General features: G+C 35.4%; 1 protein-coding gene across 2 annotated transcripts; it reads left to right on the top strand.

Annotated features, from left to right (window-relative positions):
- The first annotated feature begins 47,621 nt into the window (after nucleotides 1-47,621).
- On the top strand, nucleotides 47,622-135,768 carry LOC149534365 (uncharacterized). Of its 2 annotated transcripts, none has more exons than XM_089806911.1 (16): nucleotides 47,622-48,004; nucleotides 48,535-48,762; nucleotides 70,674-70,802; nucleotides 71,031-71,090; nucleotides 71,455-71,565; nucleotides 91,938-92,021; nucleotides 92,146-92,264; nucleotides 92,425-92,526; nucleotides 124,149-124,265; nucleotides 124,372-124,437; nucleotides 124,669-124,735; nucleotides 134,280-134,333; nucleotides 134,738-134,824; nucleotides 134,939-134,989; nucleotides 135,101-135,136; nucleotides 135,248-135,768. In XM_089806911.1, the coding sequence occupies exons 2-16, from the start codon at nucleotides 48,706-48,708 to the stop codon at nucleotides 135,407-135,409; spliced, it is 1,302 nt and encodes a 433-aa protein (XP_089663037.1). In that variant the 5' UTR covers nucleotides 47,622-48,004; nucleotides 48,535-48,705; the 3' UTR covers nucleotides 135,410-135,768. The 2 variants fall into 2 exon arrangements, with proteins under 2 accessions (XP_089663037.1, XP_089663036.1); XM_089806910.1 differs by having other exon boundaries at nucleotides 47,622-48,015.
- Nucleotides 135,769-144,179: the final 8,411 nt, after the last annotated feature.

The following is a 144,179-nucleotide window of genomic DNA, read 5'->3' as shown; positions in this document are numbered from 1 at the left end:
GATTCATCCATTTTGTTGCTTAGAACATCCCTTATTCTGATTGATTACATGTACTACATAGGGATTCTTAATATATATCTATATATATGTTCTAGAATCATAAAACAATCCTTAAGTCAGCCCAAAAATGGTTTACATAGTAGTTTGTGTCATTACTAAAAACCATGCAAAAAATTGTTTACTCAGCAATTGAAAGCTCCGATGCTCAACTTTCACTATATCCTTAATGTTGTAACTCAATTCCTAAATGAATTGACATTCACTATTTTACTTGGCATATGAATCACTCAGCACATATGACTTGCTTGGCACTTGAGTGACTCGGCACATACCATCTGCTTGGCACATACTAGTGCTCTACACTAACTACATATATTGTTCAACATACATTGCCTACCTATTGATGCTCAACTTGCACTATGTTTATGCTTGTATATGACTTAAGCGTGTTGTCACTCACTTGTCAAAACTAAAATGAGATCAACAAAAGATTCAGACATTTATATGCTTTTCTCTTGTTGAAGTATCCCAAGAATATTCCTTCGTCACTTTTCACATCAGATTTTCCTTTCTTGTATTATTTCAAGATATAATATTTTCTTCCAAATACTTTGAAATAACAGACATTAGGTTTATAGCCATACCATAATTCATAAGGTTTTTGATCTAAGTCCTTCAGCTAAACTTGGTTTAAGGTATGAACTATTGTGCTAATTGCTTCCTTCTAGTATTTGATTACAACATTTTTCTCTATCATCAGTGTTCTTGCATAATCCATAATGGATCCATTTCTTCTTTATGTTATGTCATTCTACTGAGGTGTACCAAATGCAAATACCTATCTCTTGGTTCCTCTTTCATTGCAAAATTCATTGAATTCATTTCCGATGAATTCTCCTCTTCTATCTAACCTTAAACACTTAAGTTTATTTCATGTTTCCTTCTCCACTCTAGCCAGATACCACTTGAATTTTTGAAATGCTTCAAATTTATCTTTTAGTTACATAACTGTCATCATCTTGGAATAATCATCAACAAATACAATAATGTACTTATCTCCATAGTAGCTTTCTATGCCAATGGGTCTACAAAGATCTGTATGAACTAGCTCCAAAACTTCTTCAAAATGATAATTCTTGCTTTTGAAACTTGTCCTTACCATCTTCTGAATTCAACAATTTTTGTACATGTCCATATTAGGTTTTTTTAGACTAGGTATGCCTCTCACTCTTTTGTTCTTGCTTATGTTGACCAGGTTATCAAAATTTAAATGACACAACCTTTTATGCCATAACCAACTTTCCTCTACTTGAGCTAGGAAACATGAACTTTCAATTAGATCTAGATAGAATAGATTACCTTTGGTTTGATTACTAGTCCCAAGTAGATTTCCTTTCCCATCCAACAACTTGGCCTTTCCATTCATGAATTCTACCTTGAATCCAATGTCGTTAAATTATGCCACACTAAGTAGATTGTGTTTTAGTTGTTCAAGCCAGTAAGCATTGTCACACTTGAGTTCAACAGTCAATGTAATGCAACCTTTTCCTTTTACATAACAAGGTTCATTATTTCCAAATCTGACACTCCCACCATCATAGTGTTCCAAGTGCTCAAATTTAGATTTATCACCAATAATGTGGTAAGAACAACCACTATCAATAATCCATGTGTCATTCATGATAATATGAGAAATGAGGGCCATCTTATCATTTTCATCATCTGATTCATCTTTTACAGCAATGTAAACCATTTCATCTTCATCACTACTATCAGAGTCTCTAGCCATGTAACAAGATTTCTTACCTTTATCCTTGTAGACTTTATAGCTTTTGAAATCTTTCTTTCCTTTGTACTTGTCATGGTTCTTTTCTTCTTTGACTTTTTTGTTTGAACATCTTGTAGCAATGTGACCAATTTCTTCATAAGAAAAACATATTATAGGTATTTTCCCTTTGTACTTTCCTTTGCCTTTGGGGAATATTCTTGCAAGCAGGGCTTCAATGACTTCAAGGTCATCATCAGAATTGTCTTTGTCTTCACTTTCATACTTTTTGCTTTTGGATTTTTCATCTTTCTTCTTGAGTGATAGTTTAGCTTGAAATGCAGACTTAATATTACCAGAGTAAGGAACATAATTATCAAAGTTATCTAACTCAAAGGTTGTCAACCTTCCGACTAATGCATACAAAGTTATATCATTTTTAGGATCACATCTCATCTCTTGAATAGCTGACACTCTAATTGCATAAATAGAAAGAAGAGTTCTAAGTACCTTGCTGACTACTGTCACATCATCTATTTTCCCTCTTGAGGCTCTGATTGCACTTACACTTGCTTTTATTCTTTCACTATATTGTGCAATGTTTTCATCTTCTCTCATTTTCATCTGAAAAAATTAACCTCTTAGACTTTATGTCTTAGCTCTCCTCACATTTTCATCTCCTCCATAGATATCTTTCATCTTGTTCCACATTTCATGAGTAGTAGGACAATCTTTGACTTCATCAAATACAACATAATTGAGAGTAGAAGCAATGTCAACCATCATTATGTTATGATTCTTCTTTTCCACAATTTGATCCACAAATAAAGGTCCAGTAGGTACCACATATTTTTTATCTTGATATTTTAGGCCTATTTCTCCAATGGTTTCCAAATGTAGCTTCATAAGTTCATGTCATGCTTGGAAGTTATCTCTATTCGACTTAGGAATCTCCCTTCTGTAAGACATCTTGATCTTTAGCTTAGGTCCTTGAAACCTTATCTGCAAGCACCAAATGCTCTAATACTAATTATTGGAAATAGAAAGGAGTAACTAAGAGGGGAGGGGTGAATCAATTACCACAAAAACAAATCCAAAAGTCCCTTTAAGATGTCAACACAATATAAAACCAATAACTTGTTGTATCTCGATTAACACTGAATATTCTATTATTACTTAGTTAGCATAGAACATGCAGATCTTAAAATATTTAAATGTGATTAACCTTACATAACTTAGTTATAGAAACATAAATGAAATAACACATGAACACAAGAGACACCAAGATTTAACGTGGAAACCCAATTTGGGAAAATCACCAATTTGAAACTAGTTATTGTTTTTCACTCTTCTGAAGTGAGCCCTATTAGGAGCTAACCCAGTTAAAGGTTACAAAGCACACTATTAGGTGTGACCTTGTTAGAGGATTTAATTCAACCTATTAGGAGTGTCCTTATTAGAGATCTTCGTTCACTTTAATCTAGAAATGTCACCTTGTTAGAGGATTTGGCAAATAGTTGTTAGGCTAACTCTGTTAGGAGATTTGATTCATTGCTACAATTATTAGAGAGTAACAATGACTTGACCTTATTGTTGATGCAACTATCTTTGCTGATTTTAGATCTTTGTTCTTGCTTGAATACTTGATTCTCTTTGATCAGAATGTTCTTTGCAACTCAGATACTTTGATATCTTTCTAATTCGCTTCCTTAATTCATCTTCTTCAATTCCATGCTTCACATTCTTCAATCCTCAACTTGACCTTATACTTATATGAATAGACTTGTCAAATGGGCTGAATATACTTTTAATCAAACAATTTTCATCCCTTAAATTGGCTAGCATTAACCAATGAATCAATCAAACTTAATATGTTGTCAATCGTCCAATATAGAATTTGAGTACTCGATCAACTCAAAGAAACTCTTTGTTAACTGATCCAACTCAGTCAATACTAATTCTAAACTGACTTTCCTTTGGTAACTAAGTGAACTCGGTCAACTCAGGATCCATGCCAACTTTCCTTTGGTAACTGAGTGAACTCGATTAACATAGGATCTTCCTTTGATGCCTGAGTGAGCTCAGTAAGAACTAACTCTGAACTTGTTTATAAATAGAACACTTGACATACACAAGAAACTATCTTCAATGCCTGAATGAGCTCAACAATCACTGACTTGATTGGTAAGGCTTGACATTTGTTGTAACATCAAATACAACATACAGTTGTTTTCAACATCTTGGTGGGTGTCAATTGATATGGTGCTTTATTTGGAAAACTAGCTCCAGGAATCAAATCCATAGAATGACTTATACTTCTCACTGGTGGTAAACCATCAAGTATATCTTCTACAATAATCTACTTGTACTCATTAAGAAATTCCTCAATTTCTCCTGACACTTGGCTTATACTATCATATTTTTCTATCACTCGATTAATACTTTCTTCTATCACTTATTCAATACTTTCTTTTATCATTCAGTCCTTACTATCACAACTTGGTCCTCTAGGAATCACAACAAAGAAAACAGTGTTATTCTTTATGTCTTTTTCAAATTTTTTCCCATTAACCATGCAAACTCTAACAATAGTACAATTTACCTCATCTGGAACTTCAATCAAAGGAAACAATGTTTTCTTTCTTCCATTTACCCAAAGAGTATATTGATTTAATATATCATCATGCACAACATGTCTATCATACTACCAAGGTCTACCCAACAGAATATGACAACAATCCATAGGCATAATATCACACAAAACTTCATCAAAATAGTTTCCAATCTTGAATATTACAACACATTGCTCATTTACCAAAAAATTGTGCTCATCATTAATCCATGAAACAGTATAGGGTTTAGGGTGTCTCAACCTCTGCAACTGCAACTTTGTAACTAGCTCCTTGGCTGCCAAATTTGCTTAATTGCCACTATCAATAATTACTTTGAAACATTTCCTAGCCATCTTACATTTGGTTTTGAAAAGGATTCTCCTCGAGATAGGTTCTTCATCAAATTTTTCATTACATAAAGTTTTTCTAACTATCAAGTTTTCTCCAGCCTCAGGTCCACTTGGTGAACCCTCAAGATCTCCTTGAACCATAGCATTTCAGCCATTATTACCTTCATTCTTCCTTCCAAAATTTTTACATTCAAAGGCTATATGTCTTTCTTTACCACATTTTAAAAAGGTACCACTAAGACCTCCTCTACCATAACTACCTCGATAAGGAGTACCTCTTCCTCGATAAGAACTACCACCTCTCCACTCGACCTTGCCTTTGGCTTCATTTTTCCACTTGATTTTGCCCTGATCTTGCACAGAATTGTCACATCTACCACTTTCACCATAATATCTACCTCTATCTCTATGAAATTTTTTACCTCTACCTCTTTGTCTTTTCTCATGCTTCCTTTTCAAGATCACCTTATCTTTCAAGGCATATTGATATGCTAGTTCTACATTATCCAATTTCACAAAACTTACCTCATCTTGAATTGCATATCTCAAACCATTCAGGTACTTTTCAACTTTCTCAACCTCATTATCAACATGTCTAGATATGATGTCCAATCTATATAATTACTCAATTTACTCCTTCACACTCATGTCCTTTTGTCTCAAATTTTGCATCTTTCTCTACAAATTTACTTGATAGTCAGTAGGGAGAAACTTCTTCAATTTATTCACCATCTTCAACTAGGTTTGTATATTTTCTTTTCCCTTCCTTTGTCTATCGAATTGAAAATGCTCCCACCAAAGTGAGGCACGACCTTTCAATTTATTAAAAACTATCTTCACCTTCCTATTATTAGAAGTGCTTCAAATTCAAAGAATTTATGTATCTCCGAGATCCAATCCAACAAAGAATTGGTGTACAATATTTCATCATAACTTGTCACTTAAACATTGGGCTTTGAATGTACCCCAGACATGAGTCAACATAGTCTTTCCTCATCATATTCCACCTCAGGTTTAGGATTAGGGTTTGGTGCTCTAGGTGCTCCTTCCTCAATGCTAACATTATCAAGATGTACTCCTCTCCTCTAGGTTGTCTCCACAACATCTAGTCTAGCTATAATTTGTCTCAACATGTCCATAATAGAATGATCAACATTTCCTCTACCTCAAACCATTTTGAATAGACTCTTGAAAGATCATAACCCTCTACCAGTTAGAGTTCAAACTTAGATCTTCCACCCTACAACTAAGATAAAATAGGGCTCTACATGTTCCAATATCTACAAGGATGAACCTTGCTCTAATACCACTTGACATAAGGAAAAATATTGTAATAAGGGCCAAAGGCACACCTAACTATCAAACCACCTTGTTGAGTAAGCATAACAGAAGAAAATTATAGAGAACAACACCAAAGAGAAAGAAAATGATGCAGGAGCATCCTAGGTGTAAGAGCAATCTTGCATCACCCAAAAATATTTCTTTTTCAATCTTTTCTATTTTAAAAAGGTCTTGTAGACAGGGTGATTACTATTTATGGGAACTTGCAATTTTTAGTAAATTTTTCATACAAGCACAAAATCTTTTCATTTTCTACATGAAGGTTCATTTTAGACTTATAAGCCTACCATAAAAATTTCATTGCTCCAGCTTAAGTATCAAAAAATTTATTACAGATTTTTGGTGGACAAATTTGCAAAAAAATATTTAGGCTCACCATTGGAGGCCTTAGAGTGCCCGGATGAGGTTTGAAAACACGACAAAAGGGCATTTGCATTGTTTTGAGCCTATAGATTAGGAGTTGGTGTTTTTGAAAAGTGGTTATAACAACCAATTGAAGCAACGGTGAGTGATTTATGACCTTTCAAAGTTGGGCTACCCAAAATATCTAAAATAATTGTCAAAGATGTATTTGAACGACTCTATATGTATTGTTAGGGTCTTTCGACCCTAGGTATTAACTTTCAATGTCTAGAACCTTCCCGAGTGGCATAAAATTTCTTATTTAATAAATGCCTAAATATTATCTAGGATAGCTCTAAGTGGTAGTTTGTAGCTTAGACTTGTAGATTACTGCAATAAAAGAACCCATGTGGGTTAGCATTTTTAATTTCGCATTTGCAGTGCAAATAAGAAGTCCATATTTTGTTCTCGCATTTTCTGTTGTTTCTTTGTTTATGTTATGAGTTTTTGGTTTTAAGGGGAGCACCCTTCATCAGGTGGTATTAGAGCTAGAGTTTTTGAGTGTGTGGGCAACTCATCGACTGTTAGATAGTTCACACCATGACCGTAGTTTGGGCTGAGTGTGTAGATAGATCACCAATTGTGAGATAGTTTGCACTAGGGTTTCAATGGAAGCATGAAAATGCCTCCATGAAGAGAGCATGATGGAAGAGCTATAGGTGTTACACCTGAGGGTTTCCTAGCCCTCCAAAGATAAATGCAAGCATTGGAAGAACAAATGCACAGAGGAATAAATCTTCCCGTAAGAGATGAAAGTGAGGATGAGGATGAAGTAGAAGAAAATGTCGAAGTAGAGCCAGTTCTAAACCCAAAGGAAGAGAGGCTTTTTAGGGCCATTTCCAAGATTGGAAAATGACCTAAGTTTGAAGTTCCCACATTTTTGGGAAATCTTAACCCAGAGGAGTTGATCAATTAGATCAATGAATTAGAGTACTTTGAGTATGAAGATATTGAGGATCTTGATAGGGTCAATTTTGTGAAGGTGAAACTGAAGGGGCATGCAAAGATTTGGTGGCAGGAGGTTTAGTTGGAGTGAAATAGAAAGGGAAAGGACAAAATCACCAGATGGGAATGGGTGAATTTTGTACCTGTGGGTTAGCATTTTGTACTTGCGAATTTTGTAATTCCACATTTGTAGCGCAAATAAGAAGTCCATATTTTGTTCTCACATTTTTTGTTGTTGTTTTTGTTTCTATTATAAGTTTATGGTTTTAAGGGGGGGCACCCTTCATCAGAAAAACAATAATATCTTATAGATTCATCATATGATCTACAAACATTCCTAGATTTAAGTCCTTCTAGGTTATGGCCAATAAAATGATTTATAAATTACAATTCATGATCCATGATCTCACCATCAATCTAACTCTATATGTTACTCCTTTTATTTGGCCTTTTTCCCATCCTCCCTTACCTAAGCCTAGACAGCTTTATTTATACTTTTCAAAATGACTTATAGAAGATTCTAGATCTTCACATTAGAGAAGGTCAACCACATAATAGTCTACACACATCCCAATGCATGATCCTTACATTAAATGTACAACTTGAAATAAATGAAATAAGTCATCTCACAAAGAACCAATGCATAGAGAAACTCAGACAAAAAGACTTAGACATGATTGAGCATTAGAAAAAATGAGTCATTGAACAAGCTCAACTAAAATAGTACTCGACAAATACTACCGCTCAACACGCATTAGATCTCAACCAACACTAAAACTCGAACTCAATCGAAACTAAAACTCACCCAACACTGGAACTCAAACTTAGTCAAAATTGCAACTCAGCCAACACTAGAACTCAAACTCGGTCCAAGCCGCAACTTAGCCAACATTAGAACTCGACAAAATAATAAAGACAAGTAGGATAGCTAGACAACTCAAGATGCTCTTGCATCAAATAGCCCTATTGTGGGGGTTGAACTTTTCTACCTCTATGGGGATCACCAAGATTGTGATAAAAGGAAACACTAAAATTATTATTGAAGCTATTCAAAACAAGAGTAGTGTATTGAAAGTTAACTCAATCCTCATTGACTCCATCACCCTTGTACACTACTCCCAAAGTTACACCATCGACCACATATACCAAAAGGGTAATGTTTTTGCTGACCCAATGACTCTGGTTGGTTTACAGATAGAAGGATTAAGATGTTGGAGGGGGAGAAATCAATTGTCATAGGATGCCTAGAATCTTTTATGAAGGGAAGAACATAATGTCAATAATGATAACCATGCAAAGCACCAATAATATGGTTAACATGATCTATGGTAATGGTATTGATAACCATGATGATAATTTCCCCATCATTTTGATGATGACTACCCTTTATGGTGACACTTGGGTTGATCTAATGATGACTTCGAGAGTTAATTACAATAATATTTAGTCAACTTTATATTGACAATTTCTAACTATGACAAGGCATTAACCTTGCTGAAATTACGAAAGTGATAAGTACATTGTCAATATTCCCAAGGTGAAAATTAATAGAAAAGTTGGGGCTCATACCAAAATTGATCCTAATTTTAAAATTGTATTCATGTTTGATCAACTAGTTCTTCAGCCCCCTTGAGGAAGAACTAATGAAGAAATAAGACAAGTATAGCAGGAGGGCCTTCTGAGCATTTGGCCATAAATATGTCATATTATCATGAAATACCTCACCTTGGGAGGTAAGTTTAATGTCTTCTACTTTTATCATCTCCCCTTCCTTAATCATTTGCACAATAAAGACCTTGTTTCCATTCGATTCTTTTTGTTACACTCTATGGAGAGTAATATTGAGGTCATTTGTAAGGGTAAGGAAAATGTTATTCTGTATCAAGGCCTTATGTTTAGGTTGTACACTTTCCATCATGCCCTTTATACCCCTATCAATATCCTTGTTATTACTATGAATCAAGCTAGCCCATCTGGTTCTACCCATGACGATGGTCCCCTTTTGTCAAAAAAAAGTAGGAAAAGGACTAAAATGAAGTCTTCCTCCCCCTTGGCTTTAGTGAAAAAATAAGTACTGAACACACAAGGTCACCCAAAAAAGAAAAAAAGAGTTCTACATGGTTGAGTATGGTACATTGAGACCCCTAGTGCCTGCAAGTCCAATATAATTGGTAAGGAAAAATGCAAGAAGAACCTAAAAAAATGATTACACAAAGTTTGATAATTGTTGTTAAAGCCATTGATAAGTCACCCACCCATTCTTTAAGAAAGACCCATGAGTAACCCTCCCCCCCCCCCCCCCCCACCAAGAAAAATCCCATTCCTCCCCCCTCTCTCCACGTTGTCCCTATGCAAAACCTGACCCCTAATCCTACTCACCCTGGGTTTCTTTCTAGGAGATTACAAAGATGGCACTGCCACCTCTAAGGTGGGAGGCATGTTGGGAAACATAAAGAACTAGCTAGAAATGCTCAAAGGTTTTGTTCAAAAGTTGAAGGAGGAGGTGGACGAGTTTAATAGACACATTAAGGACACCAACAAGTTCAATCAAGGTCATGTATGTGTCCTATGTCACTCTCTACATGATGTAGGAGATGATCCTTTTCACTAAGGCAAAAAGTGATGATGACTACAAGGAACTATTTGAATTCCTCAAGGAAGAGTGAACTACTACGTTGCTATCCAAGCAAATGGGAGGAAATGCTAAACATTAGTTGTTATGTTTTTTGATAATTTTTTCTTTTGGTTCATAACAACCTATATGGATTTAGAAATATTTTAAACAAAACGTATATTACCCACCCTGCATGGAGAAGCTTATATGTTTATTTACTATTTAAAGACTTACATGCTGTAATTTCAAATACTTTGCACTATGGTTCATACTACATTTTTGATAAATGTAAGATTAGGGTTTCTATCTTATGTTGTGATTGCACTAGCTATAGTTATTATGTTGTCAATGCCCTAGCCAACACCCTATTGCTTCTTTTACTATAAAAAATATCTAGACCAATCTTAGACTTATCTTTAAGTTAGTTAAGTCAATTAGCTTAATTTCTCATTAACTTTTATATATCTTTAATCAAATTTACATTGCATGAAAGAGGACTTGCTTGCATACTTCCTTGATATAATTTGTGTTTTGCATTAGTATCCCTTTATCATTTTGGGTTTTGATAATCTAACTTGAATTATATTGATAGTTATTTTTGGAATCCCCTCTTTCTCTTATATTTAATGTTAGTGGCAAGTGGAGGCCCTATATTTGCATATCTTATTGTATAGTTCCATTTGTTCACTAAACAAATACATTTGTGGCAAGATGAAATAATAGTAGTTTTTCTATTGATAATATGAATAGTATTTTAACTTGTAAACTCAACTCAATATTTGGGCTCCATTCATGGGTCGGTGAGTTTGACTCAAAAGCTACGGAGTTGAATTTTGATAGCAATATCACAATTTGACTTGTAAAGCAAACTATCCCCTACTTGTAGAAATGATGGTTTTTACAAATGCCTCAAAGGTGATTGTTAAACCATTAAGGTCAAGTTCGCATAGGTCAACCATACATATAAACCACTTATAAATCTAAACAAAGGATCATAGCTAGCATATTAGATCTTAGGAAAACAATATAATTCTAATTTTAGTTTTAGTTCTTTTCAAGCTTTGAACCTAGTTTCATCTCTTAGGATGATTCTTTTTGGTTCAATCATCTTTTTATATAAAATCAAGTACTTATTGATTGTATCCAAAGAATGAAATAACAACAATATATAGAAACATATATGGGTAAAAGTACAAACATGTGTCACCCTTTTACAAAAGAAAAGGCTAACATCAAAAAAAGTATTAAACTTCAACAACATAAAAGTTATATTTCTGTTTTGAATTTTAAGTTGGTGTAAACTCATGAAATGTGTATAAATGGATGAACTTTATGTCTGTTATTTTTAAAATAAAATTAAAAATAGGATAATTTTATAATTATCAATGGCCTTTTTTGACAATGTAAAAAATTAAGCAATATAGGGGTTATAGTTCCCACCACAAAAATAATTATAAATAAATGTTTTGCCATCTAAATTTGAAGTATGTTGTTGACAACATATGTACCTAGAACTATAAAAAAGAAAGATTCAAAAATATTGTATATTTTACCTATTATAGCTATTCCAAGTTGAACTTTTCATAATTTAACGATTTTTTCGTTCCCACCATCTTTTCCCTACTAAATCCATGTTAATCCTTTAAAAAGTTACATATTATTGAAGAGGACTCTCTCCTCTATAACAATTCATTATTTTAAAAAAAATTCAATATAATCTACTATTTTTTATATTTTTTTAAATACACATCATCTTCAGTGTTGAAATACCTATATGCATTATTTAACAATTATTGTAAATGATATTGAGTCAATTATCAAAAAAAAAAAGTGCATAATTCTAACTACAAGCTCTATCTAGTGGCATTTTTTGTTTTTTTTAACCCTAATATCGATGTTGAAATTGGCCTTGAAGTGTAGAATTTTTCATAATTACTAAAAGCATGACATAAACTGCCACATAGGATGACATATAGACATTTTTGGCCAGACTCAATTTGATCAAATAGGACTCCATCGGATCTGATCTCGCCAAACCACGTAGCATGCAAAATTGCGCACACAAGGTGACATGCAATAGCCTCAAGGTTTTGTTTGTTTCAAATAATAAAATAAGTGTTTTTATTTGAAAAGTAAAGTTTAATTTTTTTTAATTTGTATATTTTATTCATATTTTCATTTGTACCAATAAAAAATTATATATTTTTTAAATTTTATTGAATTAAATCAATTTTATTGTAGAAATATTTGGAAATTAGGTTTTCAAAATTGTTTGTGTATTGAAATCAATTAATTAAATTTATTATTTTATTTTATTTAAATCAATTATTAGAGTTAATTTAATTATTTTAAAGAATTATTAAAACTATTAAAATTATTAAATAGTTAAATTAGTTAATAATTTTAATTAATCTAAATTAAGCAATGCTTTAATGCAACTAGTTGTCTTAAGATTTTTCTAGTTTTACAGACAACCAAATATAATAAGCTTCTAAACTTGAAAGCTTTTTCTAAATTGTCTATGATTTACTATTATTTATGCAGTTGAATTTGAAAGTATTTTGTATAGAGGTGATTCGAAGCTCTCTATTCATATTTTTGTGCAATGAGGAATAAAGTGAAAAGAGCAAAAAGATATGATTGAGTAAGAGAAGACGAGAATAAAGGATGGACAAAACGTAATATAGAGCCACCAATTGAAGATCCATTGATTGAAGTTGAAGATCATGTTGAAGTTCCAAAAAGTTGTAGGAAATTTGGAAAATATGCTTTAGGGTTGGAAAATTTGATGGAGATGGATGAAGAATCTCTTTTTAGAGAATTTGAATCATTTGACAACATAATGCCTAAAAGTACAATTAAGCCACATCTGAAAAATATGTGGGAGCAATTTTTTGAAAATAAATCTCTGATTGGTAAAGTATAATTATTTGCCAGATTATTTAGGAATAGAGAAATGAGTCTTGTTCTAGAGTTGCTAGATGTGAACAATAAGAAAAGATATGGAGATAATGTCAAGGAAACAATAGTTCAGAATTTGACAGATGCATTAAATGCTATTAATAACAGAAGTTGAGTAGTTGATTTAAGTGCTCCACATAAAGCATTGATGACTATGATTACCAAAAAGGATTTGTCACAAAAAAAACAAGTTTGAGCAATTTCTGAATTGCTTAATCTATCTAGAAGAACTGTTCAAAGGTATATAAAAAGGAGAAATTTGGTAGATGGGAGTATTGAAAAGAACTGAGTTAATATTTGTTGGCTTCCTCAAAAAGATAGAACTTTTGAAGATGTTAGAAGACAGGTTGTTGAATATTGGACTAACCACTCACATATTTCTTCCAATAGAAGAGACACTATATGAATGAAAGATGAAGAGATGGGTATGAAAATTGCACATCGAAAACACTTTGTAGACACAACACAAACTAAATTATTTGAAGCTTTCAAAATAGAATTTTTAAATGTGAAAATTTGTCAAAGAATGTTTGAGAGGTTGCGCCCATGTTTTCTACTCATAAAAAAGGTGTTAGAATGAAAGATTAATTCAATTTAATTTATTAAATTACATTTACTCCCTTCTTAAGATTTCCCTTTATGCACTTGCATTTCCATTTAATAATTAATTAGTAACTATTAAATGTCATTTACTATTGGAATACTTTAGAATAATTGGGAGGGGGGGTGAATCAATTATCCAAAATCCAAATGTATAGATAAAAAATTTCAGTATTTAACAAATACATGTGCATGCATCGATCATCCAATATCTCAAAACATAGTATTATTGTCCTAGGTCAAATGAACTTTGTAGAAATGTAAACATGAAATACCACAAAATAATTCACACAATTTGACACAAGAATTTTAAGTGGAAACCTAATTTGGGAAAAACCACCAATAACATGCTACCAATTTTCACTCTTCTAAAGTGAGCTCTATGAGGAGCCAACCCTATTAAAGGTTACAATGTGCACTGTTAAATATGACCTTGATTAAAAGATTTCAATCACCCTGTTAGGAATGAGCCTTGTTTGAGGACTTTAGAATGTTCCATTAGAATGTCACCCTATTAAAGGATTTACTCATGATTGTTAGGTCAATCTTAATCCAAAGGATTTATCTAGACTGGTACAGTTGTTAAAAAATAATAGTAGGACTTGATCTGATAATAATACAACTTACTTGTAGATTATAGATCTCTTATTCAGTCCTCCATACTACTTGCAATTAATTCCTCTTCATCTTTGAGATTTTTTCACCCTTCAAGTGTTCACCTCCTTAAGCCTTCATGCTTAGTATGCCAAGTGCAGGTTCATTCCTTCGGCCACCAAATGAAACAACACGTCAAGACTCCTTATCTATCTCTGGTTGACACTATGACACTTTTCTTCTAGTTTGTTATCTCCTTATATAGATAATTTAGTTCTTTTATTTCTTCACCACAATTATCCATCTTAGGGTTAGTTCAGATTCATCAAATCTACCTTCATTTCTATTTTGTTCCCTTCTAGAAACTTCCCTTACAATCCTCTTCAAATTTGTCTTCAAATAGTTTATCTTAAATTCTGTGCCACCAACTCATCATACTTATCTTCCACACACTTTACACAATTCAAGAAATCAACTTTGTCAGCTCGAGTTTGTCAAATCTTCGATTAAACTCATTTTACTAACACTCGGCAATAACATGTTGTTTTCTTAGCAATAACAATCTTCTAATGCTCGATCAACACTAGGTTGCTCAGCATACACTAAGTCTTACTGGTGCTCAACACATATTAAACTTCCTTCGCTTGGCACCTACTAGATTTCTCTTTGCCCGGCACATACTAAATTTGCTTTGTCACAACCAACTTTATATTTGGCCTACACTGACTTGCTCAACTTCCACTGTTTACTTGGTCAAACTTAGCAAACATATTTCTTTGCTTAGTCTTCTTCTTGTCTTTGCTCAAGTATCCTTTCATTGTAGCCCTAAGTACAAAAAAAAATACACTATATCATCAAAGTCTTACTTGGTCTTAGTGCTCCTTTTATACACCATATAACACAACCTTTCTCAAGGTGCTCTTGTTATCCTTTCTTTTCAAATCCTCTTCATCAATCAAATGATAGGATTCAAACCAAATTGGTAATTATCTCACCAAAAAGTAGCAAGTTTGACATCAATACAAAATAATGATTGTTAAATGATAGGTTTCATCAATCTCCTCATTTCTATACTTCAAGAATATGCTTCATTTCAACAATTTACCTCTTAGCATTTGATTGGTTGTAAATTTATTCATTTTGTTTTACACGAATAAATACAATTTTCTTTTTAATTGAGAAAACCCTTCTCTCTACCTTTCTTACTTCCTTGCAATAGGTTATTTGCATACATGATATCCAGAGATCTATGGATTTGTTCATTATCAAATCCTACATGGTATCAAAGCCTTGCCTGTGGCTGCATGTTCTTGTTTGAAGAAAAAGAAGAAAAATGGTTTGATAGAACAGGTCTGGCATTTTTCAAGTATTTTATGTGAAAATAGGGGGGTCTCTAATTTTTGGAGCACTTTGAGGCCACACAGACCTCAAAGTTGGATTCAAAAGGCATCAAAACCCCATTTTCACATAAAATTTGTTGATTTTGCATAACATTGACTAGGGAGGCAAGACAAAATTGCATACCAGGGATGGCCTCTAGCACACACTTTAAGTTAGAATATTCATCAAAATTGCAAAAAAATATATAAAACAACAATTTTTTTACCGTTGGCAATTTTAAATTTACCACAAGGACTATCGGAACTACTAGTGGTCTAGAGAAGTCACATATGATCAGCCCAAACCACCAATGGCCAATCACTTTAGTCATCATAGCACTGTCATCACTAGCACTCTGCCTAGCCTCCACCACCTAGCCCATGGTCATATGGAGGGCCAGGGGGCTTAACCTTTAGCCCTTGTTCAATTTTTTAAAGGGTTTGCAAATTTGTTTTGCTTTATGGAGGCCCTAATGATCTTTTCACTCCAACTTGAGCATACAAGGGTATTTTTTCAATCTAAAAGAAGTGTTAGAAAACTGATTTAGAGATGGAGATAATCATGCAAGTATTTTTTGGATTTCTTTCTAGTTTGATATCTATTTTTTTCTCAAATTTAGATGATGTCTTCTATCTTTCGAGGGTGTAATTTGCTTGTTTTTGCTCCATTTTTTGATCTAAAAGAAGCATCAAAAAGATCCTCTCGAGCCCTATCCAGATTCTCTATTATTTCATTAGTATTTCTCAAAGTTACATGTGATTCTCAAACTGAAGTTTCTTTTCTCTCTTCTTATTTTTGCATTCCTTCTAGGAGCTGGGGTTCAATGTTTTGTATTGTGGGGGGTGTTTTGAATTATTGTTCCAATTATTTACATCACTAAACCAGAATTTTTTTTTTAAAAAAAATCCAAGACCTTCTAAAACAATGGGTAAGACCTCTTCTTGTATAGAACTTCTGATCCATCATAACTATCACACATGGAAGTCCCTGATGACATGACTTGTCTTATCAAAAGGGTTGTTGTCTTGTTTAGATACAATATAGCCAATTTTACAAAGGCCTTTTGGGGTCATGCATCACAAGAACAAGATGGATGAGGCAATGGATTTGATTTCTTTATAGGTATCTCATAGTCTACAATATCATCTTGATGTGTACAAGCCCTCTAGCTATGTGGACCAAGCTTGTAGTCTTGTTTGGTATAGTGAATGAGTTTAGGGAACTTTAGATTGAGATAGAGCCTACCTCTCTTGTACTAGATTCTTTTCCATCCATTAAGGACTTCTTGATGAAGTTTAAACAATAGAGATCTTTATTGCAAAGTTGTGGGAAAACCAAGACTAACACTTAGTGCATTTACCTAATTCTTTTTAAGCTTCATGGAAACTTTCAAATTTTTGCTTCTACCTTCTATTCCACCAAGGATGCTTTGGGTAATAGATTTACCATGTCATCCTTTGAGGTTGTTTGTGATTGTTTGACTCAAAAGCAAGCTAAGCTCTCTTAGTTGTAACAATCCCAATCATGATGAGTCACATTGCTAGGAGAATAAGTTAGATGGCTATACCAAACAAGTTTCAAATTTGACAGCTCTCCTTCAAAAGAGAAGCATTGATATTCCTTCTATTTCTCATAGATCTTCATCATCATCATCATTTCAGTTAGATGGTAAAGATATAGGAAAGGTTCATACACTATGTACAACTTCTACTCAACCCTCTTCTAGATGGTTACTAGATTCAAGTGCTTCACACCCTATAGAATCTTCTCAAGATGTGTTCTCTTCTTTTGAGGCTTCTCCTACTCCATACATTTTGATGGGGAACAACATTGTTATGACTATATGTGGGAAAGGTTCTATAGGTATTGATAATGGTACATTTCATGATGTACTTTTTGTTCCATCCTTATCCTCTAACCTTCTCTCTATTTGTCAAATTACACACAGTGGCACAGGGAAGACAATTGATTTTGCACAAGATTTAGTGCACATTAGAGACAGTGAGATAGGTAATATTATTGCTACATGGACTATTGATCATTCTTCTCACCTATACTCCTCTCATTTTCGTCCACCATCTCCACTATCAAAGAATCACTCTTCTTCTTCACTAGAGACTACTGAGGTAAAGTCAAGTTACTTGAATTTATGTGTTGTTTCTGAGACCAATGTTGTGAATTCTACACCTCCATCTCCTATTCATATTCTATCCATTGCATAGGATTACTCTTCAACATTGCCTACCATTGCAACTCCAATGATCGAGCCACCTACTGTAGTTGTTGGGGATATATCAGAGGATGCACATCTCCTCTCAGATGATAGATTTAGTACACCTATTATCCCACCTCCATTAGAGATTTCATTTCAAGATTCTCGTGCATTCTCCTTTGAGCATCAGTTAGGAATTCCAACTTCACCTTACATTCAGGGGTTTCACCCTCCTTGTCCATTGCCTTTGTTTCTTTCAAATAGGAGCCACATTGGTATGTTCATCGACATAGGAGCTCTTCCATTCTGATGGGGGGGGGGGCGGCTATGGAGTCTCATGTAATGCTCCACCCAGAGGTCCTTGGAACAAGGATAAATAAAAGCCAATATATTTATTTATTTATTTATTTTAAGCCATGGAATCAAACACATCAACATGCATTCGATCAAAAGATTGCAATGGAAGACTTAACCATGAAATCCAGGCAACCAACGAATCTCCAACCGTCACTACTTACTAACGTGTCTAAAACTAACCATGAAAGTTCATGCAAATAAGAAACCAATGATCTCTGACTTGTTGGGACTTAGGAAGGGGCACATCCCAAGAGGGTACCCAAAACACCCTTTGACTCTCAAGCAACAAGTCCAAAGATACTTGTTGTTTTCTTGAGAAGGTTTTTGTTTGCTTGAGAAGGTTTTTGTAAGAAATTAGGTGAAACTTTTCCAGTGTCGTACAACATTTCACAGTACTACCAGGTGATACTTTTCCAGTATTGTGCTATACTTCTTACTACTGCTAGGTGACACTTTCAGGGATCACATGATAGACCTCAATACTACTATGTGATACTTTACCAATGTCATACGACAGAACTTGCTACTGATGTGTGATACTTTCTAGTGTCATACAATATTTCTTCTTAAGGCATGTGATACTTTTCTAGTATCACCAAAATGATGAACTTTTATCACCTAGGTTTGCAAAGAAACACCCCAGTGAACAATTAGAAGGGGAAAAGAGTTAGAACCTCCACACTAGGGAGTACCAGGTCCACAATAATCAAGGCTTGAACACTCGAATGAATGCAAAGCAACTAATCATACGAGAAGGTATGAATCAAACATTTAATCGCCTAATCCATAGCATCTAGTAACAATGCAAAAAATTAACATTGCAATAGCATACATGAGCATAAATGAACTATCTCTAAAAACTAAAATAACTTAAATCACATGGAAACATACTTTGGAAGAAACAGAGAAGCATGTGAGCATCTAGCTCTAGAACTAAACATGGGAAAGGCCAACTTTGTACATCGGTCCCCAACAATGGTAAAGGTAGCTATGCCTACCAACTACATGGAACCCATAGGCCCACTCCTGTCATGCTGATGGAGATAGTGATCCAACCTCAAACACACATAAGACAATCATCCATGGCTAACACCCACACTAAATAGTACATAGAACTAAAATCAAGATCATGTGACAATGCAATACAACAAGTCCTTGTCAAACACTCTATGGGTCTACTATGTAGGGACTCTAGTGGAGAGTAAGTTTCTTGGTACTTCTGAGCTCAACATTATTATGGACCATTTCCCTTAGTACTCCCTCGGGAGGCCAACATGTTATGTCCCTGGCTGAGCCGTGCGAACAATACATATTTTCTTATCTTAGTTAATCACCCATGAATTTATTTACTTATTAGAAATTTCCTCACATATACCTTATCAAGATAACCAAGGTATACAAGGGAAGCCCCTCCACCATCCTTACCCTACATACCCATGCTCATTACACGATGAGTGCTTGTAGGCAATGCAATTTTCCAACGCAACCCCAATGAACATAACTCAATTGAAAACTAATCGAGAGCTCGGGTCTCGCAAGAACCTAACAAGTGCACACTCAGGTGCTTGTGTGTGGGCACACCAACTACATGATGATCATAAATAACAAGGGTTGGATAAGAAACAAAAGACACAAGTACAAATCACTCGACTGACCTATATCTAGGAGTACTAATTTAGCACAAATCTCAATGCAATTAAGGAAACATATCATGGGTTAGAAAGATATCCCTATGGATAATCTGGATCCATGACTAACTACGGTGATAAGAAAATGCAAGAAATCATGGCAGTACACAAATCGAGGCAAAAACCCAAAAAGTCAAAAACTTCAAAATTAAAACCCATTTTGTCTTTGGGTACAAAAGCCATGAATATCAAATAAAATATGGGTTCAGAGTCTATATGAAAAAACAACCAATATAACATGTAAAACCCTAAACCCCCATCCTGAAAAATAGGGAAATGCTCATACCTGCCCAATCAGGTAGAGCTAGCAACCAGAAACAGAGGAGAACAGTAGTTATCAACCTCCTAACAAATAGCTACAAAAAATAGAAGTTGAAATGAAGGTGAAATAGTAAAACATGAGAGCCCCCTAACAGCCAAAAGGGAAAATACAGGAACCCAAGCACTAAAATAAAAACCTCAAAAAAATTGTTGAAAGTCATAGCAATCCAAGGTCTCCATGAGCTAGATCCAACGAAACCAACCTCATGACAATCCCACTCCTATAGCTCCTACAATGAACATAACAGTATTTCCTCTTGAAGAGGATTTGGAATTTGCTCTCAAATTCCTATTTCAAAAGTCAAAAAGTGAGGAATAAAATTCCCTTTTTGGATATATATTCACTTTTCAAGTGAATAAAAGGATTAGGGTAATTAACCAAATCACCTAGTTAAACCCTTAATCAAGCCAAACAAAATAGGCTATTCCAAGTAATTGGAATTCAACTACAACAAAGTGGTCAGGAATTAAATTAAATAAGATAAAGCCCAAAATTCCCTTTAACCAATAAATCACAATATTCCAAAATAACTTTCGCGACAATTATGAGCCTCAAAATGCATATACATGCTCACTGGTCTAATCACATAATGCAAATGAGTCCAGATTTATTAAATCACTAGAGGGTTTAATTAATCAATTAATTAGGATATGTTGACCATACAAGGACGACATTGGCTAGGTAAGAATAACTGAATCACTAACTCCATGTGCCACTACGGGGGATATAAATCATGCACACTGAACAACATGATCAAGTGCAATTGCATATAGTAATATAGTCATAAAATCACATTAAATAACCATTTATTTAAATCACTCACTGCATCATAAAAAATTTCAAAGCAAGAATGAAGTAAATAGTCGTAACAACAAATTGAAGTATTCAGAACCCAATAAGTCCATCATATAATCATAAATAGAGTATATGTCTAAATACAAAATAACCAGATATCATCATAAAGCATCATGTCACATCAATAAGAATCATCATGTAGATATGATCAAACTGAACAACATAGCATCTAACATCTATGATATTGGTAAATCAAAATAAAGTATCTGACCATTAGGTCATCTCGAATAGCCTAAACATTAGTATCAAAGTATCTCTCGAAACCAAAATAACAAGGTACAAAATGCAAACACAAGAGGCACTATATTTCAAGCTTCTACCATGGGGGGTTTCATTGTAATTATCATCTTGAGAGAGTCTCTTGAGATATTTCATTTTTGCATCCTTTTCTATCTCTTTTTGGAGTAGGGTTTTCCCCACTGAGTTTTCTATATTTCTCTATTTCATAGAAATTTGGTTGTGATTGGTACCTCATCAAGCCTTGTTGTCAAGACCCAAGTTTGCTTTCAGCATTGCATTGTTGCTCATCTTGGGGGGGGGGGGGTGTTGGGTGTTAGAGTTAAAGGTTTATTTTATTTTATTTATTAAATTACCTTTACTCCCTTCTTAAGATTTCCATTTATGCACTTGCATTTTCATTTAATAATTAATTAGTAATTATTAAATGTCATTTACCTCTCAGGGTTTCCCTTTTAGATTTTCAATCTCCTTCATAAGGATTGATCAGTTGTAAATTTATAATCTGTTTTAACAATCTTCTTGTTTATTGAGCAAACCCATCTCTCTCTGCCTTTCTTACTTCCTTGCAATGGATTATTTGCTTGTAGGATATCCAAGGATCTATGGATTTGCTCATTATTAAATCCCTCATAAGGTACGTCAAATTTGGTATTGTCGAAATCATGTTGAGTTTCATCTTTATTTGCAATCTTTTAGAAAAGTTATGCTTAAGCCAAATGTGATAATTCCTAGAAGCACAACATAGTTTGTCAAGTCTATGTTATGTGATATTTCTGAAGAGTCGAATGAATTCAATGTATGATGCATAAACAATGCATCTACAAATTGTGGAGAGTTACAAAAAATTCTACATGAAATGGACAATATTGATGTTTCAACACCAGTTGTGTGGAATATATTTGAGTATGAGATATATCAAACAAGGAATGGAGAATAAATTTAAAAATAGCATTGAAGGAGAGAAATTTTTTGTATGGTGAGTTTAAGGATAAATGCAAGACTATGATTTATCCACACATCCAGCATTGCCATGGTGCAAGATGGAAGCGAAACAGTTTTGTGATTCAAAAAATTATTTCTCACTAGGATGTATTCTGTCAATTGTAGACTTCTTTAAAAACTATACTTATTTCCCTTGATCTGAAATTCAAGCTATAAATTATCACTCATACCAAGTTGCAATTTTTGTACAAGTTTCCTATAGACATGCGCAATTTGATGTGGATGGGGTGGAAAGTATTGATCCAGATAAACACATTATCATCAAGGAGATCTATTTTTATCTCAATGATGATAAGGTTCATCATAGTCTTAGAATTCTTTAGAACAACTGAGAGGGTGAGTGAATTAGTTATCCAAGGTCCAGATGTACAATTAAAACTTTTCACAACTTAGTGAACCCATATTCATAAAACATTTTCATCATGCATGCATCCATTAGATTATGCAATCACTTAAAATTGTAGGTTACTGTCAAATCAACTCGCATAAATGTAAACATGAAACATAATAGATTCAATAACACATTTGACACAATGATTTAACATGGATACCCAATTTGGAGAAAAACCACCAGTAAGATGCATCTCATTCTCACTCTTCTAAAGTGATGCCCTATGAAAGGCCAACCCTATTAAAGGTTACAATGCACACTGTTAAATGTGACCTGGTTAAAGGATTTCAATCACATTGTTAGGAGTGAACCTTGTTAGAGGAATTTAGATCATTCACTTGGAATGTCACCCAATTAAAGGATTTACAAATGACTATTAGGTCAACCTTAATCCAAAGGATTTACCCTAGACCAGTACAATGATTAGAAAGTAACAGTAAGACTTGATTTGATAACAACTTGCAACTCCATTTTTAGATCATAGATCTTTGTTTCAGTCCTCCACTTGGCTTTCACACACTTCAGCTCTGATAGCTTGTTCACCCTTCAAGCATCCATAGCCTTAAGCCTTCTTGCTTTGCTTGCCAATGTAGTCTCTTCTCGTAGGTCATTAAATGAAGCAATACCCTAGACTCCTTATCTTCCTTAGGTTCTCACACATGACAACCTTTGCTTTTGACCAGCCATCTCTATAAATAGAGAATTAAGATATTTTGTCATTCATCATCCATCATCCATTTTAGGGTTAGGTTACATTAGATAGGATACAATGAATCTACCCCTCATTTCATTTCACTCCCTTCTAAAAACTTCTCCTTTCAATCCTCTTTGAATTCACATCAAAATGGTTCATCTTGAATTTTGTGCCACCAACTCATTAGGCTTATCTTCAACACGATTCATACAATCGAAGAAATTAGACTTGTCATCTCAAATTCATTGAATTCTCGATATTTCTCATAATGTTGTCACTTGGTATTAACTAGCTTCTAATGCTCGACACATACTACATTACTCGGCATCCACTATCAAAACACTTGGCACGAACTAAAGTTTACTAGTGCTTGGCATCAACTAAACCTTACTTGGCTTAAAATGTTTCACTCGGCTTACAACAAAATTGACTTTGTTTGGCTCTAACTGATTTTCTGCCCAACTTACACTAACTTTGCTTGGCACCTATTGTGCATAATGTTAAGCTTGGTAGACAAAATTTGTTTAACTTGTTCTTCTAAACTTAATCAGTGTAACCATCCTTTGTAGCCCTAAGTAGATTATCAATCCACTATGATATCACTATCTTAACTGATCCTTGTACTCCTTTTCAATATCATAACTCAACCTTTCATCTAGGTAATATTGTTTCCTCACTTGATCAAATCTTCTTCATCAATCAAACAAATTATAGTACTCAAATCATATAAGCAATTGTCTTACCAACAAGTAGCAGGTTTGGCATCAGTGACAAAACAATGATTGAAACATATTTAACATACTTGTATCAACTTTTTTCAACAATCTCCCTCTTTGGAATTGATGGAAAACCAAACTGAGCAAATTTAATCAGTATAACCAATAAAACACCAAAAAGAAAATAATTCTTTACATTGAAATCTCTCCCTATATTAGCAACTTCTATCTTCTGAATAGGTTACAAAAATTATGTTCTGATCAACAAATAATCAATCAACTCATCCTTATGACTCCCTCTAGAGCACTTCTTCTATCTCCTTTGACATTAACTCTCTCTTACTAGGTATTCCATGTTTCTTCTATGTTTTCTTTCATCTCCCTTTGCAGTCAGAATTTCTTCCTTTGTAGGATCAGGCAAATCAAAATTTCTCCCTCTTTTCTCCCTTAATTCATCTCCCTCTTTGAAAACAATGCCAAAGACTTATCATCTTCATATGCAGATATGAACATTTTTAGTTTCTCTCTTTGGCACCTAGCTTATGACTAATTTGTAACTCCAGCTCTTTGATTACTTTTGGCAGCTTCTAAAGTAAGATTGAATACATCAATGTGTAACATATGTCAATCATCTTGTTTGATGCAGGGCAGTCCTCACGCTTCTTAGATAGCCTTTGATAGGGGTATAAACCCTAGTTTACCTCTTAAATAATTATAAGCATCCTTAGGTAATGCTTTTGTGAAGATATCATCAATTTTCTCCTTGATGTTGGCATATTCCATTTTCACCTCTTTATCTTGAACTAACTCTCTCGAGTAATGATACTTGATTACAATGTGCTTAGTCTTTGTGTGCATTAAATGGTTCTTTGATATATTTATAACACTTGTATTATCACAATAAAGTATCACAGGTTTAGTGATTTCCTCCTTCATACCTTTGAGTAGTTATTTGATCCATACAATGTTTATAGAATTATTGTAGCAGCAACATATTCAGCTTCAAAAATAGATTGAGAGATATAGATTTGTTTCTTGCTAGTGCAAGTAACCAACCTTTTTCCTAAGAAAAATTCTCCTCCACTGGTGCTCTTTCTGCCATCAATATTTCTAGCCCAATCAAGATCAGTGTAGGCCCTCAATTCAAATTTCTCATTTTTCTTGTAGTATAGACCATACTCTTCTATTCCTTTCAGATTTCTCATTATTCTCTTAACTATCATCAAAATGATTCTCCCTAGGATTAGTAGAGAATCTTGCAACTATCCCTATAGATAATGCAATATCAGGTCTGCTATGTAATAGATATTGTAATTTGTCAATCATAGACTTGTATAATGTTTGATTAACCTCAACTAAATCATCATTCTTTGACAATTTATGTCCTGTCACCATAGGTGTGCTTACTGGCTTTGAATCTTCCAATCCAAAAGTTTTTAGTATCTCCTTAACATACTTTGACTAAGTGATGTATATACCATATTTCATCTAATGTACTTGCAAACCCACAAAGAACTTGATCTCTCCAAACATAAACATCTCAAATTCTTGCTTCATTTCATTTGCAAAAGCCTTGCATAAAGTATCTTGACCTCCAAATATGATATCATCAACAAAACTTTCAAATAACAAAATACCTTTACCTTTCTCTATCTTCAAGTACAAATTGGTGTTATCATCAATCCTCTCGAATCCAATCTTCACAAGATAATTATGAAGCTTTTCATATCATGCTCTTGGTGCTTGCTTCAAACCATATAAATCTTTGTGTAGTCCACATACCATGTTTTTTTTTGTTAGCATCAACAAATCCTTCTGGTTGTTCTATATAAACCTCTTCCTCTAATATACCATTTAGAAATGTAGACTTAACATCCATTTGATAAACTTTGAAACCTTTGTATGCAGAGTAAGCAAGTAGAGTTCTTACTTCTTCCAACCTTGCAACAGGAGCAAATGTTTCTCCATAGTCTATCCCTTCTTCTTGTGCATATCATTTACAAACTAATCCTACCTTATTCCTTGTGACTTCGCCATTTTCATCTAACTTGTTTCTGTATACCCACTTGGTACCAATCACATTTTTGTCTTTTGGTCTACTAACTAGAGTCCATGTCTTATTTTTCTCAATTTGTTCAATCTCTTCTTCCATGGCTTTACTCCATTCCACATCTTCTAAGGCATCCTTCAATGTTTTAGATTCTTGCATGCTCAACAAACATGCATCATTTCTCAACTTATTCCTTCTCACTAGTCTAACATCTTTATCTCCAATGATTTGTACAGTAAGGTGATGTCTCTTTACATACTTAGACAATCTTGGCTCTTCTCTGTTTTCTTCATTTTGTCTCTCAACTTTTGAATCACTATGTACATCTCTGTTAAGTAGTTCAACATCTCTTTCATGTACACTAATCTTAGAATCAAAATGTGCCTCAACTTCATTCTGTAACTTGGCACCTAAATGTAACTCAGTTCCTGAATACAACTTGACATTCATAGTATGTGACTTAGCAGTCACTGAAATTTGTTGTTGGTTTGCAACTTGATTTACAACATCTTCTTCAATAGGCATACCTTCATCAAAGTATATAAATAATTTGTATTCTTTTGGTTCCTTCATGGGTTCAACCTCATATACTTCTGTATATTCATCAAATTTCACATTTGCATTTTCCACGACTTTGTTATTGTTAGTATTTAAACACTTATAAGTTTTAATTCTTGTGGAATAACCAAGGAATATACCTTCTTCACTTTTTGCATCTAGCTTACCATTCCTAAAATCTTTGAGAATATAACACTTGCTTCCAAATACCTTAAAATATTTTACATTGGGTGAGTATCTATACCATAGTTCAAAAGGTGTTGAATAAGTACCTTTCTTGACTTGTAAACAATTCAAGCTATAGATAATTGTACTTAGAGCTTCTCCCTAGTATTTCAAAGCAATATTCTTCTCCATCATGAGTGTCCTAGCACAATCCATTAATGCTATGTTCCTCCTTTCAGCAATTCCATTTTATGGAGGGGTTCTAGAAGCAAATGTCTGTCTTTTGATTCCTATGTCATTACAAAAAATTTCAAGCTCATTTGATGTAAATTCTCTTCCTCTGTTAGATCTCAAACATTTTAGACTTTTACCTATTTCCTTCTCAACTCTCGCTAAGTACCACTTAAACATTTGGAAAGTATCATATTTTTGTTTCAGAAACATAACTATCATCATTCTAGAATAATCATCAACAAGTAGCATAATGTACTTATCTCCTTTGTAGCTTTACACTTCAGTTGGTCCACAGAATTCAGTATGAACAATCTCTAATATTCCTTTAGAGCTATGAGTCTTACTCTTAAAACTTGACTTAGTCATTTTGCCTAATTGACATTGTTTGCAAATTATATTGTCAGGCTTCTTCAACTTAGGCAAACCTCTGACTCCTCTCATGTTACTGATACTAACCAAGTTATCAAAATTAACATGACATAACCTCTTATGCCATAGCCACACATCATCAAATTTTATAACAAAATAAGTAGCATCCTCTATATCAAGGTATAATAGATTACCTCTAGTTTGATCACCTTTTCCAATTAGTTTTCCATTAGTATCATATATCTGAGCAATCATGTTCTCAAACTCAATTTTACAGCCCTAATTATTCAGTGTGACACACTCAACAAATTATAGTTATGTCCTTCAACATAATAAGCATTTCTGCATAAAATCTTTTCTGTGAGCTTGATAGAACCTTTTCCTTTAATCAAACATGGTGCATCATTACCAAAACTTACACTATCTCCATCATAATAATTCAAGTTAATGAACTTACTTTTATCTCTAGTCATGTGATGTGAACATCCAATGTCAATGATCTATTTGTCATTCTTGTTCACACAAGACACTAGTGCAGTTGCCTCATCCTCATTAGATTCATCCTTCATTTTAACATACACCACTTCATCATCATGATTGTGAGATTCATCTTTTGTTTCCTCTTCAACAATGTAGCAAGACTTCTTGCCTTTGTCTTTGTAATCTTTGTTATCTTCATCTCTTCTACTTTTGTACTTGCCTCCACCTCTATAATTCTTCTTCTTTGGACATCTAGCAGCAGTATGACCAACCTCATTGCAATTGAAACACATGATAGGTAACTTACCTTTGAACTTGCCTTTACCTCTATGAAATCTCCTTACTGGTAGTGCTTCAAGTTGATCTACATCTTCCTCATCTATATCGCTATCACTGGACACATATTTTGCCTTTTTGCTTCAATGATAGCTTAGCTTTGAAAGTAGATTCAATATTTTTCAGGTTTGTAATTATCAAAATTAGATAGCTCAAAAGTAGCGAGCTTACCTACCAGACCTTCAAGAGTCAAATCATTCCCTGTCATACATCTCAACTCTTGTATTGCAAAAACTCTAATAGCATAGATGGACAACAATGCTCTCAAATTTTTTCATAGTACAGTATTATCATCTATTTTACTAGTAGCACCTCTTATTGCATTAACCACATCTTTTATCCTAGAGCAATACTGAACAATATTTTCACCTTCTTGCATTCTTATATCATCGAACTTACCTCTAATATTTTCAACTTTGGCTCTTAGAACATTTTTGTCACGTCCATAGATGTGGTGTAGAGAACCCCACCTTTTATTTTCACTATCACAATCCTTGATATCATCAAACTTGTCATAACTTAAGATAGAGGCAATCTCCAAAATTGCCTGGTTGTGTTCTTTCTTCTTTTTCAGATCTTCAGTAGTTAGGACTCTAGCAAGATTGACATGCTCAATAGTAATGGTAGTTTTTGCATGATCTCCAAGACCTCCATCAAACTTTGTCATGGAGGAAATTTATTTCTATTAAGCTTGGGTACCTTTCTTTTTGACATCTTGATCTTTGTGCTTCTAGTACCTTTAAACAAGTCCTCCTAAGTAGATGGCTCTAATACCAATTGTCATAATTCTTTAGAATAACTAAGAGGGGAGTGAATCAATTATCCAAGGTTCATATGCACAATTAAAACTTTTCACAACTTAGCGAACCCATATCCATAAAAAAAAATTTATCATGCATGCATCCATTATATTATGCAATCACTTAACTTGTAGGTCACTGTCAAATCAACTTGCAAAAATGTAAACATGAAATGTAACAAATTCAATAACACATTTGATACAATGATTTAATGTGGAAACCTGATTTGGGAAAAACCACCAGTAACATGCTACTCATTCTCACTCTTCTGAAGTGACGCCCTATGAAAAACCAACCCTGTTAAAGGTTACAATGCACACGATTGAATGTGACCTGGTTAAAGGATTTCAATCACCCTACTAGGAGTGAGCCTTGTTAGAGGACTTTAGATCATTCACTTGGAATGTCACCCAATTAAAGGATTTATAAATGAATGTTAGGTCAACCTTAATCCAAAGGATTTACCCTAGAATGGTACAATGATTAGAAAGTAATAGTAAGGCTTGATTTGATAACAACTTACAACTCCATTTGTAGATTACAGATCTATGTTTTATTCCTCCATTCTACTTGGCTTTCACACACTTCATCTCTGATAGTTTGTTCACCCTTCAATCATCCACACCCTTAAGCCTTCTTGCTTTGCTTGCTAATGCAATCTCTTCTCTTAGGTCACTGAATGAAGCAATACCCTAGACTCCTTGTCTTCCTTAGGTTCTTGCACATGACAACTTTTACTTCTGACCAACCACCTCTATAAATAGATAATTAAGATATTTTGACATTAATCCTCCATCGTCCATTTTAGGATTAGGTGGGATACAATAAATCTTCCCCTCATTTCATTTTGTTTCCTTCTAGAAACTTCTCCTTTCAATCCCCTTTGAATTCACCTCAAAATGGTTCATCTTAAATTTTGTGCCACCATCTCATCAGGCTTATCTTCCACATGGTTTAGACAATCCAAGAAATCAAACTTGTCAGCTCAGATTCATTGAATTCTTGATCTTTCTCATAATGTTGACACTCAACATTAACTGGCTTCTAATGTTTGACACATACTGCATTGCTCAACATCCACTGTCAAAACACTCGGCATGAACTAAAGTCCATTGGTGCTCGGCATCAACTAAACTTTACTTGGCTTACAATGTTTTGCTCGACTTACACTGATTGACTTTGCTCAGCTCCAGCTGATTTTTTGCTTGACTTACACTAACTTTTCTCAACACCTACTGTGCATAATGTTAAGCTTGGCAGACAAACTTTGTTTAACTTGTTCTTATGAACTTAATCAGTGTAACCATCTTTTGCAACGTTATGTAGATTATCAATCCATTATGATATCATTGTCTTAACTAATCCTTGTACTCCTTTCCAATATCATAACTCAATCTTTCCTCTAAGTGCTATTGTTTCCTCATTTGATCAAATCCTCTTCATCAATCAAACAAATGATAGTACTCAAATCATATAAGCAATTGGCTTACCAGCAAGTAGAAGGTTTGACATCAATGACAAAACATTGATTGAAACATATTTAACATACTTGTATCAATACGTTTTCAACAGATATGAACTATGTAGCTCATTGTTTTGGAATGTTCTTGATGATCTTGCAAATCATGGGATAAATGCTTCAGAACAATGGATTTGGTCTGATGGTTGTGCTAGTATGTGTATTTGAAAGTTAAATTTTAAAATTTCATGCACATATTTAATTAAGTGAATAATTATGTATGTATAAATTTGATTACTCATAAATTTGTTTAATTTTTTTTCATAGAGCAATTTAAGTATGTAAAAGCATTGAATTGACTTGCAACACAACATGCAAGATAAAATGTTTAGTTTTTTGGAACTTCTTTGCAAGTGGTCATGGAAAAGGAGAGCATAATGGAGTAGGAGAATGTGTAAAGCGTGCACTTTTTCAATGTGAAATTTCAGGTATAATTTGATATGTACTCATCAAATTTGATGTATATGAGCATTTGATAGATACTTCTTTTATATTTTGTTAAAATTCATGCAATTTTCTTTCCTATATAGGTTCAAAGGTAGACAAAGAAAATCAAGTTGTTGAATGGTGAAAATCTCATTTTTGTCCTTAGGACACAACATATAATAAATGGTTTTTTTGGGAAGTGAAAGGTAAGCTTTCCATTTTTCATTTATCTAAATACTTTTATATTTTAAATTAAAAGTAAGATTATTGACATCGAAACTTGCAAATTTAATTTGTTATAGATATTGATTAATCAAATCCTTACAATTGCCAACCAATTGTTAGAATTAGAAGATTGCATCAATTGATGACTACCAGACAACACAAACTTCTAGTACTTCAAGTAAGAGAAAAATCATGTTTTTGTGATGTCTACATTCAAAACAATGCATGGGTCAATGTGAGAATATTGCAAATGAGTATGTCTCAAAATGGAAGTGGAAAAACATAATCAAAAGTCATCCTTATGAAGAATATGACAATGGCATAGACATTCATAATTTTATGTGTTCAACTAATTATGAGCAGATTTCTGATTTAATTGTGTTATATAATAAAGTTTTTCTTCTTAATTAAATCATATTGATTTAGTTATTAAGTTACTTATTATCTCTAGTTAACTTAAGCTAAACTTTGGGCATCTAATAATTAATCCTTTTATTAATTATTATCATGCAACCTAAGTTTTACTTTTTAGGGTTTTGATCTCCTTTATAAGGACGATCTCTCTTTTTAATTATAACATTCATTCACTTTTGATTAGTAGAAATCTCTCTTTTTTCTCATTAAGATGTCTCATTTGTGGATTTGGGAATTTCAGCCTTCATAGCTTTTGCTTTTCTCTTTCCATGACAGGTGTTTCCATGTAGGTGATTCTTGGGAGCTGTGGAGTTGAGCTTTCATCAACTTCAACATGGTATCAGAGCAGCTTTGGTTCTTCAAATTGGCTTTTTTTTGGATCTAATGGTCACTAATTTTTGGGTCACTTTGAGACTAAACAGACATCACCATTGAGATCAGAGCACCCAAAAACTCTTATTTTCATATAAAGTTTGTCCAATTTGGACATAGTTGGAAACTGAAGCAAAAAAATATTGCTCTTAGATTGGGCACATTTCTTGAGATTTTCAGTCACAAAAATCAAGATTTTCAAGCACAAAAATCAAGTCTTGGCACAAAATTTGAGATTTTGGTATAAAAATCAAGGTTTTCTAGTACTACAATCGAGCTTTTTTGGCACAAAAATTAAGTTGATTTTTGTTACAAACCTGACATACTTCTCGATACAACTTTGGTGTGGAATTGGCATGGTTCCTAAGGTACTTTTGGTATAGAACTTGCACACTTCCAAGATATTTTATGGCACACTTCCTGATGTAATTTTTGTACTAGTGGGCACACTTCCCAAGGCATTTTGGCATGGATCCTAAGGTGATGAATTTTTTGTTTTTCCCTTTTGCCTCTTTTTTTTAACCTACCTATGGTTTTTTGGCCATAACTTTCTCATCCAGACTCTGTTTTTTGCAAACAAGATATCATTGATAGTTGGTTTTGAGCCCTTTTGTGATGGTCTAGTTTATTTGGATTTTTAATGTTGTTTGGTTGCAATTCTATGTAGTCAAAGTTAGATGGTCTATTTTGCACTCCGAGAGACATATATTGAGACATTCTATTTTCTAGATTATGCTCCAACACATCCCATTCAATTTTTTGTTTATTTGCACTCTGGTGGATATCTTGGTTGTTTTAGGTCTAGGGATCAATTTTGTTGTTTTCAGATGATTTTTCATGGGTTGTACTATCTCTCGTATCAACCTTATGTATCTTTTGATTTTGTTGACATCCTTTTGTAGTATTTTTGCAAACACACTGAGATAAAGTGCCACTTAACTTTGGGCATATAATAATTAATTATTTTATCAATTATTATCATGCAACCTAGGTTTTAACTTTTAAGGTTTTGATCTCCTTTATAAGGATGATCTCTCTTTGTAATTATTCATTCACTTTTTATTAATAACAATCTCTTTTTTTGCTCATCAAGAATGTCTCATTTGTGGATTTGGGAATTTTAGCCTCCATAGCTTTTGCTTCTCTCTTTCTATCACAGGTGTTTCCATGCAAGTGATTTTTGGAAACTGTGGGGTTGAGCTTCCATCAATTTCAACAAGTTGTTCCAGGTGAGTTTTTGTAAACATGTTTCATTTTTATTTATTTAATTATCTTCATATTTATTTATTTAAAGTTTCCACTATTTTTGTACACTTGTAGGTGACATCTTTGTTGTGCATGCATATCCTGAAAATGTGGAAGGTGTAGATTATTATGTACTTAGATACACACAAGAAAAATTCAAGTTGTCTGAACCAACTACAGATGATGATAACTAGTCATATCCAATTGGTTCAATTGTTATAGAAGGTGTAGATTATCTCCTTATGAGATCTATACAAGTAATTAGAGAGTGAGAGATTTATTGTAAATGTTTTTTTTTTCTATATTATTAAGAATACTCAATGAAGTAAATCTTATTTTGTATCCACCTATTATCAACAAATAAAAATTGACCACAATGGTGTTCAATTTGTTGAATACATGCCTAGCTAAAAAATTTTACATCACAACCACTTGGTTTTAGCCACAAAGATTTAGTTTGACATTGTGCCAAAAAAGGACGTAGCAAACCAAAGTGGAGGTTAGATATCAAGGAGCATGAAGAATTGTTGGAGATTATTAAAGATAGAGAGGATCCTAACCATATGTATCAGGAGCTTTATGTTAAGAAGAATTAGTTATATCTCATTACTCTGATATTATTCCTACACACACACACACACACATATACATACATACATACATACATACATACATACATACATACATACATACATATATATATATATATATATATACATATATACATATACATATACATATATATGCACACACACACATATACATATACATATACATATATATATATGTATATACATATACGTATACGTATACATATACGTATACGTATACGTATACGTATATATATATATATATACGTGTATATATATATATATATATATAGTGTACTTTTACATACACATGTACAAGTTATGTAGTTGTTCATCTCATTACTTATTACTTATTCAATATGTATGCATGATGCTTTTGTTTTACATTGCTTAAAGTGTATAAATGTTGATATAATATTTTAATTTCTTTAGATGAAATAGTTATATGTAAGTGCATAATTATTATGTGTCATGTATATGTATGTATGTGTGCTAAAATGTTGGTCCACACTTCTATGAATCATTATATTCAAGATTGCTCAAGAATGAGATCTCAAATGATGACTCATAGCTCTCAATTCATGGAGTGCAAGGGTTTGTAATGGAGGCCCTTAGTTTAGACCTAGTTTGTGCCCATGCAAGTACACCATAAAATAAGAAATTCAAAGAGGAAAAATATGAGTGCTAGTCTGCATAATCATCAATTATGTATGCAAATGAAGATGCAAGCTAATCTAAATGATAACAATGCAAGAAAAGAAATCTAATCTATGAAAGGAAATAACAATGCAAGATTAATATATGAAAATAAATATGACTCTAAGCTAATATGGAAATACAAGGATGAAACATGATGATGGAAGCCATGGACGCATGAGAGAAAAAGGCAAGAAGAGAGAAGTTGCAATGAAGCTCCAATGTCCAAACCCTAAGGCTCAAACCCTAGTGCTCAAACTCCTTCTCCAAAATTGCTCTCCAAGCCTACAACATAACAATACTATATCCCCTAACCTTATTATTCTTATTATATGAAAAGGAGAGGGCTCCTTATATAGTCAAGTATGGAGGTGGAAGGTTTCTCACAACCAATATGGGATAATAGAGTTTGATCCATGTGAGACAAAATTCCACCAATGAGAAAAGAGGAGTGTTTGACAAGAAAGAGGAAAGAGGAAAAAAGAATCCCACTTAGAAATATGTGCATTTAAGTGTAAAGAAAAAGGATTTTTATTTACTTTTATTTGCTTTATTTCCCTTTTTCATCACAAAGAGATATTTAAGTGAGGATTTTATTTATTTAATTAAAACAGGGATTTTCTTTTAATTAAAAGGGGATTTGTTTTATTTAAATAAAATGGAGATTTTCTTTTAATAATCAAACCTTAGGAAATATTGAAATAATTGAATTAATTATGATTAGATTGAAAGAAAAAATATTTGAATTGATTTGATAAAATATTACAAGGCATTGATTTAGGCAATTAATAAATTGATAAATGGGGGCACATAGTCTAGGGGACCATTTTAGGGTGCATACATTTGCCCCTCTTTGACTATGTGTGGTCGATTTGGGAACACATGTAGTCAAAGAATGTAGTTGAAGTGTGAGGTTGACTTGGGATCACAAAACAACCCAGATGTGTAGTCGATTTGGGAACACATCAGGAAAAAGAATACAATTTTGATTTGAAAAAGACAAGGTGAACACCCCTGTAAATAGGTGATTGACATATCCGAGATAAGAATCTCAAGAGAGGTTTCCCTAAGTGAAGAAAAGATTGATAAAGTTGAATCAAGGAATGACAAGAAGAAAGAGAATTTTCCTTAATAAAGAGAATGCCCCAAAATCATTCAACTATTTAAGACAAAAAAAATTGATTGAGATCACAAAAGAAGATAGGGAAATGAAGATCAAACATGACCAGAGTTGATTAAAATTCCACAAGAAAGATGAAGGAAAACCCTCTCAAACTCATAGTGCAACCTAAAAATGAAAATTAACACGAAGTCTAACAATGCAAGCTACATGAAAATGCAAAGGTGTACTTGCAATAGAGCAACCGTAAAATAGGATTTTGTGTTCATCATTCATTAGAGAATGTTAAGGAACTTATTTTCATCATTGGGCCATTATTAATGAACATCAGAAAATCACACAATCATCACTATTCACAAGTGCAACTATGAAGATATGAATGTGATATATATCACATTGGAATGTGGAAAGGTTCTAACATAAGCATCAAAGACATGAAGGTCAAGATGAATTCGATGATAGCTTACCCAATTTAATGTAGCAAAACTACACTCGTGTTAAGCCATAGATGTCAGGATGACCGTAAGTATGGTTGTGCAAAAATAGTCAAGGGTGATGCCTCAAATCTCCTAAGTGTTTCAAGGGGACAACAAGAGACACTCTAGATTTTCAAGACCACATCCACAAGATGAAATAAAATAAAAACATGCCCCAAGTCCTCTAGATATGCATACCCGAGAGACTTTGATGCAAGAGCATTGAGCTTGGATTTTGGTGGAGTTATGCTTTTCATAGTTAAGGATGTGTTGGAGACATATTGGTGAACCTTTCCTCATGATTACATAGAGATTGGATGGATTGAGTTGACGTTTGAGCTATTTTTACCTTGCTATTGGAACTATGTTTTCTAGTTTCTAGGTGCCTGTTGCAAGTTGTGTAACTAATTTTTCACAATGAATGAGAGGATGTAAATTGTAGGGATTGAAGAGGGCCTAGATTAATATCTTTAGTTAAAGGAAAAAGTCCTAATTCTTTATAAGTTGGGAGATATGGAAATTCTCCTAGAGTATTGATTTATGACAATTTGCGTGACAAGTTTCTGTGTGTGACTTTCGCGATGGATGTGCACATATGAACTTAATTAATAAACCTTTGCACATTTTAGGGGTTGTAGAGGACCTAAAGTTCTAGCTTTAGTTTGAAACACGAGTTCTAATTCAATTGAGGCTAGGAGATATCGTGATTTTTCTTGGGTATCAATTTTTGGACATTTAATTCTTGTTGGAGGCCGACTTGTAGCTCTTCAAGTATTTAATGTTAGTTTTATTTAATTTGTTATTGCTAGGCCAAGTTTTGGCTTATTTGGGTATAAGTAGGGGGTCTTGTGAAGTCTTTTATACATTGATGAGGGATTGATTCATTCATTCATGGATGGCGTGATTCATTCAGAGGAGGAGGAGTGAGTGTGGAGAGTAGCTAAAGAGCAAGTTTTCCTGAGTCTATGGACAGAGCACCTAATGTGAGGAAGCTTATAGAAGGATTGTGGTGGAGTTGTGAGTGTGTGGAAAAAATTTCAAATGTGAGGCAATTTACACTTGGATCTTGGATTAAGTTTGAGAGGGGCTAGTAGTTGTGGCTTGGAAAACAAGGAGATTGCTTGGTGGGCTTGTGAGCACAAGTTTAGATCTTCCTTGGAGGTTTCTACCAGAGTGTGAATCTAGACTAACTAGTGTTTGGGTCGGATCTTGAGGGATCTTGCAGAACTATTATTGTAATTGCTTTGTATTTGGCCATGTAGACACCTAAATTTGATTATACTGCTTTGGTAATCTTAATTTAGCCATCTCTAAAGGCATCATTAATTAAATTCTTATTTAATTAATCCTTTGCCATCCCTAGTTGATTAATTTAATTAATCATCTATAGTCCTAATTGATAAATCAAATAATCTATTATTTATCAATTAAATCCTTTTCTCCTATCTAATTCCAAAAATCCCCATTTATTAAATAAATCTATTTGATAAATGAAATCCTCAAATTCAAAAACCCCTAACCTATCTCTAATCCTCCATTTAGCCTAATCCACCCCATCCACCCATACTAACCAAGCTTAGCCACTAACTCACCCAACCTCATTAATGCCATCCACTTGCACATCTCTAACATTCCTAATCTAATCCTAAACCCAAGCCTAATCCACCCCCTAATGTTGTCACATTCCCTAAACAAGTTTAAGACTTTCCTAATCCAAACCAAAGTCTCCCCTCAAAAATCCCAACCACCAAGTCATGAGTGCTCTTACAAACCATAAAAGACTCTTACAAGCCCACTCATGACTCTTACATCCATCTTCCACACTCTTCCCTCTTCCACACTCATTCCTCTTACATCTCTCTTACATACTCAACCCCACTCATCATGCCTTTAACCAACCCTTTACCCTACCCTCTCACACTCATCCTCCTTATGACAAGTGTCACCTTCCCATTGGTGCTAAACAAGCACAATCCATGTGCTCTCCTTTGAGTGCATCTTAGCCCTCCTTAACCATCTCCCCATCCTTGCATCTAAGCCCTCCATCTCTCAAGCCCTTAGCCTATAAATTGAATCCCATCCCAAGCCATTTCATCAACAATCTTTGAGCTAAAGTTACCATGCCCTTTTGAGAGCCAAAAGCCATACCCATACCCTTATAATGCCAAATTGAGAGCTCACAAAGCTACCAATTTTCTATTATCCATCTCCACCATTGAAGCAACTTTGAGCATTTGAGCATACATCCCCAATCTAAACATAGACACATCTCAAAAACAAGAGAACAAATCTCATTGAGAGAGCCTATCCATGGCTCACATTCTCATTTGAGTTTGTCTTCTCTTTGTCTCTCTTATATGTTATGTTAGTTTAATGTGTAAATGCTTTCATTAGATTAGTATTTCTAGCACATTAGATTAGTGTATACAGGCCATAACCAAGAAGGCCTTACAGCTCAACACATTGCATGTAACATTTATTTTATGAATAAATTATCGTAATTTGGTATCATATCTTACATTGTTATTCTATTTTCCACTGTCTGGTTATTTGCTAGGGGCTAGGACATCTCCTTAGGGGATTCTCCTACCTTGCTCTACGTCAAACTTGTTAGACAAGGACACTCGATGAAAATCAATAACAATCAACACACAGAGAAAAGAGCATGACATATCTCAAGTAGTATGGATTTTTGTTTAAAAGTGTGTTAATTGATATTAAGCTCCGAGGATAAGGATTGAATGCTTGCAAATAGGTAAGATCACATGAAACAATTGGGTAAGGCCAAACCAATAAGTGTTGAAAAACACTCGACATTAGGGGTTGTATTGAAAAATACAGTTGGGTGGTGTTAAAAAAAATCACTCATAAGGTTTCTTGAAGACTAACGCATCCAAGAGATCAAAGCTAACACAATTATGCCCCCTGGACAAAGACAAAGACCAATTCCAAACCAAGGCAACAAGGACAAGGCATGATGGAGAAAGGCTAAGTGTTGAGGACATGCGCTAAGAAATAGAGGTGCAAAGGCCTCAAGTAGCATCGTCTCCAGGTTTTCATCACTTGGATTTTATTGCAATTTTTTCATTTTTTGTCTTCTTTTTTCCAGGACTTTTTACAATTTTTTTTTTGTATTTTTTCTACCAAGGTGCATGTTTCTAGGTTTTCACCAAGGCATTTTTTCGATTTTATTTATTTTTTCAAATTTTTTTTTTTGAATATTTGGAATGTATAATTTTTTTGGAGACACATCAAAGCTCCTATTGCTAGGTTTTCACTAGGATGATCAATTTTTCAAGATATTTTCTGATTTTTTATTTTTTTGACAATATTCATTTTTTGGGGGGATTTTCAGGATCAATAAGTATGTACAAAGGACGCTCTTAGACATAATGAGCATCATGGATAGAACTTCTTCATGTGTAAGAGGTTGATAGGATCAGGGAGTTGCTCTCCCTCTACTATAGACAGTAAATAAGCACCTAACCCAAAAGTAGTTGTAATGATGTAACGTCTAAGCCAATTAGGTTCAAATTTGCCCTTTTGATCTCTATTTTGTTCATTCTTAGGATTTTCACGTAGGACAAGATCTCGCACTTGGAATTCTCTAGGGTAGACCTTTTTGTTGAAGGCTTTTGGCATGCACTTTTGATAAACCCTCATATGCTAAAATGATGCTTGACATTTCTCATCTAGAAGTTCTAACTCTTGAAGTCTCATGGTGCGATAGTCTTCATTTGTAAGTAGATCTTTGAGGGAAACTCTAAGTGAAGGAATCTCAACCTCTAAAAGTAACACTACTTCAACACCATATGTAAGGGCAAAAGGAGTAGCCCCAGTAGGAGTACAAATACTCATTCTATAGGCCCAAAAAGCTAGATTTATTTGTAAGTGCCAATCTCTACCATTCTTATAAATTGTTCTATCCATGATCTTAAGAATGACTTTGTTCGATGCTTTTGCTTAACCATTTCCTTGCAGAAAGTAAATGGAGGACCAATGTTGTTTAATCTTGAATTTCTTGTAGAGTTGTTTAAGGTATTTATTTTTGAATTGGCCTCTGTTGTCAGTGATAATTTTGGAAGGCACTCCATATCGACATATGATATGTTTCAGAATAAATAGAGAGACTGTCTTGCCTGAGGCAATAGAAAGTGGGACAACTTCTACCGATTTAGTGAAGAAATCAGTAGCAATGAAAATAAACTTTTGATCATCTGATGAGTTGGGATGAATTTTCCCAACAAGTTCAAAGGCCCAACGTTGAAATGGCCAATGAGATATAGAAGGAATGAGCTCCCTGTTTGGAGCATGTATCAGGTTACCATGTTTTTGACACTTTTCACATGACTTTGCAAAAGCTATTGCATCAATCTACATCGCAGGCCAATAGTACCCTGCCCTAAGCAACCTTCAGGCCATGGCAAGACCATTGGAATGTCCCCCATAGATGCCCTCGTGGATGTCAACTAAGGCTTGGTCAAATTCTTCCTTTTCTAAGCATCTAAGAAGCATTCCATCTAGACCCCTCCTATACAAATCACCAGAGATAAGGGAATGGTGAGAGGTATTATAGATAAGGTTTCTACATTTAGATTGGTTAAAGGTTTCAACTATAACGCCATCACGAAGGTATGATAAAATGGCACCATAACTGGATGACGCATGACCAACAAGGGTGAAAATGACATGACTTTCTTTGAAGTCATAGATAGGGTGATGCAGCTCTTCCACCAGGAATTCAAATCTGGATTCATGTTGCCTTAATTGAAGTAGTGAAGCATGTGTAGCCATAACATCAACTACTTTGTTTTCTGCTCGAGGGATTTGCTGAGACATAACAAATGTGAAGTATCGTCTCAAGGAATGAACCATCTGCTTGTAAGGTACCAGTTTCTCATTTTTTGTTAGATATTCATCATTGACTTGGTTGATTATCAACTATGAACATGTATGCAAATATCAAATACCTATAAACATGGTCACATAACTCATGCAAATATAAAATATGTCAACTATAAATATAAATGATTAGATAACTCATGGAAATATCAAATATGCATACTATAAATGTAAATGGTCAGATAACTCATGCAAATATGAAATATGTCAAATACGAGCACTGTAAATGTAGAATGTCCCATAGCTATAAATCTAAATGATCTCATCATAAATGAATATCAAACATCTAAAACATATGAGCCAAAGTCATCTATATGACATGTATAAATATCAAACATGATCCTATCATGCTCCATGATGTTATCGACTAACCAATGCCTACGGGGGATGCGCCACCCGTAAAGGCATTCATGGTTGGGTAACAATAACAAACTTGTTTTGCAGCACTACCCTGCAATAATATGAGATAAGGGCATGTTGGAGAAGAACTTTCCATTGCTACTTGGGGTGGATCGATGGAAATAAACTTTGGATACTAGCTGATGAAGTGGTTGTTGACTTGAGATCTCAAAATATGTGTACAATATAAGAATAAATGTATCATGAAGATGCATATATATTCAATAAATACTAACATACGCACAATCAAATTTACCTGTGACTCAGGATGACTAGGGTTGACATACATCTCTCCATCTCCACCCTCATGAGCTACACATGCAACCTGTATGCAATAGAAGAAACAAATATGTCACAACTTATAATTTACTAAATTGAATAATATTATATTTAAAAATAAAAAGAAGATTCATAGACAATTAAATAGACATGTTTGTAAAGTTTTACCCGTGTCTCCTGCTATATAGGATGGATAGGTGTATGGAGGTCCCCATATGACATTGTCGTCACAAATACCTATATCACTCAAGTCAATATCACTAAAGGTTGAATATCTAGGATGTCAAGCATAGGATCCGTGAGCATATTTGTGAACAATGATCATCGTAGTGGATAAGAACTTGCCTTGGTATGGGGGCTACATCCTCCTTAATTGTGGTTTGTGGTGGAGCTATAGTTGCAACATGTATGTCCTCTTGCCCTTGACCACCTTGTGCCTCTGATCTACCATTGACAATACCAGTCACATACGATGGAACTGCACTAAGAGGCTGTCCGGTCAACAACTGAATAGCTTGATAGGTTGAAAGAAGATCAATAGACAAACATGTACTCATAAGCCTCAAATGGTCTACTGAAGACTCCATAGAGATGTCTAATGGAGATGTGATGTCAACCTCATGATACATATCATCAGTTGAAGATGATGAACCATTGTGACCACTTGTAGATGCAAATCGTGAGTGTGTCATGTATTTGTGCACTCGATCATTAGACATCTCATGCACTTGGGTCGCAATGGTGGCAATCCTCTCGTACACATCTCTACGTGTATCATCTATCACTTTATCTCCAACTGTAACTAACTCCAAACATTTTGGCATCACCAAAAGGTTTGGACCAATCAATGCCCATTAATTAATGGGCATAGGAGCATCAAGGTGTCTGAATTTATTTTAGAACCTATCCTAACCCTGCCTAGCATGCCTAGGGATATTAGTGTAATTAACAACATTATGTAGATGAAATTTTGCAAGTAATTGTTTGCAAAAATATAAGGGAAACTCATCCTTTTGGGGCCAGACTTGATGTACAACTAACCAACGAGGATATATGAAAGGAGCCACTAATGGATTAGTACACCTTATAGTACGATACCCTTTGACTAATTTTCAACGGTTGATAATGTGGGAACATGCTCTTCACATTCTCTAGTGACACTAGCTCATCTATCTCTCTCCACCTAATACCACCACTAACACTATGGGATAGAGCGCTATAAAGTGTGTCCAAACTCAGATTATCATTAGGGTTAAAACCTTAGACAATGTGCATCATGTTGGTCAACTCATCTCTAATCATAGTCACCTTATCCTATTGTAGGGTAGGTGAAGCTTGTAAGCTTTGATCAATAGCATCAAGCGCACTATGTAAGACCTAAAGAGTCTCAATGAAAAGTGTCTTCCTATCCTGGGTATTATTAGTGGATCTATGTGATGATCCACTATAGGAACGACCATTTATACTAGCCTCTCCAGAATCACTACCACTAGATGCCATAATGATGAAATATACAAACAAGCAAAACTAGAGAGCTGATAATAGAGATCAGCACGCGCGTGTGCGCGCACACACACACACACAAAATTTTAAAAACTAATTTAATTAAAACACACTAAATGAATCTTGCTAAACAAACCTACTGCACATTGTACAACATATCAAGAAAAGTTAACCACCTTACATTTTGATTTCAATAATACGTACAAATCAAATTTAAGTAACAATAAATAAAAATGAACCAAGTCATACTTGAATACACATTATTTTAAAATTTTCAATTTAATCAAAACATATTAAATACACATTATTTTACAAATTTCAATTTAATAAAAATATATTAAATGAATAACGAATCTAATGAAAAATATATATAGAAAAGTTAAGTACAAATTACCTTTTCATTTCATTAATAGGTACAAATCAAATTTATATAACAATAAATAAAAATCAACCTAGTCATACTTGAAAATCTAATCATGATTAGAGATACAGGATTTAGAGAGAGAGAGAGAGAGAGAGAGAGAGAGAGAGAGAGAGAGAGAGAGAGAGGTTATGGATTATAGAGAGAGAGTTAAGAGTTAGAGAGAGGATAAGAGATTAGAGAGAGGTTTAGGATTAGAGAGACATGGCTAGGAGTTAGATAGGGGTTAAGGGGTTAAAAAGAGGTTTACGTTTTAGAGATATGGGGTTTAGGAGAGAGAGAGAGAGAGAGAGAGAGAGAGAGGAGGGGGGGGGGGGTTAAGGTTGATAGAGATGAGGTTATGGAAGTTAGAGAGATAAACTGACAAAGTTAGGAATTAGAGAGAGATATAGATACAAGGTTAGGAGTTAGAGAGGGGTGAAGGTTTTAGAGTTTGACTTAGAGTTTCATTAGGTGAACATATTTGGATTTAAGGTTCAATATAGGAGTTAGAGTCTAATTTGGTTCAATGTGAGAGTTTTAGTTAGAGTTTGATTAGGTTTAATGTTGTGGTTTAATTACATTCAATGTTAATTTCCACTTAGCTATAATTTATTAGGTTCAATGTTAAGGTTTCAATTAGAATTTAATTAGGTTCATTGTAAGAGGTAGAGTCTAATTTAGTTCAATCTAAGGGTTTCAATTACTAGTTTTACTTGCTTCAATGATAGAGTTTTACTTATGCTAGATAAAGTTTTCTAGTATTTTCTAAATTTTTTGTTTTTTATCAAATGTTTCAAACAGTAGTTTCTAAACTTTTGCCTAACATTTTCTAATGTTTTCTAACAAAAACAAAGTAAAAATATCTAAATTTTCTAATATTCTCTCTAAATAATTTTCTATATTTAATAAATATTTTCTAATATTCTCTAAATTTTCTAATATTTTCTATATTATGGATACTTTTGTAAAAACTAATTCACTCTTTAAAAGCATAGATGTATAATAATACACATTATTTTAACTGTTTAAAACTGTAAAACATTACAAACCAAATGTTTACCTAAGAAAACATAAAATAAAACTTAAAAATACTCAAACAATTGGGAAAAATTGTTGATGTACATGATCCAACTGAATTACTCCCATAACCCCCTACCGCTCCGTAATCCCAACAACTCGTTTCATTCAAATGAGTTGTGGATTGCATTTTTCACAGCTTATATAACTTTTGGCATTTTGATTGAAATCGGTTTGGTCAGATTTGTTCCGACCAAACTAGCTTTGGTTGGAACACCACTGATGCCCACGTGGCTTCTATTCAGCGCCATGTTGATTCGACTGAAATTAGTCCAGCTGAAACAGATCTTGCCGGATTCGGTCCAACCAGATCTATAAAGTTAGCCTGAAAGGTGACACAGATCTGTGCTTTGACCCATATTCTTAGTTGGCTCTTAACAATTAGTCAACACAAAAACAAAAATTAGATAAATGGGAGACATTTTCCATGTAACAAGTCAAATTGTGATATTGCTATAAGGATTCAAGTATGTAATTTTTGAGTCAAACTCATTGACCTTGTTTCATAAGTAATAGTTTTACACAAACCCATTACCATAAGAGATAGGTTTGTATAAAACCAATAATCATAAAACATGATCACACAAATTAGAATTAAAATTACTCTTATCATACATAAACCAAGTGGATTTCATACAAATGAACCAAATAAAAAATAACTAATCAAAAATATCAAATAATATAAAAACATCCCATCGAGATAAACTTACAACTTAACATTAACTAACATAATTATAAAATATAAAATTGACCATTGCAAGATTTTTAAGAGATCCATAGAAGTGTGCGTGGAACATAAGTTGCCAAGTTTGAACACTCAAAAGATGGCGTGTACAATATTAAAAATAGCGCATAGAATCATCTTAAAGCGACAAGGGCCATGTCCCCCGATGTTGACCTCGCTAACTTCAAGGAATGAGAAATACAAGGTGGCTTAATGAGTACGTCACGTTAAAAGGCAGCCTAAGCTAAGCAGTGCTTATCCATTCTGAATTTTAATTATTATTATCATCCGTAGTCAATACGACCAAATTACATCTTAGCTCTGTTCTGTAACACGTTTTCTAGAAAATTAAAAACCCGTGCAGTAGTAACGGAAATGCCAAAACAAGAGAGATTTTGGGTTAATATTAATATGAGAAACGGTCCTCCGTCCTTGTCAGATATGTTAGCTGGACAAACATGCCCGTCAATTCCCCTTCAGGTTCCACCAGAAAAATTCTGTCCAAATATAACGACCACCCGAGCACGAAATTAATAATCTTGAATTAATTTTAATGAGTACATTATTATTCTCTCTGCTTTTGAATTCAACTCCATTGATTGTTATCACTAGAATAATTATTATCCTTCCCAATTCTCAGACCTGGCGGGAAAATATCGTGATTGAGAAACCCAAGAAAGAGATAATATCATTCTATTGTTAAGTGTCGTCTACTTTTTTGGGGGTCCCATTTTTCCAATGATACTGTTGTCTATTGTTGGATATGTTGTACTTAGCAATTAAATTTATTTCAGTGTTTGAAGCTGTTTTTAGGCGGCGTCTATAGGTATGCAGGCCTATGGGTGGGGAAAAACATATATCAAGGCGACAGTTTTTTTCGGAAAAATAAAATAAAAAACTAAATGCTGTTCCAAATATATGGCCGGATCGAAGCAGGTTTTGAAATTGAGAGACTTCTCTAATTTTTTTTTAATAAAATTACACATATTTTTTAAGGGTATAAAGATGGCAATTGTTTTTATAAAATTAAAGTGGGGTCATATATATGATAGGATGAATTTACTTATTTTGTAGTTGTTTATGGGAGTTAAAATGAGCAATTGATTTCAATTGTTAATCATGTTAGTTTTAATTACATTTCTCAAAATGGAACACACTTGTAAATGGGCTTGTTATCATATTCATGATTTGAATATTGTGGATAAGGGGTCCTTGTTGAGCTCTCCTTTTTATTTCTCAGTCTTAATAAAATTTCACCCCTCTCTTATTGGTACACGTGATAGGATGAGAAGTATGAAATATCAAAAGAAATTATTTAGTTTTATATATTGCAATGATTTTTTTCTATTAATATATATTTTAATTATATTTCGTTTGATCTATATACATTGGTATTCACACAAAGTAATATGTTACATGTGTGATTACGATTAAGATTAACAAAAATTAAAGGAAAGCAATTGACTAAAGAAAAATAATAGACAATTAAATTAGAAAAATACTAACAATATAAGATAATTAGATCAAATAGATTTAAAAATAATTAAAAAAAAAAAAATCTTATATTGATGATACAAAACATATTTAGATAATCAATAAAAAAAACAAAAAAAAATAATAAAATATGAAATATGAGAATAGTAAAGAAGTTAATCATCATAGTGATTTTTTAATACTATAATATGATAAAATGCCTACCTTTATAAATTAAAAAGTTTAAACCTAAACAAGAATGAATGATTCAAATTTACACAACATACAAATCTATAAAATATAGAACTAAGAAAGGAAAAACAAAATATTGTTAAGGAAATTGAACTTTGAAAAAGGAAAAATACAAAACAAAGCCAAAAGAAAGTTTTAACTTGCGAAATGCATTAACAAAATTAAGACTTGATTTTGTTTGTAATACAAGATTAGACAGAGACGTACAATACATTAAATTTCTAGTAAAGTGCATTTCCAGTTAGTAAAGTTGTAGAAGTATTACTGGACCACTCTACAATTTCACCGTTAACTAAAGCTGAAAGTTGTGCTAAGTATAGCTGGGCCACTCTCTGAAGCCAGGGAATGCTTGGATCACGTGGCCTAAAGTTGGCAGTGTACACTGTTTGACATCTAATTTTAGTGGGTTCGCTATTTCTAGTGACGGCTATTTATATCGAAGTTGCTAAGATATGAGTATAAATAGGGTCATACGGCCACAGTCGTCAAATTTGCGACTGTCCGACAGATGGTTAGACAAACCATTTTTATCCCTTGGGAGAATCCAACATAAGCTTAGAAACCGAGAACGCCTGTTTTATGTTTCAGACAACAAATTAAAATAGCCATAAACACTATTATTTGTTGCCAGTTTTCACATTCCTTCTTTTCTCAACAAAAGGTGTGCCTTCTGCATTGAACTTCTTTTTCTTCGAAGTTGAACTGAAGGCTACTCTGTGCGCTAGATTCTTCGCGAGGGTTTGGTCGTGAGATCGAATCTGTGGAGAGACACGTTAAAAGTTTTTTGACAGAGAGAAATGCATATTTCATCACGTTCCAGCAAATGATCTTTATGATTAGGAGAAAATTTCGCAACATCTGCCACACATTTAGGCGGTACGTTTCGGGTATGTGTAGTTGCTCTTTGGATTTTCTTTCCGTTACACTTGCTGCGGGCTTTACTTTTGTCGGGCCTTCTTTAATTTGCTAAATTTCTGCCACTTTCTCCACGATCTTGGATTTGCTCGTCTTAAATTCGAAGGCACAGGCGTGTTTGGGAACAAATTTGAGCTTAAATCAGGCACTTGTTTGTTGACTTTCGCCCGTGAAAGCCAGTCACGGGCTATTCCACGTGACTGCGCCGTTACATTTCATATCATCTTTAAATTCATGCGGCGTTACATTTCGTATGATCTTTAAATTCATGTTGGCTTCAAATTTATTGAAATTGTTTTGTTTTCAGTATATGCTTCCTGACTCATTAATAGCAGCTTCGTGGTTTTTCTGTGTATCTGGAATGCTATCAATTGTCCCTGCAATAACTGTTTCTCGCGTGCTTCTCTTTATCTTGCAGTTCGAAGTCATCACGTGTACTTTTATGCCATGGCCACGGTCGAGAGGCCTACTGATTTATTTGTTGATTTCAGGTGCTCTGGACGAGACGTTGGAGAGTTGCTTTGGAAGTTTATATGTAATAAGAAGAGGGATGCACACATAGCCGTTTTTTCTTACAATTCCAAGGTGGTCTTTTTATCGTGGCTGCGAGAGCGAAAGGTTGAAGAAGGTTGTGAGAGGCTCGGTGTAGGTTTGTATGGAAGATGGACCTGAAGAGCTGGTTGCAGAAGGTGCCCGGAAACTTTAATTTTAGACATTCTGTGAGTAGGCTCTATCTCGTTCTCGTCAAAACAGTTGATTGGCTGGAGTATAGTTGTGTTCGTTGTGCTTCATTTAGTTTTGGTAGATTAAAAAGTTCGCTCCCCCTCCCCCTCTTTCTTATAGAAAATATATTTGGGGCTCTGATTTTGCTTAAAATATTAGTTTTCAAACTACTAATTTTAATGATGCATTCTGTTTATCATAGCTGGGTTAAAATCAACTTTTCAAAGAGCCTTGTTTTGTTGCAAATGATTCGAAATCAGATCTTGTTGTGGTTAGAGCTCCTGTGTCTCTGTGCAATAGACAGAAGTCTAACCTCTCCTCGCATCAGATTTCCTAGGTAAACAAAGAGCTCACCTAACTGAGTTCTGGTACATCTCAGTATAATGAAAACCTAGTCATCAACTGGAACAATCATAATATCACGAGGTGAGATAATTCACAGGGAACTGTTCAAAACTACAATGTTATTGTGACTTCTGAGCAGCAAACAGGACAGATGAGGAAAATCAGACTACATGAGCCATGGAATCTTGTGGAGTTTTAGCAATGACATGTCATAATCCTGCTTATTCTAGTACCTCAACCTTCACTTCCAATATTCTATCTTCCCGTTTCTATCTCGAGTGTCTCTTATGTCGCCATTGTAAGATTTTACTATCAATCTGAAAAATAAATGAAGAATCTTTCTGAAAGAAAAAGATACGAATTACAGAAACAGAAAAAACAACAGAGCTAATTAAGAATAAATTCTATTAATCATTGATTACAAGCTGCATATATTTATACAATATGAAGTCACCGTAGAAACTGAAATTGATCAGTGGTTCTCCCGCAGTGAGCAACAGTTCTCCATAAATCGGGGATCAAATTGAAGGTGTTAACGGTGATTGAAATCAGCGCATAAAGTTAGTGCATATGAACTGATGGTTAGAAGTCTTTGTTAGAATTAACTAACACTAACACCCCCCTTAATTTTAACGAAGAGTAAAGAGGAAAGAGGGAAAACCCAGTGGGAATAAACACCCCCCCCAAAGTAGATGCTAAATAAAGCAATAAAGCTACCATGCTACAATGAAATATCCCGAACTGGATATTTACTAAATTTCCCTTTCAACAATATATTTAGAACTAAAACATTGCAGATGTATTCTGGCACAATCGAAACCAGTAGAAATCCCAATAGATATTTAACCAACTTCTTCTTAAATATAATATTCAAACTCAACATAGACAGATATAATACGATACAACAATAAAACCAGCAGATTCTCCACAAGAAAATAACCGTCTTTCCAAGGTACTATTCAGGATTTGAACATATGGAAGTATGTCACAAACCAGTACTATAAAACCAGAAAACTTTTGTACAACTTTGTAAACACGTTATTGCATTATACAACAACAATACAATAACCAGCACTAGAAAATCCAATCTTAAATGCAGATTAACAGTTAGATTGGAATACTAGAATAAGAACTTGTAAGCGCATACGAAACACCTGAATGGATGTCTTTGCGGACAATAGGTTTGCATCCACTATTTGTCGGCACGAGGGGTTATGTCCTCATACTAGCTGAAAGTTGAAGCTTTCCAAATACTCTTGCAAGAGAGAACTGAAATCTGAAATAATAAATCAAGCATGCCTAGGAATGAACCTCTTTCCGTTTTTAATACACAAACTAAGATTTCGACTTCCCTCTGGCTTTCGTCCTATTCCCTTGTGATTCTTCAACTTTCCTCTGGCTTTTCATCTTATTCCTCCTCGAGCTTTTGCCCACTTAATAACATTAAATTGACCTTTTATAATTTGAATCTATGCTCTCCTAGTCAATTTTAACATTATATATAATAAGACTTCAATATTTCTAATGTCCCAAAAAGGGGACATTACAAATCTCCCCTCCTTAAAATTGCTTGTCCTCAAGCAACCAATAACATGATCCCATATGAGTCTGCATATAGCCCTGTAGCCCAATTTGAAAACAAACTTGACCATCTTGTGAAGCAAGGTGTAACTCTGCAATCCATCCGACAACTAGATCCCTGGATCCCATATAACTCTATGAAATAATGTTGCACCTGTAAATTGTACAACACTGATCATCACTGTGTCCAACCTCAAATTGAATAGAATTACAACAAGGTCATCAACAAGCCATAAATACATATGATCAACACTTGGATCTCAAACCCTGTTGTCATAACCAGCTGATATGATAAGATAGAAATGTATCAGAGAACTATGCATAATCTAGTACATGGTGACAACCTGACCTAAATAGATGATGTAATAAACTAGCCACTCAAGAACTGAGTGTAACACCCTGGGCGCAACAAATACCATACTGTCATTTTCAATTTGGGGAACCTTCGAGTACATATGTACTATGAATAAGAATGAAGTGGAAAGAGCATTCCTTATGATCAACACATGACTCTCCTCAATACTACACCAAAAACTATCCAAAGGCTGATGTATATAATCCAACCAACTCCTATATGGTGTGAAATCAGGAACCCTATGTGGATTGATCCAATGATGCACAACTGTAGTCAAATCACCACTCCTGTCCTTTGACCAAGTTTCGCTGTTAAGAACTGTAGCTTGATCTAAATCTCTTAAGTCAAGATCATCCTCTTCTTGGAATCCAAGAGGAACTCTCTTCTCTACCTTAAAAAGTGGGTTATCAAAAATCCAAACAGCATCTACCTCAAACAGAGGGTTGTCTATAAGCTGAATGTGATTTGAAGTTTTGGAACTTGGTCGCTTGGGGCAACTATCCAAATCATATGTCTACTAGATGCCATTAAGTTCATTAATTACCTCTAGGAAAAATTCCTGCCTCTCTTTATCCTCATGCTTCTGAGAGTGATTTGTGATCCTAAACTGATTGACTGCTTCTTGAAGGGAAAACCAAGCATCATCTAATGCCTCATGAGTATCCTTAAGCTCCCTATTGAGCTCCATAATCTCAATCCTTTCTTTATCCAGCTAATCAACATGTATTTCAGCAACCTTAAGAATGTTATCCCTGTCGGAAAGTAAATACAAATAATGTGATTTCATAGTTTTAAGAGGTGTTTTGATCACTTACAAATCAGAAACAAGCCAATTTGCTTCCCCCCTCTTTTGAACTTTTCTGTAGAGATCTTCCACCATCTTGTGAGTGCTGTCATAACATACCAACGATGCCACAACCACGTCATTACTAACCTTTAGCTGGTTCTTTAAGGTATGCTTTTCATTATTGTTGTGTTGATGTGGTTCATTGTCTTGCAGTGTCGTCTCAGTTTGTACCTCCAATTCCATGTCATGGGCATCGGGAATAAATGGTTGATCACTTTTCTCAAAATCATAGGTATCCTTTCCCTTGTTCTCTTGATTTGTATGCAAAGGCCAAAGTGTTGCCATGTTATCATTTGCATATAAGGTCTCATCATTTAAGGACCCTGATCTGCTATTACCTTGTGTGCAACTTATCTCATCAATCTGCCTGTCAATTCTAACCTCCCATTCACCAACATAGAAACTTATACCCTACATAACATCATCTACTGGATTATGAGAAGGCTGTAAATCAAAGGCGGTTGATAGTTCTTCTTTTTCAAGATTTCCATTAAATGATTTTGGCCTGCTGGAATTTTTTTGTACAAACTTTTGCACTAGTCATTTTCAAGGATATCCTAACCAATTCAAAGTACCTTCTTTTTGCCATATTCGTCTTATTTTGCTGCTCTAGATGGGGCTCCAAGTAATCGCTGTACAGTAAGTCATTTTGGATTCTGGTAGTAAGTTCTCTATACTCCCCATAAATGCCGAGTATTTTTGCTCTTATATCGGATTCGAAATTTTGGGCTAACTATTCTTGTGGCTTCCTAGTACCCTTCTTGATTTTATCCAAATCTTTTCCATTGCTGAATGTTGTAATTTTGTTACTGGAAGTCTGACAAATAACTACATTCTACCCTAGAATTGCCTCGATGTTTCCCGAACTTCTAAGTTTGTGGATTGGCATTAGGTTATTTGTTTTTGCAACAATTTTGAATAATTAGGAACTTGTTAATAAGCAAATGCCAATAGACTCAATTCCACATTGTAATTTGTTCTGTTCTTCGTAATATGAATTCTTCCACTTAGAGTCACAATGACGTCTATGAAATCCCAACACTTATTGACCTCCCCAAAATTACTTCATGGGCCTTTGAATGCTGAATGTCTTCTAAAGTTGGGTAGATATGATTTGACTCAGATTATACAGAATAAAGCTTCCCTGTATGACATCATAGACTTAAGAAATGACAAACTTGATCAATTTCTGCTAAATAATGTTATCCATGTGATTGTAGCCATCAATGAGAGACTACAACTAACTTTGCTGACACTACCTTCAAAGATTTACTAGGAACCATGTCAAAATTATAGTGACTTAACACATGTTTTTGTCCCCATCTGGAATACAATTTGCTAAAGATAATTTTTGAGTAGTTCTTTGCTGATCTTGCATTTACTTAGCGATACTAATAACTGCGATGGCCCAGACTTGAAGTCAAAATAATTTGTAATCTTCTTCAACTTCCATTCTTGACACCAAATTTGGTAAGCAATTGTTTTTCCCCAAAGGCTCACCTCTTTTCAAAAGCAACCCGTCAGCTACAATCGTAGTCGAATTATCATCCCAAACAATGCAATCAATACTTCCTAATACCAGTATTGGCCCTATTGTAAAAGTATGACCTGGCACCATATAACTTGGCCTCCTATTACGAGAATGAAAAATAACTGTTTCTGAATGAAAAATCTTCCCAACACCATGACTAACAAACTTTTTGTCCACAGTATAGACAATTTTTTTCCTTTTTCTACATTCAGCAATGCCTCTGCATAGTTCGTTCAATTTTAATTTTTGAAGTGTTATATATTGTCTTTAATTTTTTAGATGCAATTTTTTTGTCTCATATCTGCAAAAGACAAATATCCCAAACTCCTATCCTATTCGCAATCTTCATTCTTGGCAAAATTCGATTCCCTTTGATTTCCACATACATGCAGAGATGACCACTATCAATTTTGTCCGGGTAGCCTCCCACTTGGCATCTCACCCTGCCTAGATTCTTGTTTTCGAAACCTTATTGCTATCTGTGGCAGGTAACCTCTAGGTCTTCTTGCTTGCCGATGACAACTCTCGTAACATATGGAGAATCTGAAGATGTAACGGTTGCTGTCGATTGGTGAAAATATGAACTTCCCAACGTGACGTGTCCTCTAACAGTTTTATTTGCTCAAGCTCAAGAGTTTAACGATTGTTGTGCATTAAAGATCCTTTTATCCTTTCACGTAGAGACACTAATAAAGGAGAAAATTACACATTACTTTACTCCCCTAGTGTCGCTTGGCTTCCCTAGTTCAAACTCGTTCTCCCGCTAACGTGCCTTGTCATAGAATTGTGTTCAAGGTAAATCTTAATGCATGAGCTTTTGCAACTGCCAACTCCAGTAACTGTTATATGGGCAGTTCAGTTATTACAGATTGGGTGTAGTTGATTTGCCTATGCTCTAGCAAAATTGACGTTGGTCCTGTATGAATGCCAACACCATTCGCAACTCCCTAGGTAACCCGTGGCTCCCAATTCAACTCCTTTGATGTTTTCTAGCGATTCCTGTCTCTCTAGTAACTTCTTAGTAAAAAGGTAGAAGGTGCCAGTATTGCTAAAGTAGTCACCAAATTTCTGAGACTGCTATCTGCTGGCTAAAAACGTATACTGGTTGGTGATTGTCCAATAACATCACTCACGACTTTAATACCTTGGTGACTTGTCTGTGTTTGGCAATTGAATTGTCCTCCATTATACCTTGAACGACAAAACTTCTGTAGCTACTGTTGCAAGTCTAATTGCACACACGATGGGATTGAATTGTTTTTGACAGTATCACACTTTACTGGTGATTGATTAATTCTGAAAATCACCAAAATATTATTGGGCCAATGATTTCTATACCACAAAACAATTGCATGCCCTAAGACGTGCTCTTACCAAAAAATCTTTAGGGGATCATATTATAATGACACTCCAGATGGCTCCTTGTCAGTGGCAAATCGATTCCAGAGCTACTACCGATTCAGTTCCTAAGAAACTTCTTTCTTTATATCTACAAAGTGCTCGTAGTCTTTATCATCGTCTTCAGGCTAAAGGACTACAACAAATATTTTGAAAATGCTGTAATTCTCTTTATGTTTATATCATTCTTCAAGCTTTAAACATAAGGCCACACACATTCGTGCCTTGATGACTTCATTAAAGTAGGTGTCAACAGTGTTAACTATAGAACACAATAGAATTGGTCACTAACAGTTTGATTTTGCTTTCAATTGATATAAAAGCATCAAACCTTGCACCCCGATATTGAAATTCTTGAAATGTACCATTGGAAATGAACATGTGTTTTCTTTTGTATGATATCATCAGTTAGCCTTGTTAGTTGCAACATAAGGGAATGCTCTATTAGCACCCAGTACTTCTATTATTCCAGAAATCTCACCATTTGACAAGAGAAAGGATTGAGGAAAATTCTAATAAAGCCCTTCTAAAAATCTCAGATTAAAGCAATTTCCCCCTTTATATTTTGTAAAACCTCAGAGGCTGGTAGAAAAGCCGGTTTTGATCCCACTGAAATATCCCTAACTGGATATTTACTAAATTTCCCTTTCAACAATATATTTAGAACTAAAACATTGTAGATGTATTCTGACACAATCGAAACCAGTAGAGATCCCAATAGATATTTAACCAACTTCTTAAATATAATATTCAAACTCAACATAGACAAATATAATACGATACATCAATAAAACCAATAGATTCTCCACAAGAAAATAACCGTCTTTCCAAGATACTATTCAGGATTTGAACATATGAGAGTACGTCACAAACCAGTAATATAAAACTAGAAAACTCTTGTACAACTCCATAAACACGTTATTGCATTATACAACAACAATACAATAACCGACACTAGAAAACCCAATCTTAAATACAGATTAACAATCATATTGAAATACTAGAATAATAACCTGTAAGTGCATATGAAACACCTGAATGGATGTCTCCTCGGACAATGGGTTTGCGTCCACTGTCTACTAGCACGAGGGGTTACGTCCTCATACTAGCTGAAAGCTGAAGCTTTCCAAATACTCTCGCAAGAGAGAACTAAAATCTGAAATAATAAATCAATAATGCCTAGGAATGAGCATCTTTCCCTTTTTAATACACAAACTAAGACTCTTCGACTCCCCTCTGGCTTTCTTCCTATTCCCTTGTGACTCTTCAACTTCCCTTTGGCTTTTCGTCTTATTCCTCCTTGACCTTTTGCCCACTTAATAACATTAAATTGACCTTTTATAATTTGAATCTATGCTCTCCTAGTCAATTTTAACATTATATATAATAAGACTTTAATATTTCTAATGTCCCAAAAAGGGGAGATTACATACAATATCTTGCACCTTGAGAAGATCTCCCAAAAAGTGAAATGGAAGAGAAGATAGATCCCTCCACAATGTGCAGTCAATGGTAGATACTCGAAACTGAGTGCAGAAGGTGGTCCATGATCTTTGAACAATATTCTTCCCTTTAGGAAGAAACAAAGCTGAAGATGTATGAATCAAGTCTCCCAGTCCTAAAAGGAATATGTAGGAAGAAATCTCAAAATGTATGATGCCTTTGAAAACTGCTCCATGGTCTCTGTGTAGATCTTGAAATAGCTTGAATCTATTAGAAACTGATGGATAACATAATCAAAAGATATATTTATCTCCTCAGAAGGAAAATAGATCTCCTCAAAATGTTGTGCAAATGTATCCAAACACATATCAATCTGTGAAGAATAATCATGTAGAGAAGGGAGAAGAGGGATAGAAGGTTCCCTCACAGCGACTGAAGAAGAATCACCTTCATCAAAGAGAAGATGTATGAAATCAATACTGTCATCTAGATCCGAAATGGGGGATTCTACAAACAAAACTGATATGTTTGATAGAAATCTATCCCAATGAACTGAATCCGGAAGACACAAATGATCTTGCTGAAAAGAAACATTGGAGGCTTTCAATGAAGCAACTCTAATCTCTAAAGAAACAACAGGAGCACTAGGGTTATCAGTAAACTGATCATCCACAAAGGATGTGTTCACACAAGATGAGGCAACTGAAATCTTAGTATGACCCATAGAAGTCTGGTTATCCAAGGAATCATCACTTTCAGATGAAGAATCAACGTCTCCATACAACTGCCAGATGATGGTCCAAGCAATGAAAGGGCACTTTGTGTGCTCTAAATAATATATCCTTAGAAATAGTAAGACATATTAGTCCATAGACAATATCATTACTATTAAACCATGCAATTTTCCGTTCATACTTGCTTGGCTCAGAAATGTGTCCAAGGAGACAGGGCATTAGATCTTGTTCAATACAATGATTCTTTATCCCTTTTTTCCAAGACAGATAAATTTCTGAGGTTAGCTTGACAATAGATGGATGAAAATATATACTAGACATCATTAATCTCCTCCAAAATGGAACTTTATCTCAGTTCGTGATTACAAATAGAAACACATCAACAACCCCTAGTCTAATGAACACAATTCATCCGAAAAAAGAGAGCGCTCTGATCTGCGATACCTGCAACAAAAATAATACTTCTTAATCCAGCTCCCTATGCTCTGATACCATGTAAGATTTTACAAATAGAAACACATCAACAACCCCTAGTCTAATGAACACAATTCATCCGAAAAAAGAGAGCGCTCTGATCTGCAATACCTGCAACAAAAATAATACTTCTTAATCCAGCTCTCTATGCTCTGATACCATGTAAGATTTTAGAATCAATCTGAAAAATAAATGAAGAATCTTTTTGAAAGAAAAGGATACGAATTACAGAAACAGAAAAAAAAACAGAGCTAATTAAGAATGAATTCTATTAATCATTGATTACAAGCTGCATATATTTATACAATATAATTCACCATAGAAACTGAAATTGATCAGTTGTTCTCCAACAGTGAGCGACAGTTCTCCATAAAGTGTTAACGGTGATTGAAATCAGCGCATATGAACTGATGGTTAGAAGTGTTTGTTAGAATTAACTAACACTAACAGCCATTACTAAAGTTGAAATTTTATAGAGCTTTGGCAGTGGCATTTTATCATGATGCTTTTTCCAGCATACATTCCTTCAACTCCAATGACATTTCTTCTCATTTTCGGTCTCTAGCATCTCTTATGTTGTCAGTACAAAAGAATTATTAATACTATTGGATGTTGCAGAAGATCCTTTGACATGCTCTCAATAGAATCTAATCTTTCTCAATGCAAAAGCACACATAATGGGAGGTTATTAACCAATGGTAAACTTTTATCACTTGAAGTTGTTGAGAATTTTTTGTTGTTTTTGATACTGAGGGGTCCCCTATCATATCTTGAATGATTGTTGTAGACATCAGTGTTCATTTTTCTTCATATCATTACTTTTCAACTGAGAAGGTAATCTGAAACTAATGCCATAGTCATTTCTGTAGAATCATGGTTGCGGCAATGTTGGATCTTGTTCTACTGAGACTAATCAGGGATAATAGATATGATTTTGTGAGCTAAGAGTATAGATACAGAATTTGATTCAAACTGCACAAGCAAGATGTTGAAAGCTTGAAATTATTCAAAGTTTGAACCGGTCTTAGTTATAGCCTTTCTACATTGACATACAAGTGTGATTCAACTGGTAGACAAATCTTACCTGAGCTATTGTAAATTTTTTAACCTCTGTAATCACTCTCTCCATGCAAGCTATGTGTAGTATGTGAAATGGATGGTCCAAACCCAAGGAAATAAAGCCCTCTTTGACACTTAATTTTACAATTGAAATGCTGTAACCTTTTACTCCCACAAAAATTTATTATCTTCTGATTGATTTTGTAACACAATGTAACAACCCATTTCAATGAAAATATATACTTGTATAATGTAGTCACTTATAAACTGTTGGAACCCGTTGGATGGCAAATGAAAGGCTCTCTCTCCAAACTTTAAATTGGTGTAAGTAAAACATTCTGTCTTTGATTCTGTTTTCTTTTTGATTAATCAAGTGAGGGCTGAGGGCACTCTCCCACTCTAGTAATTTTGAGAAATTACATAAAAATTCCCGCCATGACTGTTTTCAAGGAAGACCAGCTTTACAAAATTGGAAGTTATTCCTTCAACCAATAGACATTCTAAATTGGCCAGTATCTTAACAGGTGAAACTATCAGGCACTACTGGATTCAGAACTTCAAGAACTGTCTTCCAATCATTTGAGATCAGCATTCCACTGATGGAACTTTGTGGCTTTTGTAGCATTCGCCATGCTGAATTGGTCGTCCTGCTGAGGATAGGTTTATTCTGGAGTGCAAAGGGCCATAACGTCCATGGAAGGATTGTATGCTTCTGTTACACTCGTAAGGAACCTGGAAAGGTCATCAACTTGAGGAGAGCCAACAAACTGGACTCTGTGCTATAGATCAGTCTGATGGAAGAACTACCCCTAAGCTCCAAGCCTGTGAATGGGATCAAGGAAAGTTTGACAGGAGTTGACTTAAAAATTGCTTCATTCAACTCAACTTTGAGTTTGTCCCAGATATAAAACTTCCCTAACTCTTTTGTGAGCTCCTTGTCTCCTGTGACAAGAAGAATGTTGGTAACAAATGTTGGAAAAAATCAGTGCTAACCTGATGCTTTTCTGTTCCTTCGATCAGTTGAGACCCAAAACTTCTGGATAGCCTCTAGTATATCACCAACCTAGAAGAAGAAGAGCCTTCTCATCCTTGCTTCATTTATTTCCTAAGTTACCAGATTATCTCCACCAAACCTCAAAGTCTGGTTCAATTCTGTGCAACCTAAATTCAGCTACAGAGCCACAGATTTGCTGCAAATTCTGTTAGAGGAACCCGGGCAGAATTTGGAGCGAATTTTGAAGAATTTGCTGCCCAAATTTGGTCTCAAAACAATTGTTTTTTATTTTTTTAATGTGCTTTTTTTGGGCCTAATTTGGTATATTTGATCCTTCCAACCATAAGAGTGACCGCTCAAAAGGCCAACAAAGATGGTTTAAATGTCATTTATGCATTTTTGAATGAAAATGAAAACTTGCATATAGAGGAAATCTTAATTGACAATAGGTGAAATCTAAATTGATGAATATAGAGGAATTTCTTTTAAAAAGCAATGATATCTTTGAATCCGGGGCTTAAAGTTAGAATCTCAACTTTTGATCTAGTCTGGTTAGAAATCCTCTAACCAATAAAAAATAAAAATTCAGATAACTACACTTATCTTTGATGATTCCTTTCTTTCTTATAGTGTCCCCTTGATAGGGAAATATGTCCCATGCATGTGATCAAGCAAGTGTATCATGTTGTATGTATGGCTAAATGATGCAATTTATATCCTATTGAACCAAAACATAGATTTGGTGGTGAATTTTGATATGTTGGTTTACTATTAGCAGAGGGATGTATGGACTTATTTGCTGTTGCATACGCACACACACACATTTAAAAACAAATGTTTTTGTTTGGATGAACCCAAAATGAATCCAAACCCTACCCAAAACAAAATTGGACGAATTTTGAACCCGAATCTTGAACCTGAATCCAAACCGGCAACTTCGTTTATTTCTCATACGAAAGCCATTTGCCTGAGATTACTGCGCGACTATGCAATTGGCTCCATTCTTTGGACTGCAAGGGACAGAAAAGTGAGAATTCGAGTCAAGAAGGCAAGGAGAGAATAACTGATATAATCTCTTCAAGAATTCTCTTTAATCATGTGGCATTAATAGTACTGTCTGGATAGAAAAGTATAGATGAGGTGATGCGACCTTGTCCCTCCATCATTTCATGCATTGGTCATAACGAGCACTGTTGCATAAGGGTGATTTCAGATTTAGTAGTTCCACATCCTGTGGAGGTCGGCCAGAAATTGGTGTTGCAGTTAATTTTTATATATTCATGTTGATCAATACAGAGCATATGAGCAACCTTGTTTCCTTATTTATAGGAATGGTTGATGTCGAAGTTAGAAATATTGTCTAAACTATTCCATTCCGTGCAAAATATTATTACCTTTCCACTTTCCAGAATGTCTTTTCCCAAGGGATAAGACAATGACCATGGAGTCCTCTTATATTGCAACATTATCTATGGTACACGACTTTACCAATTTTAAGCTGAGTAGGAGTGCTTTCATTGCTGCCTCATTATCTGGTTGTAATTTTTCTGGAGGCAGATTCATGTAGGTTTCTCCTAGACTTCCTGATAATGCAGTCAGCACCAGAGGATCCTGTGCTCCCACCTGAGGGTCCTCCAAAATTCAATTCCCACATGCCTGTTGGTGGAGTAGGTTACGAATTCATATTGAAGCAATTGGAAGCCGAGAGATTAGGACAGGAAATCTCATGAACATGAACTTTCTGTCTTTCACTCTTACTTCTCAGATTCTTCAATAAATGGCCTGTAGTAATTTACTTAAAACTCTAGCTGGTTTTTCCATGAAATAACTTAGCAGAAAATGATTTTGGCTACCTATTTATTCAGATGGAGGACATGCCTTTAATGTTCCCTTTATTAAGTGGTTCTTTTAGCAGCTCCTCCTGATGTGCCTGAGATATCCCGGTCAGGTTATTGCTTCTTTTTTATAAAACACCTAAAGGCTTAAAGCTTCAAAGGGGTAGACATTTCGTCAAACAGTTATCAATCAAGCTTGATATTGTTGATATAACCTGCTCTAATAATGCCTTTTAATTCACAATTCATAAATGAGGTACTTCGCTTATCATATTGACATAAAATTCCATTACATGAAATATCCAAATGACCAAGTCGAATTTGATAGCAGTATCAGGAAAATAATACAAATGCTATGATATTAGCAGATATGAACAATCGAAATCCAATCAAGAATATACACAATAATGTGTGATGAACCTCCTTATAGCAATATCGTGAGAATGCTCGAAATAACAGAATACAAAGTGATAGCAGAACTCAGAATGAATCTACTGATCGCAGGCCACTTCGAGGGGGTAACCTCCTTTGAGCAAGCTCAATACAATAAATTCGTCCGTGCCCATCAAGGGCCTCAACCTATTCTTATATACTGAGTACGATCTAGAAAAGTAATACTACCTATGCATGTGGGATAATAATAAAATATACTCACGGGACGACTTACAAAGCATATGCGTCCAACAACACTACTCTAACAAAATAAACAGAAGGAACACACAGGTTCCTAACATCCCCTCTCCCTTAGAAAAAAAGCTTTGTCCTCAAAGCTTAAGGTGTGGAAATTGTTGTTGAATCTGAAGAAGGGGTTCCCAGGTAGCATCCTCTGGTTGCATGCCATGCCACTGAATCAAGACCTCAGAGATGGAGCGAGAGCGAAGCTGGCGAGTGCGCTGGTCAATGATTGCCACTGGCTCCAGGATAATGGATCCTTCCGTATCCATTTCAGGGAGAGTAGTTTGTGCTCTGACAGTGGTACCCAGAACTTTCTTTAGACAAGAAACATGAAAGACTGGATGAATGCGAGAAGAAGGAGGAAGTTCCAGTTTATAAGCAACTGAACCAATCTTCTGCAGAACCTTATAAGGCCCATAAAATTTTGGGGCCAGCTTATGACGCCCTTTCAGCTTTAGGGAGGATTGTTTGTATGGCTGTAGACGAAGAAAAACCATATCCCCAATTTGAAATGAGCGCTCAGAACGGTGTTGATCTGCTTGCTGTTTCATCCGATTACGGGCCATGTGAAGATTATCCTGTAAGGTACGAAGAATCTGATCCCTGCTGCGGAGAACTATGTCAACTGCCTGGACTGGTGAGCTGTTGGGAGTGTAGGGAAGGAGCACTGGAGGTGCCTGACCATAGACTGCTTCATATGGAGTCATTTTAGAGGCAGTGTGGTAAGAGGTATTGTACCACCATTCAGCTAAAGGGAGCCACTTGGCCCACTGATGTTGCTGTTCGGAAGTGAAGCAACGAAGATAAGTTTCCAAGCATTTATTGACAATTTCAGTTTGACCATCAGTTTGTGGGTGATAGCCCGAACTCATCTTCAGTTTGGTGCCAGTTTTCTGAAACAGTTCAGTCCAAAAATGACTGGTAAAAGTTGCATCACGATCAGAGACAATGGAAGAAGGGAGTCCATGAAGACGAAATATCTGGTCCATGAAGATTTGTGCAACAGAGGAGGCAGTATAGGGATGGCTGAGGGCACAAAAATGACTATATTTCGAGAGACGATCAACCACAACCAAGATCACTGTCTTGCCACCGGATTTAGGAAGCCCTTCAATGAAATCCATAGAAATATCAGTCCAAATCCGTGTAGGGATGGGCAATGGTTCGAGCAAGCCAGGAAGGAGGGTCGTTTCACCCTTGTGGCGTTGGCAAGTATCACATTCAGCCACCATCTGTTGAATCGTCTGTTTCATCCCTTTCCAAAAGAAGTTTCTCCTTGCTCGCTCATAAGTTTTGAGGAAGCCTGAGTGCCCTGCTGAAGGAGAAGCATGGAGTTCATAAAAAATAGCCTGATGTAGAGCTGGGTTCTGAGGAAGCACTAGCCGACCCTTGTATCGAAGAGAAGCACCATCCCAAGAGTAATGTGGTATAGCAGAAGGATTATTGGCTAGCTGGTGAATGATTTGAGATAAAGAAGAGTCACTGCCATAGCCCTGCTGAACAGACGCTAACCAATTGGGAATGGGCATAGAAATAGCGGAAAGGGAAGCTTGATTATCAAATGTGCGAGAAAGAGCATCTGCCACAATATTCTCCTTACCCTTCTTGTAGGTGATCTCATAATCATACCCCATGAGTTTGCTGACCCATTTCGGTTGTGTAGGAGAGGATACCCGTTGTTCCAGGAAGTATTTCAGACTTTGGTGATCGGTTCTGATGCAAAAATGACTCCCTAAGAGGTATGGCCGCCACTTCTGTACAGCATGCAAAATAGCCATCATTTCTTTTTCATAAGTAGAGAGGGCTAGATTCTTACCAGAGAGGGCTTTGCTAGTGAACGCAATAGGATGGTCATCTTGCAGGAGAACAACACCCAATCCATTGCCGCAAGCATCACTCTCAATAGTGAAGGGTTTGGAAAAATCTGGCATTGCGAGAACAGGTGTACTGCACATAGCCTGTTTCAGTTGTTCAAATGTAGTCTCAGCAACAGGGGTCCAGGAGAAGGCATCCTTTTTTAACAGAGCTGTCAATGGTGCTGCAATTTTCCCGTAATCTTTGACAAACTTGCGGTAGTAGCCAGTCAACCCCAAAAAACCCCAAAGGCTCTTGAGAGTTTTAGGATGCGGCCAAGTTTTCATGGCATCTATTTTTGTAGGATCCACCCGCACTCCATGGTGTGCAACAATATGCCCGAGATACTCCACTTCCTCCTGGCCAAACACACATTTAGATAGTTTTGCACAGAGTTGATGATCAGAGAGAAGTTGCAAGACAAGCTCCAGATGATGGAGATGCTCAGCCCAAGTTTTGCTATATATGAGGATATCATCAAAGAAGACCAGAATGAATTTCCGGAGGTATGGTCGAAATATGTTATTCATCACTGCCTGAAATGTTGAAGGAACATTCGTGAGGCCAAAGGGCATGACTAAAAATTCATAGTGACCATCATGTGTGCGGAAGGCAGTTTTAGGTATATCCTCCTCATTAACTCGAATTTGATGATACCCAGAACGAAGATCTAACTTGGAGAAAAAATGAGCCCCATGAAGTTCATCAAGAAGTTCATCAACAACTGGAATGGGAAACTTGTCCTTTATAGTGAGATGATTAAGTGCTCGGAAATCAATGCAGAGTCGCCATGACCCATCTTTTTTGCGAACAAGCAGAACTGGAGAAGAAAAGGAACTGGTACTAGGGCGAATAATACCTTGCTTCAGTAAGTCACGGACAAGTATCTCGATTTCGGTCTTCTGATGAAATGGGTAGTGGTAGGGCCTGATGTTGGGCGGAACACTGCCAGGAAGGAGCTGAATACGGTGGTCCTCTGGACGAGAAGGAGGTAATCCCACAGGTTCAGCAAATACACCAGAATACTTGTCCAAAATGTGTTGGAGATCGACAGGATTGCTAGAGACTGCTGATGGCTGCATCTGAATGGAATGGAGCTGAGCGATGACACCATGTGAATTCTTCTTAAGAAGTTTTTCCATACGGTGTGAACTGATGATGCTGAGAGACCCTGGTTGTAAGCCTTTCAAAGTGTGTTGGTGCCCCTCGGCTGAAAACTGCATCCAAAGTTCAGCAAAATCCCAGAGAATGGGGCCAAGAGTGCGTAACCATTGGGCACCCAAAACCACATCACAGCCACCTAAGGGTAAGGCAAACATGTCAGAGCGCATGTTATAATCGCCAATAGAGAGACGCACATTGCGACATTTCCCTTTACAAGGTAAAGTGCCCCCATTGGCAATCATGACTTCAAAGCTAGAGCAGGGATGGATAAAGCAATCAGCCTGTTTGGCTAGTCGTGGATCAATGAAGTTATGAGTGCTACCAGAATCAATGAGTATAGTAAGAGGGATCTTCTTGAAGAAACCCTGGACCCGCATGGTTTGTGGAGTAGTGACTCCTGCCAAAGCATGGACAGATATCTCTGGTGGAGCTTCTGGTGAAGGAGGTTCAGGCTGGTGAGGCTCAACCTCAGCATCCACTGTTTCCTGAGCATCTACATATTCTTCCAGTTCCGGTGGAGAATCCACATTCAAGAGATAGAGCTTTTGCTGAACACATCTATGGCCCCGAGACCATTTCTCATCACAATTATAACAAAGCCCTTTGTCTCGCCTGACTCGCATCTCTGTTTCAGACAAGTGCTTGATCGGAGTAGTTCTGGGAGCTGGTATGACTGGAGGGTTATGAGAACCTGTATTTCTGAATGGAACAAAATTAGATCTGGAGCGTTGTAGAGCACTAATCTTGTCTTCCGCTAACTTAGCCAACCCAAGGGCTTCCATCATTGTAGTAGGTCGAAATATTTTGACTTCTGAGCGAAGTGCATCCTTCAGACCACTGACAAAACAACTACGGAAGAATTCATCAGACAAGCCCTCTGTGTGATTAGCTAATTTTTCAAACTCTGTCTGGTATTCTCTTACAGTGCCTGTTTGACGCAGTTTAGTGAGTGCTCCTGTGAAATCATCAAAGGAACTAGGGCCAAAGCGCTCCAAAATGAGGGTGCACAATTCTCTCCATGTTGGGCCTACATTAGCCTTGATGTACCAACGGAACCATTGAAGAGCTTCATGTTCCAAATGAAAAGATGCAAGGGGGACTTTGTGGTTATCCAAAGTATTATGCAAGCTGAAATACTGCTCTGCCCTATAGATCCATCCAGTCGGATCAGAACCATCGAAGCGTGGAAAATCAAGCTTTGGTCCACGGAAATTGCCAGAAGAGGACCCAGTATCTCCTGAATGGTTTCGGCTCATGGCTGATTGCTGAAAGTTAAGACCCAGAATTTTGTCATCCAGATCTTGAAGTTTGGTTTTGAGGGATGCCATTTCTTCTTCCATGATTTTTGCTCCTGTACGCGTAACAACCATAAAGCAAGGTTTTTTTTTTTTTTTTTTTATTATTTTTTTGGAATGGGTAGAAGATGAGAAACAAAAACTTTTTTAGTTACGGCAAACTTGGATTTGGGTAAAACTCAGATAGGAAATGGGTGGGAGACTATCTGGGGACAAGGGAAACAGAAAAATGAGGGTTTCAAGGGTAGGGAGGCGAAATGAGGCGAACAGTCCAAGAGGGATAAGGGAGCAAAATGAGGAATTGAATCTTGTGGCTCAGTTTGGTGGCGATTGGATGAGAGGTGAAAAAGATAGGGCAAACCCTAAAATTAGATAAATGAGGGATTTAGGGCTTTGATATGTAAAATTTGGGGTTGGGTCGCCAAGGAAGGAAGTATGCGAAATGATATTGCAGACGTTCTGCGGAAGTATGAGCAGAAACAGAAAGCAAACAAGGAAGCTACGACTAAAAAACAGAAAAAATTTTACTCTTTTTTTTTTTTTTTTTTTTTTATTTGAACAGTCGACTTAGAAAAATTCACTCACAGACAGAACAACTGAAAAGAGTTATTGCAATAACAAGAGATATTAGAAGTGAGAGGAACCTGAAGGCCACGACAGAAAAAAAATTTGATGTGATTTCCACCCAGCGAGCCCAAGAGAGTGCTCTGATACCAGATGTGATGAACCTCCTTATAGCAATATCGTGAGAATGCTCGAAATAACAGAATACAAAGTGATAGCAGAACTCAGAATGAATCTACTGATCGCAGGCCACTTCGAGGGGGTAACCTCCTTTGAGCAAGCTCAATACAATAAATTCGTCCGTGCCCATCAAGGGCCTCAACCTATTCTTATATACTGAGTACGATCTAGAAAAGTAATACTACCTATGCATGTGGGATAATAATAAAATATACTCACGGGACGACTTACAAAGCATATGCGTCCAACAACACTACTCTAACAAAATAAACAGAAGGAACACACAGGTTCCTAACATAATGGAACCTGGTTTCTTCTCATTGTCTGGGCTGGATGCCTTATTCCTCTACGGCAATTACCAAAAGCTGCCTTTCAAACAAATGTTTGAATTTTGTTTGCAGAAAGACCTCTGATTACTCCAGCAATTGCTATGGCCAACGTTCCTGACTGCCGCTGCTGGTCTTGCGCGATCTATCCCAGACCCGTGCCGATACTGTTATCACCTGACGCGGGGGTGGGTTATTATGATGACCATCGAGCCGGAAATGAATATTGGTTCGCAACTGAATTGCTGTCCCTTAACCACGCGTCGCTACTATGGAGGAAGTCCTTATCCTTTGCGAACTAGAGTCTGCGAAATCAGATTCCCTTGGTCCTTCCATCTGCTAGTTGATAGCGTTCCGCTATTGGACAGTGAGAAAAAACGGAAATGAGGCCTGAAACTGCTGCCGACTAATGCAAATGTAACTCTAACTCCTCCTGCCGGTCCTTTGAAATAGTACTCTAAGCCGCAAGATAATTTGTTGTTCTCAAATGCCCAGATTCGCCAACCCTCAAGACTCTAAAATGTCACCTTTTTAGTCATTCGAAATTGCAAATAATTTCAACATGAAATGGCAGAAAAACCATTTCCAATGTGCAACCCTTTGGAGGATATCTCACCACCTCAGTTATGCAGATCCAAAGGAGTTTTCGTTCCCAAAGACCTAATGGGAATTTGCAGACCACTGGCTACAAATTGCTCCAATTGTAATAGAAATCGAATCCACACAATTGCCTGTCCAAATGGGAGCCTTATGTCCTCTATTTATTCACTTTGCTGAGAAGTTTCTGGAAGTTTTCCGGAATCATCTTTTATGATGTACTTCATTATTAAACTTTATAAAATTAAATAAATAACTTTATAAAGTTAGAGTACAACCTTAATTTAATATTAGAACGAGTAGGCCCCACTTACTAAATTATTATTCTTCGAGAGCAAAATTGTAATTATCGGAAGGCAAAAATGATCCTCTTCCCATAATCATTTGCCTACGAGAGTCGATGATAGGCAAATCCCTTGTTAAAGTTATGTCGCTAAAAAGGGGACATGATAGTGCCTACTGCTGGCAACTTCCTTGACTTCTAATTGCCTATTGCATTTCTGAAGGTATTGAAGATCTTGCAGCATCCTTGGTACCATATTGATGATTATTTTGGCTGTAAAGTAATTGCTGAAATCAAATTGTGCCACCTTTGGAGTTGCATAGCTGTTTCCCACTTGCCTGTTGATCGGAATAGGTTCCAAGGCCACCTTCTGTGAGCTGGATCTAGGTCACAATTTTGTTAACAACTCCATGGATTGGTTCAGCATGGAAAAACTAGAAAAGGTCATTTCCTACATCAGTCAATTCTAATTTTGTATGTTTACACGGCTCTACTTTAATTATCTGAAACTCATGAAGTTTGTTCTCAGCCTGCAGCTGTCCATATCTTTATCATGTGCAATGATGACCACCAATCCAAGGTCCAACGGAAGGAGGTTTCAAATAGAATAGTACATTCAAAAGCATGCATGATAAATCCAAGATTCTGTGGCATTTTGAATTTTTGGTTTGCAATTCTCATGTTGAATATCAAATTCAAAAGCATAAGTTACTTTACATGTTCTTAGGTTAAAATGTTTTTAGAAGATGAAGCACACTCGTGTTTTTCTTAAATGTAGGGAGCCAGTTTGATTTTATTTGATCCTTAATATGTTCCAAAAGCTCTAACTGTTGCAAAATCTGGTAGCAGTAAATATCAACTAAGAACTAACACAAAAGCTTGATGTTGATAACTTACCTATTTGGATTAGAAACTGCTAAATTTTGTTCTGATCTATGTCCATTCTCAAAATATATTATTGTAAAATATTTCGTTTTTGAATGACATACTGACACAGGATAGCAGACTCATTGTAGTCAGGGTTACTATCATTAAGATTAAATTTAGTAATTTCGATGCCACTCTAAAATACGAAAACACCCGTTGTATTTCTCATGTATCATCTTAATTAGGGAATTGTTTGCATTTTGGATTATGAATAGAACAAAGCTTTTCTGATCTGATGGTTCCAATTGATGGCCAACTATGAATATTTTTTAGTTAATTTGTGACAAGAATTAAACTTGTAAAACTATGTAAATGATGATAAAGTTTTGGGACAACCCATGTTACAAACCATTTTCTTACTAATTAATTCTACAAAATTGGCACTGTGTTTGCCTACATGCTCCTTTTAGTCATACTTCATTCTGTGTAAATTGACATTGTTATAGCCTACACACTCCTTTTAGTCATAGTTACATTTTGGGTATTGTTTGTACACTAAGTTTACTGATTTGGATGCGGAAGCGGAAGCGCATACGGGATGCAGGTTTTTTTAAATTTTTGGGTATGGATGCATTTGGAAACGTGTATATAGATTTGCAAAGAATTTAAGAAACTTATAAATTCAAGAAATTGGAGAAACTAAAAAATGTACAAACATACATCATTTGATAGTATCATAATACATATGATACTTCACCATTGATCAAGATTCAAGATATTTCTTGTCAATTAAGTAGTTCAAACTTCAAATTAAAACTTCACAGGCAAAAATATTCATGTTCTAGACTCCATGTCCAAACTACAGAATAAAAAACAGAGGTCATGATTCAATGTCATTGTTTGCTAATCAGAATCATAAGGATTCTCAAAAACATCTGGATCCTCCTCATCCCATCCACTGCAAGGTTGATATCATTTGAACCAAGAAAGGTTCCACTTGTGCTAGATGCAAACAAAATGAGAACAGTAAATCCAGCTGCAAACAAAATGGAGATTAAATGGTTGAAAGGCCTCTATTAGGGCCATTTAAGGGTTTGGCACAATTTTTTTTAATAAAATGTGCTAATAAACATGTCTTAAATGGTTTTAAGTGAAATTTGCGTTTTTCTTGACTTTTCCTGTGTGGATGCTGACAGAAGCTCCTGGGTGCCACTAGGATGCCACTCACAGGCACCCGAATGCGTCTAGATGCCTGAAACAGGCATCTGCTCGCATCCAGGTTCCTGTGAGAGGCATCCGGGTGGCACCCAGAGGGCTTCCGTCAGTTCCACACTTCCGTATGTATCCGCTTCCGGCTCCAGACATTTCCTGCAAGTATTGGTATCTAAGGTTGTATATAATATTGGCACGTACAATTTTAATTTGATAAGTTTACATTCCAGTGCGTGCCAGTCTTGTTTTTTTGTTACGCGGCCTTAAAACATTGGTCTTTGTCTGCTTTCACAGTGTGATGCTTCGCTGCTAAGTGAAGGGACAAGGAAGAAATTTTATTGGAACAAAGCTATCTCATTGGCTTTTTTAACACTGCTCGCTTTGTTCCTTTGCAGTGTAGTGATTAGTGAGAATTATGCAGAGGTATGTTTGTTTTCTGTTCCTTTTTCTGTTACAATATTTAAACCAATAAGTATTGAAAGTAACGAATGATGGTGAATATGTGCTTAAATCCTTAAGTTCTGAAGGGTTGAAATTTATCTCCATGGACTGTTCAATCTTTTGTTTGGACTTACAATTAGATTTTCATATTAAATATGTCGAAGTATTTTGCAAGAGTAAATGTAATTTGAAAATGTAAGTGTTGTGCAGACAGCATCAAGATGGGGTGTCTCATATTCTTTACATAGCACTGTAGAGAAGGGCTGCGAGGTTTGACATGTCTCTTATGCTTGCATTTTTATGCAGTGTGTTTATTATGGAGATGTCTGTTTGTTTTCTTTAAGAAACGACTCTCTTTATCACTTTTTATAGCTGCTTTGCATTCCACGTATGCAATTTGGTTAGGCTGCACCTCAGTTTTTACCTACAGGAAGCAATTTGAATGCAAGTTATCATTGTAGATTTATTTGTGCATTTTTTATTAAATTTTTTCATAAAGAGGAATAACATAAAAATATAGATTTATACACATGCAATGGGTTGCTTCAGCTCAATACAAGTCAGTTTAGTGATCTTAGCAATGTTTTTCTGTAGGAACTGTTTTGTTGAAGTTTTTGTTAATTTAATGATGCAGTACCAAACTCAAAGGCGGATCCCTTATGGCAGTGAGCCACTACCAAGAGGTATTGTGCAGGAAACATCAAACTTGGAGATGCGACCATTATGGGGAGTTTCAAAAGTTCCGGTGAGTTGGTTATAGTTTCCTAACTACACATAACTATTGTGTTCCCTTAAGTAGTGACTTATTATGTGCATATGATAATGGAAAGTAATTGTAACAAAAGATAAAACAAATTAGAGATTTATTCAAAATTGTTTTGTGCACATGCATGTAGATCATGGAAGCTAATACCGAATTAAACTGCCTCCCTTGAATCTAAGAAGCCTATTCAATGTTACACACTACCTACAAGCCAAATAATAGAACTTAGATTTCTAGTTGACAAGCAAAGAAGTAGCGTAATAGATCATGTAATATTAAGTCCACATAGGTAATGGAGTTGGCTTGGGTTGTGGGTTTCCTCATGTTGGTTAGCATTTAATGCCTTTCCACCTGTGGTCACAATTTCCACCTTTGCTTTGTTGGGGACTTGTCAATTGTAATAGTTTGAATGGACATTTCGGGATGTATCATTGTTCTTACAAGAGGTTTTGATTTGATTCCAACAGGGGGCCATCCTTATTGTAATGCCCCGCCCGGAGATCCTTGGAAACAAGGATTCAAATCAAGCCAAGATATTTTTTTTTTACAAGTATGAATGCACAAGACATCATCATACAGGGATCACAAAGATCGCAACGGAAGACTTCAACACAATCCTGGCAACCAACGAATCTCCGAACGCCACTACCCAACTGACACACCCAAACAAAAGCCAACAACCACCACAACAAGATGAGGGCACAAGAAATGACAACTCATCAACAAAACACCAAGCTGGGGTAAAATGCAGAATCCCGAAATTTGGCTAAGCCTGAAATCCTGAAGCCCTGAAAATTGGCTAAGTTTGGAATTCTGAAGCCCTGAAATTTCCTAGAATCCATAACTTATCTCCGAGAGGTTTGAAACCTATCTCAAACGATTTGTCGCATATATTAAAATATATCGTAAGTATAAGTTGACGTAAATTAAATATACGTCAACTTATACTTAAACGATATATTTTAAACCCCTAGGAAATTTGTTTTGAACCAGGAAGGTGTAAAAACCATAAGGGTGTCCAAAACCAACTTCCGAACTTTCATCCGACAAGCCTAGATAGCCCCTGTTTCTCGTGCGAGAAAGAAAACTGGTTTCAAGTTTCGTGCAAGATCTTTCACCACTTCGCGCGAGAAAGTGCTCACTTTGCGCAAGGACTACTGAGCTTCGCGCGAGGATTCCCTACGCGTCGCGCGAAGATTTACATTCTCGCGCGAGAAGTGTATTCTCTCGCACGAGGAAGAAACAGTCTCGCGCGAGGAAAATACAATTTCGCGCGAGGAAACAAATCAGTGTGACACAAAACGCAAACAAAAAGCCAAACAAACAAGGAAACCTCCACACCGGGGAGTACCGGATCTACGCAAATCGAGGAATGAATACTCAAGAGCAACAACAGAAAGGAAAGAGGAACATCTATCCATCTAAACCATAATAGTAAAGCACATACTGAAATAAACATTGCAAGGAACAAAAATACATTTCAGAACTAAACAACCAAATAAGTGCGTGGTTCCTCCCAACCATCAATAGCATCATAAGACCATCGTGGGTCCTAGCCATCCCTCGTGCGTAACATCCCAAGCCACCGACCAGATCGTCGGTACTGTCGTAATAGGGACGTCACTACTAAAAACATGCACAATATAAGCATAAGGAAATCTAACATGCTAGTAGAAAAGCATAAGATAATCCTACAGTAGATAACATCACCTATCACATGCTAAACAACAATAAGCAACAGATATGTTAATACAACAATTCACAGCATCTAATCATATGCTAAACATCATAATAAGGGAATGCGTCAAATAAAATAACATCATCTAAACATGATATATAAGCATCCCAATGAAAGCATAAATCACAAGGAAGCATACTCCGAAACCCGAAGTACCAAGTGAAGACATCGAGCAACGGTCGCACTAGGACAAAGATCGTCTCTGTACACCGATCCCTAGCAGTGGTGAAGGTAGCTACGCCTCCCAACCACGTGGCACCCATAGGTCCACACCCGCCGTGCTGATGGAGATAATGATCCAACCACAAACACACATAAGACACAACATCCATGGCTAACACTCACGCCAGACAGTATGATGGCTGCAACCAAGAACCTAAAACAATGCAAGGAGTACAGGTCCTAGTCAGACACTCAATAGGCTACTATGTAGGGACTAACATCATGGAGAGTCGCTTGGCATCAACAAGCCCAAGCTAGTATAGGCAGCTACTCTTCTCAACAGAAGGCGCACAACCTAGGGCAGCTACTCTTCACGACAGAAGGCGCACAACCCACACATTTTAATTATCTTGTATTTATTACCACCCAAAGTTTTAATTTAATTATCACTTATATAAAACTTCCTCTGCCAACCGGGAAGTAGTCACCAGGTTATAGGATAGAAGCCCCCTCCATATGCCACCCTACCCTACCCATGCTCATCCTACAACAAGTGCCCATGGGCATGCATACTCCCATCCCAACCCCAATGATCATAACTTCCGGCAAATCGACGAAAGATCGGGCCTCGCAAGTCACCCAACAAATGTACGCGCAAGTACTCATGTGTGGTGCACCACCATCACGAAGATCATACATAAGGACAGGAATGAGAACACAATGCAAAGAAAACACCCAATTGAAAGCAACATAGGAAGGATGGATTCTACACGAATCCCAAAGCCAATAAAATCATACATCATGAAATCACTCAACCGGCCTCAATCCAAGAGTATGGATTCTACACGAATCCCAATGATGTAACAAGACCAAACATCATGAACTCACTCAACCGGCCTCAATTCGAGAGTATGGATTCTACACGAATCCTAGAATTCACGAAACAAAAGCAAAGGTCCAAAAGAAACCATAAAAGGTGTAAAATCACTCAACCGAACACAATGTCGGGAGTACGGATGCAACGCGCATCCCAATGCAACATAAAAGTGCAAAAGTGGTCTGACTGATATCCAAACAGATCATCAAGGTCCACGACCCACATTGTGCCAAGAAAACTCGAGAAAATAGGGCGGCACGCAAAACGAGGTAAAAACTCCAAAAATTTGGAAAACTTCAAAATTAAAACCCATTTGGCCTTTGGGTTCAAAAACCCCAAAAATCCAAAAATAAATGAAATCGGACACCGTATGCAAAAACGGCCATCATAACGGTGCAAAATTCCAAACTCTCATCCCAAAAAACAGGGAAATGTTCATACCCGCCCAACCGGGTAGAACTAGCATACAGAAACGGAGGGGAACACTAGTTCTCAGCCTCCAAACAAACGGCTACCAAAAACATAAGCAGAAACAATAAAACAGGAAAGCCCTACCTCACAGCCAAAAGGGCAAAACGGGAATCCGAATCATTAAATAAATATCCCGTAGAAGTAGCTGAAAATCGCGGCAATCCAAGGTTTCCCCGAGCTGGATCCAACGAGCCCAACCTCGCGACGATCCCACGCCCGTAGCTCCCACAACGAACAAAATAGTAAATCCTCATGAAGAGGATTTTGGGTTTTACTCTCCAACTTTCCAATTCAAAAGTGAGAAGTGAGGAATTAAATTCCTCCTTGGATACTTATTCACTTTTCGGGTGAATAATCGATTAGGGCATTTAACCAGCCAATCTAGTTAAACCCCGAATCGACCCAAACGAAAACAGGCTATTCCTATAAATAGGAATTCATCTATGACAAAGCTGCCAGAAATTAAAATAAAACAATTAAAAAGCCCGAAAACCCAAAACACATAAATCTCCTTAAACAACTTTCACGACAATGTGAACCTCTAAATGCACAAACACGCTTACTGGTCTAATCACATAATGCAATGAGTTCGGATTTAATAATCACCGAAAGGTTTAAATTAAACATTTTAATAAAAGATACGTCGACCATACAAGGACGACATTGGTTAAATATGAAAGGCTGAATCACTAACTCCATGTGCCACTGCCAGGGATATAAATCCTGCACACTAAACCACACGATCAAGTGCAATTGCATATAATAACATAGCCGAAGCAATAAATGCATTAAATCGCCTAATTTAAGAATTTATTTAATTATATTAAAATAATCTATTTACATCACTCACGTTCGCAAAAGGCATAGCAACGCAGGAATGAAGTAAATAACCATAGCATTAAATCCATCACATAACAAAATCAGAGGTATGTCCAAATACCAGATAACCAGATAACATCATAAAACACACTGTCATCTCAAAATGACATCATCATGCAATATGATTAACTGAATAGCATAGTAGTCTAATATCTATGATACTGGAATCAAAGAGTAACATTTGACCCTCAGGTCATCTCAAATGTAAAACATAACATGAGTAACAAATATCTCTCTAATCAGAAATATAACAAGGTAAATGCCCGCAACACAACCAAATAATCCCACACGAACAATCCATTTAATTACTTACGCATTAATAATGATTGATTACTCTGCATTAAAAAGGCATTTAAAACACATAAGCCAACACAGTCATAAACATGACTAACCACTGCTATAGGAGCCTAGTCCAGTGTAGCATGGTAAAAAGTACACAGTGCAATCTTTGCACACATCTCAAGGTAATCATGGAACAACCTCATGATACCACATCGATCTTGGTAACCACTGGCACAAACCTCAGTGAACCAAAAATCACATCATAATCTCAAAGATCAGTCAAAAGCATAATCAAAGCAACTGATAAAGAAACATAAATCTAAACACCTCAACGGTGTAGACCACTCAGGGTCACAATCATGATCCATCACAACAAAAGATCAGCAAGGTTGCATCCATCAGGACGACTTACAAAAGTCAAATGGGAGAGGCACTACACTTATCCTTTGGTTATGATCAACTTGCATGGTCCACTTTTGTCCTTGCATCCTTCAGCCACTTCGACTTGGATACCTATCATATCACTCTTCCTGACCATCCTTTCATCATGTCACATCATTGGTGACCCTTCATGCTTGATCCTCGACTAATTATTCATTGTGCTTGTTTTACCTGTTGTGACTTCAACTAAGTCACCGTACACACCTTAACCAGTACACGCTTCTACCAATGGTTGCACTAACTTGCAACCTCTCCATCTTCTTCAACCGGTCGCTAATCAATGCCAGGACTCAAAGTCTTGTGATGCTAAGTATTAGTCATCACCATTCGTTGGTCTCCATGTCAATGTGATTGATAGTTCCAACAACTCTATAGTCTATCTCACCAATTCTAGCATGATTCTATCTATAATGGCTTTTCCAAATCAATATACCTATAGATACTTGAATAGTTTTGAGGAATTCAATTCTTTGATTGACTTAGATCTTCTATAATATTCTCTTGTCCTTTCTTATCTTTTGCAATGTAGATTCTTGCAACTATTCACTTGGGAGGAAAGTCTTTCTTACCCATATTGACATCATGCTTAGAAATTCTCTTCTTGAACTGAGAGCTAGTGACTATGGCTTAATGAAAATTTCTTATTTCTTCATTATACAATGTTCGCACTTTGGAATATTTGAAGCTTTACCTTTTTTAACCTAAATATTTCCTTGAAATATCCTATAATTCATGGTGTTTCCAAGACATTTAGGTATGATACAGATGGGTATGGTCATAAGGATATAGGTAGCTATAATAAGAGGAACAAGGACAAGGATAAAGATAGAAATAGCCAAAAATAACCACAAACAAAGGTAGAGCTAGGGATGGAGCCAAAATCATAGACCATAGATAGAGAGAAAGAGGGATTGCTCAAGGCATAGTCATACCTTGAGGGTATGGGAGAGCCATAGCCACAAGGATAGATAGCGAGAGCCACATTGTAGGCGCACAAAGAGATAGAGATGGAAGTTGAGACAAAGAGAGAGATAGCAATCCATACCACCCTAATGCCACATTTTTTGGATGGTAGGGGGTGGGAGGACTTTTCTATGGGATATCAGCTAACAAAAGTGGAAAAAATTTATGATAACACATTCACCATATTCTTTATATAACCATATTATGAAACATTAAAGTTGAATTGAATCAGAAGATTACATAAGAAATACCAAAATTTCAATATTTAATCATTTGAGTTTTCATTACCAAAGTGCATAGAGAACAAAATGAAAAACCACAAATGACGAAACATAGACAACTAGATCTACTAGTGCTATGTCTGTACCTCATCTTCACCTAAATCAAAATTAAACTTTGTGTTTGAGTCATTGCCAATATGAGGGATTGCCACACCCAATGGAACCTTAATCAATCCTCCTTATGCTTCAGCATTGATTTGTGTGGCACCTTCATGAGTATCGTCCCATTATAAAGTTGTAGTCTGTAAACACTTGGGATTCTGTTGACTGTGAAGTCTCGTGGTACTATGCTAGATCAGTAACTTGTCTTCTAATTGAGATATTAGCCTATTCCTTTGATGTATACAGGTCAATTCCTCTTTGCAAACATGCTCAACCCAGCAATATCTTTGCCTAGGCATGCCCACCATTCAATAGGCTTGGATTCAGTTGATAATAGATATAGCTCTATCTGCCCCCACCTCTAGTTTGTTGAATGTTGGATCCCAAAGATTGACTAAAGCAATCCATTGTGTTTGAAGCAAATTTACCTCCGTAATCTACCTTTTTGAAGGACTTTGTTAACCCTTCCTATGCCTTATTTTCATCACAACGAGTTTTTTCCTAGTTCTTGGTGCACATCATATTGGAGCTAGATAATAGGCTACCTTTTGAAGAAGGGTGTTCATAGTGTTTTATGAATATCATATCTCCAAGACTAAAGAGTGTATACCCATATATTGAGTGGCTTACCCAACAAGTAGGATGAAGTTGCAAACATGTTTTCAAATGACATTAATAAATGACCAAATTATGGCAATTTTTATCAATTTGGGGGCTGCAAAGTTCATTAGTAGGAGATTCTGCATCTTTGGCCTTATCAAGTATGCTTTGATTTCAACATTTCCACCATTGAAAAATATTTAATCCTTAAGTAGCAAGAAATGTTCAGCTTTTCAGGTATATCTTCTTGTTGGGACTTCACTGATGAAAATGAGTAATTATAACCTATGAAATACCTTTATCACGTGACCCGTTTTTGGAGGACTATATTACAAAGTGAGGTAATCATTATGGAAAATGGCTCTGGAGGAACTTTAATGTGTCAGAAAAGAGCATATGTGCTAAATTGCAAGCTCCCAGGATCAATATTTAATGCAGTCAGTTTTTGTGCGTCAAGGAGAATCATTGTGATCACACTGACTAATATACACAAGTGGTCACTTTTGAAGAACAATATATCAGTGCATAAAAGATTCCTTGTTAAATTGTCTGTTCCTCGAAATTGTCTCTATTACAGTATGCACCTCTGCCAATTTGTAGATTCATATGACCCTATTTAGTTTTTTTTCCCTAACCCATTCCATTTGCTAATTATTCAGATTACTGCCAACACATCACAAAATCTATTAAAGTGGCCTTTTGTTGAGATTGATTTTTCACGTCCAAATGTCTTTTAACCCAAACAATTTGATCCTGCTGTTGTTTATACCACAATAAGTGTCGATGCAAGTTTCCAGAGTCCCAGCCATTTATTCGATATTTTTGCAGGCTTAAAAGCAAATGCAGATTATTATATTATGTTGGTTGCATAATGCACATAATTAACTTTGCCAGGTTGCCTACTTTGGAGATGTGCATTGTGAAATCAGCTCAGGGTCTGGTGAAGAGAATTGCTTCTTGTGACTGTCATTAAAATGTACTGATGCATGCAATTGTAACGTTTCAGTATTCAGTCATAATAATTTTTTGAAGTCAAAACCAAATGGAATTTATAAAAGTTTGGTGATGTCTGCTCATAAATCTGCGGAAAGGTCAACTTTGACCTTTAATACTTGGCACATGAAATAAAGTCACATTAATCCCCTTGGCACATCTGTTCACATTACCTTAATGAACGCCCATGTCCAGTGACAGTTTCCCAGCTGAAGATTTGATATTTTTTTGGAGCATCAAGTTAATAGGGTTCAGATAAGTAAAATTGGTGCAGTTTTCTGAAATATTGAAGTAGGCAACTTAGACCATCAAAAATTGGAATCTAGATTGTGCCGCGCCAATCTGTTTGTTAGATGTAATACTCCTACCAGCAGTGAGTCTATCTGTGCATTGTCAAAGCTCCATGTGAATGCTTGGTTGGTTTTTGGAAACCGTTTTGGAAGCCACAGGTCCTCTTTTGAGCGAACATAGAGATATTAGGAATCAAGTTTCATTGACCACATTTTTTAATTCGACTCTAGATGCATTTAAGGTATAATCAGGCTAAGTGAAGATGTAAGGTTGTTTCAAAACAATTTTTTTAGGCTGGGTCCATAAGGGACTTGACAAGCGTCTTGATATCTTAAGTTCATTTTAATTTTAATTCTAGGGATTATGTCAATTAAACCATTTTGATTTAAATAATGATATGATCGAAGATGTATTGGCTCCTCGGATGCTCTCTAAAGAGTGTAGCGGTAACACTTTGTACATGGGAGTGAAGACTTTGAAGTGATTTAAATCATTCAATGATTTGAAAACCATAACTAAAGGAGGAAAGCATTTTGACGTGAGAAGCAGCCATCAATAAGATTGTTGACTAGTCTCTTTGAATTGCAATTTCTTCTCGATGGAACAAAAGGAGGTTGCATAAAGTTCCATTGATAAGACTTAAATGATCAGATAGAGAGATGAAATGTCTTCTTGACATAACGATAGGTTGCATATGAAGTCATTGGCAAGTTTGAAATAATTGGCAAAAACTAAGAGCTCTCTTTGATTTCCATGTCTCCCTGATGAGCTATAGCAATGCCCCAATTTGTTGTATAAAGGTTCATAGATGAAGTTGTTTGCTAGAATTGAGGTTGCATAAAGTTTCATTGATAAGACTTAAATGATCAAATAGAGAGATGAAATGTCTTCTTGACATAACGAGAGGTTGCATATGAAGTCATTGGCAAGTTTGAAATAATTGGCGAAAACTAAGAGCTCTCTCTGATTTCCATGTCTCCCTGATGAGCTATAGAAATGCCCCAATTTGTTGTATAAAGGTTCATAGATGAAGTTGTTTGCTAGAATTTCTCACACAGAGATGGCATCTTATGGAGTGCGCTATATGCAAAAGATAGATCTATTGAATTGGCTTTAGATCCTTTCGAGTAAATGTAATTGACAGACATAAAGTCAAATCCCATGGCCATTGCCATGACTCTCTTTGCACATGCTCAAATAGAGGTTTTGAAACATCAATGAACATGCATCGAACCATAACATCACAAAGGTTTTGTCATGCCCAAAATATCGGGGCAAAAACACAACAGAAATTTTAAAAAAGAAAAGAAGGTATGATTGTGATGTAAACACACAAATTTTTAATGAGGTACAATTATGTTAACGATCAAACAATGTTTACAAGTTTCGAGGTTGCCTGACTAGGTTACAATGTGTTTAGGTTAAAGGTTTCCAGTTAACACATTTCAATTTAGGTGATAGTTTGATGATGAGGCTAATGCACGCTGGGGGTTTTCATTTTTAATATCTAGGTTTAAACATTTCATCAAATTCAATTTAACATTTCGCTATAATTCACATGTCATTTGTGAAGAAATTCTTTAGTAAGTTTGATAAGCCATAAATGTATCGAGTTAAAAATGATTCATTGTTTAATGTTTTAACTAATCTAGATAGTATGATTGTGATATGATACACACATAATGAATTCACAACGTTTCTGCATAACTATAATAAGTTGGAATATATAAAATCATATATTGTATGTAATTCAAATTATATGTAAAATAATATATATTAAATAACATAAAGTATCTTATATATCATAGAATACTTTATATTACTCAACATCTTCTTTAATTAATAAATATAAAATAATATATATTATCTGATACACACACACACACACACACACAACTTTATATATTAATGATAGAAGCTAAATTAAAATAATCAATAATTACTAACCTACACTCCCAAAGAAAAACCAAATAATTTAACAATTAACTAACCCCTCACTTACCAACTTAGTTCACTAAGTCAATTAATTCACTTTGTTTACTAACTAGATAATTACACTTACTATCCATTAAAACAAATCTACTTATAAAATTAACTACATGCATTAACTTACTAATTTACTAACAAGTAAATACTAACTAAATCTCTTTACAATTTAAATAAACCAATTTACTAATCAACGACTATCTTATTTTATCTTTACGATTTTTTTAAATCTGGATGCTAACTAATTTTCATTTATACTTACAAGCGATGTAAAACTATAACAAGCTAATCTAGCTTATTAAATTTACTAACTTATTAATCATACATGCAAACTAAATTACTTTACTTACAACCAAATAATTTATTAACAACTAATCTAATTTTAAATTACTAACAACTAATTTAAAATTACTTCACTAATTTAATCCACACATTATCTAATTTGACTACATCTAATTTAAATATCTACTAGCAATTAGAAATTTTCTACTGACAATATGTATTAACTAATATCTACACTACCTATACTCTAAATCTCTTATCTTTTTACCGTCCTATTTACTTTCTAATTACCTTTACCTCTTACTAACAAAAATAATTTAAAACACAATAAAAATTAATTTAACACAAGTACATTACCTTTTTCAAACTACCTACCCTTTTCTATCCATATCCATATCCTACTCCCTATCTTTGACTACCATTAAAAGCCACTTACAAAAGCCATGTACAAAGTGGCTGCAAAAATAAGTGGGCTGCATTTATTAAAATTACAGCACTAGAAAGGGATGGAGGTGGGAAAAAAGGCAGAATTTAATGCATTTTCTCACTCAACCAAGGTGTGCGCCCATTTTTGGACAACAAGAGTTATGAGATGGGGGGTGGGTACCACGTGCTGACCTATCCCCCCCTCTCTCTCCATTATCGATGCAGCCACAACACTCGTTTCCCCTCTGTAGATTTTATTTGTTTTTTTATTTTTTTATTTTTGTGTTGACTTTGCTCCATATTGTGCAGGCCTACGCTTACCTTTGGAGGGAGGGAAATGTGAGTGGGATGAGCAATTAAGGGTAAAGTTTATTAGGAAGGGACTTTTGTGAGGAGGACAAATCAGAAAAGGAGGCTTGCATTTATATTTATTTTCATTTTATTATTTCTTCTTTTCCTAATTTTAAATTGGAAGTTCAAAAGAGTTAAAGGGAGCATCTTTTCAAGAATATTCCCTGTTATCTTTTTCTTTGGATGGATTAAATTTTGCTCCATGTATTTTCCAGAGAGTATTTTGTTCTAAAATAGATGAAAATTTTAAGGTTTCTTTTCTCATCTAAGTGTTAGGTTTCTCATAGAAATTTTAACATGGCATGGTATATTAAGTGTAAATTCATTTTCTTGGATGAATTATAGGAATAGTTTTTTTGATGTTATATTTTGCATTCAAAATAGGAGTATTTTTAAATAGTTACTAATAATGCAATATAAAGTAACATTCATTGGAATCAAATTTCCTCTAACACATAACCATAATCAAATTGAACAACTTCGTATAACTTCATTTTATATATTACAATTGATCATTTGCATTTAGAATGAATTTTCAGAAGTACAAGGAGTGTCAGAAGAAATGAATTGTTTTTTTTTTAATCAACAATGGGCTAGCCAATATATATATATATATATTTTAAATTATTAAAAACCTGATTCAAAGACTCAATCGGGAAAGAATCAGGGAAGAAAATTCAATATTGTTGTCGTTACATATATAAGTTAGAAATGAATTGTGAAACTCAATTTCTGCATTCATCCTATACCAATATATTTTCAATGGATTTACCATGAAATCTGTTTAGCATGTTCTCATTTCTACTATCAATTTTTATACATCACGATCATATTTTCCGAGGAGAAGTCTCCATAACAATGGACTCAAGAACACCAAGAAGACTCTGAATCCAGTTTTGCTCCATTTCAAGATACTATTCAAGCAATCTGCAAATTTACATAAGGATAACCGTTGAGAGCTCACCTCCCAACCAAGGCCTCAATGTGAGGCCACACCCTGAGGTTAGGAGAATCAAAATCAACTGGGTGACAAATAGATACAATCACATTGACACACTCAACAAACAAATCTCATCCAAGGTTTGCACAATAGGTTCCATATTGAACCAAGACTAAGGACGAGGTGGATTTTCTTAGATAGGAGATGTCAATCACGAACACTAATCATATGCCTCTTTCGAGGCTAACAAATCACAATGAACTTCTGTTCTTTCTGTCCTTATTTCCCAAAACAAAATCAGTTCATATTTGACAGCAAGAGCTCATAACACCTTATTTTCTCTCTCCTCATCATGAGAAGAGACTCTGCTCTAACTTGGAGTCCAACTAAAGCCCTTCTCTCGTATATGGCCACTTTTGCCCTATCCATGAGTAATGCCAACAAACCCTTAATAGTTTTTCCAGCAAAAACAAAAAGGAAACATGAAAGGAAAGCAAATAGAAAACCTGCAAATACCCATCCCTCACATGTTTCAACACAAATATGAAATATACGCATGCAAGAGATTTACATAAGCAAACAAAGAACAATGCATGAAGAACAAGGCCATGAAGAATCCTACCTTCACAAAGGTTATGGCAATGGAGTTTTGAGATGAGCTAATCCTTCTTCCTCAATTCCAAGCTTAACTTTCTCTAAATATAGAGAATGGGTGAACAACCTTCCATTCTCAAAATGACCACTACATAGACCCACAAATACCCATCCCTCACATGTTTCAATACAAATATGAAATACACACATGCAAGAGATTTACATAAGCAAACAAAGAACCGTGCATGAAGAACAAGGCCATGAAGAATCCTATCTTCATAAAGGTTATGACAATGGAGTTTTGTCATATCCCCATTTTAAGATAGAATTTTAATAATTATTAGATAATACAATGCTATTAAATAAATAATTTAAAGTTATATTAAAACTAATACTAAAATATTAAATAAGAAAATAATATTTATTTAATCTATATTGTTAATAAAATAATATTTAGTATGATATTTTAAATGATTAAAAAATAATAAAATTTCAATTAGTAACGAAATAAATAAAATTAAATACAAGAGACTATTGTAGAAAGTATGTTAACTTTCTAAATAGAATTTAATAATAAATAAAATAAACATAAATAAGTAAGTAAATAAATAATATATCATAGAATAATATAAATTCACTAAATCTAATAAAAAGTCGAGAGATGTTTAACAAATAGACATGGCTCCTTAAAATTAAGATATAAAAGAGAGGAGAGTTTATTTTAGAGAGTAGAAAAAAGGAAGAGAAGAAGAGAGGAGTTAAAAGAGGAAAAATGGAAGAGGAAAGTAATATGAAGAAAATAAGGAAGTGACATTCTAAAGAGGTAAAGGATGTGAATTTTTGAAAGGGTCATAATTATGAATAGTTTTGACTTTTCAAAAATATTTTGATTACAAAGTATTTGAACTTTTCCAAAGGATTTTAGTTATGAAGTGTCGCGACTTTTCGAAAGGATTATAATTATGAAGTGTTGTGAATTTTCAAAGGATTTGTATTATGAAAGGGTGCGACTCTTGGAAAAGAAGGTAAGAAAGGTATGTTTGTGAATTATATTTGTTTAATTACATTTATGAATTTATTTATATTAGTGAATCATACTTGTGGATAATACTATGTTAACCTATGAGGTTAATACCATGGTTACCAATGTTACTCGTAGCATGGAGCATGCGAGATATTTAAGATCTCCATTGTCTACCATGGCTGAGTGTCAATATTGTGGCATGGAGTATGTGAGATATTTAAGATCTCCATAGTTTGCCATGGCCGATAATCGACCTACTAGAATATTTTGAAGTTGTCAACATATGCATATGTGAGTAGCCTTGGATAGAGGATGCTCGTCCAAGAAGAATCTTAAGGGGTGCACTCTCGGGAAGACGACAAGGTAACTATGAGCTAGGACTTGGAGACGTCCTTAAGATTGGGGTTAAATTAGAGGGTAGAGTAATCGAGTTAGTTTTGTTATTATTGTGATTCTAATATTTATTTTGTAGGCATTACTTGTCCCTAACTAACCCTATTAGTGGGGACATTGCAAGTTTTGAGTTGAGCTAATCCTTCTTCCTCCTCAATTCCAAGCTTAACTTTCTCTAAATGTAGAGAATGGGTGAACAACCTTCAACTCTCAAAATGACCACTAAATAGACTTCTAAACTCACCTACCTAAAATGACAATAACTTCAGACTTGACTTAAGCCTACTAGGGTCTTCCCACTTGATCCTACCATTAAGACAACTTTTTAGGAGAAGTGTAAACTTGACTAACCTCACGAAGATGTTCAATTTTCGCACTAAAGGGAAAATGTGATATTTAAGGGGTCATAAAAGTCAACAAAAGGGTCTAGAAGGGCGGAAAAGGTTCCCAATCCATACCCATACCCCTTGGGCACTTGGGTTACATTAAATTTGGCCTCTAGGATCATTTTAGGACCTATATAATTGGCTTGAAATATTTGAACCTTTTTAAAACCCTAAAAATGCAAACTTTCCATTAAACCCTAATTAGGATAATTACTCTAGTTTACCAACTAATTAGTCTTAGATTACTAACTTAATCAATCTTCGGTAATGGGTTACTTTGCTAACCCTAATTAACATGCTGATACATATATACGTATTATGGGTGTCAAGTGACACCATAAGATTCATTGTTACGTAACATTAAACACCTTACACTTACAGAAAGATACACACACTCAGATTACAATACAAATAAAACACTTTGACAACGAGGTTCAAATCACTTTATTGGATTCAACCTTAGTCTTACAGTTTGCACATAGGGTCAATTATCGATTCTCTAATAAATTCCACGGTTAATGATCTTGCACTCAATTCGCACATCAGTAGTTTGATAACATCATATTCATATATTTAAACCAAATTGCATGATCACATTGATAAAAACCATTAAAACTTTCATTTGAATAACCTTTCTCATTTCTGCACACATATTTAATCATCACTAATCTCATGATTGAATCATCATAACATATTTATCAGTTCGATTAAAATATTGAAATAATCATCGTAATGCATACTATACCCAAACATCATGGACATCATCACTATAGCATACTAAACTATTTGAATGCACATACCATAGTCATCAAGGTACCATAATTAACATCGTCATCATATGGTGAAACACCTTGTATCATCGTTAGTGCAAATTAATGTTTAAACAATCAAGATAATGTAGTAGTTCTTGAATCACAGAGTATTTAAAACATTAACATATCAACTGATCTCAATTTCCATCAGGACATCTAAACCATAAAACATTAATTCATATCCATTCAAATCTCCTACAAAGGATTTAATAGAGAAATTCATATTTAATTAAGTACATACGAGGAGGGGTCTTACAAGTTTGTGGTTTGGAAAGAATGGACAAGTATAAAAGGATAAATGTGCATGAATTATTTATGGAAATTTTTTAAAGAATATTGTCGCATTGAAAGTAGTGATTGTAGTTTGGATAGACCTACGAAGGACATAAGTTATCAAGGAAATACATTTGGTGAGTGGCAAGCCAAAACCTAGAATCTTTACTCACAACCTTTTGCAGCAAAAGGGGACCCATGGAACAGGTATGGACATCTGCGAAAGCATTCCAAATATTGATCTTGATAGAAATTGTGGTTGGGAATTCTTGTATGGATATATGCAAAAGATGCTTTGCATATGCAAGGCTTTTGAACAATCTGGTAAAATGTGTCAAAGAAATATGGTCTCACGAATAAAGCCCAAATTAATGTTACAAATCAATTGTTTGTCAAAATGCCCATAAGCATACACACAGAGTGTGAATTATAGACAAAAGCGACTAACTTTTTTGGCAAAATAAGTACATGTAAATATGGAATCACGGACAAAACAGAACCTATGAACTATTTAGAGGAGATGTAGACATGGCATATAAACTATTCTATATAATGCCAAACAAATATGCTGACAAGGATAAGTTTGATGTGAATTGAACATTTAAGGTGTGAAAACATGACAAGGCATTCGAGCTAAAGGGTGGAATATGTTGAAGATATGTCACGTCATGGTTAACATGTATACAGATGCATCATAGGCAATGCACGGAAAGGTTTTAGTATAATGCTCCCGAGAGATGCCATTGCATGATGATTACAAAGGGATTTGAACTGTTGTTTGAAGAGAGAATAAAAAGAAGTGTGTCGCGGGAAATCAACCAATGAAATTGCAACTCGAAATGACGTTGAGATGGATGTTCATATGGAAAAATTCCTTGATGTTGATGAATGCAGAGTGTGGGAATATGCAGATGTGAAGCCTAATTTGATTAAAATGGTGAATCTGCAGAAGTAGGTTTGAGTTGAATCTTTTTGAAGATGGTGGCTACTAGCACATATTGCACATGTGGGGGTGTAGAGCTTGCTAGTATTGTTTTAACTCTTAACTCAGTAGTCCCTTAGAGTATCATGATCATAGAATATGCCCTTAGTGGGCATATGAATAAGGCTATTCAGTTCCATGAAAGCGGGCATAATACAAAACAGTTTTTATTATGTAATTAGTTGTTCGTTTGTGTCTCTTAGCTTTTTGGAGCGGTTGATTAGTTTGGGGAGTAACTAATGACCAAGAAGTGTAACCAATCTGAAAGGTCCCTTACATCTATAAAAGGGAAATGAATATTGTGCAGGAAGGTACAGATGAAATAAGAAATGAATGTATTCTTGTTTCTATGTCCATTAGTTCATGATTATCAATGAAATGTTCTAGAATCGCCTCTGCGTTCCTGTTCTCTGATTTCATATAGATCATTGGTATCAAGGATATTGTTGATTTATCATTACAAATTTCATGTAATTGTGGTACTCTATAGGTGGGCTCCTTCAGGGAAGGATTAAATTCTAAATACAGGTTGCAGTGATTTGGAGAATGCAACTTGGATCAATGAATATGATTCTGTAACAGTGTAAGGGGCTGCGTTATATGTCAGGCTTTGATGCTAAGAGGCTCACTAAGTAGACTTAATCTGTAACTTGAATGTGCATCCAAACCAGTTATTTGACTCTATGCCCAATTGATCAGGCACTGGTCTATGTGATTCACCATTTTAATTCATTTATATTCAATAATTTTAATCCATTTATTTCTGCTATTTCCTTTGTATTAGTTTAGGGTAGTTGAGGACTTTAGAGGAGAATTAGAAGTTAACCTATTTCATATATTCATGCCACTCTGACGCAGAGGACTTTGGTTAACAATTAATTACAAGGAGAAATAATCTGCTTAATAATTAAAATGGTACACCTGCCTTGGTATACCAGAACCAGCAGCGCAAGGGAGTTTGATGATACTGATGAATCCCATTCCTTGGCCAAATCAATTTTTCAACTTTATTATAGAACTTGGCATATTCTTAGAGTTTGGCAATCTGCAGGTTTGGGAACCAACATTTCCTTGACTTCACAATTTAACTTGCTAGGATGCAACTGACCCTCCTTTTGCAACCTTTGCAACAAGGGCCTCAAATATGTTAAGCAAGTCTTCATTCCAAACTGTCATGTTTCCTACATTCCTTTATATCTTACTCATGAATTTGAATGAGCTTCAGTTCAATTCATTCTTAATGGTTGTGATTTGATTTCTGGATTTGATTGTGTGAACAATTTTTTACATCAATGTTTCGGATCACACTCCGTGATCCATCTTCATTCTTAATGGCTTTTACAATAAATCAAGAGTCACTTCTTGAAATGTTCTATCGAGAGCTAAACTTGTTTCTAGCTCAATGCTCTTATACCAGTAATATAGAGGGAACATAATCTACTAGGAGTAAAAAATTAGTATGAATAAATCATATAGTTGAATCTAAGCAATAAAACTACCACTAATGCACATCAACTCAATACATCTAGAGAGCATGTTTCAAGATCTCCTAAAATGGCATTTGATTAATTAATCAGAATTTGTGTTGGTTTTTACCTATAGAATTACATCTATCCCTCTTAAATAGAAAGGTTTAGATGCTTTTTTGGACACTTGCTATTCTTATTGTATATGAAGCATCTATCATAAAACTACTTTTCTTACCTAGTAAGCAATGTGTATTTTTATCTTTATTCTTGAAACACATATTTTTCTTCTCCTAAAAATTGTCAATATTATTATATAATTGTAGAACACTTTCTGATACAATTTGAAGCATTCTCTTGCACTATTATTATCTTCATATAAAATTTTCTCGCCGATTTTCCAACATCATCATGTGACTAACTCAAGACCAACTCAAAATATAGAAAATATGCAATGAACATAAGCATGCTCAATTAAGGGTTTACAAATTCATGTCACGTTGATGAATTCATTAAGGCTGTCAATCAGATGCTTGTCCACTATCTTAGGACAAATGATGGCTTAGGATTGGATTTAGACCTGAATGTTATCTCACCTCTCTTACCATTGAGATGATGCGATATGGCATGCTCATCCTAAAAATTAAGGGAAGTCAATGTGTGATACTTGCAAACTTGCATCACAAAGCCAAGCATGTACCTACATGTATCTATATTAAACAAACAATAGTAGGGATCAATACATCATGTAGATCTCTAGCAAGTGACTATGATTCCATCTTTCAACTACAACAATCATACACATGCAGGTATGGGGTTAGTAAAACCATAAATATGTTGGACTAACCACCAACATTCCCCTTCAGGATTCGTGACATGGCTTAATCGCCTCCTGTGATCTATAAGTCTAGTGGTTGTGTTGGGCATTGATAGGGCAATTTTTTGGTGCAACGACAACTCTAGCTTGTAACAAGTGAATATTAAAGCTTGGTCATAGACTCAAATCTTCTCGGGTAATGTTGGGGGGGGATTGTCGGATTAACCACCAACATTCTCCCTCGGGATTCATGACATGGCTTAATCGCCTCCCATGTTCTATAAGTCTAGTGGTTGTATCGGGCATTGATAGGTCGATCTTTTGGTGTAATGGCAACCCTAGCTTGTAACAAAATATACATAACGTCATCATATGAAAATACAAATTATCATCTAACTAACATGATATATATACAATAAATATTGTCTCATAGTACTTGATCATCAGTGGGTATTGTCGTAACACCAAAACATCATCAAATCTAACTAAGGATCTAACATGCACATGAAAACTGAGTCTTTAAAACAATTTAAATTAACAGTTGAGACTGAATTGTTTAAAACTTTTTAATTTCTTGGTGGTCAATGTTGTGAAACACCCAAGGTTTTGATCAAATAATTTTAGCTAGAGCATTGAGCATTGACAACTTGAGGTTAAAAGTATGCACAAAGAGAAAATGTGATTCAATGTTGTGGTTGTAGGAGGTCATGTCTCCTTCCATGGAAAATATAGTTGACTGAACATATCCAAGGGAAAGTGAAGATTAGTTTCTCATGAGAAATGAAATGGAATGAATAATGTGAATATCCAGAAATGAGTTGTTTGTTAGCCTGTCATTCAAGAATGGGATTTTAATATCTTTTCTAGTAAATGCAAATTAATTGAAGTTGACTAAAATTTTCTCATATTTTGAGAAACAAACAAAATCAGAAGGCAGGTATCTTTGAAACTAGTCAAAATATTATTTTTGATATGTTTACTGTTTTATTAGCATTATATTTACACTGCAATGACATTTTGTGACAAAAGTGTAAGTATTCTTTAATAAAAGTGGTTTAAAATGAAAAGAGATTGCAAGTGGCAAATTAAAGAACAAATGCTATTCTTCCTTATAATTATATATCTTAAAAAACTGGATTCTAATTGAAAAACTGTTGTGTAATAAAATAGAGAACTGTGTGCAATGAATATGGTACCTTTAAACATATACTGTTGAAAAACTTAGTACGCTTTTCAAAAATGAATATGATTTATCCATGTAATTCTTGGTGCTGACTGCCATGCTGTGTGTTCAGGACAGCATGGGAACATTGTCAGTTCATTCTTAATTACAATTACTTACAAGCTTTCCTTAAAATTGATCCTATGATTAATGCACAATTATATGCACACACATATATATAGAGAGAGATCCAATCACTACTTTAGTAAAAACATGAGTTTTTGTTGGACAATGTCAGGCTGAATTCTTTGGTTGCATTTGAATGTCATATTGTATTTGGCCACTTACTAATTTTTCCTTATTCTTCTCTGAGTTTCCAGTCTAAAATAAAGAGCCCACAGAACTTGCTTGCCATTGCAGTTGGAATAGAGCAAAAGGAAAATGTAAATAAGATTGTTCAGAAGGTATCTGCTAAATCAATTTTTTTGTTGAATTGTTGATTCAGGCTAATGCATTATTGGTTGCTTGTTAGTATCTCACCTTTTCATTTAAACTAACTCATGCTGATATGGTATATATTCATTTTAGTTTCCTTCAAACAATTTTACTGTGATGCTGTTCCACTACGATGGGATCATAGATAAATGGAGCGACTTGAAATGGAATGTTAGAGCTATTCACGTGGCTGCAATTAATCAAACAAAGTGGTAAAATGACTACTAAGTTCCATTTTGAGTTGATTATTATTCATTATACAATAGCATCATCAGAAGCTTTTTTAGATCTCTTTATTTTTGCAACACTGCTTCAATTTTATTATAATTATGTGGCATTGTTTGTTGTTGCACTGCTTTAACACTCATGTAGGTGGTTTGCAAAGCGTTTTCTACATCCAGACATTGTTGCCGAGTACAATTACATTTTCCTTTGGGATGAAGATCTTGGAGTTGAGAATTTCCATGCTGGCCGGTACTTTATTACATTTTTCACCCTTTTTTCTTTTGTAGCATTCAATGTTTTTCCCATATCATTCATACACAATAAATTGTTATCTAATAGTAGATTTAAGGAATACTTGTTTTTTTTTAGTACCAACAAAGTATTTGTCATTCCTAGAGTGGAATCAAAATTGCTTGATTTTGAATGTGGGAAGATGCTATTCTCTTGCTATCATTTTTTGGCACTGTTTGTGATCTTTTATTTCTTGTAACTGCTTTCAAACTCCTTTGATCTGTATTTAAGGTAGGGCCAAAAAAAGTGAACTAGAATGTGGTCTGTTGTCTGAAGATTTGTTTTAGAGATAGAGGGATGTAAAGATTTCAATTACTTGTTTTATTTTGTTTAGTAATTAACATATTGAGATTTTTATCCTACCAAACATATCCACAATGAAATAGCTGTAAGAGTTTCTTCTCTGGAAACAAATTCACACATCTGTTAACGTAAGAGCAGAGTTGATTTGGTTCATGGATTTTCCAATTCCTAAGAGCCTTTCCATTACTTAATAAGAAATGCTTCCCAAGTACACATCCCATGCCTTGTTACCCCTATTTTCTACAAGGGACTTTTCTGGGCATTGGGGATCCCCTTTCATTGCCTAAGAGCAGGTATGTTTTGGAAGCATCCCAAAATTGATAGGATACGGAGGGCATGACTGGCTAGCTCTTAGAGCCCAACAACTAGTTAAGTTGCATTTAGAAAAAACACATTTTATGAATAGAAATGGATGAGTGGGTTCACACGGACCCCCACCTCTTTAAACAACAACTGAACCTAATTCATCCATCAACACAACAACACAATTTTTTTTTTTCTTTTGACATTTGCAAACTTGTGTTGAAGAGAAACAATTGAAAGAGGAGAGAACACTAGAATAAGAAATGGATGTGGGCTCACAAGGACCCCCCAACTCTTTAAACAACTACTGAACCTAATTCATCCATCAACACAACCCAAAAAAAAAATTCTCCCTTTGACATTTGTAAACTTCTGTTGAAGAGGAAAGAACACTAGTTGAAAGAGAAGACTAGGGCATCAAATCCACTGCATTAGAGGTAAACTCTTTATCGTACTTTTGTTCTTCCAATTTGTTTTTCTTTTCTTTTCAAGTTTTTTTTTTAAATTCAAACACGTAGGGAGGGAATTGTGAGTTTAATTTTTATTTTATTTGAACTTGCAGCTCTCTTTTAAATTCATAATAAAAAATAATCATGAGCACATTGAGTAGTAGTGAGAGTGGTGATAGTGAGGAGGTTGAAGTTCAAATGCAAGAAAGAAGCAGACCTAGAGCTCATAGGAGTATGGTAGCCATTGGGCCTTCTTCAAGGAGTTGGGGTGTGGTAGAGCCAGAAAGTTCAGACCCATTTGCATTTCCTTCCAAACTCCTCAAAATTTATGCAGAAGGCCCATTTAACACCAATAAACTTCAATTACAATTTGTGAGTAGACAAGGATGATAAAAAAATTCAAGGAGGAAGTAGAGTATGATTTCGACATTTGTGCAAAAAATTATAAGGGTGGCTATTTATGACAGTTTATTGTCATTTTTTGTGGATAGGCGATCATGGGGGAAAAGTTGTGAAAAAGTAATCCCCAATTGAAAAGATTTAGGCAATTATATTGAGTAGCAGTGAGAGTGGTGATAGTAAGGAGGTTGAAGTTCAAATGCAAGAAAGAAGCAGACCTAAAACTCATAGAAGTATGGTAGCCATTGGGCCTTCTTCAAGGACTGGGGGTGTAGTAGAGCTAGAAAAATCAGACCCATTTTCATTTCCTTCCAAACTCCTCAAAATTTATGCAAAAGTCCCATTTAACACCAATAAACTTTAATTACAATTTGTGAGTAGACAAGGATGATAAACAAAATTCAAGGGGGAAGTAGAGTATGATATTGACATTTGTACAATTTTTTTATAAGCTTGGGCTATTTATGACAGTTTATTGGCATCTCTTATGGATAGGCGATCAAGGGGGAAAAGTTGTGAGAAAGTAACCCCCAATTGAAAAAATTTAGGCAATTATATTGCATATAGAGGGGGAGGCAAGAATTAAAGGAATTCCATTGGATAGTTCTCAACTTAGTGTATAATGGCCCATAGAGTCTGTGGATGGTGGATTTCTTGAGGGAGAGGGTTCTACTACTAGGGGAAAGAAAGGAACCACTATTGCAAATATTTTTAACATCAAATTTTGGGAGGTGGCTAATTTCTCCATGGCTAAGTTTTTTCATGCTCATGTCACACCATTTCATTAGGCATGTTCAAGATATTTCTAAACATGTTCAAAGATCTGAGAACTATAGGTCGCTCGTTTGTTCTAATTGAAGAACATAATATACACATTACCCTCCTTGGTAGAGAATATTCCAAGGTGAGTGTATTGATGTAAGAGGTAAAACATACTTTGATTAAGGATGGAATTTCCATCATGTATGCCAGTATCAAACATCTACCACTTAGCAATATAATTGTTGCACGTTTAGTTGGCTCTTATTTTCTTAGAGATATTGATTGTTTAGGGAAAGGAAGGGTGTTCCAAACTTTGCAAGTTATAAGAGGTTGGAGTCTTTAGTTCTATATACATGGCGATATTTAGCTTGTGTATAACTTAGCTGGTTAGATGTAGAGATTATTTTAGTGGCGAATCTTCGCCATCTGGTGATCCTGTCTCATCGGCCAATCGTCATTTGGTGAATAAAGCATATAAAATTTGTCAACCACTTCAACAAAAAATTATAAAATTTGGGTCCAAAGCCGTGCTAGCCACCCATTAGTTTTCACAAGATTGGTTGAAAATCCCGGTCCAATTGCAATTGTTATATACATTTTGGATACAATTATTTAAAAATTTTTGCCATCCTTTACCTATTGTTTTCTTATAGGACAACATTATTTCATCATCAGTAGAACAAATTAATTTTCCCTTGGGTTGGGCGTCGCCTACCATTTTCCTAATGCAGTGTCACCTACGAGCCCCATGTAGCCAACTATTTTATATTTTAGGCTTACATAAGAAGGTTCGTTTTGCCTACTTTTGACATACCCGCTTGTTAATCCCGCACAAATCGCCAACCTAGTTTGGTATAGATACATTCATAAGATACTATTTTTCTACACAATTCACTCTTTTCTGGTCTAGCATTTCTTATTGCTGCTAAAGTTTCAGAGTGTTGAGTGCATTGCCCATTGAGCAATCACGACTCGTGGATTTCGTAAAAGGTAAGTGATTTTTAATTTATTTTTTATGTGGTTTTTTTTTACTATCCACTAGACATCTCACATGCTCAAATAGGTTTACGAATTTAATTGGGTAGTACTGTAGACTGTAGTAGCTATACCTTTTTTATGCTAACAGATCATATTATTGTTATTATAAGTAGTTTAAGTAGTCTACTGTCATAGTCTTTTGTTCAACAAGTTGATATTTTTTTTGCAGCCTTTATTGGTTTGCAATGTCAAACAAGAGGGGTTCCGATAGGATCCCTGAAATTTAAGAGAGGCCACCAAAACTCAGAACCTTATCAACATATTTTGGTAGTGGAAATTTTGGCAACCTACAAAATTCACAACCTACATCTCCAATGCATATTGAAAAAGGAGATTCATCACAAGTTGGAGACCATTTTGAAGAAGTTCAAGTTAGTGAACCTGATATCCCAGTCGAGGACGAACTTGAACATGATTTTGAGGCAGTTCCCCTGAGTAGGGAGTCACAAAATGTTATTATAGACTTGAGTGAGAAAACCAAAAGTGATGCCATAAATAGTGTTCATGTACAAAAGCGGAAAAGAAAAATTGGAATAAAAAAAGGATCGATCTCGTTGGGATTTGTCCAAAAGGAATTTTCAATTAGAATGGGTGGAAAAGTTCTAGTGCATTGAACCAGTGCCCAATCCAATTGATGGTTAGTCTCCTGTAGAATGCAAGTGTAAGATTTGTACAGAGATAACAAAGAAGGAAAAGAGGTTGCAACTTAAACTTGATACCATAGAAAATTGTTTAAAATTGTATTATAATTTATAAATCAGCATGTTACATAATACATTTAACAATTACAAACAATTATACAAATATGCAGCCTAGAGAAGCAGAATATTAAAACCTTTTGCAAATGAGTTAATGATTTTGAATTCCCTTATACAGATACAAGGGAGCAACAATAGTTGCAAGTTGGTTTGTAATTGTATATATAATTAGATTACTTTTACATTATGTGTGTACAATCACATTGCCAATTGTACAATTTTTTCAAGTAGGAGTAGGGAAAAAAAATCCATTTCCTCTAGGTAGTACTAGTAGGCTGTCTAGCTATCCTAATAGGCTGATTCATGATTTCTGTAATAATTAACATTAAACAAAGTTGAAATTAAATTCAAAATTTGAAATTTAAGATCAACAAGTAACAAAGCGTTTATTCTACTATCACTTGCTAAGTTGTTACTTGTTAGTGCTATGGTTGACATTAACAGACTGAGTAGATGGCCCAACTCCAAGGATGTTCTTTAGGGCACTCCATTCCGCATCATTTGGAAGTTCTATTTTACTTAGGTTGTACATAAATAGTTGTAACCTTGTCAACAGTGAATACTTCGAAGAGATATTTGTATATGAATCGAGGAATTTAACTATAACTGCATTCATTGTTGACAGTGGTTTGATGCAACTTGCAATTCTTTTTGGAGTGGTTTCCTCAAGCAAGTTGCCTAAATCAGAGTTCATGATGTCATGCAATTGTTTCATGCAATCTTCTTTTCCAAAGAATTTGCTGTCTGAGTTAGCTGGATTTGGTTATCCAACATTTAGCAAGTGAAGTATGCTGTGATTCATCTTCATCAAGTCTCTAGAAGCAGATTTCACAGCTTCTTCTATTTCCATTAATTTTTCACAATTTTGACAGAGAGTTAAGGCCATTATAGAGACATCGCAGCGGTTGTTTATTCTTTGGTTTGCCAATTCCATGTCACTGGATCTCTGTACTTTATGCAAAATTTGTTTTACAATATTTTCCAAGGAACTAGTGAAGATGCTTTATTTATCCTCAACACTTTCTTGTACATTTTCAAAGACATCTTTGATATTGGTATTTAAATCAAACCATTCAAACAAGCTATCAAAGTTTTGCATTAATTTCTACCAATTTTCTGGTTTGATAAGCTTAATCGTGTTTCTTATACTATCCTTGACATGATGGTCTTTGGAAGATGTTGTTATATTTTGTGCAATTGCATTCTCCATGTTTTTCTTCATTTCAGACATCTCCATTTCACTCTTTTTCCATATTTCCTCTACTTTTCCTTGTCTAGTTGCTCTTTTCCTTTCATCTTCCAATTCTTTCTTCAAATCTTGGATTGTTTTTGTAGTAGTTACCTCTTTTTTCTTCTCATCCTCGAGTTCCCTTTTCAAATCATGTATTGTCTTTGTAGTAGACTCCTTTTTTTTCGCATCGTCCAATTCCTTCTACAAATCATGGAGTTTGTTTGCAATATGAGTAGACTCCTCTTTTTTCGCATTCGCTAATTCTTTCTTCAAACCAAGGATTTTCTTTGCTGTTGACTCCTCTTTTTTCTTCGCATTCTCCAATTTCTTCTCCATATGGTAGATTTTGTTTGCACTAGACTCTGTTGTCTTCACATTCTCCAATTCCTTCTTTAAATCAAGGATTGTCTTTGTAGTTGACTCCTCTTTGTTCTTCAAATTCTCCAATTGCTTCTTCAAGTTATGGATTGTGTTTGCACTAGACTCCTCTTTTTTCGTCTCGTTCCCCAATTCTTTCTGCAAATTATGAATTACCCTTGCATTAGACTCCTCATTTTTCTTTTTATTCTCCAATGCCATCTTCAAACTACGGATTGTATTTTCAGTAGATGAGTGCTTTATCCTTTCATTCTCCACTTCAATCTTTAAATTATTATTTTCCTTGACTATAGAGCTCAAGTCAGTTTTCAATTTATTGTTTACCTATGGACTATTCTTTACAAACTTGAATAACTGTGTACTAGAGGCTTTTCATTCTCAATTTTTTTTTTTGCACTTATCCAATTCTTTAGTCAGATTTTTCAGTTGTTCATTCATCTTTTCTTGTTGGACAATTGCCTCTATAGAAGAAGAATTCTTTATCTCGTTTTGCAATTCTTTGAACCTATTGTCTGCTGCTTTCTCCTTGGCCTTCACATTATCAAGGTTACCCTCTCCGCTTTCAGAATTGTAGAGTAGACCATTTTGTTGGTCTCTTTTGATATATTGATTTTGTCAATATTTTTCACTTTTGAGAAACCCATTTGAAGACTGGTAACTTGTACATGATTACGATTTATTAGGTTTTCTGGTGGATTATTATCTCTAGCTAGGGGCATAACAGCCATGAAGTTCATCATTTTGGTGTTTGGGTCATGTGTTGGAAATATATTGTTACTATCAGAGCCCTGATGGTCAACAATTGCATCACTTTTCAACGTCTTCATAATTTTCTTGTTTCTTTTGTTTGTTTGATCAAATTTTGTTGCAAAGTCATTTAAACTAAAATCTGGGTTTGGTGACACAATTGAGTGTTTGAAAGGTGAATTATTAGTTGTATTGTTGTATGCTCCTCCAACTCCTTTTACACTTACTCCACCTAGAATTGTATTTTGAGGGTTGCCAACAACCTGAAGATGACCCATTCCAAATCCTGGTGTTTTAGGACTATTTTTCAAGCTTTTGTCAAGAAGTTATTGGTGCACACATTGGTGAAGTAACCACTGACATTGCTTTCGTTGTAATTGTCATAAGTTTTTGCTTTTTTGCAAGAGGTTGACCCATGCTAGTGCCAGTGCCAGTGCCAGTGCCAATGCTAGTGGGATCAACTTCAATTAGATTTGAAGATTTAACAAATATTATATTGGGATGACTTTCAGAACTAGAAGTATAATGTTTTTTGCCCTTTCTAGATGAATCATCTTCAATCTAATTAGAGACTCCAATGATTGGTTGACTTCTACTTTTAGGTGGGTCTAGTACTTTAATTAGATTCCAAATCTCTCACCACTTGCACCACTGGGCCCTATACTTGCATAACCCATGTTTTTTAATCATAGTTGCCCCTTTACTATACATTTGTCTAATATAATCACTCATTTGAAGTTAAACAATATGCTTGGTTGACCTGGGATCCTGAGTACCTTGAATGTCTTCATCAGAGTTGAAATCCTTCTGTCTTTGACTATCACTGTCACTGCAAGTGCCAAATTGATATACTACAGATGGATGCTCTTTATTCCAATAATTGCTAAAAAGTTCATCCTCCTTTATTTCCTCAAAAGCTGCTGAGATCTTTGGTTCACCCAAATTTTGTCTCATTTCTCAAAAATCATTCATTTTGGTTTGAGACCATAATTCAGATTTGCATGCCTCTTTAATTGCTTTCAGCATAGATCTCGTAGAAGGTTGAGAGGCTTTCTTGTAGAAATTAAAGTATGTCACAGGTTTTGATTGGTGTAACTTTGATATGTGCAATGTCATAATTTGGGATGACAATTCTTGCATTGAAATATTATTCTTTGTTGCATATTTCTCCATCTCTTTCTTAACCTCATCCCACGAATCTATGTTTTTAAACTTTTCTATCAGTGGCATCTCTTGATGTTGATATTTGCTTGCAGAGTTCCCATTGGCAATAAGTCTTGTTTTTGTTATGTTGAGTGGGTCATAATTCCAGTGACTGATATAATCAAAGCTAAAAAAATTCACCAATTCATTTGCCGTTTTGAAAGTCTCTCTCAAATGTGAGGCCTCCAATTGCGAAAAGGCAAGGAAGGAAATATCTTTTTCTTTTGTGTTGTCCACTGAAAAGTTCATTTGTACTCTCCATATGCTGTACATATTCTAGTACAAAAACTCTTTCTGTAATATGTATTAGAAGTTTGCACGGTTCAATCGCTGAACCGTAAAACTTTAACACAGTGTAGTCTTCCATGAAAAACCAGTCAGCCAATTGAATTTGACTTCCTAGTTGAATGCAATCTTTACAAGACACAAGCAATCTAGGCATCAAAGTGCTTGTAATATTTTGGTAAATAGGTGCCAAAAAACAAGTTTGCAAAATGGTTGTAGTTATTATTGCTACCAATCATCCTCATCTTATATGTCCACTCGTATACTGGACTTGGAGTCTTTGATTTCTTCTTGGTTTTCTCATCAAAGTTATAGACTTCAATATCAAGCTTGTTGTTCTTAGTCTGAAATATTGGGTGACGCTTTGCTAAAAGAAGGTAGCACAAGTATTTTGTGAACCTAAATGTCTTCATCTTGCCCGTAGTTGTATTTTGTTTAATCATTAGTAATTGTTCTTGCATAGATTAAACAATGTGCTGAACATAATTATATCTTACTTCTACCTTCTCAACAGACTGACCTCGACAATGGATATTATAAATAATTTCAAGAACGCTGCCCCCCACTTGTTATTGTCTAATCCTAGACAAAATGATAATAAAAAAAAATTATTTTGAACCCATGGCTCAAAAATATCACACAGATAAGGAGGCTTATGATCTATGTTTTGTGTAACATTAACACTAGTATGTTCAGCAGATGACTTCGAGTTTATTAAACCCTTAATATATGAATCTTGAAAAATTCTTTCTAGTTTGTTATAAGCTTGTGCTAGTTTATCTAACTCAATGCGCTCGTTAAAGCTTTGCTTTAAAGCCTAGCTCTAGGTCTAACAGAGTGAAAAGTTCACTCTCTGTTATGGATAAAATTTCCTCTTGAGTGTTTTGGTTTACACTTGCTTTTCTATTTTCATTGTAATTTTGAGCGCATAGTATTACAATTTCAAGGGAAGGGAATACTTCAGGTACAACGAGGTTTGCTAATACACTAACCAAAGCAACTAGTTTATTTGTATGTGCGCTAATACTTTTGTTATATTTGAAAAAAATTCTCCCCTTATGTGGATCTTTCCACTTATTAAACAACGAATTTCTAATTCCCATGATTCCCAAATCTCCATGGATGATAGGATAAAAAAAATCATGATATTCATTGATGAAACTTGGGGTTTTTAGTGCTTGCTTGAGTTCTATAATGTCTTTCTTTTCCTTTTTGTTTGCTCTCGTACTCGAGGTTTTTGATTTTGTTTTGCCCATGCTTGTTACTGGTATTAGTTATTACACAAAATTCTTTTTCAAGCCCTAATTTAAAAAAAATGTTAAGTGTAAACCTAAGATAGTAAAATTTCTATTGCTGCAAGTGCATTGCAAAAAATAAAAATAAAAATAAAAATAAAAATACCTGGAATCAAGATTCCATAATACCGGTGCTAGCAGAGACTTAGATAATCGGTGCTCCTTGTGATACTCAAGTTGTAGACTTTTAGTCTTCAAAATAGAAAATAGAATTCAGTCACAGTCTTTGAAAAGTTGAAAACCCTACAATATCAGACTCTTGAGAACTTCATAGTCTAAAAAATAAAAGAAACAATTTAATAGTTAAAAGTTAAAACGTAAGTAATTAATGGTTTAAAATACTCTACTCTGTACAATGTACATGTAAGTTACTATTGTCAATAATGTACATAATTATAATAATAAAAAGTAATAATTAATTGCATAATACATTTGTACATTTTAAATAAATTAAATAATAAAAATCGAACTTAATAGTCGACGACCCCTACCCATATGATTTTCGGGTCGATTTGTGGAATGTTATTGTTGTTGTCAAGAGTCATCCAAAATCGTGACACTTGTCATGGACACGTGTCCTTGACATGTGTCATGATTCCGGATGATTCTTGACAACAGCGATAACATTCCCAAAATTTACTCGAAAATCACATTGGACCATTGATCTTTCTTTTACTTAACAATCGAGATTAACTTATCACAAAGACTAAATAACTTAATAACTGACACTTAATCTAGCAATGACTGGTCATGTGTCACGATTCCGGATGAATCTAAGAACACAGAAAAGCATTCCCCAAATTGATCTAAAATTCATTTTGGGCCATCAATCTTTCTTTTAATCAACGGTTGAACATAAAAAAGACTCTTAGAATACAACTATCACATTGACTCTCGAATGATTTTGGGACGCGTGTCCTAATTTTGGGTAGAAATAGAATTTAATTTAGATCTTTTAAAATTAGGCCCAAAATGGAGCAGCGGTCGTTGATCTATCGTTCATTGGACGCTCCAAATCAATTTGTAAAACCTTTTGCGTAACAAATATTAAATTATAATTTATCTTATTGTTGCAAATTAAAATTTAAATCACAAATTGTAGTTGCACACATTTTAACTAAATGATTTAGTTAAAACATACAAATTATTTGAATTTCTTGACAATTTCCAAAATTTGTATTAGAATAAAATTAAACATGAAAAATAAATGAAAACATCGAAATTTCGAAAATATAAAATTATAATTTATAATCATTCATTGATGAATAATTGCTTTATAATGATAACTTAATTTAATAATCATAGCCATTTTACTTAATTAAAACTAATTTAGATTATAATCAATATTTGCTTGATAATGATAACTTAATTTAAATTTTAATAATCGTGGCATTTTTCAGTTAATTCAAAATGTGATAAAAAATTTAAAAATATTATGATGACCATGATATTTAAAGAAATTTAGACTTGAAAATAGGAAGTAATGATTCAATATTTTATATGAACATTTATATATAAGTTATAATTTGAACTTTAAATTCTCAAATCAAATTTCAATATAATTTATACAATTTAAATTGCGTGATGTTACTTGTATCATAAGTTTATCTTTAACAAAATATTTATTTATTTATTTAATATTTTTAAATAAATTAATATTAGTTAAAACTGTTATAACTATTAACTACAAAAATACAAATTAAAATAATCAATAATAATTATTATATAACTTGCATAGTCCTAGCCCCTACGTTCATATACTATCGAAATTTACAGGTTTTGAAATTTACAGGCCATACAAATACATTGCAAATTTTCATTGGATAATTTTTTACTATAATTCATGAATCAAATATGAAACCATAAATGGATTGAAACTGTTTTTTTGTTTCTAACTTTGTAATAGTTAATTTTTATAATAGAGTCGTAGACTAACATTTGAGCAGTGCATTTCTAAAAATCATAATACATCAGTATCGCTATATAACAATTGTCAATTACAGTTAAAACCAAATAATTTAAATATCTGGAATCATGATTTGATAAAATATAATAATTTAAAAACAAAATTGAACAATAGTTCACACATTTACAGGAACAACGAATTGAGAAGCCAAAAACTATTGTTTTCATTGATTATATTCAAGATTGTACAATGTACATATTCATAGCATATATATTCAAAATAGCGGATTAAATCAGCCCGATTTTACTATTTCATAATTTATATTCAAGGGCAAGGCCCAATCCAAAGTTCAAGTAACTAATCGTTTTTATCAAAACAAAAATCTTAAAAATATTTTTTTCCCAAAGGGCAAGGGTCAAGGAATAGGGTTTAGTGGAACAAGGAATTGGAAACCAAGAACAAGGAATAGGTTGAGGGCTTGAAGCCTTCAATCAGAAAGGTCTTTAAGCCCCTTTACGAGTAATTTCTTGGAGATGATAATGTCGCTAAACTCGTGCAACCATGTGAAGTCGGGGTCGTTGACGTCGTCCAACAACAACCATTTTTGTAGAAAATCCCTCCCGAGCTGCGCCCACTTTCGATGGCGAGTCAATTGGCCTTCATTAATGCCAAGTAGGAAGGGATGCTTCTATACAATGCACCCTATGCCTTGCTCCCAACACTTGTCTGCTATGTCTGCAAAAGGGATGCCAATGCTCGGCCTCGGTACCTGCTCGGCCTATACAAGGATTTTGACATCGTCTTCTAAAAATGTTACGCTGAAGTATCAAAATGCCTACTTGATTGCCTCCAAGGTCGAGAAGAGACGCGAGGAAGTTGGAGGTAATGTCCATGGACACGCGGTACCTCTTCTCATTTCTTAAGAATTTATGGCTGAGGACCATGAACAAAGCATAGCGGAAAAAAGACCTGTGGAATCTTCCTTGCAAACCATTGCTAGGACATCCTCAGGTATTATGCCCAAAAAGGGCTTTCGCAGACCCATTGTGGTGCATTTCAACCGAATTGGTGTATTCATGACAATTACAAGAAGTATCAAAATGTCTACTTGATTGCCTCCAAGGTCGAGAAGAGACGCGAAGAAGCGGGAGGTAATGTCCGTGGATATGTGGTACCTCTTCTCATTTCTTAAGAATTTATGGCCGAGGACCACGAACAAAGCATAGCGGAAAAAAGGACTTGTGGAATCTTCCTTGCAAGCCATTGCTAGGACATCCTCAGGGATCATGCTTAAAAAGGGCTCTTGCAAACCCATTGTGGTGCATTTCAACTTAATTGGTGTATCCACGACAATTAAAAACCTAAGAAACTCTGCAAATCGAGTTGAGAATTTGAAAAATGATAGTGAAAGAGGAATTGAAGAGACTCTTTAATAACAGTTGCATTAAATTGTTTGCGATCTTCCATATCTTTTGTTTTCGTATTCCTATTAATTTGCAAGTGTGGGAAATGTACTCACATTAATGTCAAACAATTGGAGTGCCTACCAAGCTGGCTGTAAATGGAATGTATTTATTGTAACTGTGAGTACCACATTTATGATTTTAATCTTGATATGATGTTCACTACATTCCAGTTAATGGTTGCCGTGCAAAACTTGCCACATGTCTCCATTCTAGAGAATTTCATGTGGCGCCAGGTCTTTTCAAGCAATTGACCCCAAAATGCATATTCTGTTGGTGATCTCTAATTAATAAACGGTCGATAAAACTAACATATTAATGATACCAAGTGAGGGTAAACAAGTTGGTAATGGTTACACTGACAATTTTTCAGTTTACCACTAAAGACTAGCCAAGACCATTATTATTTGTTTTCCTACAAAACAAGTAATTCGCCTCTGACATTACAAACTAATTTTTGGCAAGAAAAAAATAGTCAATAGTTATTTATGTGTCGGCAAAATATGTTTTAATTCGCCACATTTAAAATGATTTTTGTTAGGGCAAGAAATAAAATCATCAACATATAATAATTTATTTCCCTACATGGAACAAAAAAATCACCCTTGACATGAAAATTTTCCCACCCATAAAATGTTGGATTCGTTAGCATTTTAGGTATATTTTCTGGGAGGGGTTTCTTAAAGTTATTCCTGGTTAGACGGTGGAGGGTGCTACAGTATTTTGGCCTTATGTATTCATGCATTGAACAAGAAGAGCTTAGAGTCTTTAGTGTATTATATGTGGCGACTGATTCAACTTGTGTGTGAAAGTTAGTTGGCTAGATGGTGGAGGGTGCTTAACATTTTTTGTGCTTCATGTGTTCATGCATTGAACAATACCTTGGAGGCTATGTTCCAAGGGGCCTAAGTAATTTTTTGTGCCTCATATGTTCATGCATTGAACAATATCTTGGAGGCTATGTCCCCAGTGTTTCTAAACCCACTTCATCCCTAGTACGGTATGGGGACATAGGAACGCCATTTTCCTATCCCCCCTTTTGTACCCTTTTTGCAAAATTCAGAAATGGTCCTCAAAGTGGCTTTGAAAGTGAGTGGGGATGTACGGGAGGACTAGAAGTCGACCAAATTAGGAGAACTAGAAGTCGCCTACCCATCTCAAGGACTTCTAGCTGTTCTTTATGGCCGAAGCCATTTTTGGACTACTAGTGTTAAGAAAAAGACATTTAAATTTAGGAAAAGAGGCTGGTTGGACCAAAAAGACATAAAAACCATATTTAACAATATCAAAACCTATGCTAAGCATAAAATAACCAAAAAGAAGAAAAATAAATTCATTTTCACATTCTCAAAGGAGAAGAGCAGTAAGAAGAGGAGCAACTGGTCAAGGAGTGATCGACAATTGAAAGGGGAGGTTAGAAAATCACATCTACTTTATATTAGACTCTTAGACCCACCATCTACTGATTACAGAGAGTTAGATATTATTATTGAGTTCTATGTTTATTGTTTAGTAGTTTAGTTTAAGTAATTACATTTTAATATTTTATGTCATTTCATGGGTTGCCTTTGGGCATTTTTTCTATATATATGCCATGTAATGACAATGAAAGCATGTGAACTTTGTTAATTTGCTTATCCAAGTGATCTTTTTTAGGTCTAAAGGCAGACATTGTTGAAGTTTTAGGTTGGAAAGAGTTATTTTCATAAATTCTTCCATTTAAGAGTGAGAATTTGAGGTATAAGAATCTAATGTTTGATAGATTCAACTATAATAATTTTAACTAAGTTGCATGGTGTGAGTACCAAAACTGAATCTTGGCATGCCATCCTTTTTCAATGGGTAAGGGTACAAGAATACAGACATGTGTGTGTATGTGTGCATGTATGTGGTATATCCATCTATCTATCTATCTATATGTAACATGTTGAAAGTTATAAATAATAAGAATAGTGATACTCATAAATCCATAATTGCCAATAAATAAAATATTTAAATACCTCATAATATCATATTCATAATTGCCAACATTTTAATTACGATTCGATATTTAATATTCATATTCTTCACCAAAAGTGTTGAGGTCAACAGAATCAATTGGATTGCCACTGGCATGACATCCTTTTTCAATGGGTAAGGGTACAAGAATACACACACGTGTGTGTATGTGTGCATGTATGTGGTATATCCATCTATCTATCTATCTATATGTAACATGTTGAAAGTTATAAATAATAAGAATAGTGATACTCATAAGTCCATAATTGCCAATAAATAAAATATTTAAATACCTCATAATATCATATTCATAATTGCCAACATTTTAATTACGATTCGATATTTAATATTCATATTCTTCACCAAAAGTGTTGAGGTCAATAGAATCAATTGGATTGCCACTCCCACTAGCTATGTCAAGCGCAAAAACTGCCTCATTTATAGAGACCTTGACATGCTATGCAACTGCATCTAAATCAGTACAGTTAGGGGTTATATTCAAATTTTTTTCACACTCTCATTGTATACAGGTTTCTTATGTGACAAAATATGACGAAGGTTGGAGTGTATGCAGACCAAGTTCTCTACATTTTTTGCACACAAGTGGTGGGGCCTTGACCAAGTGGATAAAGGCATATATACTCCAATTTCATTCAATTAAAGAACTTGCAACTTGTTGAGCTTGCTTGCAACATTTAGTATTTAATGTTATAAATTCTAATTCAAAAATCAAAAGTTAATAAAATAAATATACCATATAGCATGATAGCAACAAATGAAAATCGAGAAAAATGAAAACAGGAAGGGAGAGAATTTTAATTGCTGGAGTTTGCATCAATTGGAGCCTTGACCATGCAGATATCGCAACTCGCTAATACTTTCTTCCATTTGTCCACAAGAGCGCTATCTGAGTTGGCAAACATGCTCAATATATTTTTTGGTTTCTTTATCTATATATATCTTAGTTACTGATTTGAGTTTGATTCGAAATTCGGGTTCAAAGAATCGGTTTGCCGATACGGCAAAATTTTGGAAAGGGTTTTGGGTTCATTTGTACAAATACATGTAAAAATTATATATATATTTATGAAGGCTACAAGCATAAGTTAAAATTAGATTGTCATAGTATCAAAAAATCATATGATTTAATCATTTAAACAACAAAAATACCATAAACTTTAAACTTGTAGTTGTAATCATAGCATCATTACAAACCATTGTCCAATTGATTAGCAGGCCTTGCTAGACAAGTTGAATACAAACAAGAGAGCTCCTTTGTCGAAAGCCCTATTTATTGCAATAGGCATACAACAAGCACTTGGAAAGAGTTATAGCTGCAACATTGTTCTATTCGTCAATGATGGATTTATTCTGTTCATGTCTACCATTGGAGAAGCTCATCGTCTCCACATTCATGATCTATACTAGTCCATTTTGTGCAATTAAACATACTCTATGTCAAAGATGCAACCGAGAATGCCTGCATATAACATTTTGTAGGAAAATCAAAGAGTCGTTGATGCACCAAATATTTTTAAACCCTAGGCGAATTTTGGACGAATTGGACCTGAATTTGGTATTGGTTCGAACCAATACATGGTTCAGAGGGCAAAGTTACGAACCTTGGTAGCTAAGGTGTATATATTTCTAAATGCAAGCTTAATAAAAACATAACATATAGCATGGTAGCATCAAATGAAAATTGAGAAAATGAAAAATAGAAAGATACGCGTGAGAGAATTTTAATTGCTAAAGGCTATAAGAAATGGAGCCTTGACCATGTAGATACCACAACTCGCTAACACCTTTTCTCCATTTGTCTAGAAGAGTGCTATGAGTTGGCAAAATTGCTCAAGATTTTTTTAAGATTTCTTTATTTGTATATATCTTTCTAAATGCAGCTTTATAGACAACAACAACCTCCCTATATATGGTGCTACTCTCGACAATGAAAGTACCTTTTTGCTATAATATTTTGGTGACAAAGGGAACAGTAAGAGATGTAAGGTGGTGGTCATCTTGTTCGTAAGGCCAATGATACTCTTTTGCACAATTTCCCACAAGCTTACCACTTATCATCGAGGATAAATGCTTTTACCTTTTGGGCTCTTCTTGTACTGGACTGCCCATAAAGTCCACAAGCTATTGATGAGCATAGAACCCAAGGTTTTGCACGCCTTCACAATTTGTTTGAAGATGATTGTATTAGGTACAAACCACGTTTTGGCAACCAAACATGGGATAAAAATTATGTCACATCTACAATAAAAAACATACTAAAAATAAAATTTAAATTACTGCAACAAACTCTAACTTGGAAGAGGTCTTGAGTATGGCTTGTAACATATGATGATTACTACAAACATTTCAATCTCCTTAGCTCCCATGTAGACTTGTTTGACACTTTCAATTTGTGTGCCAATCTTTTGCAATATCAAATTGAGTGGTTGGCTTCCACATGGTGTCAAGAAAGTGTGACCATACATACCCTACACTATAGATCCAAATTCCATACAATTTTTAGTATTATTAGTTATTACTTGGACTATATTTTGAGGCCTCACCATTTCAATTTGTTCTATGAGGGTAGTGGCAATGAAACTTGCATCTTCTATTTGCTCTGCACAATCCACTACCTTCAAAAAAATATTCTTTTGAGCAGAAATTTTGTTATGTGACTTTTTCCTTAAGATAAGATAAAGTTATGAAGCAATCCTTCAAAATTAAAAGGGAGATAAAAAGAAAAAATATTTATGATCTTTAGGTTAAAAGAGATATTAATAAAGAATATTTATAAATAATATTAAGGAAGTGGACGAATAATTTTTATTTAAATAATTATATCAAAGAAACCTTTTTGACAGGGTATGATGGCTTGCAAACCACCCCTTGTAAAGTTATATAAAGGATACACGCGAGACTTGGAAAGGGCATGGAGAACACTCATCAAAGAAGGAGAAGGTGGGCTTTGTGAGCTTTGAGCACTTGGAGTAGGGGCCCATAGTTTGTGTCCAACTCAGGGTACGACCTACACTTCGGATAGTTGTGGACAAATCTGTTGTGCATGTTCAAAAATTACACCAGAGCATGTTGAGTAACCTCTAAAGCATGTTGTGGAGATGTGAGGTAATGCTTTAGAGCATTATGATTTGAATAAAAACTAGTTCCTCCTAAATGTGCCATAGCTATGAAATCGAAGACCATGAAGTCTTCTTAGAGTGAGAATGACCATTCCAAACGCTCAAGATTCAGATAATATTGGAAACCATTGATGGTAAAAGATATCGAGAATAGGATATTTGAAGTTAGAAATAATTTGATTTATTTATGTGGTTATGTTATTCAATTCATTATCTTGGATATTTCTTTTAGAGTTCTTATTTATTATCATATGTATGGTATGCATTGTTGTTTGTCTATTTGCATAATATTATTGAAAATTATGTTAACTCTAGTAATAACCATTGTATCAATTCTCATCTAAATGCATAGGTCTAGGAGAAACATGCCATTACACATTGTTATAACATTGATCAATGGTTTATTTTAACAACTATAAAAAATAACAGACAAACCTATTTTGAGCCATGCATCTTAGATCACTCACAACGATGTCTCCATTGAAACTTTCTCCTTCACCAATAAGGTGGTTCCACCTTTCCATAGCTAGGATTAACATAATCAGGAGGCGTATTGCAAAGGTATTCACCACATCTCACCAGTAAGATGATCTAGAAATGTTGAAAGAGTCCGAGGGGTTTAGCTTAGTTGATTGAAGCAATGTATTCTCATTGTGGAAACCTCTCTTCAAATCCTAGGAGGGACATCTTGTGGCTTTCTAAGTTGTGACTCTCGGGGTATCCCAATTGTTGTTGCTGGTAAGGAGCTAGACTCTTATGTTGTTGTTCAAATGAACACAAGATTTGTAAATGATATTCAGTAGAAAAAAAATGTTGAAAGGAAGCCCATTTCTATAAATACACCGAGAAATACTTTGATCGCTGATTTCATTTTTGAAGGTCTTGTCCATTGGGCCTGCTTTTTATTCAAACTGGAATATTCTCTTCTTTAGAAGATGGCAGTATAAGCATGAAAGGATGTTGGCCAGCTGGTTGTGTGAAGCCACTAGAAAGTTTCTGCAAGCTTTCTTGGAAAGAGGATGGCAACATCCTGTGATCTATTACTTCTCATGTCAGCACCCTTCCTCTTGTTCTTTTACGTAAGACAATATTAGTTCCTTTGGCAGCACTATTTTGTTTGGTCCCAAACAAGCTTGCATTCCTTGTACTGAGATGGCACATAAATGAGCTTTTTCTTGAAATTATGAGCACTTATACTCTTTTTGAAAATGGGTGCACTTCTAAAGAAAATCCCCTCCACCAAGAATTTGTTGAATAATGTTGTATGTTGCCAGAGAGGTGGTGCTGCATTATATTTAAGAGAACTCTTCATTCAGGCAACCAAATGTAGAACTAAGCCAATCTGTATGAACCTAGAATGAAAAACATTAACAACACTACAATTGAAAAAAAATGGCATTTTAACCCTTGTAATGCAAAAACAGTTAAAAATAAAAATTCTAAACTTACTCAGTCTTCATTAAGAACTGGAAAATCTTGAAACAATTATTGAAAACTTGAAACAAATGAAAGATTTACTCACCTTTGATGGATAAATATTCCTTGTGGAGCGAGTCCTAAGTTTTGTGTGTGGATCTTACTCCTCCATAGCTCTTGCCTTCAAAAGAAATGAAGCAACCTGTGAAACCCAACAATGGCAGCTTGGAGAAAAAAATGGTCTTTTGATGCTTGGTGTTTTTTGTTAATTTTAGGATTGCTGCAAATGTAATAACAATTTCTATTTTACTGATTGTGTTCCAAATGCAAATGAAGGCTTATAAATATGAGGGGGTGAAGAGACATGTCTCTACAGTTAAACATCACTAGTTAACATATTAATATAATAGTAATATAAATAACCATATATGTAACTCATCTTAAGTATATATGTAATATTAATATGTTAATTATATATGTAATATATTATTATAAAACCATATATATATATATAAGATATTCATTAAAGATTATTTACCATCAACAAGGTATCTCATATAAAAAACAATCCGATAGAAGCTACAACTTTAACACTCCCTCTTAGATACGAAGGATTTATAGAACACATTATGCTCTCAAGAATATGAAGAGATATCATTTCAGTATGATATTCATCTCATTATGATGCTAAATTTCTCACCTTTCATAACACACAATTGAAGCAATTTCCATAACTTTAAAAAATCACCTTGAGTGTGGTCTATAGTAGTAACTATGTCACAGTGTCAGACAAGATCTGGTGCAAAAAAACATAACAAGATTATCACAGTGTTCGACAAAATCTGACCCAAAGAACCATGATAATAGGTCTACCATTTATAAGATTGCCACCTTATAATGGTTACCTTCTGTTTGTTCGTTATCATGATTTCCAACACTCTGGGACAACAGTTTAATGAAGTCTCTCATGATAACAGGTCTACCATTTATAAGATCGTCACCTTTCATTACATATCAAATAGTAACCACCGTGAACCAAGTTAGAGGGTGGTACACAAGCTTTCACCTCAATTCTCTCTCAAAGAGAAGAATGCATTATAAGGAATTTTACTTAGAACTTCTCCTCATAGAGAAGATATCATTCACAAAGGATTGCACCTCAAAATTCTCCCTATAAACAAAGATCCTGAGAAGTCAGGTCCTCTAGTTACTCCATTAGAATCTCTCTTCGCTCAAGGATGCCTCTCGAACTTCCTCTAAATCTGATATCAATCTTCAAACTTTCTGGTGATAAGTCATTACTTCCTCATGATATACATAGGAGTAGGCCCATCAAAATCATGGAGTTACACACATGTATTTCTAGACTCCCTTCGAGTATCTATCTTCTAAGCTCCTACATCGCCTTAGAAGAAATTTCATACTCCCTCTTAATGTAGAAGGATCTCATAATCTCAATCATCAAAAGTATTTTCATCAAGAGCCTCACTTTATCCATCTTGGTCATTCGCATCTTTGGAGCTACTATCATAAGATTGAGTTTGCACAATATTTGGTAGCATGTGTAAAGTACCAACCTTATTTTTCTGCAAGAACATCTTAGACAAAGGAAAAGATCATGGAAAATAACTTTTTTAGTATGTATAGGATTATAATTAAATGAATAAATAAATGTAAAATATACGAGTACTTATCTGCCCATGAGGGTCATGGAACATCTCCTTTCTAAAGATGGTTCAAGTGGGAATGGAACATTGGTTATTATTCCCCCCAAAATGTAAAATTCCCACTCTTATATTGTTGAACACTTTTGCATCACATCAAATTCTTTCTAAGTTCCAACTTGCTCTTTTCATCCATTGAAGGTCCATACATTCACTAAACTTAACAGTAGAAGCGAACATGTCCTTCCATTTTCTCAAACTCATCCATAGTATGCCAATATCTTGATTTAGTATGATTGTGCCACATGTATGAATCTACAACTCGTACTTCAAGTTTGATTCATCAAAGAGAGACTCGTAGATGGTTCAAATGAATTCTTAAAAACTTCATTAACATCTCACAATAACTCAAATCTTCTTTGTTTATGCAAATGTATTTGTTTTATCGTTTGATTATACCTATATTACTCACGTCTTGCAATCTGTATATTCGAAATTTATATCATTAGTCAACCTATCACAACGTGGTTTACTCCCTCTTAATTAATAAGACTGAGTTCATTGAAGGTTTAACTAAATAACATCCTTAGTTTTCTCCCTCTCTTTGAAGGTTTCCTCTAATGTCTCTCCCTCTAAATTTCAATCTCTCTCTTCTTGCAATAAAATTCTCAAAGAAAAGATCAAGGCACGTAGCTTTTATATTGTGTATAGAGATAAGAGAAAGACTATAAGAAATAAATAAAGGTAATTCTAACGATATAATAATAATAAATACTTATCTCAATATTTTGGAACTATATAATCCTCTTAAGTTCTATACCAATTTGATTTTTGCATTCTAATAACAATAGTTACTTGAATCACAATCATTTGTTCCGCCCCTGTTATGACTATGCAACACGATATTCTTATCATACTTCAGGTTTACGAAAGTACATCATCCGAATCAAAGAAATAATTTAGTCACTGGATATACATTGAACTCCTTTGTTACTTGCCATCGTTTAATATTCAACCACTGCTTTATTGAATTAAGTGATGTGGCAATTTTTTTTGTATTATACTCATCCTGATTCTTACACAAGTAGCCGCTTATCAACAGGTTGCTTTTTTTACTATAATATTTTCTGAATCCATTCTTGTCGTCATAGGGTGTATAATGTTTTGCCATTCAAACTTTTTATCGTGCTCCTTTAAAAAATAATCTATCACTACTTAATTTTCATCGGGCTTTCTTTACTTATCAATTTATCGAGCTCTATCTCTACCGTTTGACGTGGAGTCCTTCGAACTCCTCGTGGGTTCCTTTGACTTCACCAAAAATAGTGTCGATGTTTTAGTCATATGTGTGATAAACATCTGACTTGTTTAATTGTTGCATATTGGCATCAAAACTGTCAGGCCATTAGAATTCATATCTTTAATCGTTCCTTTTGCTGGTAATACTTTATTTGACTTCTTTTACAGAATCGTTGTTAAAACTTAATTGCCGCTCAAATATATTGTTGACGACACCAATTATTTTGAACATGGTAATTCTTTTATTAACGTCACCCGTTTGTAGTTAAATCAATCACTCAATAGGTTGTTTCCTCTTCAAAAAATGCACATAGGCGTCCAAGACTAGAGCCATACGATACCTCCTATTGTCTTCAAAAACTTATATCATGTATTCTTGTATTTGCTAACTTATATCTTATCAGAATTTGCTCACTGTGTGTTGTCACAGTAATGCGCTTATGAACAACACTGCTTGTGAGAATTCCTTCATGCTAGCCTTTTTTTATTTTAAAATGTTTTGTGTTTTTGGGTTCTAAATTGTACCATTCAACATGTCATACCACATGTTCTGACCAAAAATTCCCTGTCATGTCCCCTTTGCAAATAATTGAAAATAATAAACTTTGCTAAGGCAGGCAGGCTCCAAAAAGGTGAAGTTTCGGCAAAAGGGGCTAATTTTTGGAAAACAATGGACAAATAAATAAAAATTATTATTAAATTACATTTTATTAACCCCTCTTGGACGTGAGTTAGGGTTATGCCCTCTTTTAAGGGGTTTGGAGGCATTTTGAGCTAATTCCAAAACTTGATTTTCGCTCATTTCTTTGTTGTTCTTCAGAGGCTGCCAAACCTGTGAAGAAGGAGACCCAAGAATGGAAGTTTGCAGGTTTCCAGGAAGGCTAAGGACGGGAGTTTGAAGCCATTCCATGTGCATGCTCATTCAGAGTATGCCTTTGTGCTGAACAGTGCAGATTTGTGGGTTTTCGAGTGTGTTTTTTGTAAGAGTTTAGTGTTATCGGTTCAGTATTTCATATCAGTTTGGGTTGCTGTTGTATTTCAGAATTTAAGATGTTAAAATAGAGCTGAATATATGTATTGGGACGTGGTTCAACTTCTGAGATAGTTTATTAGTGTTTTTGTGGTGTTTCCGGGCATTTTTGTGTTATTTCGGGAGCCCGATGAGCATAGTTTTTGTCCTACGTTTGTGAGCTGTTGTGTAGATGCTATACAGATCTGAAAATGTCATTTTGTAGACCATTATGTTGCTGAAATTCTTGTAAAAATGTTCATTTTCAGATTTATTAATAATATGCGAAGTTGTGAAGTTTTTGGCACTATTTCGGACATACCCGATTTGGGGTTTATTGAGAAATTGGTGGATCTTTGTAATATTGGTTGTTTGATTTTGAAAATTTGATTAGAGGCTTGAAATATCATAGGAAATTAGAAAAAAAGGACATTTCAGTGGTATCAGAGCTATGATCTTGCTAGCCTGAGGGTTTGTAGAAGTTTGCATGTCAGTTTTGACCACTACCCAGATCTTGCATGTCATAATTTATGGTTGCATGTTGCTTCTAATCAGTTGCATGTCAAAATTTATTGTTGCATGCTACTTCTAATCACTTGCATGTTAGTTCTTGGTGAATTTGGTGGTTGCAAGTTGCTTCTAATCAGCTGCATGTCAAAATTTATGGTTGCATGAAACTAAGTGAAAGAGAAAAAAGGTATTTGCAGTGAGAAAAGAATAAAGAAATTTTGATCAAACCTCCAGTTGAAAGTAAAAGTACAAAATCCAAGGAAGGAAAAAGTATGGCTGATCCAGATGAGATGGCAAAGAAATTCTTCCAAGACATCCAAAATACTCAGAAGCAAACAGTGGATAGTTTGGCAGAAACTAGAGAGGCTTTGCGAATATTGACAGAAAAATTGCAAGGAGTTGCATCTATTAATGAGAAAGGGAGCACTTCAGAGGAGTCAAGAAATCTGAAATCCACACCATCTAAATCAACCAAAACTATTTTCTTGCCTACAGATGAGCCACCAATACCGAATCCAACCCTTAATCCCGTGGAAGAGGTTACATGTAACTTGATTGCATTAAGAGCTACTTACAATGGCTTAGATGATGACTTTCGCATTTCGGTTCCTTTTAGAGAATATGTGGATATGATGAACACTTTGATGCCCAAGAAAGAGAATAGGAGGGAGCATGACATAAGTGGAAGAGAGCTCAAAAATAAAATAAGCAAATTTACAGCACTTACTTTTGATGGAACAAATAAAATTTCAGCTAGAGCATGGCTACAAAAATTACAGACTTTCTTCACACTTAACCCCATGAAGGAGAGTGATGTTGTTCAATTTGCAAGTCTACACTTGGAAGATGCAGCTTATGATTGGTGGTATCATGGAATGACTACTCAAGGTCATGATTAGGTAACTACATTTGATGATTTCAGTCAAAGAGTGATAGATAGATTTGACCTCAAGGATGATGAAGAGTACTTTAAAGAATTGTCAAAGTTGAAGCAAACCAAATCAGTTAATGAGTATATAGAAGAGTTTCAAAAAGTGGCTGTTATGGTACTTGATATGAGTGAAAAGAGGATTGTTTATCTTTTTCTTGATGGTTTAGAAGATTCTGTTAAGGGTTTGGTTAAGGCTTTTTCACCCTCAACCTTACAGGAAGCTATCAAAAGAAGCTTGCAACTTGAAACTTGTGTGCTTATGAAACCAGTCACTAATCAAAAACCCCCAAATCTTTGGCAACATAAGGAAAATTTTCAGAAAAAGACTTTCCCAACACTACCACCAAAAGATGTGATAAATGTGGCAAAAAAGAAGGTAGATGAAGAGACTAGGAGTGAATTACGAAGGAAAAAGCTTTGTTTTACTTGTAGAGAACCATGAGTTCCAAGACACAGATGTCTGGGGAAAGGTCAAGTGCACTATATTGAAGTTGCTTTAGAATCTGATTCTGATGAGCTTGAGGAATTTCATGACACTAAAGAGGAGGTAGAAGAAGAGAAAGAAAAAGAAATCAGCAAGGATGGCACTTTAGTAGCATTATCAGGAGTCCCAAGTTACCATCCCTTTCGAATTCGAGGGGTACTAGCAAGGCAAAGGTTGACAGTTCTTCTTGATAGTGGGGCAACTCACAATTTTATTGATGAGGGATTTGTCATGAAAAGAGGGCTTAAAGCAGAAGATTTTGAGGGATTCAATGTTACTGTAGCTGATGGATTCACTATGCCTTGCACACGGGTGGTGAAACAACTCAAGATGTCCTTAGGAGATTATGAGTTATGTGATGACTTCTATGTGGTTGGTATTGGGGAGACAGATCTAGTATTGGGTGTTCAATGGTTGCACTCTATTGGAGGCTATTACATGAACCATCAAACTATGGAGTTTAAATTTCATTCCAATGGGAAAGAAGTCATATTGAGAGGTTTATCGAATGGAGCACCTAAGGCGGTCTCGGCAAAGAGGATGGAGAGGACTTTTCGAAGAGGACAAGTAGCATGGGCAGCAGGAGTCATAATCCATCCAACAAGGTCTCCAAAGAATCAAGGTAATTTCCATTTTGAAATTCAGAATATTCTTGATAAGCATAGTATAGTTTTCAATGATTTGCCTCCAGGATTACCACCAGATAGAGGTTTTGAGCATGTTATAGAGTTAGAACAGGGTGCCAAATCAGTTATAACAACCCCTTACCGCCATCCAAGAGGTTATAAGGAAGAAATTGAAAAAACTATTAAAGAACTCCTGGACATGGTATTCATAAGGCCTAGCTCTAGTCCATTTGCATCATCTCTGGTACTTGTCAAGAAAAAGGATGGTACAATGAGAATGTGTATAGACTACAGGGCTCTAAACAAGAAGATCATAAAAAACAGGTATCCCATACCACGCATAGATGAACTCATTGATGAGTTACATGGTGCGGTATACTTCTCAAAAATTGACTTAAGATCAGGGTACCATCAAATCCGAATGAGGAGTGAAGATGTGGAAAAGACTGCTTTCAGATGTCACTATGGGCACTTTGAATTTCTTGTTATGCCATTTGGCCTCACTAATGCACCTGCAACATTCCAATCTTGTATAAATAAGGTATTCAGCCAGCATCTTCGAAAATTTGTTTTGGTATTTTTTGATGATATCTTGATTTACAGTAAAACATGGGAAGAGCATCTAAAGCACATAGACACTGTTTTGGGAATCTTGGAGCAGCAATCCTTCTATGCTAAGCTATCTAAATGTGAGTTTGGTTTGACAGAGATCCTATATTTGGGACATATTATAAGTTCTAAAGGAGTACAGGTTGATCAACAAAAAATCCAAGCAATTTTGGATTGGCCTCCACCCACTAATCTTACACAGTTGAGAGGTTTCTTCGAGTTGTGTAGCTACTATAGGAGATTTGCCAAGGGATTTTCTCAGCTTGCTGCCCCCTTGACTGATTTGACAAAGAAAGGAGCTTTTGTTTGGACAGAAGAGGCACAAAAAACATTTGATAAGCTTAAGGAGGTAATGAGTTCATGCCCTGTGCTTGCAATTCCAGATTTCTCTTTACCTTTTGTTGTTGAATGTGATGCTTCTGGAGAAGGTATAGGGGTTGTCCTAACCCAAAGGGGACATCCAATAGCATTTGAGAGTAGAAAATTAAATCAATCAAAGAAAGGTTACTCCATCTATGATAAGGAAATGTTGGCAATCATGCATGCACTTCATAAGTTTAGACAATATTTGGTATGTGGGAGATTCATTGTAAAGACAGACCATAATAGCCTCAGGTTCTTTTTAAACCAAAGGGATTTGAATGATCGTCAACAAAAATGGGTAAGCAAATTGCAAGCTTATGATTTTGATATTGAATACATGAAAGGAAAGAATAATGTGGTTGCTGATGCTCTCTCAAGAAGGCCCACTTTGGGTTCTTTAACATCTATCTCTCCTGATTGGAAAGTCTCCATAATTTCAGAGTATGCTAAAGATTCCTTTGCCACCAAGATTTTGGAAAAGTTAGTGGATGATAACAGGTACAAGGTTGTTGATGAATTCTTTTATTACAAGAACAAGATCTTCTTAGTGCCAGGATCAAAAACTAAGGAGAGGATATTGAGGGCCTTTCATGACACACCTTTGGCTGGTCATCAGGGATACTTCAAGACATATAGGCAAATCCGAGAGCGGTTTTCATGGAAGGGTATGAAGGAGGATGTCCTTAAACACATTAAGGAATGTATGGTATGCCAACAAAGCAAGAGTGAGCAGAATTTCCCTGCAGGGTTGTTGCAGCCACTTCCTATTCCTGAACAAAAATGGGAAAGTATTTCCATGAACTTCATCACTGGGTTGCCCAAGGTTCAAGGTAAGGATTGCATATATGTGGTGGTAGATAGACTAACTAAATATGCACATTTCTTTCCTATCACATCTGATTTCAAGGCATCACAAGTGGCCGAATTGTTCTTCAAGGAATTTTTTAGATTACATGGCTTACGTATAAACATTGTTAGTGACCGGGACAGTAGATTCCTCAGCTCTTTTTGGAAGGAGCTCTTTTATTTGGCAGGAACTGAACTCACTCCCAGTACTAGCTATCACCCTCAAACAGATGGACAAACAGAGATAGTTAATAAATGGATAGAGGAATATTTGAGGAACTATGTTTCAAATCAACAACATGCTAAGGTGAAATGATTACACCTAGGGGAGCATTGTTACAATACATCTCATCACATGTCTATTGGTATGCCTCCTTTTCGTGCTCTTCATGGTTATGATGCCCTTTCCTTTGTTGATATAATACTTTTCGATAACAGAGTACCTGCAGTAAGTGATTTCGTCAAGCAAAGCCAAGACATAATAAGGTCCCTCAAGGATAATCCACAACATGCACAAAACCAACAAAAGTTATATGCTGATAGGAAAAGGATTGAAAGATCTTTTGAGGTGGGAGATTTGGTATTTGGTAGGTTGCAGCCATATAAGCAAAGCACCTTGAAGAGGAGTGGGGTAGAGAAACTCAAGCCAAGGTTCTATGAGCCTTATAAGATCATCAAGAAGGTAGGAGAGGTAGCTTATGAATTGGAGCTCCCACAAAACAGCAAAATACATAATATTTTCCATGTATCTTGCCTGAAGAAGGTTCTAGGCCAGCAAACCATAGTATCATAGAATTACCACCTCTTGATGATGAAGGGAAATTAGTTTTGATACCAGAAGAGATTTTGATACAAGAGAGAAAAGATTGAGAAACAGAAGCGTCATAGAGCATTTGGTCAAATGGAAAGGATTAGCACTAGAGGATGCAACTTGGGAAGGAGCACATATTCTTGAGAATTCCAACCTTCATTGCTTGAGGACACGCAATATTTGGGAGGGGAGGACTTGTCATGTCCCCTTTTCAAATAATTAAAAATAATAAACTTTGCTAAGGCAGGCAGGCTCCAAAAAGGTGAAGTTTCGGCAAAAGGGGCTACTCTTTGGAAACCAATGGACTAATAAATAAAAATTATTATTAAATTACATTTTATTAACCCCTCTTGGACGTGAGTTAGGGTTATGCCCTCTTTTAAGGGGTTTGGAGGCATTTTGGGCTAATTCCAGAACTTGATTTTTGCTCATTTCTTTGTTGTTCTTCAGAGGCTGCCAAACCTGTGGAGAAGGAGACCCAAGAACGGGAGTTTCCAGGTTTCCAGGAAGGCTAAGGACGGGAGTTTGAAGCCATTCCATGTGCATGCTCATACAGAGTATGCCTTTGTGCTGAACAATGCAGATTTGTGGGTTTTCGAGTGTGTTTTTTGTAAGAGTTTGGTGTTTTCGGTTGAGTATTTCATATCAGTTTGGGTTGCTGCTGTATTTCAGAATTTAAGATGTTAAAATAGAGCTGAATATATGTATTGGGACGTGGTTCAACTTCTGAGATAGTTTATTAGTGTTTTTGTGGTGTTTCCGGGCATTTTTGTGTTATTTTGGGAGCCCAATGAGCATAGTTTTTGTTCTACGTTTGTGAGCTGTTGTGTAGATGCTATGCAGATTTAGGAATGTCATTTTGTAGGCCGTTATGTTGCTGAAATTTCTGTAAAAATGTTCATTTTCAGATTTATTAATAATGTGAAGTTGTAAAGTTTTTGGCACTATTTCGGACATACCCGATTTGGGGTTTATTGAGAAATTGGTGGATCTTTGTAATATTGGTTGTTTGATTTTGAAAATCTGATTAGAGGCTTGAAATATCATAGGAAATTAGAAAAAAGGGACATTTCATTCCCATTACTCTTTTCGGTTCTCTTCTTTTCTTATTTCTTTTGATATCTATGAAATGATCCTTGTTTGTTTTGTTTTATTATCATAAATGGCACTTCTTTTCATTCGGTGGAAAAATATATATATTCCTCCTCTATTCGGTATCATATAATTCCCTCATTAATACATATTATGTTCATCAAATCGCTACTTCTTCAGTTTTAAGTTTTGAACATTAACTCTGTGGAAAGCCATACAGTTCCCATCCTATTTCTACATTGAGGTGCATAGTGTCCCAAGTTTTGAGTGTTAATGTAATGATTGATTGCACGAATTAGTTTTGCAAAAATTGTATTATCTTCCTGTCAGTAATCAGTTTATCACTTTGTTGCTTCATACATCTTTTGTGCTATATGATCGGTGAAATACTTCTAGTGCATGTGATCCGTGGTTTGTTTGTTACTTTCACTATGGACCACATGATAATTTTGTATTTGATATGGACTGTATCTACTTCCACGTGTGCTCGGGAGTCTTGCGTGAACTATGGTCTATAAGAAATCACAAATTGTGGGATGTTGAAGGTAGTCACAAATTTTGGGACTAAGAGCGCAACATTGCTAAGGCAAGAAGCTGTCGAATCTTCTCCGCAGAAAATGATGTGATCGAGCAAGTCACCTCCATAGCATAGAGCGACGAAGGAGATCTTCATAGTGATGGCATGCTGGTGCTCCTCATCAAGATTATCAAGAAAGCGAACCCTGACTGCTTGCCTCTCTAAGATCAGCCCTCTCGCTGCTCTAGCTATCAGATGATCTGCCAATGTCATCTTTTCATGATCGATGTGTGCCACTATGCATATGTTCCTCACCTGCTTCTCTTGTTTACACCTTGTTTCCAAGTTTCCATTATTCAAACACTTTCTTAGATTTGTAGTCTAGCTCTGATACCATGTTAATCTTAGGATCGCTGCAAATGTAATAACAATTTCCATTTTACTGATTGTGTTTCAAATGCAAATGAAGGCTTATAAATATGAGAGGGGGAGACATGTCTCTTTGCTGCAAATGTAATAACAATTTCCATTTTACTGGTTGTGTTCCAAATGCAAATGTAGGCTTATAAATATGAGAGGGGGAGACATGTCTCATGAAGAGACATGTCTCTATGGTTAAACATCACTAGTTAACATATTAATATAATAGTAATATAAATAACCATATATGTAACTCATCTTAAGCATATATGTAATATTAATATGTTAACCATATATATATATAATATATTATTATAATATTATATAATATATATAATATATATTATATTATTTATATAATATATATAATATATATTATATTACTTATATAATATATATAATATATATTATATAAATAAGATATTTATTAAAGATGATTTACCATCAACAAAGTATCTCATATAAAAAACAATCCGACAGAAGCTACAACCTTAACATTTTTGAAATGACCTCAAAACACCAAATAGATTAAGTTTAGGTGAAATCGTGATTTTAGGGGGGAATGGAGGAATTAATAGATGTTTTTTTTTATAAAATTTGAAAATGCCTTTTTTGGCATTTAGGCCGTGGGTATGCCTCAGGTTTGACAAAGGCACTACTAGTACTCGAGCAGTACCTTGGGAAACCCAGGTGCATACCGACACTGAACTAGTGAGCCCAAGCAGTACCTTTAGCAATTCTGGGGGTGTAGCAGTACTGGACTGGTGTGTCCAAGCAGTACCTTGGGTGACCCAGGTGTATACTGGCATTGGACTGGTACTTGACTGTGTGAGGACCTGAACAAGAGGCTGCAGGGAAGGACCTAATAATGCAACATTTTGTTCTTCCAAATATAAATGAGATCCCCTGTGGTCTTGCTGGAAAAGGCTTTTATTTCTCTCATCCCAAATGTTCCAGAGCATAAGGGTAATGCGAGACCGCATCACAGGGAGTAGGTTTTGATCCTTAGGCAAATAGCTTTGCCATGCTCTAATAAGATGTTCAGAATAACCCAAGAAATTTGAAACACTGTAGATAAAAACGGCATAAGGAGACCACCATGGGCATTGTAAAACAGATGTGTATCATCAGACATCGATGAATTAGTTAGGAATCTTAGGATTAATCACTGCATTGCAATCATATCTGCGAACGCTGCCCTTAATATACTGGATTTACAGTTGATCTGTTATATCTTATATCTTTCTTTTTTCCTTATATTGTTATTGGTTTTCTGCTGGTTCTATGTTTGAAACATCGCTCACAGTATGCTGTTATGTTGATAGATATTTGGCTATCATGGAGGACGAAGGACTTGAAATTTCTCAGCCGGGTTTGGACATATCTAAATCTGAAATTCATCATCGTATCACAGTACGCAGTCATCGTACAAGGGTTCACAGGCAAGCTGCTTCTTTGTACTGTAAATAAGTTAGAATGTCTTAGATCTGTCATTTTATTGATGTGAATTTAATTTATCTATTATTGCTTGCTTAATGCAATTTACAGAAGAATCTACAAATTACGAGGCCATGGACGCTGTTATGAAAATAGTACTGGACCTCCATGTACAGGGTAAGTAAAAATCTTTGACTCATATATTTTTTTATATACTGCTTGCTGGAGCTTATTTTACTTGCAAGAAAGAAGGTTTTCCATTTTGTTGTTTTGGTGCTTGCCTATATTTATCAAGTGTGGCAAGATGGTTCTCTGTAGGTTTTAACTAAATCAAATTTTATAACTGTACAATTTTTTCTGAGGAAACCATGTTCCTAAGCACCTATCTCTATGGGCTTTCTGTTACAGATGGGTTGAAATGATGGCTCCTGTTTTCTCAAGAGATGCATGGCGCTGTGCTTGGTACATGATTCAGGCAAGTGTCCTTTATTTGACTTTCAAATGATCCTATTTGATAATTTATTTAGCTACTGAAAGGACAGCTTCTTATCTACACTCTAATACAACAAAACAGCTTCTATTATGTCATACAAGTTATAGAAGGGAATTGTATGTCAAGCTTAGGTTGAAAACACAAGATAATAATTCTAAGACAAATATGCATTTGAAATTATTTCCAAAGGAATTGGGATAATGATAGGGAGAGGGGATGAACTAATCACTAGTTCATGCTTCTAGTCAACCACTGAGACCTAAGGTGACTCCCAAGTACACCAAATGGATCTATAGGATCCCTCTTACGCAGATATCCCCCAATCCTAATTCCCACTCTTCTATCTTGAACAAAATCCTCTTCTTGCCACTTGCTAGGTTCTCATGTTAGATGGAGAACACTCAAGATTCCTAACTGATCCAGGTCTTTCTTGGCTAATCCTTACAACTTGCATGGTTATGGAGATGATGAAAGACCTCTTAACACATTTCTTCCATTGCACAAGGCAACTTTCTTGGCTAATCCTTACACACAACTTGCAGGGTTATGGAGATGATGAAAGACCTCTTAACACATTTCTTCCATTGCACAAGGCAACTCAAAGCACTCACCTCTCTTACCGATTCCACACTTTTTCCCTTAAAATAGGGCTACTAGAAAAGAGCCCCAATTAGCCCTCTTGTTCCTAGAAATCGAGGAATTACTCAAATTTCTTCCACTAGCCAATACAAACTTCCTTCAGTGACTCCTATTCAATTCACTAACACTCTTACATTTTTGAGGTTTTGGGTCTCCAAAAGGCCGTAAAACACCTCTGCACTAATTGAGGGTTTTTAAGGGTTTCTTGACCTTTACTAGGCCAGTTTGCTATTTGGATTGGTTTAGTGTCTTGCAAGATTGCCACCAACGTCTCCTTCTTCCCAAGGAGTCTTCACTCACTCCCCTTCCTTCTCCATGCTGGATTTGTTGATGATCTTCACAACCCTAGTGTTTATAAGCTCTGTGAAATCAATTTTCCCTAGTCGGGCATGCTTTGGCTTGCCTAGGGCAAGCGCTTAAAAATGCCTCTATGGCTTTTGAGGGCCCTTCCTTCTGTAGGCAGGAAGTACATAGAGTACACTCACTATCCCCAAGAGGCCGTACTGTTTCTATGATGGGATAGTGAGTTACATGCTTTTCAATGTCAACTGCCTAGTTCAGGACAGTGAACTGGGATAAATGAAAGAATTTACAAGCTTGAAAGAAAAAAACAAACACACACCTACTTTACTAAACCAAAACTACTATAAACAAACCTAATTACAATGCTAAGGTGATACAACCACTAATTTAGCACTCAAAAGCTTTCATTGCTCACTGTTTTATCTTTTTACATTCAAAAACCACACTCCAGTATACAGTCCATACACTGACACCCACATTCTGGCAACTTTTAGGGTTTAGTAAGCTTACATATTGCCTCTTAGGTCTTTTCCCCTCAAAATTAGTGTTGCCATCGGTCTCCACCATGTATGGAAGGGTTTTGTAAAGTTGATCAGCAATTTTTGTAAAGTTGCAACTTTTTTTTACCTTGCAACTTTTTGTTTACATCTTGTTGACATCTTTTTCTTGCCCAATTGGCTACCTCCTAGCTTTTCAATGTTAGAGACCCCTTCCTAAGCTAGAGACCTATTCTAGGACTTTAATAACAAGGAATACCTTAATTCTAAGGCCACTTATATCTTCATGACAAGAAATACCTTGATTCTAAGGCCATTTATGACTTCTTATCCCCTAACCAATGTTGCCAAAGCACACAACTAGGTCCCCAGACCTTTATTCTAATTACAAAGCTCTCTTAGAGCATAACACAACAAAATTGCAAGTGGTGAGGACCCTATGTCTCAAGGTGCCCCTGCACCATACTCCCCACCAAAGAAGCTAAGTTCCCTTTAGAGACAAAAGGTGGAGATCTATGCTTTGAAGTTTGAACTGATTCTCAGGGATCCATGTAGCCTTGAGTTTGGCTTACCTTGTCACTTGACAGGGTGTTCTTTGTATGTTCCATGCCTGTTCTTTGTATGAACCTGAGAGTCCAATATCTTCTCTGCTTGGAGCTTGGGCTTAGGGGGTAGAGCTGCTGTCTGAGCCTTCTGCTTATATTCCTCCACATGCTGATCTACCTCAGTAAGAGGTCCTCTGTGCTTAACTAAATGTGCCACATTGAAGATGGGGGAGATGGCTAGATCATCTGGTAGCCCAACTTTGTAAGCATTCTGCCCATACTTGGCCAGTATAGGACATGGTCCAATTCTTCTCATATGAAGCTTTGTGGGGGTTCCTTTTTCCATCCTTGCTTTGCTCAGGTGGACCATGACCAAGTCCCCTACACCAAAGTGTACCTCTCTTTGCTTGAGATGAGCCTTGTCCTTAATCTTCTTGGTGTTGTCAATGAGGGACTGTTTTACTTGATCGTGCACTTCCTTCATAGATTGACTGAAATCTTCAGCATAACCACTATTAGGGACTTGACTGTCGAGATTTCTTAATTCACATATACCCCTAGGATGTATTCCATAGACAATTTCAAAGGGACTCTTGCCAGTAGTCCTATTAATGCTATCATTATAGGCAAACTCTGCTTGGTGAAGGACTAAGTCCCATGTCAAGCCATATGCCTTGGTTAAGCATCTCAACAAATTTCCAAGTGTCCTGTTGACCACCTCAGTTTGACCAGCAGTTTGAGGATGGTAGGCTGAACTAAATGCTAGATTGGTACCTAGTCTTTGCCATAAAGACCTCCAAAAGTGTCCCATAAATTTGCTATCCCTGTCAGATACAATGCTACTTGGCAAGCCATGAATCCTCACAATTTCCTTGAAAAACAAATAAGCAATATCACTTGCATCATGGGTGACCTTGCATGGAATGAAATGACTCATTTTGCTAAATCTATCCACTACCACATAGATGCTATCAAAGCCACTCTTTGTTCTAGGTAAACCAACCACAAAATCCATATTTACACATTCCCATGGTCTGTTTGGTATTGGAAGAGGCTGATAAAGTCCTGCATTTGTAGAAGTACCTTTTGCTCTTTGACATATGATGCATTGCTCAACACAAGTTTTGACATCTTTCTGCATTTTAGGCCAATAGTAGTATTTTTGGAACAATTCCAAGGTCTTGTTTAAGCCAAAATGGCCACTCAAACTCCCACTATGTTTTTCTTGAATGAGGTTCTCCCTCATGGATCCTTTTGGTACACACAATTGCCCTCCTTTGAAGAGTAGCCCATTCTGCGATGTATATTTTGCAAACTCACCATGAAAGTGATTTAGATGCTCTTGACATACCTTGTATGTTGCTGCAAAGTCTCCATCAGTTTGGGATAGTTCTTTGAAGTTATCCAATCCTACGCTCCTTATTTGGATTTCTTGAACAGTGAGTAGCCTTCTACTTAGGGCATCTGCTACTTTATTTAGCTGCCCGTTCTTGTGCTCTATGGTGAAGGGATAAGAGTGCAAATACTCCACCCACTCGACATGCCTATGGTTCAGTTTGTCTCGGGAGTTGAGAAAACTTAAAGCTTGATTATCAGTGAACACAACAAACTCTTTAGGCAAAAGATAATGCCTCCATTTTCTAAGGATTTGAACAAGTGCATAAAGTTCTAAATCATAGGAAGAGTTATTTTGCTTTGCTGCATTTAGCTTTTCACTAAAGAAAGCCACTGGTCTATTGCTTTGACTTAACACTCCTCCCACTACTATGTTACTAGGATCACATTTCACAACAAAAGGTTCATTAAAAGTAGGTAACCTGAGATGGGCTTAGTAGCTACCTCTTTCTTCAATGTCTCAAATCCCTTGTCTGCTGCAGGTGTCCACACAAATTTGGTCTTCATTCCACCCTTAATAGTATCCATCATGGGAACACATATCCCACTAAAGTTCCTGATGAACTTTCTGTAGTGTTGAGCTAGGTCATGGAAACTCCTCACTTCACTGGCATTCTTGGGAGTAGGCCAACTTAGTATTGCTGCAACTTTAGTCTCATCCATTTTAAGATCTCCTTGAGATAGAACAAAGCCTAAATAGACTTGTTCCTGCTTCATGAAATCACACTTGTCTGTGAAGTCTTTCAACACCTCATTCATGAGCCGGATGAATGTACTTGGAGCATTGGAGAGACCAAATGGCATGACTAGCCATTCATAGAGTACTTCAGTGGTTTTAAAAGTTGTTTTCCACTCCCTCTTTTATTCTTATCTGATGATAGCCACTTTTAAGTTCTATCTTGGTGTAATACTTAGCCCCTCCTAGGCAATCCATTTGGTCCTCAATCCTTGGTATGGGAAACCGGCAGCCCCTCCTAGACAATCCATTAGGTCCTCAATCCTTGGTATGAGAAACCTATACCGGACTATGATCTTGTTAATGGCTCTGGAGTTTGTGCACAATCTCTATGTTCCTCCTTTTCTAGGTGCCAAAACAACAGGCATAGCACATAGGCTGATGCTCTTCCTTATTAACCCTTGATCCATCAATTCTAGTACTTTCTTTGCAACTTACCTATTCTATTTAGGAGTCATCTTGTAAGGTGCCTTGTTTGGTAGAGATGCCCCAAGGATCAAATCTATTTGATGGCTGATTGCTCTTTGAGGTGGCAGGGTTGCAGGTGCTCCATCTGATATGATGCTCTTGAATTCCTTCAAAATCTGCTGCATTTCATGTGGTATGCCCTCCTTATTCTCTCTTTCCTCCTTGGGTTTCACCACAATAGCATAACCCACTCCTTCTTTGTCAAGAGTTTTCATGAACTCTTTCCCCTTCAACATCAGCACATTAGGTCCACTTCCTTGGTTGTTTGATTCAAGTAGTGACTGAATTTTATAACTCACTCCATCCTTTTTAAAGGTGTATGAGTTGAGCTCACTATTGTGTGTGGCCTTTCTATCAAACTTCCATGGCCTACCTAGTAATAGGTGTTAGGCATCCATGGGTAAAACATCACATAAGACCTCGTCTTTATATCCTCCTATAATCAACTCAATCCATGCCTGCTCATTCACTAAAACATGTTGCTTTTAGTTTAACCAAGTGACTTTGTAAGGAGTGCTATGAGGTATTTTGGGAATCTTGAGCTTAGCTATGGCCTATTTTGAAATTATGTTATCGGTAGACCTTGAGTCTATGATAACTTTGCAGAACTTTCCCATAATCTTACACCTCACTTTGAAGAGTGACCTCCTTTGCTTGGGTTCTCCTTTAACTGGTTCCTTAATCAGAATCCTCTTTATCATCAAATACTCACCACTTTCTTAATCCAACTGGATGTCAGGTGACTTATGCACTTGAAGCATCTTCATGTTCATATGTCACTTTCTTTTCACCTTGTGATGCTGATCCCTTTTCAAGACACCTATAGGCAGGGTGCCCCAATTGTTGACAGTGGTAACACTTCATTGTAGCAAAATAAGATGGTCCCCTTCCTCTTGGTGACTTACCTCTTCCTCCAAATCCTCTACCTCTGCTTGAACCACCTCTTTGACTGGTCTCTGACTCTCTCCACTTTGTTCAGTCAGCTTGGATTCACCTTGGGACCTACTGTCATTGCTCCTACCTCCATAGCTTCCCCTATGTCCTCTGCTATCTCTACCTCTTCCTCTATTCTTTGAGGTACGGTCTTGCTTCCTCTTTCCCTTCTCTTCCACCTTGAGAGCAATTTGGTAGCATTGGTCTGTTTTAGGGGTGACAAAACTCATGTCTTCTTGGATTGACCACTTGAGCCCATTCAAATACGTTGCCAATCTAATGCTTTCATCTTCCACCACCTTCGACCTTAAGCATAATTTTTGAAATTCTTCAGTGTAGGAGTGTACATCCATCTCCTTTTGTCTAAGATTCTGCCTTCTCTTATGCAACTGTATCTCATAGTCTTCAAGGATATAAGCCTGTTTGATTTTAGCCACCATTCCTTTCCAGGTGATAGTGGGGCTTTTTCCTTCTTTTTCCCTTTTTGTGTGAACAAACTTCCACTAGGTTAGAGCAGTACCTCTTAACCTTGACTTTGCCACCTTGACTTTTTGAGCATCAGAGACACCATCACACTCAAAATGGTTCTCCATTCCTTCAATCCATTCCATGATGAGATCTGGATCCATCTTGCCAATGAACAAAGGAATGCCTTCCAAAGCTTTGCTATTTATTGCTTTTAGTGCCTTCAAGAAAGGCTCCTCTAGTATAACAAGGTCTGGTGTTGGGGCATCTTCCTCCAACTCAATCTCCTTCTCTTTGGCTTCCTGCTCTTCTTTCTATTCTATCTTGTCTTTGACTTTGTCTGCTGTGTCTTGGACATCACTTAACAACTGTTCAAGTTGAGCTAATCTTTGTCTCAAAGACTTACTGTCTTCCTCTTGTTCTTCTACCTTCTTGGCCAATTCAGCATTGGTCACCATCTTGCTAGAACCACTGGATTGAGTAGGTGATTGCATTCATCTTGCTCTTCAATTTCTTTTCCCACACCTTTATAAGGCTCTGATACCACTTGATAGGGAGAGGGGATGAACTAATCACTAGCTCATGCTTCGAGTCTACCAATGAGACCTAAGGTGACTCCCAAGTACACCAAATGGATCTATAGGATCCCTCTTATGCAGAGATCCCCCAATCCTAATCCCCACTCTTCTATCTTGAACAAAATCCCCTTCTTGCCACTTGCTAGGTTCTCATGTCAGATGGAGAACACTCAAGATTCCTAACTGTTCTAGGCCTTTCTTGGCTAATCCTTTCACACAACTTGCAGGGTTATGGAGATGATGAAAGACCTCTTAACACATTTCTTCCATTGCACAAGGCAACTCAAAGCACTCACCTCTCTTACCGATTCCACACTTTTTCCCTTAAAATAGGGCTACTAGAAAAGAGCCCCAATCAGCCCTCTTGTTCCTAGAAATCGAGGAATTACTCAAATTTCATCCACTAGCCAATGCAAACTTCCTTCAGAGACTCCTATTCAATTCACTAACACTATTAGATTTTTTAGGTTTTGGGTATCCAAAAGGCTGTACAGCACCTCTGCACTAATTGAGGGTTTTTAAGGGTTTCTTGACCTTTACTAGGCCAGTCTGCTGTTTGGATTGGTTTAGTGTCTTGCAAGATTGCCACCAACCTCTCCTTCTTCCCAAGGAGTCTCTCACTCCCCTTCCTTCTCCATGCTGGTTTTGCTGATGATCTTCACAACCCTGCTGTTTATAAGCTCTGTGAAATCAATTTTCCCTAGTCAGGCATGCTCTGGCTCGCCTAGGGAAAGAGCTTAAAAATGCCTCCATGGCTTTTGAGGGCCCTTCCTTCTGCAGGCAGGAAGTACATAGAGTACACTCACTATCCCCAAGAGGCCGTACTGTTTCTACAGTGGGATAGTGAGTTGCATGCTTTTCAATGCCAAGAACCTGATTCAGGACAGTGAACTGGAAGAAATAAAAGAATTTGCAAACTTGAAAGAAAAAACAAACACACACCTACTTTACTGAACCAAATCTACTATAGACAATCCTAATTACAATGCTAAGGTGATACAACAACTAATTTAGCACTCAAAAGCTTTCATTGCTCACTGTTTTGTCTTTTTACATTCGAAAACCACACTCCAGTATACAGTCCATACACTGACACCCACATTCTGGCAACTTTAGGGTTTAGTAGGCTTATATATTGCCTCTTAGGTCTTTTCCCCTCAAAATTAGGGTTGCCATCGGTCTCCACCATGTTTGGAAGGGTTTTGCGAAGTTGATCAGCAATTTTTGTAGAGTTGCAACTTTTTTTGCCTCGCAACTTTTTGTTTACATCTTTTTGACATCTTTTTCTTGCCAAATTGGCTGCCTCGTAGCTTTTCAATGTCAGAGACCCCTTCCTAGGCTAGAGACCTGTTCTAGGACTTCAATGCCAAGGAATACCTTAATTGTAAGGCCACTTATGACTTGAGGACATGGAATACCTTGATTCTAAGGCCATTTATGACTTCCTATCCCCTAACCAATGTTGCCAAAGCATACAACTAGGTCCTCAGACCTTTATTCTAATTACAAAGCTCTCTTAGAGCATAGCACAAAAAATTGCAAGTGGTGAGGGCCCTATGTCTCAAGGTGCCCTTGCACCAGATAATAATGATTACAGCCACCATAAGCTTCGACTGTTAACATAGTGATCTGCATTTTATGTTTATATGTTGAAGTCTCCATGATCTGAAAATTGTATTTAAAACTTAGTGACATACTTGGTACTATCTTTGGCACATAGACATCCCCGACTTGCTTCTGGATTTTGAGTACAAAGCTATTGTTGTCTCACAAGATCAGTGTGTCGTGTATAAGCTAACAGCAAAGCCAAATTGTTCAGTCTGGTCTCTTTCCCGCATCCCAAATGCGCTTATTGTTTATTATTTACTAATATATCTAGGTAATTAAATAAAATAAAACAATTTCATATGTTCTAGAGGTAAACAGTTTAAAGGTTGAATAATATCTATTAGCTTTCTAGTTAAATGCTTTAACTAAATGAATGTTAAAAATGAAAGGAAAATTCAAATGTCTTGTTGTTCAAGGCAGTTCGTTCTGGATTTTAAAAATGTAGCAATAATGCTCTCCATGCTTTCTCTGTATAACCAAGAGATTTCTCCCAATTAAGGGGCATTTCTTGATTCAAAGAGGCTTTGTTGTCGGTAAAATGTATAATGTAGCCGACGGGTAGAATAGTATCCGAACGGGCGCGTGACGCTTGAGTCACCCCTTCGGAAAGGTATATGTATACGTCCGAGATGGACTTTGGAATAAGTAGAGATCATTGTAGTCATTGTAATTGGATTGTAATCTGCAAGCGCATACATGAATAAAGTACCTGTTCTGAATCGAATCGTGTTATACATGTGTTGAACCTCTTACCCTATGCAGTAAACAGGCTTCCCATTTGAGGTTATTATTTGATAACAGACCAATTCAACAAGCAAGGAGGCCACAGTTTCTAAAATGGATTTTCAGCACACAAGTAAGAAGGGAAAATCAATACGACAGCTGAACTGAAGTTTGTTTAACCTTAAAAACATAGGTCTGCTGTGCTAGTTTTTCATTATTTTGGATTAATGTTACTGAAAACATTATCAATCATATATATATATATATTTGCATTATCTAGTCAAATATGATCTGATAAATGTTTTCTTTTGAGGTGTTGAGATAACATATGCACATAGAGTTCAATTTCCTAGTTAGAGATGCTTTAAACTCTATTATTTCAGGTTCCTTTTATTTTTGTAAGGTATGTAGTTTTCATGTCATTGCTTTAGCATAAACGCATGTGAGCTTTAATGTTTGAAAGACTAATGCAGGACCTTCTTTTCAGCTATTTTTTCTTGTATATTACATAAAATCACTTGACTTACAATTGTTATCTTCAAATTTCAAATCTTGGATGTTACATAAAATCTGCTGACTTGTTAATGGTATCTTCCCTACAACTGACTTTGTATCAAAATTATTGTGATGTTGCAGAATGATTTGGTCCATGCATGGGGTGTAGATATGAAGCTAGGTTACTGTTCACAGGTAAAGTCGTTGATCTTCAGAATAATATTACAAATAGTATTTTAAATTGCAGTAATTCACAAATCAAAATTCGATCCCAGTGTTCTGAGATCATAATGGCATTGCACAAAAACAGTTCATGATGTTTCCAATAGTTTGTGATCTTAATGCCATTACCACATAAATAGCTCATGATGTCTGCACTCTTCAAGAAGAGATGGAGTGCTAAATTGCTAATCCCTTAGAAGAAATGAGTTTTGCTGGTAAAATCTTATGGGTAACTCATAAGAGTGTTTTTTGTCACATAACAAAAGATTTTTTTTACTTTGTTTACGATATCACAAGTTCCAGCATTTTTAAAACTTGTTTGGATGTAGATTCTTTGGATTTTCTACAAAGGTTTAATTATTATATGTTTTTTACAGGGTGATCGAACAAGGAAGGTTGGAGTCATAGATAGTGAATATATAGTGCATCAAGGAATACCATCCCTGGGAGGAATGGATAAAAGGGTAGGTATGCGTTCTGCTATACAAGTGAGATTGTTACAAAATAAATTTCAAATATGACCATGTTGCTTCTGTAGGTTTGATTGATTAATAACTTTCTTTAAATTTCTATTGCAGGCAATATTGAAGAACAATGATATTGCTCACCTTAATAATACCTCTAGTCCGGTGAGAAATCTTTCAAGGCTTTCAATTATTTCTTCTATTCTTGTGAGTGATGTCAAAAGAATTATTTTATTTTTTTAAAAATGTCGGTGAGTTATTTTGATTTGTATGCAGGCACCTTCTGAATCTCCCTTTAGTGAGAGAGCAGAGGTAACATATATCTCTCGTTAACTGGAAATGAATGTTGTTTCTCTTTCGAAGATATTTTCCAACATTATAGACTACGGTTTGATTTTTTCAGTTTATTTTCTTCTTCTCCAGATACGCTTACAGTCTTACAATGAGTTGGATATTTTTAAGCGGAGGTGGGCACAAGCTATTAATCAAGACAAATGCTGGATTGACCCTTTCTTGCAGCCTGGAACAAAGTCTACGAGTGATTTGAATTCACAGACAAAGGGAAAATTGAAGAAGAATAAATGATTCAAATAGTAGTTTCTATACACAGCTAAAAACTATGCATGTCTCAAAGAAATCAGGTGGACATGCCAAAGAACATTCACTATTGTTTTGCATTCGCATTTTTTTGGGCCTGTAAAATTGTAGTTGGTATGCCTACGGAAAGTGAGAGCCATTTGTAGCAATATGTATATCATCCCAATTCTTTCAAAATAATGGCAGTGTATTTAGTTTATTCCACTGGCTCCACCATTCCCATTTTTGTTGTTCTTCGTGCTCTGACATTAAACTTTCCTCATTAAAGGAAAATATTCATTGAAAAGAAATATTTAGTCATATGGCATTCAAGATTGAGAGCATAAGTGTTCTACGATCCTTTTGTATCTGCTGTCTGCTTAAATTTTGAAATCATTTCTTCCTGGAACTGAAAGTTTACAATATTTCTTTGGCTATTACATTTTCTATTGATAGAAGCTGATGTCAAGTGTTCATCGTAATGAGCCATATAAGTACCTTGAAATATTTGTGTCAGCCCTATCAGGGTCTTTTAACGTGCATGGAGGAAACCATATTGTAACAAAACCCAAATCATGCATCATAGACATCAACTATTAGACCCAATCTAAACGGAAACGACATTGCCTTCCATTTTAAAAATATGTCAATTTATGAGTGATGCTATATATGATATAAAGACATATTCTTATAACAGAGGTCGTAGCACAAAGTTTACATACTACGGTATTGTTCTTCCTTATCTGTTGATGATAATAAACAACATATTTTTTTCCTCCCCCTTTGAATTGGTATCAACATCCCTTCAATATGCCACACACATGAACGGCTTCTTTTCGTAGTAGTATTAGTTGATTGCACCCTCATCAAAGATACCCAGTAAGCCGCAGGTTTAAAATATAATATGAGTTTTATTATTTTCTATAAATTAAAAATAAGTATTGAAGGGATCTGAAGCATTTTACAAGAATATTACATAAGATAAATCAAGAAAGGCCACCTAAACAAAAAGGAACAAACAACATGAGACGAGCCAACAATCCCTCATGACAAGAAGCAAAAGCTGCAAGAAAACAACCAAAACTAACAAAAGAGCTCCAAAAAACATGGACCTAAGCTCCCTCATTGACCTTTGGGAGCAAAGAGTCATATCAAAAGAGAGTGGACAATCTTGGTTTTCTTACCCTTAATAGTTATCCTCTTCTCTTCCACTTTCGTATCTTCAACTTGTCAAGCCATTGAGCCATACAAGGAACCACCAACATCTTGGGTAAGAGTGCTAACAAAGAGGACAACCCCTGCATCTAGAGCTAGATCAAACATCCTCTCTGCATATAAGGCGATATCGCTAGAATTAATAGCAAAAAATTGTCAATTGGGGTAGAAGTTGAGTCACGCTCTCACCCATATTCAAAGAGGCAATGAGAATCAACTAACTAGCCTTAACACCCCTACCATTAGTAAGTATACCATCTTGAGAGGAAGTCCCAACTCTTGGAGATTTCTGCACAACCACTTGGGAGAAACTTTTTGATTTTTAAAATTTTTCACAATAGCGTAATGTTGAACAGAGGCAACCTTCCACCATGAAATCAACAACTTTTTTTTTTCTCGACACCACATTGAGCAATTGCATGACAATTTTAAAACATCCTCTACACCTAAAAGGGATTACTTCATAGTCCAAAATTTGAAACTGCCTTAGAAGAATTATTCATGATCTCTGTACGCAACTCTTTATAGATATCCACTTTGACTAGAATACATCATTTTTAGATTATCATTGTACGGTGAGGATCATATTTACTCGAACTGCATTTCCCTTCAATTCCAAAAGGATGGCAATACAATTTAATAAAATGGGGTGATAAATTTTCCTTACATTTCGCTTTTGAATGTATTGAGTTGGTAATTAATATATTGATCAATATATGATGTTATTTATATTAATTAAAAAGATCTCTAAATTCAAATAAAGTAACTTTTAAGTCAAAACAATTATTTGAAATTGATATAGTTAGATATATTCAAGATATCTATGCTAGCACTTGCACTAATCCATAAAAGGCTATTACCCAGGCGAAGCCGGTCAGACCCTCATCGTCTCGACGACCAGTCTGATGGAATAGCTTCGGCCGGAAACCTACTTGCATGTGTGGCATAATATCAGTAGGTCACAAGGGAAGTCGATAAAATTTTGGAAAAAGGTGAGAAAAAGTTAATCACGTAGAGAGTAAAATTTGCTGGAACATAACCTGCCATGAAAGACTACTGTTAATTTCTCACGTTCCGATATTTCTTATTACAAAATTCATCTACAAGACGCCTGCAAGTTATTTTGGACCAGAGCAAGTCGATTTAGCAAATCTTTCAAGTGTCCATCGTATTTAATGGAATTATCTTTTTCGTGAATATCAAATCACTCGATGGTTTTATCATGTTTTCATCCGTGTTTAAAATCTTGAGCTCGAATTGCTGAACTTGAGTTTGTGGGCACCGGAAAACAAAGCTATCCTTGCCAGCATTCTCCGTTATTCTGTGAGCTCGATCAAGAAAAGTGTAGATTGGTCTGCTTTTAGTCTCTAGATTGCCAATAAACACCAGACGAAACACCCCATGTTTTACTCTTTTCATTTGGGACGAAGGATTGTCTGCAATCTCCTGATATTTGAAGTTGCGAGAGTACTTTTCCTGGCAAGAGAATGTTAAAAGTGTATTAGCCAATAATTTATCAATCACGGTTGGTATTAAAGATTTCTTTTAACTAATTATTATTTTTAATTGATGTTTTAGATCACACTTAATGTTCTGTTGTCAGAAACGATCAACACTAAGATTCAAGACGCGTAGTTCTTGATGTTGAAGAAAGCGGTCTGTTGTAAATAAAATAAATTATAAACTAGAAAACAAGGCACCCGTTTTGATTGGCTTTTAGTGGGAATGATATCCTTAACAAAAACCGTCATTGAAAACTTGGGGAAGGTGCTCTTTTCCATGTGCGATCAACTCTCTTACATACTCTCCCAGAGGTCTAAGGCACTCTTGCAGCTCCATTACAGACTTCCTCTGGACCAAAAAATCCTCGTCATCATACCCATTATTACTGCTATTGACATAAGAATTGTTCTCTATTGAGAGCATTTTCTCCACAACAAAATATGTTTCTAAGAGCTCCTACTTAGTTTGCAGAAGACAATACCCTTCATTCCCACAATAAATAGAAGTACAATGACTATTCATTTCATTTCAGACAACCCGGCGAGAAATAGTCATACTCAACATTTACAGATTTGCAATATAAAATAGGTAGTCAAGCTTCAATTATTAGTCTTAATGAGTATCCTAAACTTTCGATTTCACTATAATTTAAAATCTTATTATACCGAAAATATCTCAAACGACATCATACCAATCACTCTGGAGAAAATATCTCAAACAAAATGATTTCATCTAAATCTATAGTTAAAAAATGGAACTGTCACTAACCAAATCGGTCACCACTTTGTAAGACATCTTATATCCATATCGAGAATGGCATTCATGAAATGATGAACAGTAATATTTTTGTCACACATTGATCTATGTACTATCTGAGCCTTTAACATAGAGATGTATTTGAATACCAGAAAATCTCCCACAATGATTAAATTTTCCCAAACAGTATCAATATTCAAAAACAATATCACATCAATCTTGTCGTTGACAAATTCTTTCTTGTGGCACGCATCTAAACTGAGTTCTACAAGACCAATAGTGCACAACTAGAAAAATTAGGACTTGGACATATTATTCTTTTTAATTGTTAATTAATAATCATAAGATATATTTAACAATTATCATATAGAAACATTCACAGATACTGCAATCAGTATGCAAAGTCATTTGCGCATTATACATTATGTTTAATAGGCTATTAGAATTTTCAGCCACATAAATTTTTCATTTATAGTATCCATCAGTCAGAAACAAAAACAAATAATGGTTTTATATAAACTGTAGCCAAGTATAAAGTTTTTCATAGTTTATGGAACTGATCACAAAAACTCAGGTTGATTTATGATTACAAGTACTCATAAATTGTTTATTTGTACAGCAGTTTGGCTGTAGACTCTAGCTCCACCAAGACATTATGTTCGAATATCCTACTGAGATAGGTTCTGCAGTTGCATCTCCTCATTTTTATGTAGGACTGTACATGTCTTAATTCCTTTGATAACATATGGAGTTGACAAGATCCCAACGCCACAATACACATTCATTCCCGTAAAATTTCATTATTGTCACATCACAACTATAATAGAGAAGATTCTTACATCTTGTTTATAGCAGCGAATCACATCAAAATCTAATGGGTCCTAGTTAACTGCTCTGAAATTCTTGTGTCCATTAACAAATATATCCAAGAATATTTCAACTTCTCCTATTTAACCATGATTATACAAAAAATGGGGGAATGTAACTTAATCTTTCCATTATTGTCAGATCACAACAATTGTTGGCAGCAACAACAGAGATGATACACACCAAATCTTGTTTATGGCAGTAAATCACATCAAAACCTATTGGGTCAAAATTAATTACAAAATCTTGTAAGATAATCCATTTACTATGAAATTTCATGCCCTACATTTTTAATACAGAAGTGCACTTAGTTGTGGGTTCTTTTATTAAAATTATCACAAGTTCCATATTGACTAGAAAAATGACAACACATTTTATTTTTTGCAATTTTCATTTTATATATTCTATCCACAATATTTCTTCCAAGAGCTCGGGCATACCCACAATTCAACCGTCTGATGTGGCAGCAACATTTAGAAAAGCCCAAATAACACTAGATAATGCATAGATCCAAACCATGAGTGACCTTTCATAATGTGTGTCCACACGTGAACAGAATCTTAATTGCACTCTCCATGACCAACACCAGCCTCCAGTGTTTTGGTGTTTAGGTAATACTTTACCATTGATAAGTCTCAAGTTCAAGTTCTACTCATAGTTCATAAATTATTTTTCCTCACAATCCTTTCAAATTCTCCACACAAAAATTAGAAAAGATTTATCTATAGAGAAAATCCCTATCTAGTTTGTTGTTTGCATCCATTTAGATAGATGAAGCTGAAAACAAAGATACCCATCATTCCTAAAAATTGGAATTTTTTAGGTACAACCCAATTATAGACAATCTGCGATTGCGATTCTAAGTTGTTGCCTTAGAACCTCATTGTTGCTCTTGATTAGGTATGATATACCACATAGAAGCTATCAAATGTTTACATACATGTGAGGGATACCTTATTTTCAAGTAGTTGGGCCTGAAATCCAAATTTTGCATCCTATTTCAGTTTTGTATAAACGCTACTAAGGCATAATCAGTCAACGTATTGAGGTGAGGTGTATCCCGCCTCAATCAACTAGGTCCGAACATATTTGATGGACGATATCTATAGAAAGATATATCGTTGAAGGTTTTCTGGATAAAACACAAGGAAACCATTCAATTTTTGCATAGATTTAGCTACAATCTCAATATTTCAGTTCTGTGTGACCTGTATCTATCAAGAGTAAAAGGAGCACCATATTCTACTAACCCTTTTTCAAAATCTATACCTCAACCCTATAGTTGTAGTAAAATTGAAACATGTGAGATTTAAGGTCTAAAGTTGATGCAGAGAGATTCAGCAAAAGGGTGGATGAGCACAAAATAAAATTAAAACATGATACCATGATTGGAAAACACCATCTATTCCAAACACAAACAGTCCCAAAAATAAAGCTCTTTTGAAACTAAATTATAAACAAAGAATCACAACTAAGAAATTACAGAACTGAAGTTCTTTAAAGAAAAATTTAGTCTTTCTTTTCATTGTTCAATCCTCCAATACATTGCCTCATTATTCTTCATCGATTCTCCATACCATTCTCCTGCTCTACCCCTCCTACTATCAGAGATTTTATTGCCTTGTATATATAACTTTGCAAAGACTAAATAGACCCAATAACTTCCCATAACCGGCTCCTCAACTAACCCTAACTTCTAAACAACTCATTATTGTATCAACGACACTAATGTTTGTCCCCCCGATTACATCATTAAAACAATCATTTCAAAACTAAGACATAACCCAACAATTAAAATAAATTATGAGAAATGCATATAGAATCTTGGATCATTGAATAATTGCTAGTCTCATGATGCCCCTGCATCAAAAGCACACTTGTAAGCCTATTTGTTGTTTTTTGCAAGCACCCAGGTAGAAAGTTCCACACACAACAAATTGCAAAACTGCTAGCACTGTAAATGTACGCCATTGTAAATTTGAAAATATGCTCCACAAATCCTTTATATATGTTTTTCCCAAAGCGATAACTAAAAGGAAACACGTTCGTGTATGAGGCGGGAGCGAACCAGATTGTTCCATGGCATGGTCTTTGAATGGATGAAGACAAGTCCAATGTAGGAGCTTCATGGCGGAACACAAGGTGGATAGGTTGTTCGAGGTGCGATAGGTTTCCACATGAACTAAACATGCAAGTAGGTCACCAACCAAAGCTCCTCCATCAAACTGGTCATCGAGACAATGATGGTTAGATCGAGCTTCACCTGAGTAATAGCCTTATCGACTAGATCATTTTTTAACTTCTAATTTAGAGAGCTTGTTTCAATTTAATTGAAGATATATTTTTTCCAATTCTAATACAAATAAATTGAAAAATTATATTCAATTTATAAAAATATTAAATACAAAAAATAATTTAATTTTACTAAATATCATTTTAAATATCTTTATAAACAACTAAAAAGATTAATATTAATCTCTCTCATTGAGGATAACTAGTGATGGCTCTCGCTCGTGCTTTTGAAATTTTGCCTCTCGCCCATGACGCTTCAACTCCCACTCATTGTTCCTGCAATGGTGTGAGGGAGGCTCGTGGTGTGGTGGTTGTCTCTATTGCGGCCAAGCTCCCAACAACAAATGTTGTTATAGCTTCCTCTGTAAGGGTCCTGGGCCCCCTCCTGTTGTGGTTGCCGTTGGATTTGATACTGTTGTTCTTGCTGTGGACGCATTTCCTACCATTTCTTGAGTGGTTGGAGGCTGATTTACTCTCTTATGCAAATGTGGCAGCTTTTGAAGTAGGTATTAATGTTTCGATTTTGAGGAAGGGGTCCCGTCTGGCTGTGGCTAGCCGTCTAGTTGTGCCTGTTCTTGTATGTAAGCCACTTTTGTTTAAGCTTGAATCAGACATTATTGATGAGGTCAATACATATGTGGATGATTTCTCTGCTTTTGTTGCTATCTTTCATTTTAGGGGTTCCCCACCCCCCCCTCTCTCTTGGATCTACATGCTTGGATCTCCAAATTTTGGGAACCAATCATTTTAGATTTAGTTCATATCTACCCTGTGGAAAGTTTTTTTATTTATTGTGAAATTTGATAATACTGATGATAGGGATTCCATCCTGTGTTGTGGTTTCTCTTGGGAGGAACAGTTCCCCTTGATGGCCAAACCTTGGTATCCGACATTTAACCTGACTACTGAGTCCTTTGATAAGATTCCTCTTTGGGTTAGATTTTCGAATCTTCCCCTTCACCTATGGCAGGACTCAGTCTTGGAGGCTATGGGGGAACCCCTTCGAGATTTCTTAATGGTTGATTCAGTTTCCTCCAATGTCTTTAGGAAAACGTATGCTTGCATCCTTGTGGAGATGGATATCTTTAAAGGGCTCCTTGTTATGATGAAGCTGGCTTCTTCAAGTAGTTCCTTGATTCAACTTCTCAATTATGAAGGTATTCCCTTCAGATGTAGGAAGTATCATAATATTGTCCATCTTGCTGCTTGATGCTTCTTTGATAAGGTTAGATCGAAGAAATCACCTTCTTGGTGGTTGGGGGTTTCAAATGATCATTATACGGTTTAGGAAGTTGCTTCAATTGTGGATGGGTTGGATAGTTCTTCGCATATTGATCTCACTTTGGATGAAGATTTTGTTGATGTCTTTGATGCTACCTATGTTGTCCCTACTATGATTTTGAGTCGAAGTATTGTTGATGATTCGTCTCCTACTGACTCTACGATTCTAGACCCTTCGCCTGTTTTGAGTCAGAATTTTGTTGTTGTCCCTTCTACTGCCGATTCTTTCCAGAACACTGTTGCTAGCTCTTCGACTATGGGGGTTTTGGGGGTTAGTGGAGATTGGCAGAAAGTTGCGGGGAAGGTGGAGAATGGTTGGACTTCAGTTAAAGGGAAAAAATGAAAGTCCTCTAAACCTTCATTTGATATGGCTTTACATTCTCAAAAGAAGGGACCAAAATGTAAATCTTGATGGTCTATGTTTTACTTGAGTTGTTTTCCCTCATGTTGGGAACATTAGTGTGTCCCTCTAGTTTGTCGGGTGGTTCTCAATAATTTTTTAAAGATTCTCATTGTTATATCTTTCTTGTCCCTTTGTAAAAGGTTTCAGGTCCTTTCAAAACCCATTTTTACTTAATCAAAACATTTGAAAAGATTCACCTTATTCAATGCTTTCTATAAATTTCAATGTCCTTTCTTGTCTTCTTTTTCATTTTTATTTTCCTCAATACTTAGATATTTCAAATGACAAGAGTACCTTGCTTTTTTGTGGAGACATCTTGGATCTTATACAAATTACCTCAGAGCAAGTTGTTTATCTATAATCACTCTTGGAAAGTAATTCATAATTGACACTTTGTTTGTATGTTTCTTGTTGATTACCCTAGTTCAACGTTTTGTTTACAACTAATTTAAGTCTCAAGAA

Source organism: Cupressus sempervirens, chromosome 10 (genome assembly GCF_028749045.1).
Source record: "Cupressus sempervirens isolate cs-2001-9-10 chromosome 10, ASM2874904v1, whole genome shotgun sequence".
Taxonomy (NCBI): domain Eukaryota; kingdom Viridiplantae; phylum Streptophyta; class Pinopsida; order Cupressales; family Cupressaceae; genus Cupressus; species Cupressus sempervirens.
This window is presented reverse-complemented; position numbering and strand designations above follow the sequence as displayed.

Coding starts and splice junctions, on each gene's coding strand:
- LOC149534365 (XM_089806911.1), top strand. CDS start 48,706: ATGGACCTGAAGAGCTGGTTGCAGAAGGTGCCCGGAAACTTTAATTTT. Junction 124,736..134,279: donor GTGCTTGGTACATGATTCAG/GCAAGTGTCCTT, acceptor GTGATGTTGCAG/AATGATTTGGTCCATGCATG. Junction 134,334..134,737: donor AGCTAGGTTACTGTTCACAG/GTAAAGTCGTTG, acceptor TGTTTTTTACAG/GGTGATCGAACAAGGAAGGT.